At 45.2% G+C, this 143801-nt stretch overlaps 4 protein-coding genes across 4 annotated transcripts; 1 reads left to right on the forward strand and 3 right to left on the reverse strand.

The window, feature by feature from the left end:
* Positions 1 to 815: 815 nt before the first annotated feature.
* On the reverse strand, positions 816 to 28295 carry GDF6 (growth differentiation factor 6). Its single transcript, XM_083622749.1, has 2 exons — positions 27842 to 28295; positions 816 to 4821 (listed from the first exon to the last, which is right to left on the reverse strand). Exons 1-2 carry the CDS (start codon positions 28191 to 28193, stop codon positions 3878 to 3880), a joined length of 1296 nt encoding a protein of 431 aa, XP_083478875.1. The 5' UTR covers positions 28194 to 28295; the 3' UTR covers positions 816 to 3877.
* Positions 28296 to 49331: 21036 nt separating this feature from the next.
* On the reverse strand, positions 49332 to 56613 carry UQCRB (ubiquinol-cytochrome c reductase binding protein). Its single transcript, XM_083622796.1, has 4 exons — positions 56527 to 56613; positions 54297 to 54368; positions 52810 to 52976; positions 49332 to 49988 (listed from the first exon to the last, which is right to left on the reverse strand). Exons 1-4 carry the CDS (start codon positions 56543 to 56545, stop codon positions 49911 to 49913), a joined length of 336 nt encoding a protein of 111 aa, XP_083478922.1. The 5' UTR covers positions 56546 to 56613; the 3' UTR covers positions 49332 to 49910.
* Positions 56614 to 59378: 2765 nt separating this feature from the next.
* MTERF3 (mitochondrial transcription termination factor 3) lies at positions 59379 to 73188 on the reverse strand. The gene is made up of 8 exons (XM_083622750.1): positions 72583 to 73188; positions 69670 to 70010; positions 68273 to 68425; positions 67123 to 67312; positions 62915 to 63062; positions 60984 to 61055; positions 59936 to 60097; positions 59379 to 59626 (listed from the first exon to the last, which is right to left on the reverse strand). The coding sequence occupies exons 2-8, from the start codon at positions 69995 to 69997 to the stop codon at positions 59432 to 59434; spliced, it is 1248 nt and encodes a 415-aa protein (XP_083478876.1). The 5' UTR covers positions 69998 to 70010; positions 72583 to 73188; the 3' UTR covers positions 59379 to 59431.
* Positions 73011 to 110956, forward strand: PTDSS1 (phosphatidylserine synthase 1; the record flags this gene model as incomplete). Its single annotated transcript, XM_083622727.1, has 13 exons — positions 73011 to 73189; positions 80426 to 80517; positions 86274 to 86318; positions 87798 to 87922; positions 89436 to 89594; positions 90273 to 90424; positions 93214 to 93355; positions 94853 to 94965; positions 97093 to 97158; positions 101881 to 101980; positions 102886 to 102954; positions 103938 to 104007; positions 107538 to 110956. 13 exons carry the CDS (start codon positions 73011 to 73013, stop codon positions 107645 to 107647), a joined length of 1422 nt encoding a protein of 473 aa, XP_083478853.1. The 3' UTR covers positions 107648 to 110956.
* Positions 110957 to 143801: the final 32845 nt, after the last annotated feature.

Consider the following 143801-nt stretch of genomic DNA (forward strand, 5'->3'; position numbering starts at 1 on the left):
GGGAGAAGAGTTGGTGGAAGAAGATTGGAAGAAATTTAAAGACTACCTACAGAAATATTATAAAATTAATGAATGTTAAAATGATGATTGGATAGAATAGGGGGTATTAGCAACAAAGTTAATAAGAATATGCAAAAATGAATTGATAATGGATGAAAATATAGAGTTATAATATGTTAAGATATAGAGTTAAGATAAATGAAAGAGGGTAAGGATTTGCTGATTTGATTATCTAAATGGGAATACAAAAAGGGGAGGTGTGAGGAGGTCAAGGAAACAAGTTAATGAGCATAGTTATAAAAAATGGGTTTGTTTTTAATTCTCTTTTACCTATTCGTTTTTTGTATTTTGTATTTTTATTTGTATCCCTTCTTTTTTATGTATTTTTTTTAGGTTTTCTTTTTTTTATTTTGTTCTTTTCATATGTTCTTTTTTGTATTTTGTAAACTGATGTTTTTGTAAAATTCCATTAAATATTATATGAAAAAAAATATAATGTATTTTTAAAATATCAAACACAGCTGCTATTTATATGCTGCTTCTCCTTCTTTTTACTGGGATTACCCAACAGACGTAGCTTCCACTCTTCATGAAATCCTTCCGTATTTTCAGAAGTTACCCTTAAGAAGTTCTTGAGAATATACATTAACAGGGAGGTTTAAATCACAAAGGTCTGTGAATTTTGTTTAATTGGTGCTTTTTCAGATCGACTAATAGATTTTAAGAATTGTAGCCAACATCCAGATATGATTTGGGTTTTTTTGGTTTTTAATGCACGGGTATTTAATCAAAATAGAACAGAAAAAGCAACTGGCTTCCAGGGAGGAAAGAGTTTAATAATACAGTTGTGGTTCTAGTACCATCCAGTAAAAATGTTCTGAATATTAATTTACCTTAAAGAGTGTTAGGCTCCGTACACACTTTGTAGCACAAAGGTGATATTTTTTCCCAATCAAGAACTGTTCATTCTTGCCCACAACATGTCACTTTCAAACTACTGTAGATTCTAGATCCTGCTATCCACAAGGGTGGGTGTGGTTACCTGATAAGACGTTTGAAACCCCTCCCCTTGTTTAGGCTAACCCCTCCTTTTCTTCCCTGCACATGCCCTGAGTGAATGAAGCAGGAAGTGGTGACTGGGAACTTGATATATGCCCACCCATAGCATCACCAAGCAGGTGTAGGGAATACACCCCCACTGCTGGGACTGCCTACAGCTGCTTTCATCCATTTGCAAATGAGCACATTGCACGGCAATGCAGAATCTATCTGCAATGAGCTTTTTATTTCCAGAACAGAGCCAGTTTCTCAAGAAGAGCTTTTCAGGGGCAAAAAAATATATGCAACAGACTTAAATTGTGTGCGGACTACATGGGAGGGGGAAGCACTGTCTCCATTGGTTCTCGAATAAAATGCCATGGGTACGCAGCCTTAAGAGTTGCATATTATTTGGCGCACAACCCAGCAGGAAGTTCTTCTGCAGCCTCACTGAAATAGGAACTGCGTAGCAGCATGAGAACAAAGGAAGTTGCTTAATACCAATGGCCCATTTTGTTCAGTATTGTTCGCAATGACTGGCTGCAACTTTCCAGGGTTTCGGACAGGAAGTCTCTCCCAGCTCCGCCCGGGGATCGAACCTGGAAACTTCTGCAGGCAAAGCTGATGCTCTACCAGTAAGCTACAGGCCTTTCGCAGCAAGGCATGCAGACCTTCCCGGTGGATTGTGCTCTTGCAATGTAGTGAGGTAGACAACAGAAAAAAAGAACTCTCCATTATTAACACGGAATTTTAACTCTTGCAATAACATTTCAAGAAGGGGGGGGGGACGATAATGTTACAGACATACAGCTGAAATATTGGATTAATGCTCAACTCTGTACAGCTCAAATATAAACTTTTTTAACCAAAAAAAAATTAGACATTTGAGTGCATATCATGTTTTGGACATTTAGGGGAGGGGGAGAAATGAATGTTGTTTGCCACCATTTCTGCACTTTGCAGTCTGTTTAAATAAACAAGTATTTACAGCTTCAGTACGAACAACAGTGCATCCAAACCAAAGTGTGCATTAAAGAACAATTATTGCTCCTGGCCGAGACTTTCCTTTATTAGCATCATTATATTATTTATTTACTTATTTACTTTTTTTACACTTGTACTTCTCTCCCCCTCCCCATCCCCCCCCCACCCCCCCCACCCCCGGCCATTTTGCAGCTCTGTGAAGTCAAGATATAGTCTAACCGCTCTAGAATTCACTGGAGGAAGGAATCTCCCCATGGACTTCAGGAATGCTCAGAAGTGCATTATCTTGTACGTCAAGCCATTCTTCGCGGAAGGCTGGGAAAGAAGGCAAATGTTCATAGGGACGCACTTGCTCTCGGCATCACTTTGCGCAACTGTGTAATACTGCTGTAGCTTCCTGTAAGGCGCCTGCCTTCTCCTGGAACTTAATTCAGCTACCTGGCAAAACTTACCTTGAAACTAAAAGGCGTTTCCAACCCATCTTTTAAAAAAGGGGGGGACCCATCTTGTGTGTGCTTTCTTTAAACTCCTTTCACAGCTTTTCATTACTAGGATCTAAAGCCCAGCCTCACTGGTAATTACAGTTTGGCATTGCACTTTGGGGGGGGGGAGGGGTGTTGAAGGCTGTTTCAGCCTGCTAATCTTGCAAAGCAACAGAAAGGAGAATGCTTCCTGATGTTTCTGGAGGAACATCAAGCCAGCTCTGTTCTGCACTTGCTCTTTCCCATTTCTCCTCTTAAAAGAAAGCCTATATCTTCAGACAACGCAAAGAATACAATTCGACACTTAACAGGAAGTGTTTGGCACTTTCTGTTCCCGCGGCCCCTTTCCCCACTGCAATCCCTAGGCCTCAGCCTCCTGCCTTCATAGAATTGTACAGCTGGAAGGGACCCAGTGGATCATCTAGTCCAACCCCCTGTCATGATTTATTGTCTGCTGATCTCTCGACAGGAAGTGTCTCTGAGACAGGTGCTTTCCTATCTGCCCTCCTGGGTAAAACTACGATCTGGAAAACAAAACCATCCAGGCAATTTGTAAGCATGTGCTAAGTTACTTGTGGAGGATGGAAAGTGGAAGGGGGACATGGGTATCCTGGGATGGGGGAGATATCAGCCACCGCGAGCATCGCTCATTTCTCACAATACTGATCTCCAAGGCACTGCGGATCTGGATTTCCTTTCCCGTCCCCTCTGCTTCCCTGCACCCCCTACTCTGAGCATCTCTGATTTGTAGGTAAGAGGAGATCAAACTAAAGTGACCCCCAGCTCTGGAAAAACTCTGCCTGACCAATACCTCTCCTAATATCAAATACATGGGAGCAGACTGGGGCCAGCTACTCCTAGCCACAGAGCATCACGAAGACGCCCACTCTCCTCCTAGCCTTTGCCCCGTGTTTTCCGAACCAGAGGAGAGCTGTTCTTGCGCCTGGCTTTCCTTGCTCCTTAAACTGCCGTCTGCTCCGTCCACCAAAACTTGGAAAGTCGGTCCTGAACTTGGAAAGCTGATGGGCAGCAGGGAGGGGTGGGCGCGGGCACAATTTCTAGCAGGCCTCTTCGCCTCTCCACCCCGACGTGGCTACCCCTTGACAAGTGCACGGAGCGCTTGGGGGGAACGGGCTTAGCAGAGCGCAGGCGCGCTCCTCAATCCCACTCCAGAGGGCTTCCCAGGCCCGCGCGGCGGCGGCAACTGCAGCAGCGGCCGCCCCGTCGAGCGCCTCTTTTGCTTTCTCCTCCCTGCGCAGGGCTACCCCTAGCGAGTCCCTCGTGGGCGCGCTCGCGCTCTCTCTCCCTCTCTCTCCCCAAGTTCCCTGGTGCTTCTTTTTCTTCCCTCCAGGGGGAGACAGAGAGGCGCGGCGCTACCTGCAGCCGCAGGACTCGACGACCATATCCTCGTACTGCTTGTAGACGACGTTGTTGCCCGCGTCCGTGTACAGGATGCTGATGGGCGTCAGTTTGGTGGGCACGCAGCAGCTGGGCGGCGTCGAGCCCGGGTCCATGGAGTTCATGAGGGTCTGGATGATGGCGTGGTTCGTGGGCTCCAGGTGCGAGCGCAGCGGGAAGTCGCACACGCCCTCGCAGTGGTACGCCTCGTACTCCAGAGGGGCGATAATCCAGTCGTCCCAGCCCAGCTCCTTGAAGTTCACGTGCAGGGCCTTTTTGCTGCACCGCAGCCGCGCTTTCTTGCCGTGCCGCTTGCCGTGGCGGTTGTGGAAAGCAGTGCGCCTCATCCGACGGCTCTGCAAGCGCAACTGCGCGGCAGCCGTCGATTCCCGGGGAGGCGCGTGCGCGCTCTGCTGCTGGGCTCCCCTTTCGTGGCGCAGCTCGGAGAAGAGGTTCTTCCGACGGGACTTGGTGAAAACCACCAGCAGAGCCTTCTCCTGCTGCGCCCGAGCGCCTCGCCCCAGACCCAGATCGCGCAGGTCCAGCAGGGGCTGTTGGGCGTGAGTTCGAGTCCCCGCGACGGCGCGCACCTCAAGGCACAGTTGCTGCGGCTGCTGCTGCTGCTTTTTCCAGGGCTGGTGAGGCTGCAGCGCCTGCCACACATCAAACACCACCCAGCCGCCCCCGGCCTGGGCCGACGCCGCCTCGTGCAGGCCCCAAGTCCTGGAGTCCAGGAGGCGGCCCGACAGGCAGGGCGAGACCTGCACATGGGCCAGGCCTGTCTGCGCCTTGGAGGAATGATCGCCAGGGGCTTTGCGAAAGAGCCGCAGCTCCGCTCCCACCAGCTCCTCTTTGTCGGAGAGAGTCGATACATCAAACAAATACTTCTGTCTCCTTAAAGCGCTGGGCGAAAGATCGTCTGCAAGATAAAACGCATAATTGCATTCAGTTTCACCTCTGAAGCGGGAACGTGCGCGGGGCGGGGAGGAGGCGGGCCTTGCCCAGGTAGAATTGACCTCTTCCAGCAGCCTGGCTTGGCACGAGAGAGAAAGGGGAGCGCGGCCTTGCTCCTCTGCAAGCTGCTAAAATACCCGGGGCCTAGAGGTCCCAAATGGAATCCAGGGGACTTCTTTCCTAAGGGGGGTGGGAGGGGGATGAAATGGACTGCCACTCAAACCATGGAATTGTAGAATTGGAAGGGACCAAGAGGGTCATCTAGTGCAATCCCCTGCAATGCAACCTGGGACTTGAACCCACAACCCAGAGCTTAAAGAGCCTCACACTCTACCAACTGAGCTAGGCTGCTCATCAGTTAAGGCAACTGTAGATGGCATTTATCTGTATAGCCCAAAGAGGAGGGCTAGCTCCACTTTTTCGGAAGGCAATTTCTGTTGCCTCTTGACATTTCAAGGCATTAGGGAAGCTCTTAAGTGGCTTTCCTTGCATTTCGAATCACAGTGCTTTGGTGAGTCCTCACAGCCAGTTATTGTGGTTGCTGCTTGTGGGTACAAGCTTTCTGCGGCATCCACATATTGCCATACGCTGCCCTGTATTATTTCCCCACTTCATCCCGATTTACCATTTCCATGGAAAAATCTGTCTACTCCGGATTAGGGAGGGTGGGAATGCAGGAGGAATTTGATGAGGACAGTGTCCTGTGGATGCTGCAGAAAAACTTGGCCTGAGCATTTATTGCAATTGCTGTGTAGAAGGGCCCCTTATCTTTCTCTCAAAAGTCCAGGCTAACAGGATCCCCCAGGGCAGAGAGACTGGGGTGGACTGGGTGGGCTGCAGTAGTTGCTAGTGGAACCCCTGCTGTTCCCCTAAAACAAAACCAGGAGTACTGAGAGTAGATCTATAGTGCTGGGGATCTGCTCGCTGTTGTTGCCTTGCTCTCTTAAGAACCTGGGATCTTCTGCATACAAAATAGATGCCCTCTTCCTCTGTTTTATACTGTGTATATTTTAAAAACGCATTTCTTTTGTTTTTCCAAAACCTGCTTATATGTGTGCTCACATGGATTACATTCACCCTGAGACAAACCTGGATTTCTTTTTTTGACACATATTGTGTACAAAGTGTAGGCTGTGAAAAGCAAACCAGATTCAAACCTCTCCCCCCCCCCCCGCGCCTTAGCTGCTTTCCAATAAAAAAGGTTTACAGGCCAGCAAATACAAAAAAATTCCCCCAGCCTCTGGGTTTCCCCCAAGAGCTAATAAAAATCAGTATATATTTCAACAGTAAAAGTGTCACCACACAGAGCCTGCTCTCGTGAGCTCTGCACTGCAGCTCAAGCTGGGAAAGGGAGGCTGAAAGGGCTTGCAAGAGACCCGGTTATTTATTGATCGCGAAGGTCACTACTAGTATTCCTAATCAGTGTGTTTTTACAAGCTAAAAGACCTGGTTAAAAGGTCTTGGGAAGACGGGTGGGGCGGAGGGGAGGCGCAGGAGGGTGATGGATGGGAATCAAGACCTTCCAACTTGCCAGTGACAGGAAGAATCAATTTCACATTGGCGCCCCCACCCCAAAAGAGAGTGCCATAACCCTTCCAGCTAAAATTGGCTCAGGGTTCCTGCGCTCCTTTGAGCTATGCATTTCACCCATACACAGGAGCTGACACGTTGTTTGGGATTGCATAGCAGAGGAATAGGGGAACCTTTTCCAGACCAAGGGCCACATTTCCTCATAGGCAGCCTTCGGGGGACACATCCCAGTGGTGGGCAGGACTAGAGGCAAAAAGTGGGAGGAGCTACAGAGGTGACTCTTTCCCATGGGTAGGCAAACTAAGGCCCGTGGGCCGGATGCGGCCCAATTGCCTTCTCAATCTGGCCCACGGATGGTCCGGGAATCAGCATGTTTTTACATGAGTAGAATGTGTCCTTTTATTTAAAATGCATCTCTGGGTTATTGGTGGGGCATAGGAATTTGTTCATTCCCCCAAAAAAAAATTTAGTCCAGCCCCCCACGAGGTCTGAGGGACAGTGGACCGGCCCCCTGCTGAAAAAGTTTGCTCTTTCCTTTGTGAGGGCTACATTCCACCCACCCACTGGTCAGAGGTTTCTGCACCCTCTCTGTGCCTCTGTTCCACAACCAGGAAAGCAAAAGGCATGATCCGCAATTCGAGGACGCACTCCCATCAGGCAAAAAGCACTCGAGGAGGGATCCCCATACAACTAGTTAGGGACGTGACCTGGGAAAAGGAGGGTGTCCCAGCGATGGGCATAGCTTGGAGAGTATCCTAGCTCCTGAGGTCTGGGAGGCCCTAGACCTGAGGTTCCCCACTCTTAACGTAGGATAACAAAAAGATTTGCAGCAGCGTAGATTCAAAGCATATTCACCTATTCTAGCTTTACATGCCTGGCCTGGTGTATATTTACTCAGCAGTGTGTCCAACCGAGTTCAGTGCCCTTACTACTGAGTAACTTGGACATGGTTTCAGCCCAGTGGTGTTCAGTTGTATTATTCTAAGGAGAGGATCATGGCAGCGTTCTGGATGGAAGTCGTCGTCCATATCATCTTAGTCCTGAGAAATCCATAAAATTCTTGGATGCTCACACTAAGTCATATTCCATTACCACAAGCCTTGGCCAGAGGATCAAATGCACTTGGGCCAGGTGTGCCCTTTTGGTGGCCAAAAAGTCTTGTGTTGCAACACTGGAAGGAAAGTATATCTCACTGCATTGCTCGGTGGTCAGAAGACTTAGCATAAGAAAAAGATACTTTTAGCAAAGAGAACAAACACTTGAACATTTTGGGTCCATACTTAGAATTGTTTCCATGAAGCACATGCCCAGGAGAATAGCCTCTGCTGGAGGCTATTCACCCAAAACCTTTTGGCCCCAGCACAAAATTCTGAGAGGAGCACTACTTGGCACAACACCCACACGGCCCACCCTTGGGCTGGCCAAGCTGGGAGGCAGAGCTGTCAAGCTGAGAAGGCGCGCGGCCACCGGCAGCCATGTGCCTCATAGGCTCCATGCCCAGTTGACCAATCCACCAGGGGGTGCAACACTTGCCCTGTTCTGGCCACTGGCAACCCACACTACACCACTGTGGCAGGGCGGCAGGGAGAGAGTGGGGTTTGGACAGAAATAGATATAAATATCTTGCAAATACCTTGACTCTCTTCTATTCCTCAGCTGCGTAGTATGTGAGAAACGGAGGATGCTGAGCCCTCAAATATTCCATAGTACTGCCCTACAAGGTATTTCACTCCTGATACCATAAAGTGAGAGCAGGACCATAAAGAAGGCTGATCGCCGAAGAATTGACGCTTTTGAATTATGGTGCTGGAGGAGACTCTTGAGAGTCCCATGGACTGCAGGAGGATCAAACCTATCCATTCTTAAGGAAATCAGCCCTGAGTGCTCACTGGAAGGACAGATCGTGAAGCTGAGGCTCCAATACTTTGGCCACCTCATGAGAAGAGAAGACTCCCTGGAAAAGACCCTGATGTTGGGAAACATGGAGGGCACAAGGAGAAGGGGACGACAGGACGAGATGGTTGGATAGTGTTCTCGAAGCTACCAGCATGAGTTTGACCAAACTGCGGGAGGCAGTGGAAGACAGGAGTGCCTGGCGTGCTCTGGTCCATGGGGTCACGAAGAGTCGGACATGACTAAACGACTAAACAACAACAACAACCATGAAGTTCAATATGTCACAAATTTAGAAGAGATATTTTGCAAACACCCATATATCATCCACTGAACTTAACCTCCTGTAACTGAAAAAGGTTGCTGATACAATTCTCTTCATCTGAAAGCTACAGTAACATGTATCACCATGGTTGTGGGTGTGCATGCTGGAAATAGCAGGATGCATTAAAAAGGAGGGGTCTGTCTGTAAGGGAGAGTTGAGAAATGGAGGAATGAGGAGGTAAGGAAAAGGAGGTGAAGGTGATAATGTGGTATGTATTTTTATTGGGGGGGGGTTTAAGATACAGTAATATGATATATATGTGCAAAGGCTGGCTATGCAATAGGAGAGAGAATAAGACATGGAAAATGGGGGTGATCTGTGTGCAAGGGGGTGCTGAGAAAAGAGGGAGGGTGAGAAAAGTTTGTGAAGGTGGAAATGGGAGTGCAAAAAAGGAGGGAGTAGGAGGAATGGGAATAGGGTTGAAGATGCCAGCAGGGGCATGAAGGAATATGCAGAATAGGTGGGGATGAATGCTTAGAAAGTCCCCTTGGCTTGGGGAAACATTCAATGGGAACTACTTTTGAATAAACACAGTTGCAAGTTTGACTTAGTGCAGAGTGGATTTGATGGTAAGGCAAAGTGCTCAGGACAGGAATGGTGGGGAACTTGTGGTCCTCCAGCATCATCTGCGTCCAGTGGCCATCCTGGGCTGGGGCAGATGAGAGTCCAAAAAACAACCACCTGGAGCACCACAGGTTCGCCATCCCTACCTTTGAGCCCATTTGCTCTTGCTCAGTACTGGTGTGTGTGTGTGTTGCTGCATCCATCCAAACCCAAAGTGAGCACTTAGGCAACACGCATGTTGCACTCACGCAGGTAGGCATACCATCACACATACTTAACACAGCACTCTACCTCTCTTCCCTTCTGCTTTCTCCTCAGCTCACACACCAACCTCAAGGGACTTGTGTGTGACGGTGGTAGCAATACTAGGTAAAGGTAAAGGGACCCCTGACCATTAGGTCCAGTTGTGACCGACTCTGGAGTTGTGGTGCTCATCTCGCTTTATTGGCCGAGGGAGCCGGCGTACAGCTTCCGGGTCATGTGGCCAGCATAACAAAGCCGCTTCTGGCGAACCAGAGCAGCGCATGGAAATACCGTTTACCTTCCCGCCGGAGCAGTACCTATTTATCTCCTTGCACTTTGACGTGCTTTCAAACTGCTAGGTTGGCAGGAGCAGGGACTGAGCAACGGGAGCTCACCCCGTCACGGGGATTTGAACTGCCAGCCTTCTGATTGGCAAGTCCTAGGCTCTGTGGTTTAACCCACAGCGCCACCTGCGTCCCTGGTAGCAATACTGGTGCCAGGCTATTTTGAGCCCCAGGCAAAGTAACTACTTGCACCCCATCCCCCTTCCCCCCAAATAGTTAACTTCAGTGTTCAGAAACAGATGTATTGTAGAAATGATTAAATTCTTCAAAATATGAAAGTAAAATGTCAGATATAGTGTAAACTGACCTGTATAAAGCTGTGTTCCTTAAAGGTCTCTGAGATCTGCACTCTAGGCAGCTACAGACGTGGGTGGTAGCTAACTATTGTTCTAGTCTTCCTTTGTTAGCCCCGCCCATTCACCATTGCCACGCCCCTTCCTTAAAGAGACATGGAGTGAAATTTAGTTGATAAAGGGAAAGAACATACCGAGTGGCCCCATTACTTGCTCTTCTTTCTGAAAGGAAATCACTCGCCATCTCTCTCTTGCTCGCTCGCTCTCATTATAAGAAATCATATCAAGTTAAAAGCAAAGCAAACGGTCTTAATCCCTTACCACTTCTAAATCTTCTTTCACCGGTAGACAATTGCTCACTTTCTCCTCCTTGGCTTGAGTAACAAAAGCTCGACCAATTCATGCAGGGTAGGGCTATCGACGGTCGCTAGCCGGGACAACTAAATAAAACTTCCATGTTCAGAAGCAGTATACCTTGGGACACTAGACGCGTGGGGACCGCCACCTACATGCCTTGCTTCTGGGCTTCCCAGAGACATCTAGTACGAACAAGATAAATCTGAGTCCGATCCAGCAGAGCGATTATTGCATCATCGCGGTATCCAGCAAGGCGATTATTACGTCATCGCCTTGATTCAACCGGCGGATTGCGTTTGTTATTAGCAACGATAAACCTCCCCTCACGCCCCCGCAAAGGCAGCTGAGCTTCCCTACCTCGTTTTGAAGTGAAGCTATGCTCATTAAGATCGAATGGCAGCGGGTGGAGGAGCGTGGCTATGATAAACTGAGATTAGAGTCTAAAATGACCTAACCAGCCCCATTGCCCGGGAGGCAACACCACGCCGCTCCTCCTCCTGTCTGACGACTGCACCGACAACCATTTCCCTCCGCATCCACCACGCATCTGTCGCCAGACAGGGGTCCCCAGATAGGGGTGGGAATGTCTTCTGTCTTAAAAGGAGGGCAGCTGGCAGTCAGCTGGGTCCCCAGCAGTGGTTGTTGGACTACAACTCCCATCGTTCCTGACCACTGGTCCTGCTAGCTAGGCATGATGGGAATTGTAGTCCAACAACAGCAGGGGACCCAAGGTTGAGAAGCACTTGTGTAAACAACACTGAGCCCAATGGGCCGATGATCTGGCTCAGAGTCAAGCACCTTTCTGTGTCTCTGTATATACAAATCCTTCCTTCCTTCCTTCCTGGCAGCATGCGAGGGGCCAGCAGGGCGCTCTGAGGTCCCAGGTTCAATCATTGCAGGTAGGGCTGGGAGAGACTCCCTGTCTGAAACCCTGGAGAGCAGCTGCCAGTCCGTGTAGACAGTATTGAGCTACCTCGACAGTGGTCTGACTCTGCATAGAGCATCTGCCTGTTCCTTCACCTACCTCACAGGGTTGTTGTGGGGTTTAAATACGAGGAGAGAGAGAGAGAGAGAGAGAAAGAAAGAGAGAGAGAACACCATGTAAGGTGCCTCAAGCTCCTTGGAGAAAAATGGTGGGGTAGAAATACTACACACAGAGCACACACATACATATATGCTAGCAGAGATTATGGCTGTAATCCGAGATTTACTTGGGTTATCCCTCTCCGTAGCAAAGCCGCTCAGAGGAGGATTGGGAAGAGCCCGGGGCCACTGACTGAGTTCAGCAAATGTTCCCTAAACCCCATCAATGAAAGTGGGAAGAATCCAGGGCCCAGGAGCAAGGGAGAAGAATTCGGATTTCCAGTCTCCGGACGGTGGGCACAATCGTGCACACGCTCCCTCCGAGTCAAGCGCCCTCCAGATGCGATTTGCCCCCTCTGTTGAATTGCCACTAACCGGAGGAACTGGGCTGCAGGCGCATCATTTTCTAATGGCTTATCGAGTGGCGGGTCAAATTAGTCGATAATCCGCAAACCCCTAGAATAAAAATGGGGTCGCTTTCTTGGGGATAAATGCCATCAAAGTCCAAGGGAATTTGCACAGAATTAGGACCCAGACGGCAAGGCGCGTTTCGATTTATTCAGACGCGAAGGCCTTTGCTTTCTGCTGCTGTTTGTTCCCGTTAAAACAAGGCGACAGGATTTATCTATCATTTCAAGCCTAGCCAAGGAAGCCCCAACACCCAACACATCAAATCTGCAAAAGGAAGGTCCAAAATTAATATATATTCACATACACACGATGAGATGCAAATGGTGGTGGTGTCTGTCCTCCCACATCCTCCAGTTTAGTTAGAAGTCTCGTTTCAGCCTCTGTGGAAACTAGCCGTTTTGACTTTTGGCTGGCTCGGTTTGGTAATCCCTCAATCCTTCCTCAAACCCTTAGTGTACGGTCAAGAAAGTGCATCGTTAAAGCGAGGGAAGATTTCAAAGGCCACACCTCATCTCAGGCACATCAAGGGCTCAGTAAGCAATTAAAAAGATAAATAATTTTTAGAAAAATAAATAGAACGCGGCCGTAGCGAATGCCAGAACCGGCGTAGCCATTTCAAAGCGCATAGCGGAGGAGTCGCTTCAGAGACGCACAAGCCAAAACGGTTCCGTTCCCTTTTCATAGAATCAGAGTTGGGTCACGTAGTCCAATATTTCACCCAATGTGGCGCTTGAACCCACAGCCCTGAGATTAAGAGTCCCATGTTCTACCAACTCAGCTATCCCAGGGCGGATCCATAACTGCGCCAAGACTTATGTAAGATGCGCTGCATAGCGCCATAAGAACGATTTTTTAAAAATAAGAAGAATGAGCAAAATCTTCTCTGCCTGTTGGTTTATTGACAATCTGATACGGGGAAGAGGAAAGAGGAAGAGGTGTTTGAAACTTCAGGAGGAAATGGGGGTCCACACACTCCAACCCTCAACCGAGGGAATCTCTGCTTTGAAGTGAAAACCGTGCGATCCTTACTCAGCTCTCTCCAAACCAGCTAATCTGAGGTTGCAGCCGCAAACCAAGTCACTCAAGTCACTCACCTAGGCGGAAAGCCCTATCGAAGGGAACGGGTCTCTCTTCCCCGCTTAGGATCGGCGCTGCAGCAAACGCCGGAGTCGCGCCTCTCCAGCTCCCCGAGATTCCAGCGCCTTAAATTAAACTGGAAACGGGGGCGTATCTAGAAAGGAAAAGTTGCTTCTTTCAGGAAAGAGTGGGGTAACCCTCCGCCCTCTCACCGACTCGCTGCGGTTATTCCTAAACGGAACTAGAGCTCCGTCCTGACCTGTAATACGATCCCCGTCCGCCCTAATAAAAGAGGGGGGCGGGATCCAGACTTATTGATTCCTTGGGGGTTTTCAGGCTGAATTACGTCCCACTGATTTCAGTCGGCTTGATTTACGCAAGGAAGTAACTCAAGGGCGGCGGCCCGAAACGTAGGAGATTTCTTGGGTGGATTCCTATTTAGCCTGTTTCATTATTCCCTCTCTTTCCCACATGTTCAGGCTTTGAGTGCCGCTGATTTATGGAGCCCAAACGGCACCGTCTCCGCACACAGGAGCTTTCAGCAGGGTCGACGAGTCCAACGCTTTGCAGAAATATATATATATATTGGAGAGCCCAGGAGGGGACCCCAAAACAACCTAGTGAGGACTGGTCAAGGAATGCAACAGTCGGAGAGAAGGGCGGAACACGGGCTTGCAATGGATTCTCTGTGCAACGTTATTTTTCCTAAAGTCTCGCTTGCATTGGGCAACGATGTCCGAGTTATATTCTCTCTCTGCATCCCTTCCCCCTCTGGGTTCAACTATTTTGGACGCTCCAGACCTCGTCGAATTTGTTGAGCAGTTCCTTCTGTTGGGTTCACGAAGGGAGGGAGGATTTGCAGCAGATCTACTCGGAAGCAATTCCAGAAAAAGTTTCTTGTCCATCCCTATCCAGGTTTCTCAGAGACTCAGCAGCGCTTTTTACATCTGCCTAAGGTTTCTTCCTAAGCGTGCGTAGGATCGCGGCCACCATTTCTGCTCTCAGATAGCTTGGCGGCTGCAAGAGAACTTGCTTCCCAAGTAAGCGTGTTTCAAAGAAATGAAGTTAAAGCTGCGAGCCATTCTTTGGGAATTAAGTGGGAAGAGATCGGTATTCTAAGCGACCGTCAGCCCGCTTGCTGCGTTTCAACCAAATACTCTTTCAAATACGATTTAAAACCAAAAAAACACTCGATGGTGCGACTTCAAAGCACTTGCGCTCTGAACCCATTCCCTTCGCATTTGCTTGTAGGTAAGACTACACACGCGCTTCTACACCGTGTGAGCCAGTAGATTTCAAGATCTTAGGACCGCAGTTTTACGAGAGAGTAAGTCACATAGTCTTTGGCTGGGCTTACTTCTGAGTGAACGTGCTTAGGATAGGGTTGCGTGGCTTATAATTGAGTGGACTCTTTCTATGCATCATTCATTTCAATCAGAGTTCCAGGGATCTACCACTATGAGGTGAGCAGCTTGGGGCCAATTTCTAGCTCCCGTAGGATCTTGACCCTTCCTAGGAAAACGTCTCTCGGAGTAATTCTAGACAGCTCCCTGGATTCTCAGTCTAACAAAAACGGCGCCTCCTTTTACTAGTGGAGATATGGTCGGGCAGCACGGGCCCGCGAGGCTGCTGTCTTTGAGCTGCCGTCGAGGAAGCCTCGTGGGACTTCTTTGTGAGTAAGCAGACCTCTGGCTGCATGGTTAGAAGCCCTACAATTAAATCAGGTTAAACATTTTAAGCTTGCTACCTCTTTCCGTTCCGGTTGCCCCTCCCCGATTCCCTTCTGCCTCACCGCCTCAGGTGATTTCTCGCCCTCGAAAGGAGGTTTTTCTTTTAAAAGAAAATAAAACAAAATCGAAAGGCGTGCACTGAGATGCATCTGGTGTGAAGCGGCTCCTCTCTCCGCCCCCCACGTCTTTTCGCCGAGATTCGTGCAAGCCACCAGTATTCCCTGGAGATGGCACGCCAAGGCGCTAGTCCTCAAGGTCTTATCTTTTTCTCCCTCTCGTTTACCAGAAGATTCGGACGACTGCCCCGTTCCTCCCGTCTGTCCCCAAGCTAGGCTGAAGCTCAAGGAGCCAGGAGAGCACCCTAGATGTTTGGGAGGCCCTTGGAAGCCCCGCTCTTCATTGGCGGCTGAAAGCCCCCGTCGAGGACCCTCCTGGTGGCTGGTCAAGAAACACCCGCAGCCTGCACAGTAACAGCCGTGACAGCCTCGTCTTGCGCCTCGGCCCGTCTGCGGCAGAGCGAGACGGGCCTTTTCGCCTTGGGTGGCATTGTTTTCCGCCCCAGAGAGAGTTGTTATACAATATATATTACTCCAGGACGGGTTTTAATTAACGGTGCGCTCCGGTCATTTAACCGTCTTGAAAAGCGCACGTCGAAAAGGGACGGCGCCTCGCCCTCCTAACCGAAGTCTCCACCTTCTCCAACTTGGTGGCCCCTCCGGATGTTTCAAGTGGTTGCCCAAACTAGGTTGGAGGCTGCTGTGAAGACTTGACACCCGGAATGGGACTCTCCAGTAGTTGTTGGACTCCAATTTCCATCAGCCTCAGCTGAAAAGAACACCAACAGACAAAGATGATGGGATATATAGTCCAGCCAAGGCTATGTCAGACGACAGGAGCCCCCCTCTTAACTGCATTAAATACACCAGCCTTCGCCAATTCTGCCGGAAGCGCTTAAACTACAACTCCCATCATTCCTGACCATCTGTCCTACTAGTCGGGGCTGATGGGAACTGGAGTGCAAGGCAACAGGTGGGGAGGCTGGCATAGACTGCTGTTAGGGAACATCAACCCAAGTAATCCTTGAAGCCTTGATAGATTTACCCCGAACAGCCTAATCAACAAGCCAGCGTCTTCGTGGAAAACTAGAATTTGAACCCAGTTAACCAGACAGGTGTAATCGAAGGAGCGTGTGTATAATCAAACTATTCCCGTTTCGGACCGTTTCAGCACCTGAATCTTCCACGACCGAAAATATATATGCCACAAGAAGAAATTAAGGAAGAAACGCAGAATTGGGATTTTTCAAACCACAACCCGCAACAGGGTTGCATTCACTCTTGGAGTAGACAAATCGAAGTTAATGGACGTGACTAGCTTGGGTTCATTAATATCAATGTGTCTACTCTGATTGGACTTAGCAATGTATACAGCCCGTATAGTGTTTTGCCAAATACCAATGCGCGGTTGAGAAAGATGGAGAGGCTGGGAGTTTAGACCGCTTAACAAAATCAGATTAAAACGATCGAGGTGGCAGTCAGAGCTGCTGCGATCAAACGGTGCTACGGAATTCCCTGGGCTTCTGGGCTTCGGACGGCGCTGCACTGCACACGAGTGAAGGACAGCAGGCGAGACACCTGGCTTTCCAGATGTTGAAGGATGGTGACTCCCATCATCCCTGACCACTGGACCTGCAGGCTGCCGGAAGCGGAAGCTGGAGTCCAACCATTTATGGCTCACCCAGCGCTAGATAGGTCCAACTGGCACTGTTTTCCCATTGAATTAAATGGGGACGATCATACGAGAAACTGGCCACAGCCAATTCGAAACTATATTTGTTTACTCCCTGGACTATAATGGGACTGGCTCACTAGTAAGTATGCATAACACTGCGTTTAAAGATAAGCAGTCTCCTTTCCAGCCATTTAGCAGGGCTTCATTTTTTATTTTAATAACATGTATACAGAGCTTGATTTTAGTAAAACCTTTAAGGGGTTTACATTAAAATAATCAATAAAAGCAATTTTAACGCAATTGAAAGCAGTAATGACAATTCAAATTAACGGGGGGGGGGTTAAAGCACGTCTATGTGTTGCGCCCTGGTAAAAAGGTAAAGGGACCCCTGACTAGTAGGTCCAGTCGTGGCCGACTCTGGGGTTGCGGCGCTCATCTCGCTTTATTGCGCCCTGGTAGGCTTGCCTAAATGAAAATGTTTTAAGCAGATACCCGGAAGTGCCGAGGGAAGGCGCCTGCCTGCTGTCCACAGGCAGGGAGTTCCAATGTTTGCGTGCTCCCACACCAAAAGCACGCTTTCTTCCAAGTGTGGTCTGAGTAGCGTTTATGTGGCGCCTCTAATAGTGCCCCTTCTGCAGATCCAGGTGGTCGAGTGGGGAGAGGCGATCCCTCCGGGAAATCCAGCTGCTTCCTCCCTCTCCTCCGCTTCACTTCAATTGCGTGAGGAAATCCTACAATTGCTGAGCCCAGGGAACGCCTTTAAAACGTCTCCGCAACTTTCTGGCGGGTAAAGTTGCACTTTGTCGAACTGAAAGGTTCCCAAGATAAAACGGGTCAACTTGCGTTTCACTAAAAAGAAAACTTCTCGGGTGACTAAAATAAATAATATGAGTTCTGACGAGAGCATCCGCCACTCCTTTAGCTCCCAAATGCAACAGAACATGAGACTGCAAGCTTCCGTTGGATGTGCACGCTCTTTACTCAGAAGTAAATCCCATTATTTTCAGTGGGGCTTTCTCCCAGGCAAGAGTGTAAAGAACTGCAACCCTGAAAAAGCTGTTGAGAGTAAAAATACGAGAGAGATGGCCCACAAACTGCTGTTTTATTGTCTGCAACGTGTTCTTGGCTCAATAATCCTCCTTTAATGGTGGGTTTATTCTGCTTGATTAGACAGAATCATAGAGTTGGAAGGGACCCAACAGTTCATCTAGCCCAAATACTTGCAATGCAGCTAAAGAAGTTTTTTTCTGCCATGCTTCCGCAATGCTGCCACCTTATTGCTGTCCGGGGGCGGGGCAGTGGGGTGCGGCGCATCAACAGCAAGACAAAATTGGACTTTTGGAGTGAAATGTTACAGCAAGAAGTGTTGCAGGAAATGCACTGGTGGGAAATGAAGCAGTATGACCCGCCTCAGACTTTTGCAGGAGCAAATAGCATTGAGAGGGGGATCCCGTGCAGCCGCCCCATAGAATCAGGAGCAGAGCGTCATTAATGCGCAACAAAAGACGGCTGATAACATGGGCGTAGCTAGGGGGGGTCAAGGTCAATACAAATCTGAGGTTCTGAGTCCCCCCCCCCAACAAAAATCCTGGCTACTCCCATGGCTGGGAAGGCCAAGAGGGAGAATAGCTGTGTCTATTCAGCTTCCACATCTGATCACTGGAGCAGCTTTGGTTTCCCCAAGATGGTGAGAGAGCGCAGAGTCAGGCCCCTTGAACCCAGCAAACAGACCAAGGAGATTCAGCAGCGCGTGAAATAATTCCCCTTTCCCTTTTGTTACCTCTCTCTCTCCACATCCTTCCCAACACACACAAACATACTGTTGTGGCGGTGATAGGTAGGAAGAGGTGCCCGGGTTCGCCCTGGAGATGGAGCCACCTAAGCTAGAGTTCTGACTCAGGATCACGAGCAACCCGGAGAGGTAGGCAGCGCGGTGAAGTCTGCCTCGAAGCCCCTCGCCGTCCTAAGGAAATCCCCAGTGGGATGAGGACCGTCGAAGTCTGACGCACACAGGAACAAGGGCATCATTCCTGGAGCCAGGATGGTCCAGAGAGGAAGCCACTGCAGTGCCTTCCGGATGTTGTTTAACTCCTGTCATCCGTCCTCCTTGGTGCTGATGGGACTTGGAGTCCAAGGACATCTGCAGCGCACCAACTTCGGATGCAGCGCTGGGCTTCGAGCGAAAAGAACCGGGTTCAAATCCCGTGCTTGGACCCAAAACGTGGACTAGTTAATCATTTCTTCTTCCTCTCTCTGGGTTGTTGTAAGGCTTAAAGGGGAGGAGGGAGGAACCTAGTATAGGCACGACAGGTGCAAAATGAAAGTGTGAGTGTTGGATCACCCCTCCCCCGACTACTGGCTATCCTTGGGCTGATGTGAGTTGCCCAGCAAAATCTGGAGGGCTATAAATGTCTGGCACAAAATAATGTACACGGCCTTTCCACAGCTAGGGAAGTGGCTAAAGCTTTGGACCAGGAATTCTCAAACAAGCATTTCTCGTCCTGACCTCCTTCAGGAGGGATATACACCTATCGCCGGCACGCGTAAAATGTGGGTCTCCAAGGGCCGCTAAGGGAGGAAGGGAGAGATAGGATAAATTCCGCTTATTCCAGCCAGTCTGAGCAGCCACTTCCCCTTGGCTGAGCCCAGGAAGCTCATCTGAGGGTGAATGGGGATATATGACACTGCAGTCCCGCATACGTGCTTATGCTTGTTTAGTTTTCTTCCTATTGTGAACCGCCGAGGGATCTTCGGATGAAAGGCGGTGTACAAATTTAAAATAAAAATAATACTCAGAAGTTCTATTAATGGCAGTGGGGCTTATTCCCAGGTAAGTCAGGTCTGAGGCTGAGGCAAGAAACCGCATTGTTGTTATTACATTTATTTCATTATCACAGAGTTGGAAGGGATCCCGAGGATCATCTAGTCAAACCCCTGCAATGCAGAAATCTTTTTGTCCAATGTGGGTCTTCAACCCACGATCGCGAAATTAGGAGTCTCATGCCCTACCGTACCGCTTCATGCCAAAAAATAGGCTTCTGGGCGGTTTACAGAATATAGAAAGGCACTTCAACGTCGATGCAGGTGACCATATTATAATTATTATTAATTTATATTGCGCATTATAAAAACCACTGAAACATTAAGGCGTGTGATCATAATACTGTATATATTTGCTTGTTGGCTTGCTGCTTCCTTCCACAACAAACTTCTTCCGTGGTTTCTGATGTATAAAAACCGGTTCCATAAACAGCAGCAGGCTACGACAGTCCAAAGACCTCTGCAATATCAAAGCACCACTCGAAAGGCGATGGACTCTCCTTCGTGGGAAGTTTTTAAACAGAGGTTGGATGGCCCTCTGTCCGGGATTCCTGCATTGCAAGGGGTTGGACTAGATGACCCCTGGGGGTACTTTTCCATTCTGCGATTCCATAATTCTATGAAATTCCTACCTCGGTCAGCATTCTGTTCCCAAGCCTATGTGCCAGCGAAACCCCCAAGTGAGACGCAGGAGATATAGCGCCCTCCCGCCAGCAAGCTCTGCACGCAGCGGGCTCATAGGACGGGGCTGTTTTCCTTGGGGCACCTGCGCTTCCTTTGTGGAAAGACATTTCCACGAACACACCCAGTTTACATCATAATGAGAACTCGGGAGCGAGAAATCTTCCAAACTGAGGTCCTAGGCCAATCCGAATCAAGGCCAGCTATTGCGATGCTACCGGACAGACGGATGTTACAGTGAAGAAACGAACCTCCTCCCTGCGTAAAGTGCTGCGTTTTCGCCTCTCTTATCCTCCACGTCTCCCCGCTTCCCAGTACTGTGGTGGATTCAATCCCCAGAGCCGGATCCGAAAGGCAGGCAAAGTTTTGGATACATAAATAAGTACCACGAGCCACGTGGCTGTATGATCCCGTTCTGCCGAGTCTACCGTGTTTCCCCCTTAAAATAAAATAAAAAATACAAAATCAGGTTGCCTCGGGCTTAGACTTACAAATCTCCTTCCCCGGAACAACAAGCCTGGAGTGATCCCAGACCAATACCGTCAAAGAGTAACACAGAGCAATTTGGATCCAAGCCCTCTCACCAGAGGTGCCTGCCAAACCCTGCAGACATTCGTTGCAAACAAGTTATTTAATTCCCCGCCCCTACACCTAACCAGATGTGTCCGCTCGCTTGCGCTGCCTTCCCAAAGAAAGGGGAAAAAGCGTCCTACGGAGTTCAGCGAGGCTTCTTCCGAAATAAGTCTGTCTAGGGCGGCATCTTAAAGTTAGGCGCTTTCTTGGGAGTACCACTGAACTCAGTAGGGATTGCTCCGGAGTAAACATGCTTAGGAGGGGGACACAACAGTACTGTCCTCATCCCAGGCGTTTCCTGCGTCCAGACAATATGCCTCCAACTCAGTTTAGTGCTGGCTTGCTGGGGGGCGCGGGGGGGGGGGAGAAGGACCCCCAGGCTGGTCCCCCTCCCTTCATCCCGGGTCTTCTACCTCTTTGCTGGGCCAGGGAGCGCAGATTGGAACCGTCTGGGGGGCTCCGTCGCTCCGGCCGTCTGGTCTGCATTAGCGGTTTGTTGTTTTTGTTTTGTTTTTTTATAAGGGGCTCAAACAAATCGAATACAAGGTCGCCCCATCATTAAAAGCGGTGAATTCCCTTCTTCCCCGTTAAAATACTTCCCTGCTTGTATTTCATTCGCCTTTCGCCAACCACAACACAGCCCCAAAGGCGCGGCCCGGATTGCGCTTCCCTCGCCCCGGCCGGCCGGCCGGCGGATGGTCCCACCTAGAAACCCGCCGCTTTCCGTCAACACGCAGCCCGAGAGGAGCTGCCAGAGGGACCCGCATTCCTCAGCCGTAGCAGCCCAGCCCTGCGTCCCACCCCGCAGGGGTTGTTTTCGAACTGCGGGCGCTCCCTGCCCCTCGAAAAACTTCCCTTCCCTCTCGCCTACCCGCAAACCCCCCGAGGGATATGAAAGACGCGTCTACCAAGAACGCAGGGAGATGCCCAGCTCGAGCACAGCAGCGCTTTGCGGCCTGCTTGCCTGGCTTCTCCTTCTTTTTGCAGGAAATATCGCCACTAATTTGGAAACACACACCCGAGAGATAGATAGATAGATAGATAGATAGATAGAGAGAGAGAGATACACCCACTTCAAGGCTTTAAAACCAGCGTCTTCCTCAAGTTCCACACCAGCAGCAATGCAAAGCCAGCAGGTGGGCAGTGTTCACACGTGACGCTTGATGCCCCAGTCCACCTACTGAGGGACAAGTGGGACTTCCCTCCGGGTAAACGGGCAGGGACCGCGAGTCTCCCTCTGTTGCTGTTTCCTTAAACCTTAAAAAAGCAAACTCCATTTCCCTTCCAAGTTCTCCAACTTTCACACGCGTGTCCAAGTTCTCCAACTTTCACACGCGATTCAGAGGGAGAGGCTACAAGAGGCGTCACAGCAGGGTTACCACGGGTGGTGACCTTCAGATGCTGTTGGACTGCGACTCTCACCATTGGGCCATGAGACTGGGAGTCTAACGGCACATGGGGGCGCCACCTTGGTGACCCCCGAAGATAAAATACTCAGGTGTAAAAGATGGTCAAGCACGCGGTCCACTTCTCTTCTGCTTTGTACAGGGACACGGTATGCATGTGGTACACAAGGGATTGTATCCAAATTCAACCCAGAGAAGGCCTGGAATTAAGGAACCTAAATTGGTCAGGTCTATTCACTTCAATGGGTCTACTCTGAGTAGGGCGAATATTGGACACATTCCATGGAACGGAAGGGGAGCCTCAAAGAAGCTGGGATGTTGTTTTTTTTAGTGTCCTGTTTATGAAAAGGGTCGTGCCACGCTCAGCCCTCGCTAAGTCCTCTCGGTCCCTTTGCTGAAACCTGCAGATCTTCCTGTCCCCGGCCTGGCATCCCGATCCCAGACACGCGGAGGTGCCCGCGGCAGATGGACCTGCCCTGCAGCCCGTGTGAATTCTTGAGACACTCATCCAAGGCAAACTCAGCGAGGCAGAGAGAACCGTGCTCCAAAACGGAGATCCACGATTGTAACCAAGACAGCGCCTTGAAGACAAATACAAGTATGTATTGAAGTGGCATAAGCTTCCGCGAGCTAGGCTGCCCTCGACCAGATGCGCGGAGTGTAGCGTGCTATCGTGAGTTACAGGAAGACATACACGTGGAAGGAGTGCGTTAGAAAGAGGCCAACAGCGAAGTCAGAATGAAACTACCCGCAGAAAGCAGAGACGCAGGGAGCATAGCCATTCACAAAACTGTTGCTGCTAATCCACACGCATTGGCCAATTCACACGTGAGCAGGTTTACTTGTTTTTGAAACCACGTGGCGTGCTTTCCAGCCTTATATTCACCTGCGAGGAAATCAGTTCGACTGAACTCACGGACTTCGGCTGCGCCATGAGAAACTGAAGTCCCAGTCCCGGTTGCTTTCTTCCAAGCAAGCCTATTTCTGATGCGCCAGGCACGTGTGAACTCCGTGGAAAGAAATGCCTTATGGACGTCGTGTCCGTGGGCATTCCCAGCACCCACGAGCTTCCACTGTTTCCAACCTGCACCCCTGCCGCTCGTTTTTAGCATATCCCTGGTCAAGAATATACCAAGCGTTTAAGAGCCTGCCGGCCTGCACTTCCCTCGCCTCCCACAAATTCCGGGATTCCCAAGCCCTTCTTCAAACCCCTGAGCCTCACCTGCCTTTCACCTTCCTCGGGTAGTAAATCACAGTAATCACTCGCTCTCAGGCGGGCCTGCCGATTTCTCACCCCAGAGCCTGAGCTCTGAGCCCCCATAGAATTAAATGGGATTTATTTCCGCCCAAGAATGTCTAAAGAGTTCTCAAGGAAATAAGAAGAAGAAGAAGTGCCTTTGCGGTTCACCCCTCAATCCAGCGGCAGTTCCTAATTGTTCTGCTTTATTGTGGGGTTTCTGAACGTGGGGAGAGGGAGGGCGGCGGCGGCGGAGCGAGCAAGCACCATCTGCGTTTTAATGAGTTTACTTCATGCGCCAACAGTAATTTTCCTACATACAGCGAGGTCCTGTCTGATCTTGCGACCATAACTGGGAGGAGTGGTGAAAGGGGAGGGGGTAACCGGGCTTTATGGGAAGGGGGGAGGAGTTAATGCTAACTATCCCCCACTTTCCCCCCTAAACACGTAACAACAAAAATAATAAAGCATGTGAGCCAGCGGAGCCCTCTCGGATTAATAAACTATTCTGAAAGTTCTGCACCGAAGGAGGAGGGTTTCTTTTTTTTAGGGGGTGCTATTTTTTTAAGTAACGCCCTTCTAAAAACCACCAGCGAAGTCCTAACCGTGCCATCCTAGATCTAAGCAGGTCCCATCGATTTGCAGCCGAAATCACTTTGGATTTATCCCCGTGGAAAGGATGGATCGGGCGCGCTCCTGAGGGTGTGTATTATGACTCTCTCTGGCCCTCAGCGGACGCTGCGCGGGGAGGAGAGACAGAAGCGAGACTTAGGATCGCTTCTCTTTGCTCCAAGCTCAGCTGAAACCAGAGAGGAACCCCATCACTCCGCGTTACTTATAATGTTTTGGGAGAAAGAGAACAGTTTCTTTAGCCAGATCCACAATAAATCACCCTAGACTCCAGCAGAGTGAAAGAAAAATGGTGGGTGGGATTCGTAGGAGCGTCGGTTTCTATAAAAACAAAAAATAAAAAAGGAAGCCATTCCAGCCACTCTACTGCCTTTTTGTTTAAAGCGACATTGACCAGGCGAGCAAATTCCGCGGCGATCCTTAAGGGAGGGCTTGGAGGAGAATTATTCCGCGTTAGGGAAATGGAAAGTCTGTAGCTGCGCGTCGGGCAGGAGTCCTGCAAATCTTTGGAGAGGAGTGCTCCGGAGCTGCTCCTGCTGCTGCATAAGCCTATCTCAGCAATTAACTGGAGGACGGGGGGAGCGGAGAGCCCACAGGGAGGTGGGCTTTGAAAAAGAAAAAGGGGGGAGCCCAAGCGGGGGTCGCCTGCCACTTCAGAGGAACGGAAGTTCTCTTGAAGTCCTCCCCGTCGAGGGTGCGCCATTGGCTGGCCCGCCTTCATTATGGGAGACTAGACAATCTTTGATATGTTATGACATGAACACTCAATTAGATCACTGAGTTGAACTACTCCAATCAGGGGCTTGATGCTAAGCAACCCTCAGAAGGTCCAGCACGAGGTCACAGCCTGTGACACATCAAATCAAAATCAATGGGGACGGCGGGGGGGGGGAGGAACGAAGGCTTTCCTCCTCCTCCTCCTCACCCCCGCCCCTTCACCAAACCAGGGCTCCTCCTGGGGGAATTGCTCTCCCGATTGCTCTGCCACCATCGCCCGCCTTCCCTCGGAGAAAATTCTCCCAGGAGGGCAAAGTGAGATCCATCTTTGGAGTCACGTTTTCAGGGTCCTCTGTAGCCTGCAAACTGTCCCCCTTCCTATCCCTTTTGTTTAGAAGGCAGCGATTTAAACTGGAGAGGTGTGTCCCAAGTTGGTTGTGGTTTTTGAAACAAACCACATAAAAAACATCAAGGAAGGGTGGGGGCCCGTTTCCTAGCTGAGAAGCGAGATAATCTCTTTTAAAATCCGATAGCACCCTATTCTCCCCTCCTCTCCTTAGAAACCCATTCTTGGTGGGGTGGCGAGCGAGAATGGAGAATTAAGAAGCCGTTCAGGTGCCACCGACCAGCTATTTTTAACCGAGGCTGCCAGCTAAGGCCTCCTTTAGAAGGATTGCTCTCAACGAACGAGCAAACGGATAACCCATCCGAGAACAGTGTTTCAAATATGCCTAGCATCAATCTCTCTTTATGGTGGTGGTGGGGGCCCGGCGGAGGAAGAGGCGCAAGTAGAAGCGCGGTTAACTCTTCCCGTGAACCGCAGATGAGAGTAATCTCCTGGGCTCCCCTTCCCCAGTGAAAGCTACCTTACGAATCTCTGACTCATGTTAAGCTTGCGGTCTTGCCGTGAGAATGGAAGGGAATCGCCTGGGGTTCCCTCTGCCTATTCACTTTCCGATTGCCCTTCGAAGCAATAAGGAGGCAATAGATTTAAACCTGAAGACAGGCTGCGAGATACCTGTAAGGTAGGGAGCAACGGGTGGTAAGGAGCCGGGATTTGGGGGTGGGGGAGAGAGAAAGGAAAAATGGGGGGTGTAAACAGTTTAAACCCCGGGGAGGGGGGAAAGTACTGTAAGTTAAAATCCCCCAGTAGGAAAATAAATAACGTTTTAAAAAAACAAAAACAGAAGAAACAATTTACTCCAGGAGGATAAAGATGGCCATGGAGCATATAGGAAAACGCCGAACAATGCCTGGAAAGTGTCCATGCCTCATTAGCCGGTCTCAGCGTTGTTATGTTGGTTGAGGGGGTGTTTCAAGCCCCCCCTCATTAATTGCTGGCGTCCCCATCTACTTGGGGCAGAGACCTTTAAAGGACAGGGGAGCAACTCTGATCTTTTGAAACGAAGCGCAAGCTTTTAGTTCATTCCTTCTATTTTGCTCTTTTTTTTAGCGGGAGGGAATCAGCTACCATTTGCACCCGGCGGTTTTGATGTTTGCTCCCTCCAAGGCTTTCCAAGGCTCAAGAACCAGCCCCTGGCTCGGTTAGGAGGGCAGCCGCTGCGCGCAAAGGGCCCGGACGAGGCAGGCAGGGAGACCTGAACAAGGATGTGGGTCGAGACCTGACTTTGGGGAAAGAGCGTGCTAAATGGGAAGGGGGGGGAGAGAAGGAGGGAGAAGAATGTGGGAATGACTGAATTTACAGTCATATTTATGGATCATTTATGATCCCCAGAAGGATCCTCAGAGATTTCGGAAAGCGGGACGGGGACCAGCCATTAAAGGCTTAGAGAAGCGCATCACCTACAAGGGAGTGAGGTGGGTGGGTGGTGAAGCGATCTTTAGGAGATCCCGAGATCTAGCTCGACCTGAAGATGCTGCGATTGTACCCAGATTTGTTTGTTTGGGTTTTTGTAGGTTTTTTAAAAGTGGAGATGGCGGGTTTCTGTGGAAAAGATACGAAGTATGTGTATGGGGCGGCGGATTCCCACGGAATCCCACGGAGGCTGCCATGCATTAGGGAGGGAGCCCTATTCAACCCGGCGGGATTTGCTCAGCAGTAACCGCGTGCCGGATGGGGTCGAAGGTCCTTTTTATTTTGCACCGGTTTTAATATTCATTGTGGCTAAATGATTCTGATTCTGTGGGAGCTGAGGCGCGCCTTCCTGGCGGTTAGAACCGAGCAAGCGCTGACCCTCGCAAAGTTTTATTGGAAACTGACCGAAAAAGAACAATTCCCCCCGCTCCTTAATTTGTTTCATACAAAATCGGGCCCGGTGGGAGGATAACCCGCCCCCCGCTCCCCGTCGCGATTAACCTGGCTCTGGATTTCCACAAGGAAACCGGGGGCCGCGAACACAGAGACACATCCCCACCCGCCTTCGGATTACTCCGGATTCCGCTGCGCTTTTAATCCACCGAACAGAATAATTCCCGTAGAAACGGCTTCCTAACACAGCACCGAAAAGAAAACGCGACCCAGAACTGCAGCTCATCCCGATGGGGGGAAAAGCCTGCGAAACATTTCTGGCAGATGAGAGAGGCGCTTCCGTCGAAGTCCGGGCGCTTTAAGGTTGGATCAAGTTTGGCAGAGGCAAGACAGCAGAGAGAAGGGAGAAAACTTGCTCCAGAAACAGAGCTCTCCTTTCCCTGTTTATTTCTGAGACGCCGGCGCAACGGAGAAACCAAACGCGAGCGTTTGTCCCCAACCCAACGGCGATCCCCCGGTGGAGACCACCAGACGCCGCTTTCTCAAAGGGGCGCCCCAGCCTCTTGTGCGCCTTGGACTCTTTGGAGGGACCCACCAGAGTCGACGGGGCAGACGCCCCAGGAAGCGCGCACAAAGGCGGAGGGGGTCCCCCATCCAAGCAAGGCACGTGCTACTCCAGTGCAAGTGTTCCGGAGTGTGTGTGTTCACATCGAGACGCGTCTGGGACCTCCTATTCAGACTGAACTCCAGAAGGATGCTGGTGGCGGAGCACACAGGAGCACAGCTGTCAACTTTTCCCTTTTCTTGCGAGGAATCCTATTCGGAATAAGGGAATTTCCCTTTAAAAAGGGGGAAAGTTGACAGCTATGCACAGGAGCTGAGAGGGATTCGGGAGCCTGAAGGAATGACGGGGAAGCCGGGGGAGTGCAGTCGGATCGGTGCCCGTTTTGGGAGGAGGGAACGGAGGGGCTGCAGGCTGTAAGGAGAGAAGATGGTGCGGGGAGAAGAGATATTTCGGGAAGGGAGGGAGGAGACGACGGTGGATGGGGCTCGGGGAAGTGTCAGAAGGTGGATCGGGCCCTGGGAACCCGCCCGAAGAAGCTGCCCGTCGGCTGCGCCCCGTCGGCTTACCTCGCCCCCTGTCCACGAAGCTGGTGATGGTGTTGGCGGCTTTGGAGGACTGGAAGAAGGTGGCGTTGATGCCCAGCTTCTCTGCGATGGAGTAGGTCCGGTAGAGGGAGAGCATGTACTCGTGGGGCTCTACTCGTGGCGACGGGGCCCAGGCGGACGGTCCCTTCCGGGCGGCGGCGGCGTCTCGGAGCGCTTGGCCGTCCTGTGGGCTCCGCATGCCCTGATGGGACTCCCGGAGAGGCTCGCTGGGCGCGTCGTCGGCGGGGATGGTGGCCTGCTGGCAACAGGGCAGATCCCCCCAGAAGAAGCAGGCGAGGAACACGGCGGAGAGCAGAGCCCGGGCCGCATTCATAGCGAGCGAGCGGCGGCCCCGGAGCCAAGCGCGCGCCCGCTCCGCCCAGGCGAGTCCCTCGCGCAGCGCGCACAGCCTAGCCCGGCGCAGCTCCCTCTGGCCGTCTGCGGCGCGGCGCTGGCTGCGAGAGAGGCCACAGCCCGGCCCCGGACACGCCCCGCGGCACGACACGCCCCTCCCCGCGCTGGATACGCCTCCTCCCCCGCCCGGGAGGGGTTTTTGTTGGGGGGGGGGTGTGACTGTGGGGGGAGCCGGACGCTGCAGGAGCCGGAATCTCCTTTGCGCCTCCAGCCAGGACTCAGCCCCGGGGGCGAGGTGTGTCTTCCGAGCATGTGCAGAGTGCAATGGGCGTAGCCAGGATTTATGTTGCGCGGGGGGAGGAACCTCAATTAGTTAACTATTTTTATTGATTTACTTGATTGAAGGAGGGGAGCTGCCCTCCTGCCTCTCCTGAGCCCCTCGCACTGTGTGATCCTCCCGGGGGGCGGCTGCTAGGCTGGGTTGAATTCGGATCTTAGGAGCCAGAGTAGGCCGGAAAAGAGAGTGTCTGGCCACTTCACCGCCTCGATTAGGCGCGTTTGCTAAGGCATACAAGGGTTGGGCTGGGAGATTTGTTGTAGTGAAATAAGGAGCTGGCACTCTGCACATGCTCCAAGACATTTCTTTGCCAGCTTTTGCTTTGTATGTTCTCCTTTGTGAGTTTTGGCTGAAACGAATTCCTGGAAGGGGGGTTGGTTTAGAAGTAGAAAACTTCTGATTGATTTTTCCACCAGCTACACAGCTGAGACAAGAGCTTGAGTGGAAATTCGGACTGAAAGAATGGCATTTCGCTGTCCGCTTAAAAAAGAAGTTGATTTTTTTACAATTGACAGGCTCACCTATGAAGTATACCCCGAACCCTGCTTCCACACTGGAACCAAGGAGGAGCCAATGGAAGGAAAGCTGTTCTTAGTGATTTCCAAAGTTACAGAATACATTTCTGCCCCCTCTGGACATTGGGCAAACTCTGAGCTGCAGCATGTTTTGAATATGCTCTTTTCCACTGGTTTCCCCTCTCCCCCAACCAGTGGCGTAGCGTGGGGGGTGCAGGGGGGGCCGGCCGCACTGGGCGCAACATCTGGGGGGTTAGGGTTAGGGGGCGCAAATCCACGGGTTAGGGGTGCAAATTACTTGCCTTGCCCCGGGTTCTGACAACCCACGCTACGCCACTGCCCCCAACAGACTATTCTAAAATTCCCTAGGGCATTGGCAGATCACTTAATGATTTTTCTGCCTGCTGGAGCAATTGGAAAGTGCTATGCTAAATGCTCTGTTATTTTAAATTTTTATTTATTTATGATTTATGATTAAAAAAATAATAGAGCAGTTTCTGGTATGTAAAACCATAAAATTAAAATCATTTAACAAAGTTGAAATCAAAAATCGTGTAACTATTTTGGAAATATGTGTTCTTAATTCTTGTATAGATAGGCCTGATGGAATAGAAAAGTTTTCGGCAGGTGTTTAAAAGTTGGCACAGAAGGCATCTGCTGAATCTCTGTTGGCACAGTATTCCACACTTTGGCTAATGACACTGAAGCCTTGACTTCTTGTTATTGTAAAATGAGTGTCACCGATTCAGGGAACAACCCAAGTTGCTCCTTGTAAGATACAATAAAGTAATTGTATTTTATTACTTTTGGGGTTTTTTTGCTTGCATTTTTTTGTATTGCGGTTTTAATCCCGTGGACTTCAGTTTGCATGTGTGCTCCAGGGAAACACCAGAAACCATAGTTTGGGATACCTGCCTCTAATCATCACCTGCTTGCTGGCTAGGCATTAATGTTTTCCTCCCTGCAAAACATTTGTTGTGTGTACAGATATAGCTGAACACTTCAAGCAAATCATCACATGCAATGCTCCATATATGTTTCCTTTTCAACACATATCCTGGAATTCCATAACTGCACATCTCAAGCACATGGGACAAGTGTTCAGGTCTGCCCTCATTACTGCAAAATCAGTATTTGATGTGGCTGTAATTTAGCTTCTTTTAGTAAATTGTTGTTTTTATGTACTCGTAAAAGTTCAAAAAGGATTTTCAGTGCAACCTGCTCTGAAATTGCTCTGCGATGAAGATTGATGCTTTCAGTAAGTAAAATATATAGGTTGCATGCAAAAGATGTCCTTTCCATGTATTTTATTTTATTTAACTATGGCGCTTTTAAAGGTGCCCTAGGTGGACTTTGGGTGGCCAGAATTGGCTCGTATCAGGGATCAACCATTCCTCCTATTTCTGGGAACTGGGTTCTAAGTACCGTACGTTGAGCCCTCAATTCTCTTGGTAGCTTTGAGGAAAATCGTGTTTGCAGAAGAAAGAAAATGTAGCACTTCTTCATACAGTGCATAGTTATATGGGACTTGCTACCACAAGAAGCTATACTTCCTCTGGGATAAGCGGCAGTGTTCTAGTCACTGGGGAACAACGTTGGAATTGGGCTATTGTTCAGAAGTAATGCCATGCCTCTGCTATGAGCAGGGAGATAGTTCTTATCTATTTTCATTGCTCCCTATTCCCAACCAGTGCAGTCGGCCAACCTTTGACCACTTGTCAGTGCCTAGTTTGGTGGTGCCTGCTTGCCCAACCTGCCCTCAGTGTTGGCTTTATAGATTTTTAGAAGAACAAATAATGAGTTTGGTAAGAGCACCCATGTGTGTGTTTGTGTGTTAACCACAGCCTTGACCAACTGTCCTTTCACTAGGCAGAGAGAAACCGTCTCCCCTGAAGAAGACAGGGCTTCGTGGTTGTTGTTTTTTTAAAAAAGTTTGTTTAAATTTTTATCCACTCTCTCATCCCTAAAGACTTTGGTGTAGACCACAAAAGTCTAAAAAGCAAAGTCAGCTCTAAACGATGCTTTCTAGAAACAGCCCACCTGTAATTTCAGTAAAATCACTCGTATCATGTCCCAGGCTGTTTCTGCACAGTGAATTTCTGCAATGACACCTCGAAAGCTTGAGATTTGGTAGGGGATACTGAACTAAGCATTTAGAGAAAATCCAATTTATTTTCTTTCCGAAAAAAGGAGGAAGTTTCTAGTTCTCCAGGCTGAGAAAGTGCAGACAGTGGTTCAAATAGATTGGGACTGAGTGGATGAGTCCTCACTTGCCATGCATAGATTCTTAACTCTATATAGAATGCTTATGCAACATAATAATAATAATAATAATAATAATAATAATAATAATAATAATTTATATACCACCCATCTGGCCCATTATCATTCGTTGTAGAGCACCCCACAGTGTTGTAAAGTAATGATCTCATCAATTTTTTGTTGGGTTGAAACTCCCCTTGCACTGGAGGCTGATGTAGACAGAGAGAAAAACTGCTGTGTTTCCTAGACTGTCCTTTCTGACCTAACCTGTGCTGACCTTCCTTCATTTCCTACCTACTTCCTCTTTATTCTCACCTTGGGAGAAGAGACATCCTTTTGTGTCTCTCCTACTGAAATGCAAGAGCAAGCATAGCTCAGGGCATCACCACCTGAGGTAGAGAGAAGTGAGATCTTTCCTGTCAATCAAGCATGTATTTCACGCAGCAAACATAGCTTTCTTATTTTCCGAAAGTCAAGAGTCTGAGTGTGATTATACCCAGGATAAAGTGTGCTCCTCCAACAGGGATCCAGCATTTACGTAAGTTCAACGTTTGCAGAGTGTTTAAACTCCAAATGCCAACGTTTTCAACGTAGAGTGTTGGACTGGGAGCTAGGAGACCAGAGTTCAAATTCCCACTGAGCCATGAAGGTCACTGAGTGACCTTGGGGCCAGTCACTGATCCTCAAGGCTCATCCACACTTTCCTTTTATCCTGGTTTTTCTAAGCATAGGTCTGTGTCCCAAGTGCTTTTTATTTTTTTGACTAGCCATGTTCCCCAGGAAAATCTGATTTGTACAGTGGAATTGGAGCGAATTTGGGTTGGGTGAAGAGGAGCTTTTCTGCCTGGCATCTAACCTACCTCACAGATCTACCAGTGAGCTAAGCGAAAAAGACAGTCACTTAGAACAAAAGAACAGAGCTCCTCTGAATTTAGGGCTGTAGCACCCTCCCATTTACTCGACATCAAGTGCACTCCCAGCACTGGTTTGGGAAGCAATGTTCCTATAAGGTTAGCCACAATCCACATCTATCCTGTTTTTTTTTTAATGAAATACTGCATTTTAAAAAATGGTTATTAAACTTTTCTTAGTTTACAAAAATATGTGCCTTGTCTCTTTTCCCAAGTTGTGCTTTCTACAGATCCATTACGGTGGTACCTCGGGTTACAAACACCTCAGGTTACAGACTCCGCTAACCCGGAAGTAGTACCTCGGGTTAAAAACTTTACCTCAGGATGAGAACAGAAATTGTGTGGTGGTGGCGTGGCGGCAGCGGGAGGCCCCATTAGCTAAAGTGGTACCTCAGCTTAAGAACGGTTTCAGGTTAAGAACGGACCTCCGGAATGAATTAAGTTTGTAACCAGAGGTACCACCGTACATTTGTTGGAAGACATTAGTACTGCATGCAGTATTCGGTTGGGAAGAAAAGAGGGTGAAAGTCGGGTGGCGGCGGCAACGCTTCTATTTTTTTACTTAGTGTGTGTGGGGGGGGTTTGTGCCAGTGTTACTTGTGTGGGTTCTCTTTCTATTTGCTTGTTATATTTCCTTGGTGGTGACCAGTGGCGTAGGAAGGGGGGGTGCAGTGGGTGCAGGCCGCCCCGGGTGTCATCACTCAGGGGTGGTGGTGACAAAATGGCAAAAAAATGTGTTTTTGAAAAAATAACTCCCGCGCCCACCGCACGCCCCTTCCTACCCCACTGCAGAAGCACTCTCCTCTCGAGTGATTTCCAGAAACCAGAAGCATTGCTGCCTCCAACTTTGCAGGCAGAGCACAGCCGTTATGGCTAGTAGACTTCCACAGCCCTCTCCTCCATGCATCTGCCTAATCCAGAGGTGTAGCTAGGTGAGGCAGGGGGCGCTGGGCACCACACCACGGGGCCTGCAGTGTGCCTGAGCCACATGTCTCTCATGAGGGGGAGGCGGTGGGTGAACTGCCTGTAAGCTCCGCACTGCTTTTTCGAGCAGCACAGGGCTTGTGTCTGCCCACCGCCTCAGCTGCCTTGGCTCGCCCCACCCCCATGGGCAGCTTGCTCCGCCCCCCAGCTGCAGGGCATGCGCGCTGCCCCAGGCACCTGTTAGAAAATTAGTAAATTTACTTGTTAGTAAATTAGTCTGGGAATTTAATTGATGTTTCCATGAGCATAGACCAGGGGCCAGTAAATAAATAAAAATACTTAACTAAAAGTAGAAATTGTAGAAAGATTTTGACAGATTTTTCAGAGCACTTAGGGGGTCAAAAGAAAGTAATTTAAAACAACTGTTGTTGAGACATTTCATTTTGAATCTGCTAGACAGAATCAGAGGATGGTGACAGATAGGTGGCCTGCCCACCCCCCAACACAAATCCTGGCTATGCCCATGGATATTTCAGTTGTTACATTTCACTGGACGTTGTATTGTATTGCTAGATCTTACATTGATTGTAACCCACCCTTGGACCCTGAAGAAAATGAGAAAATGTTGCCGTGCGCTATTTGCACAGTTTTGTCACATGTATTTATTTACAGAGTTTAAACTATGGTCCTGTAAAGTATCGACAGTTTATCCCTGAAAACCCTGAATTCGGGGGAAATGGCACATTCTTTCATATCCAGTTCTCCAAGAATCACTCACCTACCACTGCCCTTCCCTTGAACACATTTCAATGCAGAAAATCTCGAATATTTGTCCTTCACATACGGTATTTATTTCATTCAGTTAACTCAGTGGATTGTTATGTAAAGCTCTAGGGACAGCGAAACGGTGACAAGAATTTCAGCTGGCAGAGTTATTTACCATGTGAACTAACAAAGTTCTGGATCTCAAGACTACATTGTTTCGGTTCCTACTTCCCAGAGGGGAGGGAAAGAAAACTTTCTTATTTGACCGCACAGTAACTGATTTTGTTCTTGTCCCGCTGCAGGTGTTTTTAAATAGCAGGAAGAGCTCTTAAAAAGCCATTTTAAAAAAGGATGGTTAGATCAGCCCACAAATCAGTTAAGCCGAAGTCAAATATACACCCTTTAGCGACCATTTGGGGGCCTACAAGAACTTGGAGCTAGCCATTCTTCTGCACCTGCATTGCCCATCGAGTTCAGTGAAATGTAATTGGCACACAGCAGGGATGTTGAACTGTGGCCCTCCAGAGGTTGTTGGACTACAACTCCCATGATCCCTGACCATTGGCCATGGTGGCTGGGGCTCATGGGAGCTGGAGTCCAGCAGAGTGTACATGGAGACAAAGGTTTGGGATATTAGGTTGTATCCTGTGCTGCATTACCAAATAGGCAGAGTAGGCACTGGCCTTTGGGCCCCACGCCTCTTGGGGCCCCGCGACAATGGATCAAAATTGGTTTATTAAAATTGCTGGCTGGTAAAATGAAAAACTTATTAGGAGATAGTTTGCAAGTCCCCCACCCTGAGACTGCCTAAGGGCCTCTACATGGTTAATCCGGCACTGCTGTTCCACTCGCATAGGAGACTTCTGTTTTTGCAATGACACATCCTTCCCCTGTAACCCCTGCTTCAGAGGGTTTGGGGTCCCTCCAGAGAATATTTGGGGGCTTAGCAGAGTGAGGAGAGGAAAGGGGGTTCCTGTTGCATCAGTGGAACACAGCATTGGATGTAACCCAGTGTCTTCTCCCTGTATCTGCCATAGAAATGTCATTTTATACAAAAAAGAGCCCTATTGATTGGTTTCAGGGTGAGAGATGGCTATCCGCCTTGTCGAAAACCTTAACACCGAAGCAATAAAAATAGGAAATTCCACACAGGGGATCAACGATGCTGGAAAATTATAAGCATGTGCTTACTTTGCATGGGATCTCATTTATACTTTTATTTACTAGCACTTGGGGAACGAGAGAGGTTCGCCGCTGCAGTGTTTATTTACATGTACAGAGAATGTCACACTTCCCATTAATTTGTCATAATTTGTATTTCTGCTTGGAGACTCCAGCTATGTAAACTCAACCCCTGGTTTTACTATCATTTGTAATTTACCCAGCTGTTCAGCTAACTCCAGAGGCCGCCCACTCCTGCAGCCGATTCCCAAAATGAGGCATTATCTCTAAAATTATGGTGTAATCACTTCTCCTGAATTCGTTGCTGAGCCTGCGCTTCTCGATTCCTTGGGGGTTGTAAGTCTTTTAGAGCTTAACTTCGGAGCCTGTTCTCACAATCACCCCAACGTTTGGGCCCAGAGGAAGAAAGTCAAGCCGTTCTGGCGGCTTCAGTCGGTGGCAAGGCTGTTGTGTACATCTGCTGCAAAAGGGGCGAAAATATACAGTCCGTCCATCGCTGGTTTTTGGCATGCTGCTGAAGTAGATGACTCATCTACGTTTGTGCCTTTGATTCTTTATTTATTTTAGTTGTTAGTCATTATCAAAATGACAAAAGGGTCTGTTAAAATGGATAAAATGCATGCTTTTAACCAGTGCTATTTTATCTAGAAAAAGAGGTGCTGGAACTCACCATGAACACCTCCCTCCCTCTCTTAGTATGGCAATGATGCCTACTTGAGAGGTGCCGGAATGGAGTTCCAGCTGAAAAAAAGCCCTGTTTTTAACAATATAAAGACATAATTAGACTCCAAGGGGCCAATTCTGGAGCAAGAGTCGCTGGGGTGAGCAGTTTAGGATGCAGCAGAGCTCCAGGTCAGTTGGGCTCCGCTGGTGGCAAATCTCAAATCTCGGCTCAGCTGAAGATAATGGCAGTGTAACTTGGGTGGAGCTGTGGGTTAAACCACAGAGCCTAGGACTTGCTGATCAGAAGGTTGGCAGTTCGAATCCCTGTGATGGGGTGAGCTCCTGTTGTTCAGTCCCAGCTCCTGCCAACCTAGCAGTTCGAAAGCATGAAGTGCAAGTAGATAAATAGGTACCGCTCCGGTGGGAAGGTAAACGCCGTTTCCGTGCACTGCTCTTGTTTGTCAGAAGGGGCTTAGTCATGCTGGCCACATGACCTGGAAGCTGTATGCTGGCTCCCTTGGCCAATAAAGCGAGATGAGCGCCGCAACCCCAGTTGTCCGCAACTGGACCTAATGGTCAGGGGTCCCTTTACCTTTACCTTTTTTCATCCCATCTCAGCAAGGGCTCTGCTGACTCAGCTGAGGCCAGCGTAAGTTCCAGAAAAGGGGCGGGGTGTAGATGTTGTGGGGGCGGGATTAAGCCCATTCAGATCAGTCATGTGATCTGGTAACCTGGCACAGAACACTACAGTATTTCTCTTTCCCTCTGCCACGCTTAGGCAGAGCAGCAGCAGCAGCAGCAGCAACTGCTGAATGGGATTTGAATGGGATGCCAGCTTAATGTACCCCGACTTGCTATATGCCAGTGCTCTAAGGGGAGCTGGCTTCAGACACCAGGCCTGATGGCAGACCAACATAATGCTGCAAAGATGTCTGCAAATGTCCGGCAACATCAACCCCATTGGCAGTGTTCGAAACTCCCATTGTTCTAGGTGCATTTTGCGACAGGGAATTTCATTAGCGCAAGCGCAGTACTGCATCTAAATTTTCAAATTAAAACTGCAGAGTGGAATGAAAGGAGGACTTTTTTCTGCCTCTACTCTCTGAAGGCTGGAGAAGAGACCCCTCTTAAGAATATTAGGAGGGTGGGCAGGGGAAAGACTAGACCATGTGAAAAATGAACATACTGTAATATTTTAGCTGCAGTTCATTCATTTTCAGCTTTGTATTCTTGTTATAAATAAAGTGTGCCTAGACATTCCATAACTTAGGTCTAAGGTGTCATTTAGCTTCTAGCGTTCATATCTTGGTTTCTAATACTGCCCACCAGGTGCAAACCCCTTGCAGATGACTGTAAGGTCATGCTGACCAGAGGAGGAATGACTGCTGGGAGGACTGCAGAGAGAAGAAACACCCTGGTGCATCTGCAGCAGCACAACCGGACACCTTCATCTGCCCCAGCTGCAACAAAACATGTCTCTCCTGTATCGGTCTCTACAGCCACAGCAGGTACTGTGACCTTCCAAAAGTTTGCCTTCACTCCCAAAGGCATACTCCTCCATTATCTCCCGAAACAGACAGATGCCAACTATGTTTTATGCCAGCTTCGTGTGTGTCAGCTTGCTCTCTTACTTTAACATCATCTCAGGCTGCAATCCCATTCATGAGGGATGGGGATTGTTGGACTGCCACTACCATCAGCATGCATGGCCAATGGTCAAGGATGATGGGAGTTGGAGTCCACTTATGTGATATTAAGCCCCTTTGAACTCAACTGGACTTAATTTTGAGTAGACAGTATATAGCAGTACTGGCGAACCTGTGGTCCTCCAGGTGTTGCTGGACTACAACTCCCATCATCCAGGGCCATTGGCCATGCTGGCTGGTGGAGGGCTGTAGGCTTCCCAACTCTGATATAACAAATTGGTTTGTATATGTCAGTGTTTCAGCCTGGTTGTTTATCTTCAATGAATCATGTCCATTCCAGTAGTGGAATAACTTATCTACTATATTCATATTACATTGACATCTCTCTAACATGCATAAGCTGATTAAGTTTCAAACTCTTCTACAGTCGCCAATTTAATTTCCCATTGTATTATTCTTGGGATTTCCATTCCTCCACCCTTTTAAAAAAACAGCTGCGTTATAAGGATTCAATCCAGTGCCATAATAAAATGATCTGCAGTATTGTCTCCTTAGTACATGCTTCTTTCATGACCACAGGACAGGGGCCTTCTCCAAGCAAACACTGGGACAACGGCAGGCTCCAGATCAAGCTATTAACATTATAGAAAACATATCTGCAATGTACAGATTTATCTTATTTTTATTTGCTAAAAATAATCTGCACTATATTGCCAACATTAAAGGGGGAAATGTTGTATGGCAGTGAACAGCATAAAATCGACAGTAAAATTGCATTCATTAAACAAGTAGAAAATGTGTCACCAGTAGGAGATCAGTTTAATGCATCAATGCACGACTGTACATGTCTGCTTTATGTTCACCAGGAGCACAGTCCAAAGGGCAGGTGCCACCACACAAAAGGCCATGTGTGGTGACAGGGCTTCTTAAAGAAACAGCGTTATGGGCTACATGCAGAGAACACACCACATGGACACATAGGACAAATATTCATTTTTTAAAATGTATGTGGATTGCATCCCATAGACAGTGGGAGACAAAGTATACACTGGCCGATGGAACCATAGACTAACTTGTGGCTCCAGTAGAACAAGTGCATTATAGTTGTTCATGAGTCTTCATATTAGTCATTTCTAAACAGGTGGACTGCATGGCAAAATTATGTCACTTAGGTCACTAGACCTCATGATTCTTGTACAGTGGTACCTCAGGTTAAGAATTTAATTCATTTTGGAGGTCCATTCTTAACCTGAAACTGTTCTTAACCTGAGGTACCACTTTAGTTAATGAGACCTCCCGCTGCCACTGCACGATTTCTGTTCTCATCCTGAAGCAAAGTTCTTAACCTGAGGTACTATTTCTGGGTTAGCAGAGTCTGTAACCTGAAGTGTCTGTAACCCGAGGTACCACTGTAAAGGCATCTAAAGGCACAGGCCTAACCCTAGATCCACCTGGATGAGTTAGGATCTACTGGATCTTTGGCTCAGCCATCTGGTTCCCAGCTATGCCAGCTTGGGCCCCCAAGCCTGCCTCAGCCACTGATATGCTGGCTTAACTCCCCCATTGCAACTGGGCTGAGCCCAACAAATTTGATGCTGAATAAGGAGCATTCCAGGGGAGTGGTGCAGGCTGGAGCAGGCAGTGAGGACTTATGGTGAATCTTAACTCTGTTCAGATGTCAGGGACCATGCTGAGGAGGGCTACACTGAGGAAGAATGGTGGGAGCCACCCCTCCCCCTGATCCTGAATCTTCCCAGGAGCAGGAAGACAGCATAGATTTGGAAGAGTGGTTTGTAGAGGGGCATTGTTCAGAAGGCAGAAGCTGGGAAATACTGGATGGAGAACAGCCAGCAGAAGAAACACTAGAAGAGAGAGTTAACAGATTCACAGTCTCTGGATAGCATTCACCCCCCTTCTCAAAAGTCATGGAGCACTCAGAAAGTGTCAGAGCAGAAAGCACAGCAGGTACAAGCTCAGATTACTAGACGTAGGAGTGACGTAGACTAATAGGGACAGAGAGGGGAGTGTCCTTTAATTGGGAGCACCACCATTTCTAGGAGATGTGTTCTTTGTTCTCTCGCTGTGATTATTAAAGATTCTAACTAGTAAGGCGTTTCTTTCATTTGATCTCTTATCTACTACCATGGGGGGGAAGAAGCCCATTCCCCAAAGCCTGACATCAGCTCAGGCTCATGGTCTGGCAATGTGGCGGAACTTAACGCTGGCAAAAAGGAAGGTGAAAGTCGAACCACAGAATGGAAGTCAATGGGGAGGAGAGGGGAGGTTCCTAATCCTCAGAAAGGCTCACCTTCTCCTGCCACCCACCCTGCTCTGAAAGCACGCTTGAGATCTGGCATGAACCCTGGCCAATCACACGGCAGCTCACCTCACATCTTGCATCTGGTGGCACAGCAGGCTGCCTCAAAAGTGCAAAAGGACTGTGCTTGGGAGAGGGGCACAGGGTTACCTGGGAAAAGGTACTTTAGACTAGAAGGACACAACCAACAAACGATAGGCATTCTCAGCAGTTCTCCAGAACCACTCACTAGAGATGGGAAGCAAATGAGACCTTTGTGATGAGACCTCTCTCTGAAGTTTCTTTCCACAACATGAAAGCAGCAGCAGGTGCATGTTGGAGATCCAGAAACCGCTCGCACACAGCAGCTGCCACAGAGCCTAGCAGCAAGGTTGTTATGTACTAAGCATGCATCCTAGAACAATAGGCAAGGAGGATCCTAGAATGCAACAACTGTTTGGCTTGCAGAAAAAGACCAATCAGGCTCCAGGAGGAAGTTAATCAGCCTATTAGGCTGGTAGGATCGTAGAATGCAACAACTGTTTGGCTTGCAGGAAAAGACCAATCAGGCTCCAGGAGGAAGTTAATCAGCCTATTAGGCTGGTAGGATCGTAGAATGCAACAACTGTTTGGCTTGCAGGAAAAGACCAATCAGGCTCCAGGAGGGAAGCAGAATCAGCCAATCAGACGGGACTCATTGTAAATAATGTATATAAAAGCCTGAGGTTTGGGGGGCAATTCAATCACTGTTTTACAAGCTGCAATAAAGAGCATGAAATCACTACAGGACTCCGAGTATATTTCAAAGATCATGCCAGGAAGCAAGGGATCCCCAAAGAAAGGCCAATTAACATTCCCATTCACATGATGAGGGCTGGTGGCACTCACAAGCACCCCCTAAATTTGCCCCAGAGCACTATCAGGTCCTGGCATGCAGGTCCCTGTGGAGGAACACCAAGGCTACTGACTGCCATTGTCTTCCTGGACACAGAGCAGTGGTGGGAGGGTGAACCTCCAAGAGAAGAAGGCTCAGAATGCAGGGTGGGCTGATGATGAGCGGTCAGAGGGAGAAGATTGGGAAGAGAAGGAGGTGTCGGAAGCTGAAGACGTGCCAGGTTTTAGTGAGCAGGGAGAGTCTGCGGCAGAGAGAAGTCTAGAATCAGGAGAGAAGGGAGGCAAGAGGCAGAGATGAGTCAGGCTGATGTCTGGTCTTCCAAGTTGAGTAGAGGTATGAAGCAGGTGCACCAGCGAAGTCTCAGCTTGCTTGGGAAGGACCTGGGAGAGAAGGAGACTTAGGCTGCTGTGGGAAGGCGTCCTTCAGTCTCCATGACTGCCTCATAGGGGCAAGACCTACCAAGAAGAGTTGCTGTGCTCATTAGGCCTAGCGATCCTGAGCAGACCTGGTTTATTCTAATAAAGAGTTAACTCCATGTGATTTATTGCTGGCTTGCTCCTGACAGCTGCCATCACCAGCTGCCAGCCTTGAGCACTACACAATATGGAAGTGCTTAGCAGGGGATCTGCACCGTGGACACTGAGGACACACAAGGAAAGGTAAGAGGTTGCCAGTTGGATGCTGCTGCAACCACTAACCCTCGTTGCTATCCCCACGCCTGATTGCCTAGCAGACACGTGGCTTGGAGAAGGCAGCAGCAGCACTTGCACTACTGGTGGTTATGGTCCAATACGGAGAGCCACAGTCGCAGAGTTGCATTGAGCAGAAACACAACAATCAAGCTAAAGCTAATAGCAGCATTTTGCTTTTCCCACCTCGGTGCTCGTTCTGCGTCACAGGCTCCTTGAAGTTGTGTCCCGTGTTAACACAAACATAGCGATTCACTTTCACTTTCCAGGTCTTTTTTTTTAGTATTTATTTGACGGGGAGCTCTGTTGCACAGGTCTGTTCGACTGCTGGTTCCCAGCGCTGATCAACAGTGTGCAAAGTGTGTCACATCTGGATGTACTATTTTCTCCCTTTTTATGCAGTACGCAGTAGGTCTCTGTACAGAGGAAGGATATGATTTGAGACTGGTGGGTTCACAGCACCACCCTGTGGACGGCAGGGGAGAAAAAACCTCTACGGGTGCAACGGCTACAAGACTCGCCTTGCATTTGTGTCTATAGCGTTTGGAAGCAGCCCAATCTGTTTCAGATCTGCATGTTGTTGTTTCGGTTCGATTCATTATTTGGGTCCAAGTGTGATGTGTTAAACCCAAAGCTCTTGTTTCACGCCTGTTGACTACAATGGCAAATCTCCATGCACCTTTTATATTTCGCCCCCTTTCACTTAAGAGGATGAAAGCTGCGAGCAAAGGCGCTTCTCCAGAGTGGATTAAGCCCACCAAATTTCAGGCATATCCACCCAGGAGTTTCTGTGCAGGAAATCTTTAAAGCTATTATTATTATTGATGAAAAGTCTCTTAATTTTCTAAATATTCCTCCGGAATCAGATGGAAACTACAGGTGTGGCTGCCTCTTCCAAAGGGATTAGGCCTGTCATGTTCCCCCTTTCCCACCATCCCTGACCATTGGCCACCTTGACTGGGATTCATGGGTGTGGGTCTCCAGAGACACTTGGAAGGCCACAGGCTGATTCCCCACCCCATAGATGAATAAACCATCTTTGGATATCAAGCTCTGAGTGCAGTTAAAGGGGAAGGGGCTCCCTTGCAGAAGGGATATACTTGGCCCCATAAACAGGATTTTAATACTTGTCCCACAGTATGCTGTATGCTGGTAAAAATGTTATCACCACACAGTGAAAAGGAAGCAGTAAAGAGAGACCCTGATTTGTTTCCCAAGCATTTAAAGAGCTACAGATTATTATTAATTTTTTGAGGGGAGGGGAGCCACTCTTCTTCAGCCAAAGGATTTGGCAAGAGTAAAACACATAAAAAATGTAGGGAAGTGGCCAAAATAAGTTGGGAGGGTCATTTCCTCAACTGATAGGAAAAGGCCAAGCAATTAGCTAACCCCCTGTCCGGAAAATTTAATTCAAGAGTATTTGGTGTAGCGGTGAAGGGATCCAGTGCAAGGATTTTGCTTTTAAAAAGCATGTAGCATTCTCCAAGTCTAAAACAAATCCTGAAATGGATTTGAATTAAAGATTCAAAAAGAAAATCTTTGCCACAAGCACATTATTGCAAAGCAATTTTCCCTGATAGACACATTTTTGCAAAGTGATTTTCCCTTATATAAGGCATTTTAAAGTGTTATTTTCACTAATTATAAGCATTTGAAATACATACTTTAGCCTAGTATATGCATTCTCTACATATTACTACTTGCCTGGAGAACAGTGTTGCAAAAATCAGGAGTGCAAATGTCAAAGGGTGGCTGTTTTTCAGTTCACATATTGTTTCGAAAGGTGTGGATTAGGTCAGGTGCCTTTAAATGCAAATATAATCAAATTTCTCCCCGCATCCCTATCGCCACCATAGAGGCCTGATTAGATCTGTGCCCTTTCCTTTTCCAGAAGCAAAGCACACTTTAAAAGCAAAAATAGGTATTTGGCAGTTGGGGTTATACACATGCTGGTATTGTTCAACATTGTGCTTGTCTGCAGCATACTCTGGCAGATTACAAAGTCATTATTGATAGAATTTCACTCATATAGTGCTAGATCATCATCTCAAGACTTCAGGATGGAGCAAGATGAAATCAAAATTAGAATTACCATTCACTTAAGAGCCATAAATCACTATGAATAAAGAGGAGCACAACAAGTAATGAGAAATGCCATTAAACCATAACAGAGATGCTAATGTGATATGCCAAAGTCTCCCTTCCCTGTAAGTATGCGAAATTAACTCTAGCCAACAATGACTAGAACAAGCGCCAAGCAACAATACTTGCATTTGCGGCATTGCCCTGATCTCTGCAAGCTCTGTTTGTTTTCAGGGTGGGCAAACCATTTCCATTGTAATGATAATCGAGAGGGCCAAATTCTAGTCTGAGAGAGGAACCTAATCCAGTATCTATAAAACAACATGAGCAAAGAATAGGTTCCAAGAAAGCGAATATCAGATTAAATTCCAATTTACCTCTGTAGGTCTTGGCTCTAGAAAAAGTGTTTCAAGTTACTGCTTCCTTTAGGCAGGTCCATTGGCAAAATTCAGTGATAAAAATACAACACCCTGCAGTCATTATTCCCTGTGTCGGATTCTAACTGATGAGAAAGCTCAGTAGTGTTTGCCTGGGACACTGTCCAAAACCCAATCACCTACTCTACTGCAGCAAAAGTTTGGAAAGGGCCAGCCTTTGAAACACAAAACCATCATTTTGCTTGTATTGATGTTAAACAGATAAAATTGACTGAGAAATAACACACAAGGAAATACAGCTACAAGTGAGCAAAGTAATAAAACCCAGGTCTGTACAAGGATAAAGCTGGCCAATAGTTAATTTAATTTTTTTTTTACCCTCACTGTTTTTCAGAAAAACAGAAAAAGGCTCCCAGAGCAGCTCAAAAATACCAGTTCCTAGTGGCTCCAGCTACCATGGGCCAATGGTTTGGGATGGAGTTATAATTCCGCTCCTGGAAGACCACGGGTTCCCCATCCTAGTTTTTTTATGACATTGGTTCTCCACCATCTCAGGAAAGTTATCCCTAGCCCCAATACGTGATATCTAGTTTGGCTGCCAGTTCCAGGTCCTCTAAATCGGTATGCAGAGCATATAGAGTAACATGGAGCCGTTGGTCCTTCCCCTAAAAATTCTATTACTAATACAGTGGTACCTCGGGGTTCATACGCTTCAGGTTACAGACTCTGCTAACCCAGAAATAGTGCTTCAGGTTAAGAACTTTGCTTCAGGATAAGAACAGAAATTGTGCTTCGGCAGTGTGGCGGCAGCAGGAGGCCCCATTAGCTAAAGTGGTGCTTCAGGTTGAGAACAGTTTCAGGTTAAGAACGGACCTCCAGAACGAATTAAGTATTTAACCTGAGGTACCACTGTACCATCAGGCGCAGTGCAAACCAATTCTCACAAGCCCAAACCACTTCTTGTTAGCCTGGCAGCAAAGGAGCACTTCAGGAACATAGAAAGCTGCCTTACTATACTGAGTTATATCACTAGTCCATCTAGCCCAATATTGTCTACACTGACTGGCAGCAACGCATGATTTCTATCTACATAGAGCTTTTTTCCTTATATTTCCCAAATATCCAACACTGTGATGGGAAAACTAGCATTTTTTTAAAAAAATACAGCAAGCATGTTAGAACATTTAACATTTGTGTTTTAACATCTCCAGATTTTATTAGGTGTTCTTTATACAGTCATCTGGTCTGTTTAAAGATTGAGCAATAATATAAAAGGAAATACAGCTACAAATGATTGAAGTAATAAAATCCTGAAACTAAATAGTATCTCATAATTCATTTTACACAGCATATATTAGGTTTCATTACATCAGTACATGACTTACTAGTAAATTCTCCTGGGGGCTATAAACCTTTAAGAAGCTGTCATCTTGAAATTATATATATTTAAAAAAGAATAATTGAAGAAGTGCTTTATTGATCGATGGCACAACTCCATCTAGTGCCAGGGTGAAGAATTCTTCTAAGCTATTTTATTGTTTCCATTCCAAAACATGGCATTTCTTGTTCTTACTAAACCTTAGAATGGTGGATTAGTCACAAGGCTAGTAAGCCAACACAGTCAGTATTTTGTCTTTCTGCTTATCTGAACTGATGCACATTTTGGTGCCTGCTCAAAACAGCAAAATTCTCACACTTACTTTCCTGACATGGGAATCTAACTGAACATACAGATCTGTGGCTACATATTGATTATTCAGCTAAACAGCTTCGATGCAGTTTCAGATGTGTTTTAGTTAACAGTATTTCTGGAAACATGGGAAGCTGCTTTAGTGTCAAACCACTGATCCATCTAGCTTAGCATTTTTTACATTGACAGGTAGAGGCTGTCCAGGGTTTCAGGCAGAGAATTCCCCAGCCCTAACTGGACATGCCAGGGATTGAGCCTGGACCTTTCTATATTCAAAGAACTGGCTCTACTGCTGGTCTACAGCCCATCCCCTATTATTAATCAGTGCTAGGACACTTTTGTTATTATTCATTTCTGTACTGCAAACTCATGAAATCTATCTCGAAAAGACACAGTGCTTGAGCTCTGCACAGATTTAGGTGCTTGAATTCAGATCTACTCTCATTAGTCAGTTTTAGGGAAAGAGGGGCCAACTCAAGTCTTCTTTCTCCCACAACTTACTTCCTAGCAATTTGTCAAAAAGGAGTTTGGGTGGGAGGGCAAGGGAGAGAACATTCCTTACCTTTACAGACCCTGTTCTTATGCAGTTGGCACCGATATGGGTTCAAGCACACAGATCTACTGACATCAAATCTACTTTACCATCAAAGATCAATCACCACCAGTCAAGAGTTCAATATTTCAATTAGACAAGGGATGTGGGTGGCGCTGTGGTCTAAACCACTGAGCCTCTTGGGCTTGCCAATCAGAAGGTTGGCAGTTCAGATCTGCACAATGGAGTGAGCTCCTGTTGCTCTGTCCCAGGTCCTGCCTACCGAGCAGTTTGAAAGCACACCAGTGCAAGTAGATAAATAGGTACCACTGTGGCGGGAAGGAAAACGGCATTTCCGCGTGCTCTGGCACTTGTCACAGTCCTCCCTGTGCTAGTAGTGGTTTAGTCATGCTGGCCACATGACTTAGAAAGCTGTGGACAAACACTGGCTCCCTCGACCTAAAAGCGAGATGAGCACCGCAACCCCATAGTCACCTTTGACTGGACTTAACTGTCCAGGGGTCCTTTACCTTTTCAATTAGGTATGTATGTAGTTATGTATGAGCAGTGGTTCTGGGGAACACTTAAAAAGGAGAGGCAAATTACAGACAGCCAAGGCAAACTCTTTCTATTCAGTCTATGGAAAGAGTTTCTTAGTTTTATTAGGGTAGAAAGGACTAGCATTTGATAGGACTAAAACTGCAAGTGACAATGGCAGATTAGGGTGTAAAAACTATGCCATCAATGAGTTTTAGAGAATACTACCTGTGCACACATGTGCATGCAGGATTATAAAACATTTATTTGGTGGGAAGGGGGAAGGAAACTAATCCTTTACATTTCTTGACCGCACCTATTTTTCTCTTCCAGTTGTTGTTGGGATTCCCTTCAGCCCAAGTCAGTATGGCTACTAGTCAGGGATTATGGGAATTTGATTTAAACAACATCTGGATGGCACCAGGCTGGCTACACCTGTGCTAAAATAACCCCTGCCAAGAGAGAAAACTGGTGGCAAAGAAGAGGGAAGGGAGCTCAGGTCCTGCTTTCAGACTTCCCATAGGAATCTGGTCAGGACTTGAGAGACTAAGATGCTGGACTAGATGAGTCATTGAGCTGACCCAGCAGACTCTTCTTGCATTCTGAAAGGGTTGAGACCCCTTTCTTCCCAACCATTCTTTGCTCCAGATCTCTTTATACACTTTGTCTGAATTTGCCTCACCCAAAGTAAAGTGCTATCTTTGAATTCAGTTTCGGCCAGTCTTTCAAGAAAGAATTAAATAAATCCACAAATTATCTTCTGCAAGTTTTATTCAATTGCTCCCATTATGCCTCACCAGATTAAGACAATGGGGTATATGGTGCTGCACTTAGTAAGATTTCCATTAAGGGGCCTTTCTGGGGGGGAAATCTTCCATTTTACAGCAATTTTGCAATTCAACAGAATTCTGTCCTCTTCATTTAGAAGTTTTCTCCTTCTGTGCTGAGGACAGAAAAGCAGTTCACTACAGAAAGGAATTGGAATTGGGGAAGCCCTTGAACTGCCTGCTGCTGGTAGGGGATGAAATTTACCTTGGAATTGCAAATGCAGCCTCTTCAGATGCTCCTGTTTCTAAGGCATAAAATTGGAGCATTTGGTGAATCAGAATTAGTTTCTTCTAACTCTTGAAACATTTTGCTACAGTTACTCTGTAACTGCTATGTTGATGAGTTACTCTGTATTCTTAAGCATGTTTCAAAACATAGCCAGATTATGTGTACTTCTAGTCTTAGAAAACGGTATGCCTTTTAAAAGAGAATCTGGGTAGATTAATTTTGTATTCAGCACCCGGAGGCATGTAGAGCTTATGAAAGTAATCAACAGATGGGGAACTGGAGACGTCGACAACAGCCAGCTTGCACCACAGAGCACATTTGTGCATAATAAAGAAGCAAGGAGGAGAGCCTCATTAGTCGCTTGTACCTCTGCTTTGCCAGCTTTTGCTGTAGCATCTGAAGGGAGGACTCAGTTCACTTGCTCTTTGACAGATCTATGAGCCCCAGGGGCCACCTGCAGCTCAGCGATCACAAACCTCATACTTCTTTATTTCACAGTAGCAATCTGATTCTCCAAAGGATAAAAGTGCTTTCCTGTAGTTTATAGAAAAAAGTTATATAATACAAAATAGTTTATGAACTATTGCACGTGTGTGTGTGTGTGTGTGTGTGTGTGTGTGTGTACAGTGCTTTTTTTCTTTAAAAAAATGTTTAGGGGTACTCTCATTTTCCTACTCGTATTAAAATACTGCTCCGCAATGAGGCCAAACTTAAATTCACAAAATATTTAGGGGTATGCATATCCCTGCATCCCCCCAGAAAAAAGCAGTCTCTCTCTCTCTCTCTCTCTCTCTCTATATATATATATATATATGAATGAGAGAACAAATCAATATTATTTATTTTCTGCCCATCACCAGAAGGTCCTAGGGCAGGTTACAGGAATATAAAACACAGCATTAAAACAGTTTAAAACACATTACAATCACAACTAAAGTTTTATATACATATAAAGTATCAAAGGCCGGGGTAAAGAAACCACAACACAAGGGCTACATCCAGTGCTAGATTTACGTATAAGCTAAACAAGGCATAGCTTAGGGCCCCACTCTCTTGAGCCCCCCCCCAAAAAAAAATGTAAAGGAAAAAAAATTGGATGTACATTTCCAAAATATAAGATAAAAATAAAATAAAATAAAACCTACATACAGCAACAGTGTTTTGTGTTGGCTCCTATGATGTAAGTAATGGACCCCACCTGCTAGTCTGCTCCCTAAAATATCACCTGTTTGCTCATATAAATTAGGTAAAGGTAAAGGTACCCTCGACCATTAGGTCCAGTCGCGGCCGACTCTGGGGTTGCGGCGCTTATCTCACTCTATAGGTCAAGGGAGCCAGTGTTTGTCTGCAGACAGCTTCTGGGTCATGTGGCCAGCATGACTAAGCCACTTCTGGCAAACCAGAGCAGCATACGGAAACGCCATTTACCTTCCCGCCGGAGCGGTACCTATTTATCTACTTGCAATTACCATATAGCATATATTCAACACAAAAAACAATGACAATTTGTTGTTGACAAAGAACAGCTGGACATATAAAGGGCCCCATTACCTTCAGTAGCCTAGGGCCTCATCAAACCTAAATCCAGCCCTGGCTACATCTGTAGCAGGTGGTATATGTGCCTCCATATGTAGAGTACAAAGGGAACTTTTACTCCAGAAGTGTGCTCAGGACTGTATACTTTAGTAATTCAGCATGGCTAAAGTATACTAGGTATGCCTTAGTAATTCAGCAAATAAATCCAAGTGACTAATTCAGGTTAAATGAGGCAATTGCTTTTATTTAAAGATTGGCAAGAAACACAAATTCCAAAAGCATCTATTAATGCAGCGTTTCATTTGTTTGGGTAGACACGATAGGGATTACGTAATCCCTATCTAGTGTTGCTGCTGCTGAATACTTAAGTGTGTCTGCATTCCCACCTCCAGAGACAAGAGGCGATGATGGTTATATAGTCATTCTGCAGATGGGCATCCCTTTTAAGAAATGAATCAGAAGAACAGAAACAAACAGCAAAGGTTGTTGCTTATCTACCCATCCAGCTGCAGGAAACATCTGTATTATGACAAAAAGAATTACTCAAACAGCTGGAATGAAGATCACAGATCACCATGTTAGTATGCAATGAAGCTGAAAAGACTTGAACCAATTCCTTGCAATTTAGGAGAAAGGATTCCAAGTAGATTTGGTAATGTTTATTTTAGGTGGATGAATATTAAGTGAGGAAAGATTTACATGAGATTTCTCCACACCCAGATTTTCTCAGTAGACCCCTACCTGAACAAAATAATTTAAAACTTAAAAGAAAACATTTTTCTGAAGTGCATTGCAGCAGCAGCTATTTCTTTTCCCACTCTTCTCTTTCAAGTCTTTCACGGATGACTTCTTTCAGATATGGCTCAAGATAATGTTTGTCCTAAAAGAAAAGAAAAGAGAGAGTTAAGGATATTGGACATTTCATACCGGGATCTTTTTGTAAGAGCAGCATCAACAGTAACATGGATTATCTGATACTTCACCACCATTTTAGGAACAGAGCAGGCAGACCTAAATTTAAAATGCTTAATCCATAATTCACCAACTGGCCTTTCCTGCTACAATTATTACTTGTAGAGTCATTTCCCTAAATTTGTGTGATTAGTAATACATCTGCCCTACGAAACATCTTATCGGTTACTGAAACTGTCATACAGAATCAGTCTAACTTTTGAGTCTTGCGTTTAAACATGTTTACAATTAAGCCCTGAAATAAGTCAAGCGTCTGTTAAGAAATTTTTCACCACCAAAAATCAAAGAGCTTTGAGGGTGCTACTGACTCTAACAAATTTATCATAGCACAAGTTTCCATTGACTAGAAGACTAGTTCATGAAGGCTTATGCCATAATACTTGTTAGTCTTTAAGTTGCTACTGGATTTGTGTTTGCTGCAGCTAGATTTGCAAATAACACTGATACACCTCTAGACATCTTTCACTCAGTACAGTGGTACCTCTGGTTAAGTACTTAATTTGTTCCGGAGGTCCGTTCTTAACCTGAAACTGTTCTTAACCTGAAGCACCACTTTAGCTAATGGGGCCTCCTGCTGCTGCGCGATTTCTGTTCTCATCCTAAAGCAAAGTTCTTAACCCGAGGTATTATTTCTGGGCTAGCTGGGAGACTGTAACCTGAAGCGTATGTAAACTGAAGCGTATGTAACCCGAGGTATTGTATTGTACAGTGGTACCTCGGGTTACAGATGCTTCAGGTTACAGAGTCCGCTAACCCAGAAATAGTACCTCGGGTTAAGAACTTTGCTTCAGGATGAGAACAGAAAACGGCAGCGGCGTGGCAGCAGTGGGAGGCCCCATTAGCTAAAGTGGTACCTCAGGTTAAGAACAGTTTCAGGTTAAGAACGGGCCTCCAGAACGAATTATGTTATTAACCGAGGTACCACTGTACTAGTTGTTAGCCAGCAATGATCTCCATTTCATTGTCTTCTCCTCTGTAAAAGAATGCCCAAGGTGCAGGTCAAGCTGTTGGTGGCTAGGCTATGTGACGACATTAAAGGTTTTGGTTACACTGCAACTTTGCCCCATATGCTGTTTTCTTTTTTTACTTTTTCTTATACAGTGGTACCTCGGGTTACATATGCTTCAGGTTACATACGCTTCAGGTTACAGGCTCTGCTAACCCAGAAATCGTGCTTCAGGTTAAGAACTTTGCTTCAGGATGAGAACAGAAATCGTGCTCCATTAGCTAAAGTGGTGCTTCAGGTTAAGAACAGTTTCAGGTTAAGTACGGACCTCCGGAACGAATTAAGTACTTAACCCGAGGTACAACTGTATAAGTAATGGGTGGCATCACTGGTATGGGATGAAAAACTGTCTGAGGCAAGCAGACAGTTTTCATCCCAGACTGCCCTTTACCCCTGGTGATCCCAGGGCCTGGTGTGAAAAGATTTTGTTCCTTAACAACTCTGATCTATATTACAACTATATTACTTTGTTTTACAGATTCTTATGGGGCAGATTATGACAAAGCTTGACCTTCTCTACACAACACTGCCCTTGGATTCTATATTTTGATCATGCTCAACTATGACAGAACAGAGAACCATTTTTTAAAAAAATATGGAGATAGAATTATAACCCCTCCTTCAAGACTCAAGGTAGTTAATACTACAAGTCATGTATAAAGTACCTGATTATGCACTATTAAGCTTCATAAAATTTGGTTTTACTGCACCAAACCTGACAAACAGCAGATTAATAAGGAGACAAATATATCCTCCCAAAGCAAGACGTGATCAGCAGGGAAGACTTGATTTCTATAGATAAGTTGTCCCAACCACATTATGTTCGAAGATGCATTCAGTTATCACGATCACATGCAAGTTTCTGGCTGTGATCTAGATCTGCTGGGTCTTTTGGCAGACTGCTCACATAGCCTGTTTCCACTCATGTGCTGTGAGTGAAAAGTGTGAGTGTTCCCTTATCTCCTCCCAGCCATGTTTTTGCTGAAGAATCACAGAGTAGGTTTTCTGCAAGTTCTATTCCCCTCAAAGTTCTGAATTGAGCCATGAACATTCCATCCACCCAGAAGCTAATTTACAGCCTTAGATTAGCATCACAAGAGTTAACCAATACTCAACTCAATTCATCAACGTAATAATCAATATTATGAACAGACACCATTCAATGGTTTAAAGTCATACTTAAGTCAGTCATGCTTTAATACAATGGAAATCAATGGGACTTAAGTCATGATAAATAACTTACTTGATTTCAATGGGACTAAATCATGACTTAGTTAAATCCAGTTATCTTATGTTGTCTGACAAGGAAACAATGATGTGGGATGGAAAATTTCCCACTACTACACTTTTTCTGTGGAAAGTTTTCCATTTCTAAAAAATGCGTTATTTCATAGTTGGTTACAATGAATGGCTAGACCAGCAAAATTGGGCAGTTTCAAATTATAATTAACCCTTTTCATGTATTTATTCCCAGGAAGTGTGCATGTATAACTCTCTCTCTCACACACACCTACTTATAAACAGAAGTGTTAATTAAAATCCAACTATACTTATTGAATATGCTAAGCTACATCCTAATTGAGTCTTTAGGGCACTGGAAGATATGATACAAAGATTTCCAGAAAACTCCTACTAATGGGAGAACATAATATTTATGTTAGCTTACAACCAGCCTTCCCTAGAAAACTGGGTTGACTCTTATTATATGGGTATGCAACCATACCTCTTCATATTTTATCCACTGTTCCTTTGGAAGTATTTGTTGCCTCATGGACAAGTCCAATGCTCTCTTGATGCGAAATAATCTCTCATTACGTACATCTTCAGGAAGTCTCCTTATCGCTTCTTTCACATCTTCGTTTTCATACACTGTATCATCTCGCATAAGTCCTGTAGCAGAAAGATGTTTCTCATGTTAACACAGATGAAGATCAGTAGAGATTTTTTTTTTTAAAAAAACAAAACTTTTTTTTTGTAGGAGTAACAAGACCAATGGCATCTCTCTTCACTAGCTCTAGAAATTAATTTTTAGCAGCTTATTAGCTCCAAGTGCCTGGAAACATGTATTTTAGATGAATGTCCATAACTCACAGAACATCCCACTGATATAGCTGCAAACTCCAAAGCAGTAAGTATACACCCAAGTCAGGCCACTAACCAAGAAATGATAGCTCGACCTGCTCCAGACCATTCTGAAGCCATACATAGGCTATTGCAGGCAAGAATATTGCTGGCAGTAGCATGCGCCCTTGCTGCACTTTCAGCAGCACCCCCACCCCCTAACACCTGCCAGAAGTGCTTTGCCAGTCATCAATCGTTTTTATTACTCATGCTAGTTACAAATTAGGTAGCTGATACTTGAAACCCAATGAAATTAACTTTCATAGATTTTTAGGCAACCCTGTATCGGGTATAAATAATAATTTTTTTATCATCATCATCATCATGTGTTGTAAGTTGCCCAGAGTGGCTGGGGAAACCCAGCCAGATGGGCAGGGTATAAATAATAAAGTTGTTGTTGTTATTATTATATCAAAATCCAGTTTACAGAGAAGGCAATCAGTTCACAGGGAGGGGATAACCAAAGATGCTAAGGTCTTGGGTAGTACTAAGCAATGACTTTTGCTACTGTTTACTTGTGTTCCTCTTCTTCTTTGGGGATACTGACAATTATAGTAGGTAGCAAGCAGGACAAACTTTGCTACCAAGTTAGGTTTAGGCCAGGCTATTGTAGGGCTTGGAAGCAAGCAGCCTTGTTCCTGTAACAGCTAACAAATTTTACCATAAGGAAATAAGAAGCTAAAGTTCCACCAACATAAACTGGAATATTTGGCACTTTTTATCATGGTCATACGACAACATCTGGTTGGTCAACTGACAAACCTAAACCACCCACACCTGTATTAGATTTTGATATATATTTTACTATTGTTCGTGATCGAAAACAGGGACAGCCAACTTCTGTATTCTCAAAGGCCACTGGTTTACCCAGATTTATTTAAAACTGTCCCATTTCTTTTCTGCAAAAAACCAGATGTGGATAATAAAAATTAACACACTCAGTCACAACACCAAGAAGAAGAATCCAAAGAAAGATACTAGCAGAAAGTGGACAAAATGCATGATAATTCTCCCCCCACAACAAACAGACTCTTCTTAGTCAGGTTCCAAACCAAACAACTTCAACAGTAAAGGGCTTCCAACACCTACCAATTTTGTTGAATCCAGCTGCACTGTAATACCATTTGCGAATACTATCAAGGAGACGACCGCTGGCTGCAGCTGGAAGTATTAATGACCACTGTTATTTCAAGAGTATAACTGGTAGAGACACAAAGAATCTACAGTATTTTAGTTTGCTTTTATAAACATGCAACATTTGTAATAAACAGAAAGTAGGAACAACAGTTTGGATGCTGTGCACTTGTCAGCAGGATGTAAAAACACAATGCTACTCAAAATATCCATGAAACAGCTATGTAACAGAAGATGAGATGAACGTTTGCTTAGTTATCAGCCCCACCACCTGCACCCACCATCTACTGTGCATTAGCAGCTATGCAACAATAAACAAATCATGAAGTAAAACCTGCCCTCAACTGCAAGCACTGTCACTTCATAGCTTTTCTCAAAACAATAAGCATTTTAACATGTTTAGTGCCTTCAAGAATTACTACCCCTTTGATCAGGGGTCAGCAACCTTTTTCAGCCATGGGCTGGGCCACCGTCCCTCAGACCATGTGGTGGGCCAGACAATATTTTGGAAAAAAATAATGAATGAATTCCTATGCCCCACAAATAACCAAGAGATGCATTTTAAATAAAGGACACATTCTACTCATGCAAAAACATACTGATTCCCAGACCGTCCACAGGCCGGATTGAGAAGATGATTGGGCCGCATCCGGCCCACGGGCCTTAGGTTGCCTAACCCTGCCTTTGATAGTTGACAGTATATGGCTAGATTCATAATTAACATTGTATTATGTGCACTGCAAGCAGTGTTAGAAACTCCCATTGTTCTAGGTGCATTTTGCGACATGGAATTTCTTTAGTGCGAGCAGTTTCTGAGCTCTGGGTGCAGTACTGCACCTAAGATTTCAGATTAAAACTGCAGAGTGGAAGGAAAGGAGAACCTTTTTCTGCCTCCCCACTTCCATCTACTCTCTGAAGACTGGAGAAGAGATGCTATTAAGAATATTAGGGGGGTGGGCAGGGGAAGGACTAGACTATGTGAAAAATGAACATAATATTTTAGCTGCAGTTCATTCATTTTCAGTTTTGTATTACAGTTATTTTAAAAAGTGTGCCTAGACACTTCATTGCGGCGCCCATAACCTAGGTTTATGGTGCTATTTAGCTCCTAGCTTTCTAACACTGACTGCAAGCTGGGGAGGAGACATATTCAGAAGGATGCATTGTGTTGCAACTCACAAGCTAAAGGAGTGACAGGTTTGCTACTTGCTGCTGTTCTAGAGGGCCGTTTGCCACCTGTTTGTTTCAAGAGATAAGGGTGGCCAAAATGAAACTCCCAAATGAGCTATTCATTCATCTATTCTTTGCTTCCCGCATACCCTTAGATTACTTGGAATGAGAGTCCTCGTGGGATAATTACAAATTGCTACTGGTGCACAGCATGAAGCGTGACTATAAACAACTAAATCAAGCTTTTCGGGCAGCGAGAAGATTCGCCTACTAACCTTTTGCTGGTTATGTGGATAGAAAGAAGGGGGGAGGGCGATGAGGTGGACCTCAGAGCAGTACATGAATAAGGGTCCCACAAGAGTAACACCCTTCGCTATGGAAACTCTTAACATGCAACCCTATTGCCTGTGTTGAACGCGACGTGGCTTACTTCTGAGTATGCCCCTAAAGGATTACACCATGGGTAGGCAAACTAAGGCCCGGGGGGGGGGCCGGATCCGTCCCAATCACCTTCTAAATCCGGCCCATGGACGGTCTGGGAATCAGCGTGTTTTTACATGAGTAGAATGTGACCTTTTATTTAAAATGCATTTCTGGGTTATTTGTGGGGCCTGCCTTCTGTTTTCACACGAGCAGAATGTGTGCTTTTATTTAAAATGTATCCCTGGGTTATTTGTGGGGCATAGGAATTCGTTCATTCCCCCCCCTCAAAATATAGTCCGGCCCCCACAAGGTCTGAGGGACATTAGACCGGCCCCCTGCTGAAAAAGTTTGCTGACCCATGATTACACTGTGGAAAAACCCACAACCGCTTGGCACGCCAAGAGTTAACAGCAAGCCGCCCCGTGTCCTCTCCGTCCCCACCAGGCAATCATAACCTCTCCACACGCCCCGTGTATTGCCACAGAAGCGCTGGCGGGCCCCCTTGACCATTTTCTTTCACCGGGAAGCTTCCCGCCCCCTCCCTCCCCGCTGCAGCCCCTTCACCACCGACTCTTCCCCTCTCCTCACTCACCCGGTGCCCTCGCCGCCATCTTGACGACCTCTGAGGAAACGCGCACGCGCACCGGCGTTCCGAAAAAGCCCACATTCCCCTTTTCGGATCACGTGCTCGCAACCAGCCTACCCACCCACCGCGCTCCCTGCGCTGTCACGTGGGTTGCGCGCGCCTGTGCGTCCCTACGCGGCGGCTGGACCATAGAGAAAAAAAGCGTGGGATGTGATTTTCTGTTGCTTGGAGCGGGCGCTTCCTGGTTCGTTCTGATGTGGTTTCCCCGCTTGCGATTTCAGAAAACGTGAGAGGACCCCATGGAAACAAGCGCGGCAACTGCAGAACATCAGCCGTGGGGGCGGCAGGCTTTATTAGGCCCCAGTCCACGCCAGTCTGCCCCCCCTGCCCCATAAACCGTGGCCACCTGCCTCACACCTGGCAAGGGCAGGTGCAGATGTAGCTGGAAAGGAGCAATGGGAGCTTGAAAGTGATGGCGGAGGAAGGAAACTTAGGTGTCGACTTGATTCTGGCTATAGTTCGCCCGCATGCACAGCTTCTTTGGAAACAGCGTATTTGGCCAGCTCTGCATTTCACCTTCCAAATATTGCGCCGCAAACGACTGGTTGGGAACCGAGTTCCCCATAAACAGTTTCCGACAGGGCTTTGTTTTCTTAGCTGTTAGTTACTATGCAGCTATGTTTTTACCAAACAAAAAACCCCAAATAAGAATCAAGCTGCACTGAGAAAAATGATAATAAAGTGTAGCATTTTAAAAATCAAGAAACCCAATAGCTTACTATTTCCCTGTGCTGTTAAATAAAATTGGAGGAACTCCAGTAAATGATGAGGGTGGGGTGAGATTGCAGTGCCATTAATGCACTCCTAACAGCAGGGGTTGAATGCTTGAAATAAGGAGTGGTGTGCTACATACCCAAAAATGTTCCTAGAATAAGCACCCAGTAAGAAGACCCATAACAAAAGCTGATGCTGGTAAAAAATTAATGAAGGAAATGAGCACACTGAAAAAGTCATTCATCTGTGGGCCTTTCTTCATCGCTAATATAAAAGTAAGGCCTTTGATTGGTAAATTCTCCTGTTGCATTCCAGAAGACTATTAATTCCATACCTGAATATTAACTCCCTTCCTTTTTTGGAGCTAACTTTCACAACCATATTAATAGTTATTAACTGGAACTGCTGAACCTTGTTAGGTTAAACTTACATTTCCCAACCCACTTGTAAAATGCAATGTCTCTCACCACCTTACAGTTCTCAAAAAATATAAACATAGGAAATAGCTCAATGTGTTTCATGTGTACCCTTGGCATCATCGAGAAAAGTGTGGAAACAAGACTTATTTTCTGAGTTGGACCGCCACTCCTTCAAATAAATATTGCCAAGTACAGAACTGACTAGCATGGCAAGGAACAGAAATTATGTACTGGTCCTTAGAATGTGCTATACAACCAGTTTTGTGGTTATACAGCAGTACTACTGGCACACAAAAGACACAAAGCATGAAATAAGATTTGTAAAATAGCTGATAAATAGAAAGCCTGGCCAATTGCCATGGCATGACCTATAATTAAGATGGTCATAGTTACTGATATTAACTACAGATTTGGGGCCATAGTAATACTAATACTGACCCATTAGCATTAGTCTGCCAAAAATCAAAAAGCCTCTTAACAAAATGTAGTGAGGGTTCCATTTACTCCTTTTTATCCCCCTTGATTTCTATGGGCAGCTCTCACTTCTATTACTGGGAACATTTAAAAATATATTCTGAGTGTGAACTGGGACATGGCCTATCCAGACAATGAGGTGGCTCTTTCTACTTTTTAAATTAAGTTTTTATTTCTCTGGCCCCCTTTTGCAGCCACTCCTTTCCATTCCCCACTGATCTGGTTTTCATGTGGTGTTTTGTTTTTTTTTTGGCTGTCAACATTTTGTGAGCAGCTCATATTGGACTGGATAGCTCAGTTGGTTAGTGTGACGCTGATACTGCCAAGGTTGCAGTATGGGACAGCTGCATATTCCTGCATCACAGGGGGCTGGACTAGATGACCCTCAGGTCCCTTACAACTCTACGATTCTAAGACTAAGCAGCACTATTACTATGGCCAAGTAGAATGAACATTGGCCTTCAAGTCAAAATTATATATGTATTTTTAAATTAGCCAGTCAATGTATTTTTTTAAAAAATGATGTGTTGTGTGTTTAACACTGCACACTGTCATGACATTTCATGATATGGCAGAACAGAAATACTTTTATAATTATCCTTCTGATTGGTTTGTGGCAATATCTACCTTTTACAAATAGTCATACCTCGAGTTACAGACGCTTCAGGTTGTGCGTTTTCAGATTGCGCACCATGCCAAACCCGGAAGTACTGGAATGGGTTACTTCCGGGTTTCGGCGCTCATGCATGTGCAGAGGCACGAAATCGCGCTTTGCGCATGCACAGAAGTGCCGAATTGTGACCTGCGCGTGCGCAGACGCGGCACATTGCGAATGTGCGTCCCGCACGGATCACGTTCGCAACCTGAGCGTCCACTGTACTATATCTGTGCTGGGCTGAACTCTGTGCACCTATATATTAGTTGTGCCCTCTTCTAAATAAGTTTGTATTTTTTAAAGGATTTTTTATTGGTTTTCATAACCATATACCAAAACTTAACAGAAAAAACCTCCAACAAATTCCCTCCCTCTCTTTCTCACCAGCAAGTCGGTAAGTATTATTGTCTTTATTCTGGGTCTTCTTTTGGTATTTTGTCAGCAGTACAAAATATGCCTGTTTGTATATTTTTAAGATGTAGAATTAGATGTAGGTGTTCTCAACGAAGCTGTCATTTTTGCCACAAAATATGCAATTAAGAAAAACATCTTCAGATTTATTTTATTAACAAAGTTTTTTTCTTTTCTTTTACAGTGTTTTCAAGAAAATGCAGAAGTCTTCTTTTTCTGCTTTGGCAACTTCTGTGCAGAACACATCATCTGGCAGGGATACCAGTTTTTCTAAGGAGATATAATTGGGCTGTTTTGGATCATATTGTGCTCTTCCAACGAATTTAAGAAACATGTGTCTTTCTTTGATTCGCAGCAGCTTTGAATTAAAAACCTGAAATGAAAACAAGATCAATGCTAATCACGGAAATTGCCAAGACTGCCCTCCTATGTACACTTACTTGCTAGTAAGACATACTGAAAACAGTAGGAGTAACCTGTTAGCTCAAACCTGCCCACATTTACTATGTGGCATTTAAGGCTAACAATCATATCTGCAAATTGATGCCATTCTACAATATATTAACCTAGGCCTTTCCATCACACAGTTTGTAGACTACAGAACTTTCCCTTCAATACAGTTCCCAGTTTTCAAACTTCTTCCTATGACTGCAGTTAACTAGGTAGCATCCAAGAGTCTCACCTGAGGAAAATGAACCATCACGCTATGGGGAATGCCCATGACGTTGTGCACGTAGTCAAAGATCTCCGTTAGCTTCCTTTTGCTTATACCTAAATTCTTGGGGATTCTGTGTGCAATATGCCGAATTTCATTCTTACTAAAACCAAGTTCCAGCTCATACACCTGAAAAAGAGTGATTGTGATGAAGTCGGCTAATGTAGCTTAAAACACATCGGGAAAGAGAGAAATATGTTGATAAGTGATGAGACACAGGAGAGAGACTTCTTTTTATTGTATTGTAGGTTGAAAACTTGCAATAAAATTTCAGGTAAAAAAAGGAGAGGCACTTCTGTAGCAACCTGGAAGCTGCCCAGGCAGCTTATAAAAAAAGAAGAAGCACAAGCACGAAGCCTCCATCACATTTGTGCAAACTGCCAGGCATGAAGTATTGTCCATAGTCTCATACTTACGAGGCCATCACAATTCTTTTCCATAAAGCCTGAAGTCCTCTCTTGTACTAGAGGAACACGCATAACTACTAAATTATATTGGAAGTCTAAAATTGCCATTTTTACTCACGAAAAAGTTCTAATGATCCCTGCTTGTGCCTAAGTCTTTAAAATGCCATTTTGTCATTTGTCCCTTCAAAAACCCGAATAAAATGGCACAAGGAGTTTTGGGGGATACTTTGATGACCCTTAGGATCTCATGTCACATACGGTGAAGGAGTATCGCTGAGCTGACTCATGCCTCCTCGTTCCACTGATTGATGCTTTCCGTCATCAAGAGACACCCTAACTGAATCAGAGTTCCAGTGCTTGAGCAAAGGAACCAGCGGCAACCCTTCTCTCGGATTCCAGCATCCACTTTGATAACATTTTTAAGTAGCAGATTCTAAGACCAAGTTATTATTCACGCTACATTTTGCTACCTGACAAGTGTTAAGTAGCCCTGCCGTCTGCGCAACCCTATTTAGGCTGCTGTACTTCTTATATTTCCTGTTACATCTCTTAAAGCTTTTCTAAGAGCTTAAATGGCTAACTACTCTTAAGATACTATCCTAACTTACCTTCAGATTTTCTTTAATAGGCTCAAGACTGCCAGTCAGTAACCTTGGAAGACGAGTTACTACATCTCTGGTCTGTATTTTAAATACAAGGAAGGAAAAAATAATAGTAAGTAAAGTAATGTGTATTAGATAATATCTGCTTAAGATAAAATCAATCTGTATTTGCATTTCTTTACCAGACATTTTTTAAACAGCACTGTATTATTCTATTTGAAAAGGTGTACATTTTCCACTGGGTGAGCAAAAGGCCCTCAATATGTGGCATTTTTCCTGCACAGGGGTATTTTCCCTGCACATGTGGCATTTTCCCTGCACAATAATGTGTGAAGAGACTTATTTATTCTAACATGATTACATTCAAACTTCTACTTACGTCCACCTCCGCTTGCGTTCATTTTGCCCAACGTCCGCAGCAAACCCGGAAGTATCCGGTGGGGTTGCCGCCATTCGCGCATGTGCATGAGCGGTGATCGCCGTTCACACATGTGCAGAAGTGGGCAATCGCCACCCGCACCTGTGCACCACGGCGCCTCTCCCAGCGACCCGTTTCGACCTCTGGACGGACCTCCGGAATGGATTATGGTCACAGGTAGAGGTTCCACTGTACATGCAATCTTGGGCAGGTCACTATTGGAGCAATGCTGTGCACCTCTCCGCTGAAGTAAGCCCCACTCTCCAATAGGACATACTCCTGGGTGTGTACAGTATTTCAGCCTGTGTCTCAGGATCAATGAATATATGAATATCTTTCCTTCATGTATATACTGTAGGGTACTGCATGCGTCAGGGGTCGCAAAGTGCCCACTTCACAGCCAGAGGGAGCAGAAGATAAGCCCTGCAGTGCTTGGTAGAAGTCTTTCTTTTTTTTTGCTTTGTTTCATGGTCTCTGACCAAGGATAAACTGAAAGATCACCCAAGCCAGTGATGCCACTAATTAATGGAAGCCCAAATTAAGGAACAGATCCAGCCTGGGTGACTCTTTACACAGAGTTTCACCCTTCATGCTGCCTGGAAAAATGTATCCTGAGGATCCAGCCACCACAGGGAAAGGCTTGAGTGGGGTGGAAGGAGTGCTGGTGTGTTCAGACAGCTTCCCTAAGGCTGGCTCCACTCGCCTAAAAGCCTCAGCTCTGTAAGCAGAAACTCCAAAGCTACTTTCTGGAGTTCTGTTTGGGACTGTATGGTTTTTGGCTCTGCCCAGTCTTGGGTTGCTGTTGACCGCCTTCCACTGTTTGCGTTGTGGGTGGGGTATGGCAGCTTTAGGGAACATCAGGTTTCTCCTCTTTAACTAGCCACAGAAGATCCCAGCACCCTCTCAATATTCTGGGGCTACTTTTAAGATATGTTCTACCGCAGGCCAGCCACCTATGCTGCACCCATGATGTGTGTGTATTTGACAAAACAATTTCAAAAAGGCTTTCGTAGGACAAGTTCTCAACATATTGTGTAGCTCAGGCATGGCCAAACTTGGCCCTCCAGATGTTTTGGGACTACAACTCCCATCATCCCTAGCTAACAGGACGAGTGGTCAGGGATGATGGGAATTGTAGTCCCAAAACACCTGGAGGGCCAAGTTTGGCCATGCCTGGTGTAGCTGAACCTCCATTCTGTGACCCTGTTGACTGAAATTCCAAGTCAATTATTTATCTGTTAGCATAGGCATTATTCCATGTAAAATTAGTATTTCAGGATAACTAGCAATGAACTTGTAATGGGTGTTCCTCAAACATCTGGATGAACTAGTTTGAACTGTCCGCACAAGGTTGTATACTTTATATATGGTTCTAAGAAGATAATAGTATTTTAGAAGCAGTATTTTAGGTCCCAGTAATGCGAGAGATATTAGCTACCTGCTTGTAGAGTTTGTTTAGTTATTTTAACAATAGGCCCTCTGGCCCAATCACCATGACCCAAGTGAAAACAGACGGCACCTTTTGTGAATTGAGTCCAAGTTCTTTTTGGAAGAAACCCAGCCTATTATCCAGTCTTTCCACAGAAAAGAGGAGTAAATATGGAGCCCCTGAGACCATCTGTGCAATTGCTTCCTTGCTGAATTTTTTTGATGTTAGATAAGCTACCCTGGAAGAAAGAAAGATCCAAATTAAAACGAAGGAAATAAGAAAGGCCATCATTTATCCAGCTCTGCCAGTTCCTCAGCAGTATGTTTCAAAATGACGGATGTTTTAATAATATTAACAAGCAAAGCTGCCAAGAAGAAGGGTGGAAAAGTCTGCAGGTATGACAAAAGCAAAATACCGTGATTTCCAATTAACGGCAAAGAAAATAAACACACAAAATATTTTACGCCTGGATTAATTTAATGATTTCCAGCTGTATTTAAACAAAAATTATGTCAAGACCAGCCCATGATCTTACTATCCAAAATGGCTTGCACTGAAAGAAATGTCCACTTTCACAATCAAAACTGGCAATTTAAAGAAGGTGATCTGATGAACTAAAGGGCATCTTTAGAAGAAGAAAAAAGTAATCACAGGAACAATCCTAAACATCTGCATCCTACACCGACATACAGGTGAAGGAGAGAAGCAAATCAGGTTAGCTGCCACTACTGCCAATGCTGCCTGCTAAAGACTAGGCCCTTAAAGGCTATGATATGCCTATTTAATCGGAAGGATATAATCCTAGGTTCCCTACCACAGTATACTCCTCTTAGCCGTGTCTTTTTGTTTCCACTGAGAAGGTGAAGGGAGAAGAATGGAACTAGTTGTACGTTGTGAAATTCTCCCTGTAACCAGGGAGAAGGGGAGCCACAGAGGCAAGATAATCTGAGCTGAGTGGCAGAACATCTGCCTTGAACACAGAAGGTCCCAATTTCAACCCCTAGTACATCCAGGTCGAGCTGGGAGAGACTGCCTATCTGAAACCCTGGAGAGCTGCTGCCAGTCAGTACTGACAATACTGAGACCAAGATGGATAAATGGTCTGACTCAGTTATAAGGCAGCTTCCTATGTTCCTATGACTTGTTCCCTCCGACCAGCAGGGGGCAACCTTTTGCAGATGAAGGGCCACATTGCCTTATGGGAAACCTTCTGCAGGCTGTGCATCAGTGGTGGGAAAGGCCAGAGGCAAAAAGTGGATGCAGCAATCCATGCAACTCTTACTTGTGTATAGTAGGGTACATGATAGCTCAGTTGGTAGAGCATGAAACTCTTCATCTCAGGGCCGTGGGTTCAAGCCCCATGTTGGGCAAATGATTCCTGCATTGCAGGGGGTTGGAATAGACAACCCTTGTGGTCTTTACAATTCTAGCATTCTACGGTTATATAGTAGGCTACCTTCCAGCGATCTAAAAATCAGTGGTTTGCATTTACAACTGCTGCCTCTTCATTCAGGCAAGCAAGAAATATTCCACAGTTCAAAGACACATTCCAAGCAGGGCAAAATCACTCCATGAAGAAACAGTGAGGAATGTGTCCTATGGAGAATCCTGAAGGCCAGATGTAGAGAGCTCTGGAGGGCACAACCAGCCCCTAGGCCTGAGGGCCTCCCCCCCGCCTCAAACCATCTTAACATTACGCTCAGATTGTGAGCCCCTTTATGGACAGAGACAGAAATATTGGGAAAATGTATATTAGGTACCCTTACCCCATGGAATAGCAGGATACAAACCAAATCAAATAAAGTAACACCTATTAATTTAAGGGGTTTATTTCAGATAGGACAGAGCTACATATTTAATAAATTTATACCCTGCTTTTCTCCGAATGTCTCAAAGCAGCTTACAAAAGATGCAGAATAAAGCATACAATATCTCATTGGTGGCTCAGTCACAACACTAGGAAGCCTGTGCACATCTAACTAGGAGCACAGGGTCTAGAGACATACACTGAGTTAGGCAATGCTAAACAAATTATTTTCAGTGTACTCTACCAGCTGTTGCTTCAGCCCAGGTTTACAAAATACCACATCCTGCTTCTATTGCATCAGCTTATGCTGCCACTACAGGAAGATACAAAACATTTGCATACTACTGCATTTACTTATCTAAAAAGCTATCTGAGTTTAGGCAAACATAATTTAGGGTCTGTTATCACAGGAGCAAGAAAGGTGCCTTTTGAAACCCTGGCACGATGGCTGTTGCCAGTCCATGAAGATAATACTGAGGTAGATGGACCAATGGTATGAGCTGGTATAAGGCAAATTCCTCTGATCCTAATTTTAACTATTAATTTGGTAGGTAACAGAAATGAACACATTTTGCAGCAGCACCAGTACAACTGCACACTAGATTTTAAACCTGCTGAGATGCCCCAAATGCCTAAACCCAGCCAATTTTGAATCCTTTCCCCCCCTGTTAATTGCATTCTATGTTCTGGAGAGGTATGTAGGAACTACAACAAAACAGAGCATTGTGGAGTGCTCCTCTTCAGGGTTCCACCCACCATTGTCTTCTTTAGATATACTCCATTATATTCCCCTGAATCCTCTCCCTTCAACAGTCACCTAACATTTCATGGCCACTAAGCAGAGTAGACTCATTCCTTAGTAGGGCCTTTGCAGGGTTTCCCACCCCTGTTTTTCCTCATCCTTTAATAATTTTTCTTCTTCTGCAGATCTTGGGGTTCACCCAAGCCTGTAAACACATGTGTCATGCACATGTATGGTACTCTTTTGGCTACATAAAGATGCACACTTGAAAAATGTTTCATGATTAGTGTACATATTTATGAAGAGATCGTATTGATGCCTCATTCTTGAGAGCCACCATTTCACTGCTCCAGACTGTCTGAGGCTTATGCTGGGTCAATACAATTACTCAACCTGTCTGGTACATAAAGCTTTTTATTGCTCAGCTTTGCACTCTTTCTCTGAAGCGGATACTGGCAATTGCAAAAATGACACTTTCACTTTAGACAAATAAGTCTATGCTCCTGTTCATTCTGTTTTAACTGCATTATGTTTAGGATGAAAGGACGCGGGTGGCGCTGTGGTCTAAACCACAGAGCCTAGGGCTTGCTGATCAGAAGGTTGGCGGTTTGAATCCCCGCGATGGGGTGAGCTCCTGTTGCTCGGTTCCAGCTCCTGCCAACCTAGCAGTTCAAAAGCACATCAAAGTGCAAGTAGATAAATAGGTGCCACTCCGGTGGGAAGGTAAACGGCGTTTCCGTGCGCTGTTCTAGTTTGCCAGAAGTGGCTTAGTCATGCTGGCCACACGACCCGGAAGCTGTCTGCGGACAAACGCCGGCTCCCTCGGCCTGTAAAGCGAGATGAGCGCCGCAACTCCAGAGTTGTCCGCGACTGGACTTAACAGTCAGGGGTCCCTTTACCTTTACCTATGTTTAGGATGCGCTGCCTTAATAGGCTGAAATCTTCTGTTCATCAGACTGAACAGTGTGGGTGTCTTTCAACCAGAACCGTCAATTAATAACAAGCCTTCAAGAGGAAGGGTGAGACAGGAGAAATGCATTTCTAACCAACTTCCTACTTTCCCCATTTATTCTCTACCACTCCACCCTGCCCAACAGCCTCTAGGAATAATTCCAATGACAAAGAATGTTTGAATTTTAATTCCACTCCTACAACACTATTTTTTGTGTAGTTGCCCCTACACCTAGGTTCATGTTTATGACACAAGATTAATTCTAATCCTCCTTACTTGAGAAAGCTGTCCTTTAGCTTAGCTGGTGTCTACATAAAGCTAAACTGTTCTGACAACTGCCATGTTCAGAAGAATGGAATAAAATTCTGCAGTTATGATTCTAAATACTTTGCTATTTCTGTTGAAAACAGACCAAGTATCTCCCACGCCCAGCTTCAGAAAATGTCCCAATGAAAGCAAAACCTATGTATGAAAAAGGTTTGCTCATTTTGGGACTCCATTTGGAAATAATCATTTTCAATACCGGAGTCTGACCACCTTCTGGATAGCATAATCAGCATCTGCTGATGCTGAACACTTGAAATTGTGGAATAGAATCACCAGCTATCCTTCCCCTACTACCAACATTTGAGTGAGAAGGACAGCTTAAGCAGACTGCACAAAATCCCTAAAGCAAAGTAACATATTTCAGGCATACACACATTAAATATATGAATATTTCAGGCACGTGGATAGATGAGAGATGATAGATGAGAGAGAACAAGATAACAGATTGATGAATACAGAAGTCATTTTACCTTGTCTTTAGATCTTCCACTTCTTCTCTGAAAATATAGGGATTTCTTGTGATAAATGGCCCAAGCTGCTTATCTTCCAAGCCAACATCCTTGAGAAACAGAATGATGTTTTTTATATCTTTTTCAAAGTCCAACTTGAGAAGTAGCTGGCCTGCAGCTGAACGTTTTTCCACTTTGGACAAATCAACTCCTGTAGCACATTCAAACATAAATTTAGTGGGACGCTTAATGAAAAATTCTGGATTTCTAATAGTGTAAGAATGTACAAGTTCACGCAAAGCATCTTTAATGCTTTTTTATGGTATGTAGCAATGTTATCTAGTGCTGCCAAAAGGAGCTATGATACAGCAGCTATGTACTACTGAGGATAATGGCAGAATGGACTCAAAGGCTGCCCTCAAGTTTTTACTTACTGGGGTTTTAAAATCTGCAACAAACAATCATATAATTGTGGACTGATTGAATGGGTTGGTTTCACTCTCTAGAACAATTCTCTGTGGCTCTCCATATGTTGTTGGACTATAATTTCCATCATTCTCGACTACTGGCCATGCTGGCTGGAGCTGATGGGATTTGGAGTCCCCGCCTGGAGAGCCATGCATTTCTCAACCCTGTTCCAGATGAAGCCATTCAGAAAAATGCCATCATAGGCATCTTTCAGTTCAACACAGTACTTTTGCAAACCTGAAGCTGCAAATCTTACGGTCCACGTAGCTAAAATGAAGCCGTTCTAAGCAAGTTCTCATTTTTCACCGATTCCTCACAGTTCACACCGACCTGCTTCCTGCCCTTGAAAAACGTGAAAGATGCTTTTGCAGTGCTTTGTATTTTCCTGCCCTCGCTATACCCTTCTTGCTTTGTGGTCTATATTTTTGAATACAGGGATAGCCAACATGGTGCTTGGACCACAACTGCCCAAGCACTACGGTCAGTGATGATGGGAGCTGCAGGTTCAACATCTGAAGGGCACGGCTACCTCTGCTCTATACATTCTGCTGCTATCATGCTGTGCATGCAAAACCATTTTTTGCCATTTTACTGTATCAAAAGCAAATAATGACTTTGTATGCACAGCATCATGATACAGGAAGAGAAGGCTGAAGAGTCTTTAGCATATCTTGATGAACTTGCCCGGTGCAGCTATGCTTACCTAAAAGCACCAGCTTCTGCAGTGTTTCTGAATGATCGACATAATCTTGAAGCGTGAACGATTCAAAAGGAAGTGGTGGCTCAGCCCTGATCTGAAGAGCCTCATCTTCCAAAACTTCCTCAAAAGGGGATGAAGGCAAAGTGTCTTCTAATCCTGAAGGTCATTAAGGAAAAAGAACCATTGAGAAAACAACAGATGTAACATTTTCTCTCTCCCTCTGTGCGCGGCGTTTACCTTCACAGAGGCCAGGGGGAATACAATTCCACTAATTCAGGGAAGGGAAATTTCACAATTTAAATTTAGAACCAGAGCGATCATCAGCTTCTGCTATGCAGAAAAAATGAGCATAAGAACAGAAAATATACACTGAACTGGGAATGGGTTAAGTTAAGTTACTGTCACATTATTTCATTATTGTGGACAATTCACAAGTGTTCACTGATCCCATTGTTCCTGTTTGTCTGACTTTCAACAGCAACTGAGATATTACTGTTCAAAGCAACAGAAGAATAACAACAGCAGGTGGAGCCCTGGAGGCAGACAATGCATAGTTATTGAGGAGTCCTATCCTATGTATTCCAAACAGGGATGGGTGTATCTGCCATTTTCAAGTTCTCTCAGTTTCTCATTTTCCAATCTTAAATTAAGTCCCCTGTATTTCCGTATCAGTTTGCTTTTTTAAAAAAAAGTCCTCATGATAATACACATTGTTATGTACAATTATGCCTAATTATACACGTTTCTGCAAAGGAATTCTGCCTAATATAACATTATTTTCTCCTATATAAGCATTTATACACACTTTGCCCTAGAATATGCACTTCTGTACACATTATTTGACAGGAGAACTGCATTTCAAAATTTAGAGAAGGACGGTGTGAGGAAGGACTGCGTTTCGGTTCATGTATTGTTTCAGAAAGTACAAATTAATTATGTTCACCTAAATGCGAATTGAATCAAATTCCACCCCCTCCCATCCCTGATTCTAGAAGGATAGCAGACTATAATTTAAAGGTGAACATTTAGAATGCTGGTGGGCAAGGGACAAAAATCACAGGGACTTCACTGTTCTCTTGTTGTGCTGGCATGACCTAAGCCATGGTTGGCTTAGCATTACATTTCAAACCTGGGCTCATGGTTTGTCTCTCTCCAAACAGGCCATAAGCCATAAACCAGGATTTGGATGCAAAACTAAGCCAAACCATGGCTTAACTCCCAGCAGTGCAGGAAGAACTGAGCCCTTAAAGAGTTCACTTACAAACAATAATTTGGAAACACAATCCAATAATTCCAAGCCTCTTTACAAGCAATGCACAAGAAATGAGGTTAAAAATCTAAATTTTAGATATGGTGTTAGGAGGGTCACAACTTTCATACTTATTTTATTCGTTACGTACCTTCTTCATGCAATGCTTCGGTATACGAACTGGATATTATTTCAGTTTCTGGTCTGTTAACTAAGGATGAATTATTATCTGGACTCTGATTCAGTGCAGTGCTTGAACTACAGAATCGTAAATGGTTATCAAAAAGTACAGTCTTAGAGTTCTTTGACGCTAGTTGACATGAGTATCTGTAAGGACAAAACAATGGCAATCCGGATTGTTGAAGAGGAAGTGTCCATGTTTTGACAGTTTGTTTTCTTAGCTGTTTTGCACTATTCGCAATACTGTTTTTCTTTAGCAAGGGGAAACATCTGGATATCTGTCGAGTCAATGAAGCCATCTTAGTCAATATTCTGTCAAAATTGAGAAAGAAAATGGTCAAAGGAACATTCAAACCAATTTTGTATGCACAAAAGTTTACACAGGAACAATTAATGAATTCTATTAATATTTAAGCAGAACTGAAGTGCATTCAGTACCATTTTGCAAAAGTATTATTTCACTATGTTTACCATATAGCAAAGGTCTAAAGCATCCATCCCCAAACTGCTGCCCTCCAGATGTTGGACTACGAATCCATCATCCCTAAGCATTAGTCATACTGCCTGCGACTGATGGGAGATGTAGTCTAAAACATCTGGAGCAGAGCAAGCTGGAGAAAGCTGATATAAAGCAATATAATATTACCGTCATGCTGCATAAGCGTAGAGTAGCAATACTTTCTTGAAGATGTTTTTTGGAATACTCCAACAATCTCTGAGTCCTACACAGCAGCGGGGTCCCACTGCCAATTCTGGAGCTTCCTGGCTGTGCGACTCCCATCTTCTTGCTGTCACTACCCATTTCCCTGTCCTTTCTCAGCAACAATAGGAAGGAAAAGGAATAGCAACAGCAGCCTCCACTCACTCACCCTCCATTCCTCTGGGTAGTGATACAGATCAACTCCAGAGCGGGTGGGAGGCAGCGGCAAGCAAACAGATACTGGCAGGAGGACATGGATCCATTCAAGAAAAAGTGCCCACTGTGGACATGAGTACCTTTTGAACTTGCCCAAACCTCCCCGCACAGAACCCCTGGAGCTAACACTGCTATACCACAGAACATAAAACAGAAGAAAATGTTAGCTTAAAATATCACAATTTTATGTTATTTCAGGTTTGTATATCTCCCTGTGGGGTGTAAGAATTGACTACAGTAGTCAAGCAAGGATACAGACACACACTCTCTCTGGTTTGTTTATGTGCCACAAATAAATTATGAACTCTGGTGCATTTAGGCTGGCTGGCTGGCTAAGATGACTTGCTGCCTGGGGACTGCCAAAAAGAGAAGACTGCTTCCATCATAAGTCCCATCTGCACAGCCCCACTCCACATCCTTGGATTCACAAGTATTGTGGGGGTATAACTCCCATCATCCCCCACCCATAGTTAAACTGGCTGGAGATGACTGGAAAAGTTGCACCAGGATTTTGCCAAGAGCTGCTCCCTGGTATGGTATCAGGGAAGAACATGGAAAATGCTGTCTGAAAAAATCCCTAGATTTGGTTGTGATATTAATTTGAGTGTCTTTTTGTAAACTGCTGTGAGTGACTCTTGGGGTTCCAAAGAGGGGCAAAACTAATCTACGTAGATAACTGCTTGCGTCAGAATTGCAGCTTTAACTTCTATGTAAATATGGACAGAATTGGGCTACACATATCCTGTTGTGCTCAATGGCCCTTGCTCTCAAGGCAGTGTGCACAGGATCCTACCTTCATTCTCCCAGCACACTGCTACATAGCCTTATGCAGTTTATCTGGAGAAGGGCCTTAGCTCAATGGTAGAACCTTCCATGCAAAAGGCCCTAAATTCAATCCCCTGCATTCTCCAGGTGGAGCTGGGAGAGTGTAGACCAGCTGCTCTCAACATTGAGTCCCCAGATATTGTTGGGACTATTATCTCATGCAGATGACCACAGTGCCTAGAAACAGATAGGTGGACTACATGTCCACAGCAGTGACCAAAGGAGAAATGACTGCTGGGAGGAGTGCAGAGAGAAAAAACCCCATGGCGTATTTGAAACTGGAAGCCTTCATCTGCCCAAGCTGCAATAAAATATATCTCTCCCATATTGGTCTGGCACTGTAACTCTCAAACTGTTTGACTTTACCCTGATGGCGCACTCTTCCATTGTCTCTCAAGACAGCTGGATGCCAACTAAATTGCAACAACAAAAACAACTACAATTTTATTATTTCCCCAGCCACTCTGGGAGGCTTACAGAATATATAAACCATAATAAAGCATCAAACATAAAAAACTTCTCTAAAAGCTGTATCATATGATAGCTCAGTTGGTAGAGCATGAGACTCAGTCTCAGGATGGTGGGTTCGAGTCTCAGGATGGTGGGTTCGAGTCTCAGGCTAGGAGAAACATTCCTGCATTGCAGGTGTGTGGATGTGTGTGTGGACAAGATGACCCTCAAGGTCCCTTCCAGCTCTGCAATTCCTTGATACCATTCCCATCATCCCTGACCCCTAGGTCCTGCTAGCTAGGGGATGATAGGAGTTGTAGTCCAACCACCTCTGGGAACCCAAAGTTGAGAAAGGCTGGTGTAGACAATACTGAGCTAAATGGACCCGGCAGCCTGACTCTGTACAGGGCAGCTTCCCACATTTCTGGTTGCAAACCCCACTGAACCCAGAGCCTGGGCTTTACTTCTGAGCGAAGCATGCAAACTGACTGAGGCAGAGAACCGAATCGAGATGAACCGAATCAAGAGGCCCTTCGGGGACGCAACAATAGAAGCCGCCGTTCCAAAGGGGATTCCTCGAGGGGAAGATGAACTCAGACCGGCGCTGAGTCCGCAGGGTCCAGCCCCTCGCCCTCCCCAAGGCCCGGCTCTGACAAAGCCTTCTCAGTATCGAGACCTAAGCGAGGCGTTTACCTGGCGTCCCGCCGGCGCCGGGTTGCCCCTGTCAGGAAAATCCCCGGCTCGCCCCAGCCATGCGGGCCCTCGCCTGCCCCGGACTCGCTGCGGCGGTCGCGCTTCCCGCTCGGGCGAAGGCCTCTGACGCGCGGGAAGGAGGCGAGGCTCCCCAGCCGGCTCCTCCCCGCGGCCTGCGGCGGCCCAGCAAGGCCCGTCCCTCCGTCGCGCCTCCTCTCCCCCCGCGTCCCCTCCTGGGGCCGCCGCGGCGCCGCTGCAGCAGCCTGGCCAGCCGCCCAGCGCGCTCCCTGCCGTCTTTCCACCCCGCGCCGGCTCCTTCGGCCGCGGTCGGGCTGAGGCGGCGGGAGCGGGGCGCCCCCGCGGTGGCCGCCGGCGAGGCGAGGAGGAGGCGGAGGAAGAGGAGGAGGCGGCCGCCGGGCGGCGAGGCGATGGCGTCGTACATGGGCAGCCGGACCCTCAGCAAGGACGACGTGAACTACCGGCTTCACTTCCGCATGATCAACGAGCAGCAAGTGGAGGACATCACGCTGGAGTTCTTCTACCGGCCGCACACCATCACCCTGCTCAGCTTCACCATCCTCAGCCTCATGGCCTTCGCCTTCACCAGGTGGGAGAAAAGGGTTGGTGGGCGGGCAGCGCTGTGGGGAGCCGTGTTGCCCCGAGAGGAGAAGCTCGCTTGGGGGAGAAGAAGAAGAGGAGCCCCCCCCCCGGGGCAAAGTAGGGGCTGCGGTGGGTGGGGATGGCGACGGTCAGCCCTGCTGAGGCGGAGAAGGGCTTGGTCCTCTTCACCACCCGAATGAGGAAATCTCTCACGAGTCCTTATGCTCCTCCAGGGAAGAAAGATGGGTTGCGGGTGCCATCGGTTCTTCCTATGCACGTTTATCGAGGTGTAAGTTCCACTAAGGTGGTTTTTTTTTTAACCCCTCAAAAAATTAGGCAAGTCCCCCCATCCGTCCGTTATCTGAGAAAACACAGAATCGCAAAAAGTACCGTTTTCCTGATGAATTTGCAAATGTGTCAGAATCAATGGAAGCAGCAGAAATTCGTTTTCCTTATAACCCTGGTGTTTATTTGCTTACTTATTCCCCGCATCAATCAACAGTTCAAGTAATTGATTCTGAAAGGTATTTAAATAGGTAGCATATTCATTCATAAATGTAAATTCGTTCATTTTCCCCAGATGCATCAACCCAATTGATGGATTCAAAAAGGTATGGAAGATGAATTTGTTTATAATAAAGAATTCATTCATTGGTTTCCCCAGTATACCCAATGATCAACCACCCAGCCAATCAAATTGAACTAAATACAAATTGATCCCCCCCCCAGTAAACTCAGTTGATGTAATCCCTAACAGAATTAAAATGAAAACTTTAATTCCTGCCAATGTAATATATTCCTATGTATAGAATCAGCGTTACCAGTTGCAGACTTCAATGAAATCCCTTATCCCTAAAAGTAAAGCTTTTTATGTATACAGTTAACTTGTTTGCAGTTTTTTATTTATATTTTTTATTTGTATTTATTCATCTTCTTTATAAGCCAGTGAGCATGAGCAACAAACACTGTTCAGAACAACAGCCAGCTCCAAAAGATTTGCACACCAAATGACCACAACACACACAACATAATTGGGCAACCCCAATCCACAGAATTTATCCCGACAAAGCACTATAAACCGCCTCCAATAATGCTAAACCTAAAGAATCTGAATGCAATTATGAATTAGGATACAGAAATCCTGCTAATGGTCCACTGCATGGAGCCTGTTAAAATCAAATTAAGGGCCCATCAATAAGTCCTATGTGTAGAAGGCCCAGAAACCCTGGCACAATGAATCTCTGCAGACAAAGCTGGGAAGGCAAATATAGAAAACTAATGCGTTCCTGTGCCTTGCTGTTGGGCTCTTCTAAATACACCAAGCACTAAGGAAGGAAAGCAAGGAAGCTTACAGGCCAAAGCAGCTGATTCACGTTCCTTCACTTTCCATGGGGTGCGAGCTCTTCAGTGACAATGTAGCACATGTGGAGATGCCACTGCAAAGAGGAGGGAGGCTGAGGAAATCAACGCTGGTTAGAGGAGCATTACTTGTGGACCCATTGGGGTAACTGGTCCTTGGGGATCTGCAGCCCGCAGGTTGGGAACCATGGCTCCAGTAGACTAGGCAAGAAAGGCCTGAGAGTGAAATATGTGGAGCAGAATCAGAATACCAAGCTAGGCATAAGAAAAATCCTTCTAACTGGCCAGCTATCTAGAAGTTCATTAAGATTCATACGTTGTTGGACATGGTAATTTAATGTATGCTCCCTTTATGTAACTTTGCAAATATGCTGGGATAGGTTTAGTAAACAGAGAACCTTCTGAAGTTTTCATTCCCCACCCTGTTCTTGTCAAAGCATGCTTCTAGCAATTACTTCCCTCTCAAATTCATAAAGCTAATCATGGGAAAGAGGTTTGTTTGTTTTTAAACTATCTTACAGCACTTAGCTGGCAGGTGTTTTGAATTGTTTCCCTAGGGCAAAGTACATCTGATACACTTCGTACAAAAGTATTGGTCACTTACTGAGCTGGCAGGCTTTCTGGATAAATTATAACTCTTCATTTATTAAATTGGAGGTGGTTTTAGGGCTCTTTCAATTTCACAAAGTTCCTACATGGAGTTGCCTTTCATATCAGAATTAGTGTCAAACTGCAGCATGTAGACCATAGCACATAAGAGTTTTCCATCTCTTTATGTAGCTTTGTGTGCCAGAGGATCGCTGTCACCAATCACAGTTTCATACTATACATAATGCAGTGAAAAAGCCATGAATGCATGTGATCTGTGCGTACACCTTTTGTACTAGTTTCAGGGCTGCTATACTATACTAAAATGTGATGAAGTGACTATAAATAGTAGGCATCAGTTTGCAGGAGAGATGGGAAATGCTAATTAAGAACCCTAATGGATGTGCATTGCTCATATAGCACCTTTCTGAAAATAGTGGAGCTGAACTGCTTCCCCCCCCAAAATACAGGAGGATATATAGACACAACTTTCAGTGCATGGTTGCATTATGTTGGTGTAGTTCGTTTCAATTAAGCATAAGTTTAAGAAGTTGAGTACATCATCAGGGTACATTATAGGTACAGGTGATATACAGAGACTCTTTCCATGAGTCTGGCTAAGACCAGCAGCTAATTGGCTCCTCTAGTCCTGGGTTGCAAACACACATTTAAAGGACATTATCTGCCCCCCCCCAAATCCTGGGGACTGTAGGGTCATGGGAATTTGAGGAATGAACTAGAGTTCCCAGGATTCTTTAGAAGAACCAATGTGTTTTAAATGTATGGTGTATATACAACTCTAGAGTGTCTCGGTCAACTCCACAACTATTTTATGTGGCTGTATCATATAAAGAGATGATACTGTGAGCCCCTCTTCACTGGCCCGGCTGGGACCAGCTGCATTTATTTATTTATTTATTTATTTATTTAAAACTATTTATATAATGCTATATCATAAAAAATAGCAAAGTGTTTACAACAGTATCTTCATGCAATAAAACCATGCAAAAATTTGAATTTGGAGACCGTCTATTTACTATTACAGGAATATATATTTTCTTAATTGCCTGCATAAGCTTGCTGACATAGAAAACTTCTCAGCAGGCATTTAAAGGTTAAAACAGAAGGCACCTGCTGAAGCTCTATTGGCAGAGGATTCCACAGGAATTAGCCGGCTTGGTTATTGTTGCTGTCAGATGAATCTTGCCAACTTGGGGGACCAGTGATGCTCCTGCAGATGATCTCAGTGATCAAGCTGGAGATGTAAGGGTTCAGGTTTCTTCCCTCACATAACCTACCTCATTTATTTGCTTACTCCTTCCTCTCCCTTGCTGCCCTTTCCCTTTTGAAATTTCTTTAAATGCCTGTTGCTTTTCTCTGGGAAAAAAAAATTCAAACCTTCTTCAGAATATTGTTGAAGGCAATTCTAGTGATATACTTTTATGCAAATGAACTTTCCAGACCATCCTCTCTTAGTGGATTTTCACCTTTCTGGTGATAATGTGTGTTTTGATTTCTTGGATTTTACTTTATTGCTGATGTTTGGATATACGGTTCCTATGTCCTTCAGAGAGACTGTCACAGCTTCGTTGTCACTACTTGTTAGTGTGAATAATAGGGGTGGCCAATTTTGGTCTGTTTTTCTTTTCTGTATGAATGAAACTGGGAAAATATTTTGCTATATCTTGATTAAGTTGGGCAGGGATCTGGTAGCACAAGAAGTCTGAGTTTCCTATCTATGCCTAGAAGCAACTGGCTAAAGTGCTGGACTGGGTGGACCATTGGTAATACCCTGTAGGAGACTTCTTAAAAATTATGCCCAGATCTGCCAGTCGGCCATCCCTAGAAGCTTAGATTTAGATTTGCAAAGGACCATGGATGCCATGTAGTCCAGCCCTCTGCTTAATGCTGGATTCATCTTCTTGCCTTCCCAGATGGGCAGCTGTCCAGCATCTGTTTAAACACCTTCTGTGAAGCAGGGCCCATTACCTCTTGAGCAAGTCTGTTCTGCTGTTGAACTGCTTGTACTGTGAGGGTGTTTTTTGACGTTTTGTCGAAATCTTGTTTCTCTCCAATTTCCACCCACTAGTTCTGGTCATGTGCTTTGGTGCTACAGAGGCCAATTCTGCTCCATTGCAACAAGTTTGCCTGATGTTTATTGTTCCAGCCATTTCCCTGCCCTGATGTTTATTGTTCCAAGCCTGTGCCATGCACCACAGAATCCCTGGCAGAGAGGTTGCACGATTAAGGAACAACTAGAAGCACAAGGGTATTAGCCAAAGGCAGAGCTAGGAAGCAAAGATGTTTCCCCTCCTGTGTTTGCCTCATAAAGCAAATATGGAGCAGAGACAATGATGACAAATTGCTAACTTACCAGATGCATGGTCATTTTGACATCTAATTTGTCTCTAATTTTGGAGGCTGAGAGTGCCTAGGCTGATATTTCAAGCTAATTTACATTATGCATTGTAATAGCACAAGACTACCCTTCCAGCCACACCTGTCTTGATGTGATGGTATGACCACATATCAAGATTATGCTCTGTTTTGATTCATCATCAGTTATGGAAGGGGAGCAGGGGCGAGTTGTTTTACTGTAGATCAAGATGATAATCTAAGCTGATGATTTGGCATTGAAACAGTTTGAACTGGGTTCCTCCATGCATTTCCCCATCTTCCTAAATCACCTCATGTCCAGGTTTTTTGGTAAGCCTGAAGTTCCTGTTTCACCATCTCCTCTGCTTCTGTGGCCCTAGAGCATATGTTGCTGAACTGCTACACCCATCATCTCTAACTGTTGGCTTTCTTGCTTCCCGGTTGGAGTGTCCTGAGGCTGCTTTCTTTTAAAACAAAGCATTAGGGAAATGTTAACCAACACCTGCGTGCAACGCTAGTTTGGCCCTGTATCACCTTTTCCGCCTCAGATTACTTACATTGGGTGCTAAACAAGGACGTGACAGAGTGAGTGTGTTAGCAGAAATTCAGAGAGGTGTTCTTAAGATGAATGCAGCCATGGTCATGACCTCTTTTAAAAATATATTTTAAAATCTTGCCTATGTCTTATGCACGTTGCTTCAAAGAGCTTAAATATGTGTCATTGTTCTATCTCTTAATGTAGCTGAGATGCCTGAACCTGTATCCCTTGGTTACTATTATAAGCATTTGGTGGCCTTCATTTCTGTGAGAATTTTCAAGGCAAAACTAAGTGCTAATGTTAATAACAGTAATAGTTTTGCTTTCTTTGAAACCCTCTATATTCTTCCTTTATCACAGCTTGAGGTGGTTTGCAAAATCATAGAACAACTATAAAGCAAAGCCAAACCTAGTGGGGAAAATATAACAACAGAAGGGGGGGGGAAATCGAAATAGAATAAATCTACAGGTTGAAAGCAGTCGTCTTCTATTTTTCCTTCTTTCAAGGTGTGAAACACAGATGAGAAAAGTTTTTTATTTTTATTTAAATAGAAAGCACTGGAATTCACTGCCATAGAAGATGGCATTTGGAGTGCAGTTCTTTCTGAATAAGTGTGTGAGAGCTCATAAAGATAGTCCCCATTTTTGTTATTTATAAAAAGAAATTTTATATCTTGTATACTGATTTAATGCAAAGCTGGGGTTGCTTGGAGCCACAAGAATTTTCTATAGAGAAGAGCTAGGGAAGAATGTAAATTCAAGTGCTGGATTGCCCTTGCCTAACTCAATTGTAGACAGTCTTTTTGGCACATATGATGCAAATCGTCCAAAACATTATGGGGGTTGTTTATTTTACAAATTTATGAACTGCCCCATAGCCTACAAACATTGAAGCGGAGTGCAACAAGATGAAAATGATACACACAAAAAATCTAAAAAACCAATAAAGCTATTTCTACAGATGTACTATTAATATTTCACAAATGACTGGGTCATACCCCAGGGAAAGCCTTCTTATCTGAAATAACTTTTGGTAGGCACCTGAACATTATGACACTTGGGTCTAATTTCAGCTGGTAATTGACTCCCAAGGGCTGGAGCTGTGATACTAAGAGCCCAGTTTCTAGTACAAACTGAGTGCACCTCTGTGGCATGTCTTAAGTCTCAGAAGTGCCCTATATGAGGAACACAGTGACCAGGCAGGAATACTCCTGGGGCGAGGCAGTCCCTTAGGTAACCTGGTCCCAAGCTGTTTAGGACTGCAAATGCTAAAAGCAAAACCTTGAATTGAACCTAGTAGCATATTAGCAGCTAGCGCAGCTCCCTCAGCAGAGGTTTTACACAGTGTCAATGTGGGTTCAGCCCAAGGCAGGCGCCACATAGAGTGCACTGCAGTCCCATAATCCAGTCTTGAGGTTACCAGTGCCAAGACCACAGAGTCCAAACTGTTTTAGTCCAGGAATAGCCATAGCTGTCTTATCAACCAAAGCTGGTGAAAAGCAGGCTTAGCCTAGACAAAGACATGTCTGGGAGCGCCCCCAGGCTGTGTATCTGTTCTTTCAAAGGAAGTGCAACCCTGTCCAGAACAGGTAACGAACCTTTCTGCCAGACATGGGAACCTCTTTCCAACAGGGTCTCTGATTCGCCAGGGTTTAAATTCAGTTTGCTGGTCCTCATCCAGCCCTCCTGTGTACCCAGACACTGATCCAAAGTCTTCCCAGCCAGTCCTGATTCAGATGTTACAGAGAAATGGAGAAATGTGTTATCAGTTTACTGGTGACACTTTGATCTAAATCTCTCAATGCTCCCAGCAGCTTCATATAGCTGTTAAATAGCATTGGGGACAGAATAGGCCCCAAAGGAACCCCATAATACAAATGCAAGGGTGCTAAAGGGCATTTCTCCAATGCTACTCTCGGGAACTGATCCTTCAGGTAAGAAAGGAATAGCTGTGAAACTGCCCCCCCCACAGCTTAAGCCTGCAACATATGTGGGGTGGGGGTGAGGAACTGCACCTAGAGCCAAAATGGTATATGGTCAAAATGCATTGTGTACAATGGCGGGTGGGATTGCCAAAGCCTTTTCCCTAGACGCCCGCCCTCTTTAATATTTTTAGATAAATATTTTTTGCCAGGCTCATAAAGCTGAATGAGCACAAGTCAAATGTGCAGAAGTTGCAGGCTTACTCTATTAGAAAATGTTTGTATTTTATGCTTTATTGCTGTGAACTACTTTGAGCTCAATTTAGTTGTTGGGAAAGTAGCATACAAAGATTAAATCAAGCCTGCGATGTTCAGTGGAATTTACTCGCAGATAAATGTGCATAGAATTGCAGCCTGAATCTCCTATGTTGTTGTTTTAATTACCAACTTTTTCGTTTTAGGGATGATTCAACCCCAGAAGATAATATTTGGAAAGGCATCCTCTGTGTGATCTTCTTCTTTCTAATCATCAGTGTTTTAGCCTTTCCGAATGGTAAGTAACTCCACAAGTATTTCTGTGCCGTTTTTTTTCTACAACTCCTTTTGCAGATAGGAGAGCAAGGTAAACACAAAGGTGCTTGGGGATTTTTGGAGCAAACTGTTTTATGAGTACTCTGGTTTAATAGTCTATTGTTTGCTCTGAGAATGGTCCCAGTCTCTCTTAGACTTTCAGCTCGATAAGGGATGGTCCCTGGAAGAGCATCTTGTGCAGTGCCAAGCTGCAAAACAAGGCAGTAACATATACTCCAGAGTATACTCTTGAAACGGAATGAAAGATGAGTCTAATTTCCGTGAGATACTAGTAGAACATACATTGTTGGGCAACCATGCAATTGCAGTTAGTAAATAAATAAAGTCTTGCATGCTAGAGTTCTCTTGATGGACACAGCATATGCAGTTTCAGGGTAAAAAAGGCAGCTCCCATAGAAGAGCCTTTCCTAACCTGGTGCCTGCTATATAGCATGAGCATCATAATTTCAGGGTTGTGGGTTTGAACCCCACGTTGGGCAAAAGATGCCTGCAGTGCAGGAGGGGTTGGACTAGGTGACCCTTGTGGTCTCTTCTAATTCTACAATATGGTTTGGACGGTAACTGCCCTAATTTATTTACTGGCTGTGGCTGATGGAGTCCCATTTGGACGACCCCAGTTTAGGGAAAGCTGAGATAGAGGCTTTTCTGTTGTCTTCTGTTGATGTGTTTTAGTTATGTTTATATGTGTTATTTTATAAATATGCAAGTTCCTCTTGATACCCTTCCTAAAAAGGGATGTTCTTGCTTTCTCCCTTCCTGTGCTGTGGGTGCTGCTTTCCTGAAGGAGAGGTGGTAGGAAACAGCTTTCTGGGTGGGGAAGGTGTTTAACAACTTTTCCCCTACTTCCCTACTACAGCAAAAGCCAGTTTGGAACAATATTTAACAGAAATAACATGCATTTTTATTGCTATCTTAAAAAGATTTCTAATTAGGGCATTTTAAAACTGAAGCAGCTTTTTTCCATCTAAAGAAAATGAGTTTAAAATTTCTAAATCTTTTGTTCTTATGATTAGTCGTGTGAAACAATGTGAGCCCTTTCTTTGACCTCTTCAGCAAAGAAAATGAATTTTAAAAAGAAAGAGGGAAAAAGCTACACATAATTGCATGGTAATCGAGGAGGTGCTCTGATATGGGGTGGTTAAATGCAAATAAAAGGTGTGATCACAAACATGCCTACCTGGATGTAAGCCTCCTTGCAAATCCATATGTCCTGCTCAAAATAAATACCATATTTTTCGCCCTATAGGACACACTTTCCCCCCTCCAAAAATGAAGGGGAAATGTGTGTGCGTCCTATGGGGCGAATGCAGGCTTTCGCTGAAGCCTGGAGAGCGAGAGGGGTCGGTGCGCACCAACCCCTCTCACTCTCCAGGCTTCAGGAAGTTCCCGTCGGGCTCCCAAGGCTTGCGAATAGCAGCCTGCATCCCGAAGCCTGGGGCGTGCTGCACAGCGCACCCCGGGCTTCATGCAGATATCGGGCAGCCCCACAAGCTCGGGGGACAGAGGGGAGGCGGAGCGCTGCCATCCCGCTGTTCCCCGACCTGGTTTGGAGGCTGGCACTGGGGAGAAGCACGCTTCTCCCCACCGCCAGCCCCACAAGCTCGGGGGACAGATATCCGCAAGCCTGAGGAGACCGGTGCGACTTCCCGCGGGCTCCCTAGGCTTGCGGATAGCAGCCTGTTCTGGGGTCGGGGTCGGGGGAAGCTTGGGCATCCCCCGCCCCAGCCCCACGCCTGAGGGGGAAATAAATTTCCCCCCCTTTATTTCCCCCCAAAAAAACTAGGTGCGTCCTATGGGCCGGTGCACCCTATGGGGCGAAAAATACGGTATGTTTAGAATCAGAGCAAAACAATTGTGTTGTTTCATTTTCTTGTATAATGTGGGGGTAACTCCTTATGTTGAATCAGGTCAATGGTCCATCTAAATTAATAGCAGCATTTCTCCCAAGATTTCTAACAGAAATCTGCACCCATTGGCACTTTAGCTGGAAATGCCAGGAATTAAAACTGGCACCATTTTATATGCAAAGCATGTACTCTACTGTTGAGCTGTGGCAACTTCTGAGTTGAAACTGAAGAGGCTCAAGGCAGCTTCCTATTAGCCTTGAGACACTAACAGCTTGATTTTTCAATGCTTGCTTACTCAGAAGTGAATCCCACTATATTCCATGAGGACTGCAGCCTGAGATATTCTCGTCAGTTTCCCTTTCCTACTGGACAGTGATTGATCAGCCCTTGCCCCCATGCAAATGTATCCCTCAAGATGCCACTTATTTTAGTGGCAGAAACAAAAAGGGGAGGGGAATAATAAAGTTGACACAGCACTGGGGTGGGCAGAGAGGTTTACACCTCTCTTCCCAACAAAGGACCCTAATGGGGAATGGGGTTGTAAAACACCCCTCCCTGGTTGTTGGATCAATCGTTTGGAGAGCAGGGAGGGAAGGATAGCCTGGATTAGCTGAGCTGGGGCAGAGAACACCTGTGCAAAAGTGTGGGATTGGGCGCACCCCCTTTTGGCCACCTCTGTGTCTGGTATGCAGCCCCAGAAGGTTCTTCAAGTGTAAATGTGACCTTTGGGCCAAATAGAGGTTAGCCACCTCTAGACTAGACAAATAAAGGTTAGCCACCTCTGGACTAGGCTAACTTGCTATGCAGTTCATCCCACAAGCATGGTATTTTTAAATTTGAGACCTGGGTTCACATCAGAAGGTCCATACTACAACTGTTATCCCTGTTTATCAACACTCGATTAAAAGAGGGTAGTTTGTACCTAGGTAAACTGCTGAGAGAGGAAAGGGAAGTGACATCCCATAAATCTTGCTTAACTGAAACCCAGTATTCAGTTTTTCAATACCTTGCGCCTGCCTCTCTTACTGGAAACATTAGAGTGATCTCATTGTGTCTGGTATGGGAATAGATAGTAGCCGTGGTCATTATCTGCAGCAGATGGTGACTGGCTTTCTTCCAGTAAAAGCAACTGTGTATAGTAACTGTTTGGTGTGAGTAAAGTTGATTGCGCTCTCTGACCGAAGCTATAGCTGAATTCAGTCCTGGGCATTTTTGGCAAGAGGCAGAATATCAGGGAATGCTTGCACAGGGAGATGGAGCTGCTGCTAAGAGGACTTGTTCCCGCTCCTCTGAGACTGGCCCAGTTCCCTTGCCCTGATTATCAGTACTGCCTTGGTAACCAGGTTACAAGAGAAGCATTTAGCAGCAGCCAGAATACCTTCCCAGTGTGGCGCTGTTGCTGGGGGGTTTCAGAGAAGCATCCACTCCATCATCTGAACTGCTGATTTATCAAACGATGTCTGATACCCTCTAGGAATAATTGGGATTGTACTGGGCTACATTTTTACACAGAGGGCACTGAGCTATAAGTTACAAAGCCAGGCACCTGATAAATGCAGACATAAATAACTCTAATGCAAAGACTGCAAAGTTGAGCAGATGTGTGCCTTCGGACACCTCACGTTAAGCTGCTTTGAGCCATATAATCTGGATTTGTATTTGATCTCAGTAGCGTCTCTAAAAGGTATTGATTTCAGTGGTGTAGCCGAGAGGAACGATTTTCCACCCGAATTCAACCTGTGTGCATGGCACTTGATATCCTTTGTGGTATCTAATGACTGGCTTGCTGGAAGTTTTAAGTGGCCTGCCCGGCATGCCCTTCCTCCAGTTTTGCCAGTCACCTAGTTCCTTTGCTACAAGATTTCACACTATTTTCATTCAAGCTGCTGTGTACCCTATTTGGAACAAACCGCAGAATAGGAAAATTAGCTTTTTACAAAGTGACTTGAAAGTAAACCTCAGAAACGGAGGAGATAAAATTTGAGGGCTCAGGACTAAAGTACTGTCAGTCTTACAGCACAATCCCAAGCATATTTACTCATAAGTAAGTCTCATTGTGTTAACAGGGACTTAACTCCTAAGTAATTGTGTTTAGATTTGCAGCTTTAAAATAGTACATATATTCTGTGATTGGGCCTCCAGGCTTTCATGGGGATCCTAGATTAGTAACCTGCTTTGAACTGTCACAATCTTGTGCTACATACATTCTTGTTCCTTCTCTCCGTTTCTTAGCAGATTCCAATAATCTTAGTTGGTTGGCTGGTTTCCATAAGTCCCTAAAATTTGATAGGTTGATTAAAGTCGTTGCACTTAGATTTGTTCCGAGCAGTGGGATTTTTTTTTGGTAAAAAAGGAGGCGCAGGTACTCCAGTCTTGTTACAAGTGTCATGGGTGCCAGCACAAAATGGCTGCCATAGGCAGCAAAACAACAAAAGGTGGCAGTACTCCATACTGATGAGTATGGTTGCAAAAGGAGAACTAGTTCCAAGGCTTGTTAAACATCTGGAGACGCAAAAAGGGGTTCTTCTTGGACAAGCTTTGAGCAAGAAGTTGTAGATGGGGGACTCCTTATTGAGTGACCCATGGCTTTTAGTTGCTTTCCCTATGGGATGAATTCCTGGTTAGATTCCAGGAATCTAACCTTAAGTCCTTAACCACAAGTTTCAAGATGTTGGAAATAATTGCTTTGGATCCCAAGATAAGTTAACTCAAGGAAGTTCACAGAAGGAAACTTTCCTGTCCCCTTTTCTCCCCTGCAATCAGCTGCAATCAAGGGAAGCCTCCTTGAACAATGAGGGATGAGGGACAGGGTCTGCTGAGAAAGGTCTGAATTATCCAGACTATGCACAGGTCTGCCCAGTTTGGGGCAATTCTTCCTTCTCCCAGCAGCTCCCTACACCGGGAAGACCGGAAGCTTTCGTTCTGCTCTGCGAACTTCATTGAGTTACTGGCTTGGATCCTAAAATAATGGAGCTAAATGCCCCAGTGTTCCTTAAGCAGCCTCCATAATATATGTAAAAACAGTTTCCTAGATACACTCACATTGGACAAAGAAATGGAGCTCCCGCTGAAAATGCAGGCAGGCAGGGGCTAGCTCAGTACTTCATTCCATGGGTCAAAGTAAATGTGGGCCACAGCTGGGGATGCGACTTGAATGGGAAGGACGCAAAATCTGAACATGGAAAGTACGGTAAATGAAAGGATGGCAACCCCTGGCCACATTCCCAACTCTGGAAATCCTGGCTTTCTTGACAAGGGCCTCTGTAGTGGTGTATATAATGCATCTCTGCGCATAGAGTACACAAAGACAAGCAGTGTGTGTATTTGTGTGTGCTTGTACGCACACAGTCCTCACAATGTCTCCCTTCCTCCTCGACAGAACCATCACACTCACAAACATTTCACTTGTAAACTCATAATTTTCAGGCCCGCACATTCACTTCTGCCTTTCCCAATTGCTAATGTATCCCAGTTCCCTGATGTGCCAGCACTAATGTTCCCACTACCTGGCAATTCCTGCTGGCAAGCATTGATCTTCCTGCAGATCCTCATCTGCTTTTGGGTATGAAGTTGGGCGCTTACTTTTCTATTACTGTTTTCACAACATAGAGAGCCTTGTTTTTTGGATACCATGGTAATTTCTACAGTGTCGCCAACAAGAAGTTCTTGAGGATCTGTGTCTTTATCCAGATATTAGTCTCAGTAGTTCCTTTAATGGCTTTAAATAGAAAACTTGATTTGTTATAAAGCTTGCTCAGGATTGATTCTTGGTTGGCATGGTTGCATTTCCTTCAGATTATGTTTAGATGACCTGTTGCGATTCTTTCTGATCCATCAGTTTGCTGTTACTGAAAAACTTTTTTCTCTACAGGGCCTTTCACTCGCCCACACCCTGCAATATGGCGTATGGTTTTTGGTAAGTTGTTTTTAAAGATGTGCTTTCACGCTATTCCAGAGCATCAAAAAATAGTAATTCATTACCTGAAAATAATACTGTATTTTTCCTGCCATTCTGCTAAAAGTACCCAGGGTGGCATACAGCATAATCATAGAACCATATAACTGAATCAGTGAAAAAGGAAGGAAAAGAGCTTGCAATGTTAACCAGTCCTTAACACTGAAGAAAAAGCCTAAAAGCAACAAGAAGAAAACATGTTAGACATTAAAACCAGCAGCAGTAGAACTAAGTGGTATGCATTAAATGCCTGTTGCAACAGAAGTGATTTCAGTTTCTGGCGAAAGAGTGAGCTCAACAAATAAATAATTAGGAAAACATTCCCGAGTCAAAGAATCACTACAGAAGAAGGCTCCCATCTCTAGTGCTTACTCACCAAATCTCCTGAGATGGCACTAAGATCAAGCCCTCTGATGTTGATCAGAATTCCTGTGACTGCAAATTTAATTGGTATTGCAAAGGACACTTCGTCATGAAAACTCAGTTTCGACTTAATTGTATCTGCATGCAAATGCACTGGAGTTTTGAAAAGGGAAATTGAGAATGGAACAATGGCGGGAGAGCAAGATGCAAATATTCATTGGTACCCAATCACTTCTCCCCTTGCGGGGGTATAAATAATAAATCATCATTATCATGGCAGTTTCTAGTGCTCTCAGGAATGGGGTGGTTGGAAGGTACAGCAAGTCTCCCTTCTTTCAGCATCTTAATGAACATTTCACAACCATGTTAATATTTAATGTATGGAAAGATTTGGAGACAGTTCTCAAGTGTTCCAGAATTGCTTTGGAAAATGGGACTCGGCCTCCTAAGGCACTGAGCAGTATTCTCAAAAATGACACCCTGTACAACTATAATCTGTTGGCATGTGGAGCAGCTGTAGCTATTATGATTACAGCTGAATTTCCAACATGAATAGTTTGGATGCCCTTCAAAAACCTACCCAAGGTTGCATCTGCTTTATGACTGATGGATTAATAAACCTCTTGGCTGCCATGGGATGCTTAAATTCCTCTTTGAGTGTGACCTGTTTAACCATGACGGTGGGGTTAGAGTGAAGTAACAACTTATCAAGAACTGCCACATTCTGGAGGGTTGTGAATAAACTATGGTGGATAAGTTATATGAAGAATCTGGGTTGTACCTCATGGTCCAATACTCATTTGTCTTGCTCCTTTTTCTGTTACATGTGAATGCACCATTTCACATTTTCACACATGTACTTCACAGCGGCGGGGGAGATTTCCAGCCATATGGAATTGTATGAGAAGAATCTTCCGGAAGCTGCTTAATTATGAATACTTCATTATTATTCTTTTGTTTTGATTTTATTGATCTGAATTATTCCATTGGCATTGATATAACATGGTTTGTTTGTGTGATTTTAGTTATTGCTCTTCAAACAAACATTTTGTACATCTGACTTTGGTTTTCCTACAGGTTTGAGTGTTCTCTATTTTCTGTTTCTGGCATTCCTGCTCTTCCTTAACTTTGAGCAGGTGAAATCCGTGATGTACTGGCTCGATCCCAATCTCCGATATGCGACAAGGGAAGCAGACATCATGGTGTGTATTGATGGTGTTGCAAGAAAGTATATTCGTTCCAGAGTGGATATAGTGCTACCATATTGCTGTGTTAGAATAGCATGCATTATCCCTTTGAAAAGGGATAGGAATTCTCCAATCCTAAAGTTCAAATATCATGCAATAATATACTAGTATCATAGAGTTGGAAGGGACCCAAATGTCATCTAGTCCAATCCCCTGCAATGCAAGAATTTCAACACGTCCCCCATCCAATTTGAAACCATACTGGACTCTGCTTAGCTTTGCAAATGGGCTAGCAGTTTTGTTGCTGCACCACTCAAAGATACTGGATATGGTTGGGAGGTTGAAGCATCTTCTCTAACAGGAAGGTTAAAGTTTTGAGGCCTTTTTAGCAGGGATGTGGCATGTGAGAGGGTGCACCGTACAGACATTTCTTTCTCCTTGCAAAATGCATCTCTCTTGGGGAGGAGGACTTCTCCCCGCTTTCCAAACTGGGAGAGAGTCGCAAAGAAATGGCATAACCTGCCTGCCCCGTTTTTGCGCAGTGGTGTGAATATTCATTTATGAGTCTCTTCATGGCCTTCTTGGCTGCAGCTTGAGTGCAGTTTTTTGTTTGAAAAACAGCCCTTCTTCCTGAGAACAGTGGCATCAATGTGCAGTCCGTTCGATTTGGCTGTGTGACTATGGGTGGTATTGAGCTAAGTCCTACTCTGACCCAATTTAGTCATGTTCATTATTTTCAGAGGGTTTACTTTGCATGAAATGTAGTTGACTATCACTCCATGTCACCGAGGGCAAACAAAACTTGTTCAGACCAAAGGCAGTGTTTCAGGAGTGGGGTATTTATAGATTTTCTGTATTTCTCCTTGAGTAAATAAAGCAGAGCAGGTACTGGTAAATGCATGCTTATTTGTGTATTCTTTTAGGTTGCAGAATTTGCCCCCCTTTTTGGTTAAAACATAGACTATTCCATATCTGGCAGTAATTATCCCTAATGATGTAGAAAACAGAATTTTTATTGTGTTTCATTCAGTCATGTACTGTGATGAGGACCAGTAGAATAATAATAAAAAAAGAATTAGGCTGCAATACTATTTAGACTTATCTGGGAGTAAGTCCAGTTGAACTCAGTGGGGATTAATTCTGAGTAAACATATGCATAGTTACATTGTTAGCCATTCTTGAAGGATCAGTATGTCCATTATTACAATCCAGCATTATAAAAGCATGCACTTACCTTTTGTTCAGTTGTGTATTTTAATTAATGGATATTTATGTTTTAATGCTTGTGCAATTTGTTTTTATACTGCAGCCTGCATAGAAACCTACTTTGTCATTAAATGGTATATAAACTAATGATTATACAAGGCAAAGCTATAGCGGACCATAAGACGAGTAAATAACATTCTCTGATAGTCTCTGATATTGTAGTCTGAAGTTTTATTTCTTCTGAAAATGTTTCCAGAATAGACTTGTAACTTCTGCTTCTTTCTCTCACACACATCTTCTTCTTTCTCCAAATCAACAACAGGAATATGCTGTGAACTGCCATGTTATTACTTGGGAGCGAATCCTCAGCCATTTTGACATATTTGCTTTTGGACATTTCTGGGGCTGGGCAATGAAGGCTTTGTTAATCCGTAGCTATGGGCTGTGCTGGACTATTAGCATCACCTGGGAGCTAACCGAGGTAGGTTGCGTCTTCTCAGTGAAGAGTTTTTTATATCCTTGGGGTGGGGAATGACTGGTGTGGCTTTCCTAGCAGTTTGTCCACATTGCAAACATAACACAAGTTTATTGTCTGCTCCTTAAATTTGACACACATGCTAGATGTGAAGCTTTCCTCTTGCACACAAGTGTCTGGAATCGCCAAATCAGATTTATTTCATGTTTAAGTCAGTCTATCTAAGTAAGTTATTTACTCAATTACTTGGAAAGATACTGGATGAATATAGACTTCAGTATTACTATATAGTATGTGCAGCTTGTCTCAGTTATGTTCCCTAAATTAAAACCAGTAGTGTAGTACTTCCTCCTAAAATTTGTGTCTCCTGTAATATTAAATCTTCTAGTGAAAAGGCAATATTTGCAGCACTGATTTTACAGTGCAACCCTATGCATGTCTCCTCAGTAAGCTTTTGGAAACACACGGCTGTCACTTTAAAGGGAAAGCATAATAATGCTTTTTCACCAAGAAGCCATCTGAAGCTGTAGGTTTATAGACTTTGGTCAGATTCACCTGTCGTATGAAAAATATTTCCTGTATTTTCAGCACCTGTAACTTATGTAAAAGTCACATTCTTATGTTAATGAGATACCTTTGTCTGAATGAATTTCTTACCCAGAATCTTTTTGCTGTGTTCTGCAGCTGTTCTTCATGCATCTGCTGCCTAATTTTGCTGAATGCTGGTGGGATCAAGTCATTTTGGACATCCTGCTATGTAACGGGGGTGGCATCTGGTTGGGCATGGTAGTTTGTCGCTGGTTGGAGATGAGGACCTATCACTGGGCGAGCTTCAAGTAGGTCTCAAGTACAAGCAAATAACCATTATATTAACGATACTGCAGTATGAAAACCCTGAATTAAAATGTAATGTTTGGTAGATTGTGAATTGTGGAGGTTGTCCCATTGCAGGCTGCTAAAATATATTTATGTTGATAATTCTGAATCCCTAAGTTGGAAATGCTAAATATTTCCTTGATTGTGAAAATTTGTAGTACAGGGCTATCCCAAATCTAAAACCTCATGTTAGATTTAATTTTGTAGCCGGGAAATCACAAGGCATGTGGTGCTACAGACCCAGGACTCAGCTATATTGACATGTGCATTGTACATGCATTATAACACCATGACGCCAGGTGGCGCTGTGGAGTTCTGTTTTTGCCAACCTGATTCCTCATACAAAGTTTACAATGCGTTTAACTGGAACGCTTCTTTGATGTGTCTGGATCCAGCCCCAGTGTATTAGAGGCGGCATGCGTCTGCATAGCACTTGCTGGGGAACATGAGTGTGGAGAGTGCTGTTGCATCGCATAGGCCTCTGGTTGGCCACTGTGAGAACAGGAAGCTGGACTAGATGGGCCTTTGGTCTCATCCAGCAAGGCTGCTTTCGTGTTCTATGTTCACTGTCTTGGGTGATTCCTAAATTGGTATCGGTGCTGCTATTTATTTTTAAATCCATTTCCTTGGCAATGTTGGTGGATCATGACATTATGAATGTGTTACAATGTTATTTCCATTAATAAGCAAGGGGAGAGTCTGTGATTGTTCATGGTCCCTTGCGTTCACATTTGATTTCCATCAGCCTCTGATTTTACCTCTAATGGTGCAATCCTGTGTACATTTACCTGGAAATAAGCCTTACTGAACACAGTGGGCGTTACTTCTGAGTAAGCATTTGTAGGATTGCATTGTTACTCGTGTAACCAAAATATATGGTTCAACTCTCCAAAGTGACGCCCATATAAGTATGGAACATACACCTTACTTCTATTGTCTTACTCTATTGATAAAGTCCAAGTAAACCTCTCCCATGGTTTTTAATAATATATAGTTAATATTTCAGAATTGGAGTGTGAGGGCCAAACTTATGAACAGTAAACCATTTCCTGATACTTCTTTTTATAATGCAGTAGATGAAAACTGTATTTTAAAGGCCTCCCATTTCACCCGCTTGTTTTCCTTATGAAACTTTTGCCAAGAGCATATTTCTAAAACGATTTTCTTTCTGTAGACCTCTGAGAAAAGAGCCTCCATTCTAAACTTTGATCCTGTACTCCTTAGGAGTGGGGATTAGGAATGTTGTAGCTTTGCACTTAGCCATGTGATTCAGACCTTTAATCTAAGCTGACCTTTCTGCATGCCTTACATACTTAGCACTGCTGTTTTTGCTGAAGATAAAGGAAATAAAACCCACTATCATTGCTGACAGTACCGTATTGGCCTGACTATAAGCCGCACCTTTGAAATTCAAGGCTTATTTGCGGGTGCGGCCTGCCTCCTGGCGCTACCAGTGCTGGCGCTCGGCTCTGAATATAAGCCGCACTTTAACTTTGCAGAGTCGGAATTTGGAAAAAAAAAGTGTGGCTTATATTTGGGCCAATATGGTAATTAAATCCACTGGGTTTGTCGCTAGAAGCCAGCATCAAAGAACCCCATTCATGCACAGTTAAGTTTCCTGTTCCCCATTAGCTGCACCTCTTACTGTTTGCCACACACCATGGCCAGTAATGACCAAAATGTTAAATAAAAGCATAAAGTGAAAGAAAAGTAGGACTGTTTTTTCAGTTGCACCTCACTACCTGTGACCCAGATATTGTTGGACTTAGCTGGCTGAGTCTGATGGAAACTGGAGTCCTACAATAGACAGAGGACCACAGGTTCCTCATCCCTGATACACACTAATGGATTCATTTATCCAGCTAACAGTTGATTACACAAGAATCTAAATTAATTTGATGATGTTTTGATTTTACCAGAACATTGGAAGTCACTTTCTGTGTTACTTCCCGGTTATTATTTTGAAATGAGTACAACATTACGATTACTTTTTTTGTTGTTAATTTGATGTGTGTTCAGCTCTAGCTGTGAGGGAGAGATTTACTCTGAACATCATGGGATATGGGGCAACTCAGGAAGCTGTGAGGGGTGTTTCTAAGCTTCTTAATCTGGTGCTTCTGAGAGCCTTACGCTTTCTTTCACCTCATGGGCTGCTGCCCCAGAGGGTCTCCCAACCTTCAGGAGCACTGTAAATACCAAAATAAAATAAAATTGTTTGGCTGGTTCTGGTTAGTAAAATTTGTGGTTTTATGCTTATTTGCCCTTAATTAGAAGCATGATAATTAAATTATTAACATTAAATAGGGAGGTCTTGGCTCTCAGATCTTTCAGACACTTTTCCTCAAAGAAGTGTTTTGTTGGTTGTTTTTTTTTTGCTTTTTTGAAAGCTTGGTATTTTGATAGCATTGGAAATTAAGGGATGTTTCCTACTAAGTTATTCTCCAAGCAGACTCTTAAGTTATCCATGTCCATTAATTTAAATGGGTCTACTCTATGCCTAACATAGGCTATAACCCCCAGTTTTCAGCTTTGTTGCATTTGAGGAGCAAATCACGCATGTGGAAAAGTTTGCTTCTTCTGATCGCAAACGTTTGTTTGCTTAATTTCAATAGGTCTGCTTCTTAAATGCTCCTTATTGTTACAAACCCCAGTATGATAGAGCTGTGTTATTTTACATCATTTGTTACATAGCAATGCAATGTTGATTTCCTTCTTTTTTTTTTGTACTGTTGTCCTTATCTGCTTTTAGGGACATTCACACCACCACAGGTAAAATCAAGAGAGCTGTGTTACAGTTCACTCCAGCAAGCTGGACCTACGTTCGCTGGTTTGATCCCAAGTCTTCATTTCAAAGAGTGGCTGGAGTATACCTTTTCATGATTATCTGGCAGGTAAAAACAACAACAGCAAACCTATTGAAAACAAAGCCCAGGGAATCTCAGCTTGGGTTGACTGGATCAGGCTGCTTCCTTTTTGCGTTAGTTTCACCTGTCTTCATTCACAAATCCATCCCTTCTCCTTTCTGCAGCAATGTGTTGTTGTTGTTTTTTAAAAAAATCCATATAAAAATATGGATTTGAATTTTTATTTTAACACAATTCATTATCATTAATTGCACTTATTAATTGCTTACTTATGAAAGGTAACTCAAAACAGCTTACAAAAAAAGTAGCACATAAAGTAAAACCAGCATGAAACCTAAACAGTAAAAACTAAAAAAACCCAATGTTTATAAAAAGGCACTGAACAAAGCCAGAATTTTTTTTTTTAACTTTCCGAATTTTAGCTGTTGGCATGCTGGCTTAAGCTTATGGAATTTGGAATCTAACAATATTTGGAGGGTCACAAGTTCCCTATACCTGTGTTAAGAGTGTAAGACCAAGACTGGAGAGAACCAGGTTACAAACCCCCACTCAGCCATGAAGCTCACTGGGTCACTCTGGATCAGTCACTGTCTCCCAGCCCAATCCATTCCACAGAACTGTTATGGAGATAACATGGGTGGAAAGAACTGTTTGTGCTGCCCTTAGCTTCCTTGAGGGAGTGTAGCATAAAAAATGTTGTAACAAAACTATATGATATGACAAAACTGCCTGGTGCCTGACACAGAAAATCCAGATGTAGTCCTCATGGTGGTAAAAATAAAGACAAATCAATTTAATCATTTACAAGTGTTCGATATAGATCTTACGATGTGTAAATCATTAACAATTATCAGCTGCAGGAGAAAGAAATTATTTATACTAAGAAGCCTGAAATCGGGAGGGATGGAGGTCAATAGGTGTGTAGAGGAATGATTTAAGCATTTAAAGATATAAAGATTAAAGTGTGAAGACAAAGAACTGTAACGGAAACTGATGTTATTTTTATGTTATGTTTGGATATATATATATATATATATATATATATTGTAACTGTTGATTTGTTTTTCCTTTTGGTTATTTAAGTGAAACTCAATAAAAAGAAATTAAAAAAAATAATAATCATTTACAAGTGTGATACTTTTTATTGGTACTACAAAATCTGCTTTCTCATGCTATATAAAGGTAGGCCGGATGCAATTAAAGGATACTTTTGCAAAGAGAAGTAAATTGACTCCATTGTTGTACACACAGAGAGAAAAATGAAGCAGTACATTTATCTAGCTCCCCAACACAGGCATTTAAATGTATTGATTACTTTCCCAAAGAATTTAAGTCTTTTTGTGGAGTTCATAATTTACTGTTCCTTATGGGGACAACAATTCTCCGCAGGCCACCAGGAGTGCCATATGTTTATTGTCCTGGAGCAGAACGTAAGCAGTTGCTAAGAAGTTGCACCTGTCTTATTTGTCTAGGATATCAAATGTTCCCAGCTTATTTTCTTCTTTCTGTTTCTTCTTCTTTTAGTTGACTGAGCTGAACACATTTTTCTTGAAACATATCTTTGTTTTCCATGCAAGTCACCCCTTAAGCTGGGGTAGGATCCTCTTCATTGGAATTATCACAGCGCCCACTGTGAGGTACTTTTTGTTCGTTTAATCTTCCTCACTGTAAAATTGCTGGGCAGCAGCTGGGCACCTCGAAAAGCCTAGCTCAGAGATGGGGAGCCAGTGAGGCCCTACAGATGTTGCTCACCAAGCCAGCTGTGGTTGGTCAGAGTTGGAATCCAACAACATCTGGATGGTCACAGGTTCCTTGCCTTTGCTCCAGCCCACTTACTTTTGGATATTAAAAAAACCTGGTTTGGACATAATTTAGTGTTACACACATGAACAGCAACAAGCCTCGTGTTCGTGTCTTCCCTCCCGAATGAGAGAGAGATTGGAAACATCTGCCTCTTCTTTTAAACTAACCAGGGTGCTCCATTATGTCTAAACCAGGGAACTCTGCTTAGCTTAAAACAAGCCACTGTTTGATCTTGACTTGTTTGAAAAAGCCTCTCCTCCTTACAGAGGGGAGGAGTTGTGAGCAGGGGCTGTTTTCCGCGTTGGCAGGAGGCCTGGTAGGAATTTTTATCCAACTGGCCCCTTGGCACTAGCCACTTGGTTTTTCACCTACCTCGTAGCAAATCGTCACAACTTTTAGGTATTGGCGGTTAGGCATTGGAATATGTTTGTGTATTGGAGGGCAGGGTGTGGCCATCGCCTACCCCTCTACTTTATGGGTATTCCGGTAAAGGAATCCTGCGGTCGTAGATCCTGTCTGACGCCCTTGCTGGTGGCTAGGGCCATGGCAGGACCCCCAGTGACATCAGGGGGAGCTTTCAGTTGTATTTGCATCAACAGGCTCCTCCCACTGGTGGTTAACCCTTGATAGACTCACCCCTCCCTGAGGGGGTGGAGTCATGCTCTGTTGTTTTATCCAATGCCTAAGCCAATACCTCTCACGTGCTGTAATCAATAAAGTTGTGGCCTTTTTTTAGCCCATTAACCTAATATACTGTGTCCATGTGTCTTTCTTATCCCCAAGCGGGTGGCAGGTCCTTGAATCACAAACTTGATCTTGACTTGTTTGAAAAAAGCCATAGCTCAAACTAACCAGAGTCTGGAAACAAGAAGCAGCGCTTTTGATCTCCTTCTCACAGCTTTGCCAAAGGAGAAGCGGAGAGCACATAAGCCCCAGATTCACTGCTGTTAAGGTTTAGGGCAACCTTCCTCAACCTGGTACTCTCTCAGGGATTGGACTATGAGTTCCATCAGTCTGTCAGAATGGGCAGTGGTCAGAAGTGGTGGCACTTGTAGTCCAAAATCCCTAGAGAGCACTTCGTTGGGGAAACCTGGCTTGGTATGTCCAAAAAGGCCCATAGGGCATTCCACCCAATTGCTCACTTAGACACTAATACAATTAAATAACAACAAGCGTGTCAGGGAATGTAAAATCACCTGTGTAAAACAGCAGGTGAAATGACAGCAAGTGTGTTAGGCAAATGTATATTCCAGATGTTCAATAATTCCTCGCCCCCCTGGCTACAAGCCTGAAAAGCTTTTAACACAATTCTGTTTCCCATTCAACAGATTTCCATGCAGTGCAGTTTTTTGTTGGAAGAAAAACACATTTTTATTCAGTGGGGCTTACTCTGGGTAAAGGTGCAAAGGATTACAAGTCTTAGTTCCCATTGTTCAAAAGATTTCTGTCCTGAATCGCTTCTTAATTTCTAAACTCTGATTCCTTCTTTCCTCAGTCAAATCTCACAGGAGCTCAATTTCAAAAGGAAAAAAGTAGGAGAAACAACTTACAATATTAAAATAGAGACAGTTGGCAGAAAATGCAGACATGTCAATCTAAGCTTAGGGCTGTGGCTGCTTTGTGCTCCTTTGTGTGGCTTCATTCAGGCAAACAGACATTCCACTGACATGCTAGCTGACTTTTCTGCCCCCTTTCTCATCCTCAGTTGTATATCCCTCTTTATAGCTGACCAAGTTTCAGTCATTGGTTTACAATTGTCGCATTTACTTGATCTCCAAGATAGCAGTAGAGAAGTTTGAGGTAGTTCTCGAATATGGCTGAGCCTTTACCGTGTTCCAAGTAATTGAGCTGCTTTCTCCAAAAATTGAATATCAGCCCCTGCCCTGTTGTTTTTGCTAACTATAACCTACATGTGCAACTATCTGTTTCATTGAAATTTTCTCCTCTGTTTTTACTTCCAGGCAATACTATGCTTATCTCACAGACACACAGTGCAAAAGGGTAGGAACTCAGTGCTGGGTGTTTGGGTAAGTTTTTGTTGCAGTTGAAAACATTGAGACTGTTATAGTGTTGACTCAATGAAAAGAACAACTTTGCATCCCGAAAGCTTTTAATTACACGCTCCGTGGGGGGTATTTATTTGTTGTTCTTATTTGCTCTCTGTGTAACTCAGGGTGGCAGATATAGGGATGCAAGGTAGATTCCTATCCTGGCACCGACCAAGCTTGCTTGACTTCATCCAAGTTGCTGCCCCACAGCTGCATCCCTTGGCAGCTCTGCCAGCACATCAGCCACATTTTGGGGGACACGAATGCAGAGAGGAAGGCTGCTAAACATGTAGAGGCTGTCCCGGGGACCAGGAACTCTGGCCATTCATGCTAGCATTTTAGTAATATTTCAATAATGGGACGCTGGTGGCGCTGTGGGTTAAACCACAGAGCCTAGGACTTGCCGATCAGAAGGTCAGCGGTTCGAATCCCCATGACGGGGTGAGCTCCCATTGCTCGGTCCCTGCTCCTGCCCCCCTAGCAGTTCAAAAGCACGTCAAAGTGCAAGTAGACAAATAGGTACCGCTCCAGCGGGAAGGTAAACGGCGTTTCCATGTGCTGCTCTGGTTCGCCAGAAGCGGCTTAGTCATGCTGGCCACATGACCCGGAAGCTGTACGCCGGCTCCCTCGGCCAATAAAGCGAGATGAGCGCAGCAACCCAAGAGTCGGTCACGACTGGACCTAATGGTCAGGGGTCCCTTTACCTTTACCTTATTTAATATAAAAACATAACGTAACTCTGGGGGGGAGGCAGTCTCTCTCAAAGCTCTATAGATATTAAAATTCCCAAAGCCCTAACGGAGCTGAGCATTCCCAGAACCCTTAAGAAACTACAGTTCCCAGAATTCTATGGAGGAAGTCCTGTGCTTTAAATGTGCCTTAAATGGACAGTGTGCACACAGACTCGGTTGGTTCTGTTTGTGGCACTCTGTAACATGAATTCTGGGGGGGGGGGAATGAGGCGGAGCATATTGGCGTGTGAAGAAATCTGGTTTGGTATGAACTAGACAACCCCCAGGCTATTTCCAGCTTTCTGTGATCCTCTGGAACCGATTGTTTTCTCTCCTGCACACAACATAAGAGAAAAGGAAACAAATTGGTGTAGAACATCCAAGCCTTTCAAAGGAAGGTTTTCAGCTCATGAGGTTACAAAAATAGCAGCGTTCAGATCAGCATAGTCTGCCCTTGTTAAGAAGGTCACGCTGAGCTAATAGGCCCTGAGGGACTTCTAAACTGCTGCTTTGTTCCCTTGGCAAATTTAAACGGGCTAATTTAATCAGTTGACTTGGCCATGCCTAGGAACATTCCCATGTCATCACTTACTTCATGCCAGATCCATCCTCCAAGTCTCATTCGTAATTTTGCTCCACTTTTGGCAAAGAAGAAGAAGCCTGCTTTCCTAAGTACTATTTGTTGAACAACACCACCGGCATTAAAATTAAACAGAAAAGGGGAGGCAGGGGTTGCCTTCTACAAAGTTTAGTGGGCTCTCAGAGTGGAGATATCAAATTCTGTTCCATTTATTTATTTATATTACTTCCATAGCTCTTTAAACCACCTTTTTAGGGTCATTACCTTTCCAACGCAGTCCAACATAATAACGAAAACCATATTACTAAAATCACATGAAAGAAACAAAGCCAAAATCAGAGCAGCAGATAAAACAGTTATTAAAGCACAGCACCAAAATAAAAAATCATCCAAATGCTGACCAGAACAGAAAAGTCTTTATTGGCCCCAGACTCTAGGGTATTAAGAGCTATTACCAGCCCCTTACATTGGACCTGGAAATACATAGGCAGCCAAAGTTACTAGTGCAACATAGGTGCAAAGAAGTCCAGCCCCTCGAATTGTTTTTGCTGCTGCATGTTGCACCTTTTGAAACTTCCAGACTGGGTAAAGCAGAAACCCCACGTACAGTGGACACTCGGGTTGCGAACGTGATCTGTGTGGGATGCACATTCGCAACCCACAGCGGCGCGTCTGCGCACGCGCGGGTTGCGATTCAGTGCTTCTGCACATGTGCAAAGCGTGATTTAGTGCTTCTGCGCATGCACGACCCCCAAAACCTGGAAGTAACCCATTCCTGTACTTCTGGGTTTCGGTGGGTCCATAACCTGAAAAAACGCAACCTGAAGCGTCTTTAACCCGAGGTATGACTGTAGAGTGTGTTACAGTAATCCAGACTGCATACAGCTAACGCGCAGGGGACTGAAGCAAGGTGCGACTAAGTCAAATGCAGGAAACATCCATTCTGCTGCAAGTGCCTTAGACAAATTTAGAGCTAAGGGCTGAGAACCACCTGTGCTACATAACTTGCTTTTACTTGGCAGTATTCCGTGCTTATTTTGGGCCAGCTCACTCATTTCTAAGTTGAAAGATAGACTGTAGTATATCTAGACTAAGGTTTGCTTTGTTGTCATTTTAGAATGCTTTGAATGGAGCCTTATAGTATATTGCTGTAGTTGTATTCTCAGAGTTCTGCTGAGTTCAGTGGGACCTTCTGGTAGTATATAAGGATTACAGCCATAACTTTTAGAGAAGAAGTGGAAGAAATAACTTGGCACCTGGATTGGGGGGCAAGTCTTCCACCTGTTTCTTTATTACTTTAACACCTTCACTGTATGTGCCCCTTGATATGTTAACAGAAGGTTGGTGGGAATGGGACAGATCCCTACCCCAAAGGTCTAAATTTCGGCATTGGTGTGAGGAAGGCAACAAAGGGAGGGGAGGGAATGAAAGCAATTGGCAAAAGTTTTTTTTAAAAAACCAGACAAGAGGACAGAGAATGTAAGAAAGGTCTGAATTAAGAGGTCTGTCTTATTTCTAAATAATGGCTGTTGAATTTCCAAAAACGTAAAGATGCACAAGTAAGATGCACCCGTAAATACTTGCGCAATACTTAGTAGAAGTAAATAGGACTAGAGTTCCCATTTTTTACTTTTGGCCATAGCTCTTTGATTGCCTAATGCTCTCTGTTACGAAGCAGGGGCAGGGAGTTGGATTTTAATCCTGCATCAGTTCAGATCGTCTCTTGGTTCAAGGAGCTCAAGACACAAATAAATATAATCAGAGACAGTTAATGTAACAGACAACTTACTAGTATCTCACTTGGTTTTTCTTTTAATGTGGTAAACTGAATTTTCATCTATCTGGCAAAAGCTGCTTAGTGTCTTGCCAGAAGGATTAGGCTCCCTTCCTTAAGCGTAATCTTACACCGTAAGTTAAATGAACTTGCTCATCCAGTGAAATCCTTGTAAAATACACTTAAGGAAGAAAAAGAAAGCTCTAAGAGAAATAATGGCCAGTATGCATGTGTGCACGCAGTATGCTTAAAAAAGAAAGAGAGAGAGAGAGAGAAAGAAATGAAATTCCATAATTTAAATTCTTCATTAAGAAAACCTGGATTTTGAAACCCATATAATCATGCAAATTTCTCCTGTTTTGCATAATTTTATTCTGCCACTTGTACTAGATCATCACAGAGAGAGGCAAGGATCTGTACAAGACCTCGATCGCTAGAAACTTTATTCAGATACCCCTCTGGCTTTTGAAATCATCATAAACATGAGAATTAGAAACTTGTTCATTCTTTTAAAAAATTAAAACAGGGGTAGGGAATCTGTGGTCCTCCAAAAGTTGTTGAAGTGTTTATTTGTTTATTTATTGAATTTATATACTGCCCTATACCTGGAGTTCTTCCATCCCCCAGACCAGTGGCAGCGCTAACTGGAGCCACAGGTTCTCCATCCCTATTATAATGGGGGATAAAAGGTAAAGGTAAAGGGACCCTTGACCGTTAGGTCCAGTCGCAGATGACTCTGGGGTTGCGGCGCTCATCTCGCTCTATAGGCTGAGGGACCCGGCATTTGTCCGCAGACAGCTTCCGGGTCATGTGGCCAGCATGACTAAGCCGCTTCTGGCGAACCAGAGCAGCGCACGGAAACGCCTTTTACCTTTCCGCTGGAGCGGTACCTATTTATCTACTTGCACTTCGACATGCTTTCGAACTGCTAGGTGGGCAGGAGCAGGGACCAAGCAATGGGAGCTCACCCCGTCGCGGGGATTTGAACCACTGACCTTCTGATCAGCAAGCCCTAGGCTCTGTGGTTTAGACCACAGTGCCACCCACGTCCCATATAATGGGGCATACTAGGAATTAAACCTAGGACTCCCTGCATGCATAGCATGCGCTCTACCACTGAACTGTGATGCCACCAGATACCACTTTTATTGACTTGACAGAAGCTAGTCTCTTCTCTCATGGCATGTTCACACATCCACAACATACTATTTATGTTGCCACCCGCCTGCTGATAATACAGAAATGGAGGCACATGTAATGCAAATTACCATTCTAGCCCGTGTATATTTTTTACATTTGCATTACAAAGCAGCTCTGACAAAGATAGAAAAATGCTCTAAGGGGTTGTTTATGAAGGGGAGCAAAGTTGTAACAAAAAAAAATGGAAGGAGTTTTTGTTAAAGGGGGACGGAGCCTGACCCAAGGTAGAGGATTTTAAAGGCTTTCAAAAGTGAGCTGTTTTATGGATGGCCCTCAAAGCTTATTTAGCCCCCCATAACATGAGAGCAATTTATAAACTAGCTCACAAAATCATGCAAACACCCCCGCCCCCCCAGTGAAGATATCAAAGCATGCTCTTAAATTAAAAACAGCCTGTACTTTTGTCATTCCCTCAGAGTTATTGGTTTCCTGGAAGCTATTGTGTGCATCAAATTTGGTCAAGACCTTTTCTCCAAAACACAGATATTGTATGTTGTGTTTTGGCTCCTTTGTGTGGTAAGTGGCTCTTTATTTTGCTCCTTAAGTCTTCCTCTTTGATACGGCAACCATGTTAGTTGCCATGTCTCTTTGGTCATTGGCTAAATGTAAGCCGGAATCTACCCATTAACACAACTTTGTGACCAGCGCTGCAATGTTTAACCTAGACGAATTGCTTAAAAATAATAATTGAAGTGGCGGATTCTTCCACCAAGAAATCTATCCCCGGCTGGTGCTCTGCTGGCGTAGTGAAGCTCCTGCCAAATTCTATAGCCAGGGGTGGATTTTTTCCCCCCAACGTCAATGGTGTGTGGAGCCAGAGGAAAAATGGACAGATCATTCAATGTGAATTTTACCATTACCCAGTAAGCTCTATCCTCTCTATCCTCCATCCAGACAAGAAAAAAAGCATTCACAGATTAGAGTACATATTCCAGCCAGGCCAAAACCCTGAAGGGTGGTGTACAAAGCAGGACTGGGGAGAGGTGTGTTGCTTGAGGGGAGTCCCAAAGGCCAGCCAGGGAGGCCTGGAGAAGTTCCTCCTTTACCTCGCAGGCCAGAGATTCCTAATATTTGCTATAGCCTCTTAAGCACCAGGCCTCTGGTGTAGAATTCAACCCTAAAATTCATATACATAGTTGCGTTTTGTTTTGTTTTTTTTAATTGGGTGATAGCCCTGCTTGTTCATAGTGGTGGTGTAAAATAAAAATGTTTGTAGTATAAATAGGTACTTAAGTATACACTAGGAAGAGAGGCTCAGTGTTCATCAACATTGTTCACCTCCAGCGATGCATTGTAAGTCATCCTGAGGCAACTTGTTGAAAGATGGGGTGTGATGCCCTGAAATAATAAAGGAATTAATGTAGAAGCTGGTAGGTTTTGACTCTTCTCCCTCCTTTTCATTCCTTTTCCCAATGTTGTAGGCCGTTACTACTTTCCTTTGTTTATATGGAATGGTTTGGTATGCAGACCACTACGGACAGCGAGAAAAGGTAATGCTTAACTGGGCACAAGGCACATTTTGAAAGATGCTTGTGTGGAAGCCATGTTAAAAGTCTATTTTGCTGAAGCTTGGTGAGGGTAAGGTGTCAAGATTCTGAGGTCCGTTCTTGGATATGGAGAAGAAATTACCCCACCAAAAGCATTTTATTATAAGAGCATTGATTTTGGTTATTTCTAACGGTTTGGGTCCGGATTTTGCCTTCTGCAGACTGAAAGAGTCCTTCAGTCTTTAGAAGGCTTTTGGTCCAGTGGACTCAGGATGCTGAACTCAGTGGTCTTTCGGCTTGATGCAGCAGGGTTCTTGAGCTCTGAATTGTAGATCTAGCCAGTCTTATTACTGAGTAGTAACTTGATTTTGCAACACCTTCCCTCCTCACTAAACGGGTGCTCTTACCTCATGATTTTATGCACCTCAATAAATCCTACGCCACATAGATGTGGGTGCTCTGTTACCAAAAAGGATGGAAATGATCCCTTCTATCATATGCCTGCTGACTTGGTACTGAGCACCATGTAAATGGGGAAAAACATGGCATTTGTTCATGCATAAATTTAAGAAGCCCGCTCTTTGCAAGAAGACTTGCATTGCTTAAGCAGAAGTCAGACCCAACTAACTCCCTACTGTGTAGTCATCCCTATCATTCCAGTCTTAAAGCTGGAAAAGCAATTTTTTAAATTGTCATTGCACCTGGGCGGAAGGGCAGATGGGAATGCCAAGCAGCAGGAGGAGGTTTGGGTTACATAACAAAGCACAGGGGACATGATTAAGCCTTTTTCTCTCCCCTCCTAGCTGTTAGACCTGTATAGCTCGGTGTGTACGTTAGGAAGAAGGCACAAGAAAAATGCACTGTGTATAGTGTTTGACCAGTCATCTCTGCAGTTTTCAGAAAGCACGTTTAATAGAGTTTGGAGGCAATAAGCGTAGATGATTGCAAAGGTGGAAACCCCACGATGATCCTCTTTGTCTCCACAGACGCTGTCAGAAAGTGAAGACAGCTCATACATCCCAGATGCTTCCTGGCTTAACTCTAAGTTTACTAGAGGTACTGGTGGTTTGTATGGTACATTCTGTCCCAGCCAAATAGTCCTTGGAGATATATGGGTGTGGGTGTCCACTCTCTCTCACACACAGACATACAAACATCTCCCTCCCCACCCACTCTAGTTGTTTCCTTTTCAGCAGCTTTCTTGGCTGAATTCCCAAGTTGGTTTTTTAATGGCCCTCAGATAGATAGATAGATAGATAGATAGATAGATAGATAGATAGATAGACAGACAGACAGACAGACAGACAGACCACCTTTCAGCAGCATGCCAGTACACAATAAAGATGATGCCTAGGAAAATGGGCACCCCAAGTGGCGTGAAGCAGCAACTGGGCTTCGCAGGTCTAGCATTAGCCTTAAGATTCCAGGGCACTTAGTTCTAGGGCACTGAAGATTCTGGGGCACTCGGTGCTTTTTGTAGCCTTCTCCCTGGTTCTAGGGTAAGTAGGTGGCATTTCCAGCCTACAAGGGCCAAGGAGTTGTGACGGAAGGCTTCACCACAGCAAGGACAGGCCTCATCACCATGGCGCCACTGATGACTGTGGCAGCGAGGGAGGGGTTACGCGCCAGAGATGCTCTGAGGGCGTGTGCCCTTATACTAACGCCGGCACTTATAAGCCACCTCAAAGACACGCAGGCAAAGGATTGTGAACGATGTCCTTGCGTTTAACATTAGAAATAATTCACGCTGGAAACGGTAGCGCAAAAGAGAATAGATGAACAAAGGGAACATCACACTTGCCTTGAGTCTGCATTGATCTCTTAATGCCTGCTTATGCATTGAGGATTGCTCTCTCTTCTGAATCAGAGGGATGGAGTACCTGTGGCGCTCCACTTGTTGTTGGACGGCTCCAGCCCTCGTGGTCCACGGTGAGGGACAATGAAAGTTGTAGTCCTCTGAGGGCTCACACGATCCCCATCCCAGCTGTATTGTTAAATTGGCTGGGATCGAAGGAGCTCTCCAACGTTCATGCCCAATGGAAGTTTGTCTTTCTTCTTTGAAGAAATACGTCCTCATCCCATTTTGTGAGTTGGGATGCTACAGGGTAGGGCTGCCATTTGAGAAACCCAAGTTCAAGCCCTCTTTGGTATGCAGATCCATTTGTCTGGTTCCTTGGATCTGGGCCCCTCCGTCCTTATGTCAATATGGAGTGGGGGATGAAACAAAATTACTGTTAAGCATTTTAATAGCCCACACTTTATATAGCGGTTGTTCTTTGTCATGAATTGAAATTTTAGTGTAAATGAAACACTTGTTTCTATATACATATAAAGAGAGAACTTTTATTAACACAGATTTTTCCTTCTGATTTTCAACATACTTTTTAAAGCTCTATGTAATCTTTTTTTATATACTTGTGTTTCTTCTACGTTATATGAAAACACATTTTTCTGTAATATGATCTCTTAATACAATTTCCTAGCAATTCCTTTCCTCCATCTTTTAAAAACTTTCTTGAAATCTATAAAAATTCTAAACAAAATAAACTTTTCTTACAAAATATTACAGTGCTGAAAACATTTTTTTTCTTTATATTTTTCAGCTTTAGTGGCATATTCCATTTTGGCAATTGGTTATATAAATTAATAAATGATGATAATTGGTATATTTTATTTAGGTTTTTGAAACATACCAGCATGTTTCTTTCTTGTGTTTAGTTGTTAAGGGGATCGAATTAAAATGGTCTAAAACTGAATCGTACGTGCTAACGGGCATCTCAGTTCTCTGACTCGCAGCTGAAGTAGCACCACTGACACAAAAGGGGCAGATTTGGGGGAACCACAAAGTTTGCAAAAGTTCAAGAAATTTTTTTGAGGTGTGAGGGAACTCTAAAGAGGAGAAGCTCTCCAAAAAGCAGCCCAGTGAGGGCTGAACATGCTTAGTGGCCACAGAATACTTTTCCTTTTCTCTCCTTCTCCCCCCGCCATTTAAAAAAAGTATTTGTGGCCCAAATACTGTTCTGACACTCCATCCAAGGTATATTAAACATGTTGCCTGGATGTTGGGGATAAGTTTTTTTGTTGAGTTTCTTTCCTTTTCCACTTTTGGCTCCAGTGTTCCTTTTCCTTGTTCCCTAATTTTTCCAGCATCATCTGTGTTAAATTGTGTTGTTTTATCTTTTACACTTTTCTGTCCGATAATGCCACCATCTACTTCTTCCTTGTTTTCCGTTGCCATTCTTTAATCTTAATGAACGGTTGGATTAAACTAACAGACCCTCACTTGCAGAAGCTTGCTCAAGGAATTCTGCTGGTGCAGCGGGTCTCCCCTTCCTCTCCTTCACCCCCCCGAAAAAAAATTGGCTTTGGGGCTGTTAGAAGAATCTCCAGAACAGTGTGCAGGGAGGAGTGGGGAAATTGCTCTTGCCGCTGGAGCAATTTTAGCTCTGCGGTTGAATTCCTCCCAAAGCATCTAAATGTTAAAGCTTCTAAATTTGGAACCTGGGGTTTGATCGGCTGCTTTGGCAGCCCAAGGCGAAAGTCTCGCCTTCAGAACTGGCCGCCTCCTTATGCTACGCACTGCAAGGTGACAAAAAAACACACGGGTTGAACGCTGTCATGTGTTGAGAAAGGGGTCCCAGCTGATTGTCATCCCTGTCCTGATATGACATCCATGCAGCCACTTCTCACCCAGGAGAAGTGGCCAAAAAGCTGTGGCCTCATGGCGACCAGACTTCTCCATTCAGGGGTCCAGGTAGGCATGGTCAACTGCATGACAAATGTGTCCTGTTAGTCTGGTTCCCTTTGCAGCTGTGGATAAATGTGGAATCACACAGCTAGAATACTACTGCTTGATGCCCCTGCAAAGAATCCTCACTGCAGTTCCTGGGAGTTGGCTGAGTAAAGAGTTTGCTCTGCTTGCTTTCTTCTCAACCTTTCTCTTGATTCCCCATCCCACCAACAGCAGTGTCCCATCTACTTACAGTTGTGCACTGCTCTCATCTCCTACCCCTCACTCTCGAGGATCCTCAGAGTTCACATGTACACCCACTAGTTTTTCATAGGGTTTGGGAAGCAGAGTATGGAGACCAGGATCTCACCCACAGCTTCTGCCTTGCAAACCTATAGGTCGTTGTTTCCCAAATTTGGGTCTCCACCTGTTTTTGGACTACAACTCCCACCATCCCTAGCTAGCAAGACCAGTAGGCAGGGAAAATGGGATTTGAAGTCCAAAAAAAAGTGGAAGACTCAAGTTTGGGAAACACTGGTTTATAGAGTTATTCTGCCCCCGAGTCCTGCTCTAGCACCTAGTGTTTCCACGTGCTAGCTAGCTTAATATCAAGACTGAAGAAAGAGTTGAGACAACTATATTACATTGTAGGTAAACTGTTTTCTTAACAGATGATATAATTTGGGGGACATAATTTGGGAGTTAAGCCACTAGATGGCATGCCAGGTTCAACTAAAATGTCTCAGTATGCGTTAATAAATCCAGAGATTTACATTTGCCGGTAAGAATAGATGCTCTTTAAAATAACCACATCTCACTTGTATAAATGTGTGTGTGTATGTGACTTGCTTGTTAGGAACGGAAGACAGTCCGCCCAAACACTCGAGCAACAGCGAGAGCCATTCATCTAGGAGGAGGAATCGCCATTCGAAAACAAAAGTAACCAATGGAATTGGCAAGAGATAGAGAGACAGACAAGAGAGGAGGAGAAAGAGAGAGAATCAGTTTCTAGATTTGTTCCAGAAGTGTGCCTCTGAGAGCAAAGAAGCAAAACTGGGCCTGGTTCTGAACTCCCTGCTGGAAGGTCGACAAGAGAATAGGCGGAGGAGACAGGGGGACAACATCTTCAGCAACCAGAGTCCTTGGACCTTGTTAACATGGAGCTCATCCGTGTATCGCAAATCATTCGCTGCCGTCACTTGCCATCCATTGGCTCAGATCTTCTGCACTTGACACTCAAAACCGTAGTAATATGTTTAAAGGCAAAATAGTTGCTTGTTCCTGAAGGGTTCCTGTGATAGTCTTTGTTCAAGTAGTGTGTGGATGCCTTCTGAAGGCCTTTCTTTAATTGAGAACGATAACTCCAAGTTAACTGGCAACCAGTTGTTGTTTTTTGTTCGTTTTTCAGTTGTGGGCTTTTTACATCCTTGTTCGTTTTCAACAGAACCTTTTTGACTGAAAGATGCTCTGCCTTTGTTCTCAATCTGACACCTAAGCTTTTCTGTGCTGTTAGATTTTTTTCAGGAAATCAACAGTTCCATATTTCAGTCAGCAGGGTGCTAAGTATTAGAAAGTACGTTCATGATTTTTGTTCAGGTCATTTTTATAATTGCTAAACGTTCATTGTGTTCATGACATTCTGTTACACAATCAGGGCTGTGTCGGCCCTTGGCAAGAAGACAGGCCCAGAGCCATTGGCACATACATATATATATATATTGTTTATTTTCTAACATCTCCAGTTTCCTGTATGTTTATCATCACTTCAGTTACACCGTTCTTTTCTCTTTAAAGGCCTAAGCTCCCAACAGCAGCAAAATGATCCAAATTATAAACCAAAATTCATGCTTAAAGCTTTGCAAATCTCTGCCTGGCCTAACACAACAGCTTACCCATGGGTGATACAATGTTCTTTGTATTATTGTGGTGTAACATTAAAACCCCCCCCCCACATTTATACAAACTAACTCCACTTCTTCCAGGGGTCAGTTTTACAGAATGCTTCAGCAGTTTTTGTTCCCTGGTGTGTGTTTTTTTTTTTAATCCCCCCACCCATTGGAAAATTGGTCTCACGGCATCATTCCCAAGAAATGAAATAATCATAATAATGAAGTATTGAACCCCCAGATCTTAAGCTGTTGGGATTAGGCCAGTTTTGCATAGATTCTGCTTTCTGTGCTTAGTTGGTCTTGATTTGTGTGTGCCAATCAAGTTGTGGGGCTGCTTACTCCAAAAGACATGGCTAAGGTGACCGGTTAAGTGAGAACCCACATCCTTTCCATCACGCTTCAGCTGGGAAGAGCTGCTTGCTGTGATAATGTCATGGGATATGCACTGCAAGATATGAAGCATTGTAAAGAACTTCAGCGTACAAGCAAAGTGACTGTAAATAGAAAAAAGACCACCATAATCCATGACTTCTTATGTGCCACAAAGGATCAGCTTTTTGAATGCGCTCACTATGCAGCTGCTAATCCATGGAAAGCTCTGTTTTTCTTTTCAATCATGAATGTGCAAACTCTTGCATCAAAAGCTGCTATATCCTATTTGCTGCAACTGTGCTAAATGTTACTGGCCTGGGGGAAAATGTACATGTCTGGAACTTTCCCCGTTGACAAATGTTGGGTTTCTTGATCATATTTTGAAATATGTGTACTTTTACATCTGTGTATTCTTAGCATGCTGCATAATTTCCAAATGGGTTGGTTTTTTGGTTTTGTTTTGGTTGATGCTCAAGGTCACTTAGTTTTCTGTCTTAATCCCTTTAGAGTCAGTTACTCAAGAGAGACCAGTGTGTATGTGTGTGTTTTTCTATTTATTCAAGACCAAAGTCAGAAAACGTTAAGGCTCTTCTGAATGAACATTTCACACTGTTCAGGTTAGTGTTAATAATGCCCATTCTCCCGAAGAGCCTGTCCTGTTTTGCAGAGCCTGCAACACGTAGAAATATGACTGCTGGAGTCAGTAATAAAATTCCCACTCACACTGGTAGAGATGTGGCCCTAGTTATAATACAGTGCTGCCAAAAGCCACGTTTGTCAGCTGAAACTAGTGCTCACATGCACAGTTAATTATATCCATAGATAGAGCGCACATGCAGATCTTGGGCAAAATCAGTGTTAATATTTTACTGTGGCTGGAAAACAATGCACCTTGTGTTCACTGGGGCTTTTCAGCCTCTCTCTTCCAGCAGTAACTCCCTGACACACGCTTAGCACCCCCCCTTCCCAAAATGCTGCTCCGAAAGGTCCAGAGACCATGTGAAGTAGCATCCCGTGGAGGCTGGACTGCTGCTGGAAGGGGAAGCCAACACCATCAACATAATCTGTGTGCACACAGATGTACTTTAGACACACACACTTTGAAACCTGGGCTGTGTACTTTTTTCCATTGAGGAATTTAAAAATACCTTGCATGAGTGAACTCGGAAGGTGGACAGTCTTTAATCCCCATAGAAAGGAAAGCATCCTATAGGAATGTTTCCATATTGCTAAATATCAGCTATGTAAAAGTCTTCAAGTATTGTGTGAAATGCAGGATTTTCTGTAGAGCCATCGCTTATCCTATCTCAAAGTGGCACGTACACGCTCAGTTCAGAGTGACGTGTGTGCTATTCTTTCTATGGAAATGGAACCTGGACCACTGGAAAAATGCGGGTTTTGATCAGGTCCCAATATGCGATGTGGTCAAACTCGAATGTTTTGTCCCATAACCACTGAACTCCACACTGGGGCTGTAGCACTCTCACCCTTGAGTTGGGAATTCTGGAAGGAATGTATTTGCTCCCATTTATATGCTTTTAAACTTGCTTTCTGCCTTCTTCATGTCCCCCTCATCCCACCGTTCTCACTCCCCCAGTTGTGTACACTCCAGTTTGTGGTGGCTGTTTTTAAATTAATCATTTACTGTGTGCTTATTGAAAAAAGAGATAGGTTGACCTGGTTCTGCTGGAGACTGTGCTGTATTATCAGTCAATGATGGGGGAGCCCTCACTTTCTGTGGCACAGCCCAAACAGTGGCAACCGGTTTATAGCATTTGCAAAAAAAGCTCTGATGCGAAGAAGCTTACACACACACACACACACACACTCGAGGCCAAGAGTACAGAAAAGTTACCCACCCAAAGTAAATCTATTGCTAGCTGCCAGTATTAAACCTGGGTGGAGCACTGTTATGTATAAAAAGACAGTATCTAATGAACACATGGAATCTGGTTTCAACTCTGCTTTTGGTTACTCGCCTGTGAAAAATAAAGCCCCGAATACCTGGGATTAATTTGGTGGTGGTGTTTTTTAAAAAATTAAAGCTGTGATTGTGTGTTTTTCTTCTGACTACAATCTTCAAGCAGAAAAGGCTATGTTGTGTGAATTATTGTCTCTACCGGAAGTGGACATGGTTCACCCCTTTGTGCCCCTCACAGTAAAAAGGAAATCTGAATCTCTAGTACTGCAGGCTTGATAATGATGAAAATGAAAATTTGACCCAAAAAAGACTTCTTGCTTCTAATGTACTCCCACGGTTGGCTAGTTCAAATTTCTTCTTGAAGTTTGGGGTGCCATTGGCTGCTTTGCTCACACAAGGGGGAGCTCTTTAGCTCATTCTGTATCCAAGAATCAGATTGATGTTCTGGTATAAGGCTGTAATCCTTAGCTTTTCACTTTGGGAAAACAAATGCATGGGAAGGAATGAAAATTATAAACACTGGATTCCTTTTATCAACTAGTATCGAAGTACTGCAATGTTCATATGGAATTAATGCATTATGAAAAGTAATTTTTTTGCATAAGATTGCAGATGAAAGCAGGATACTCTGTAGCTTCAAGTGTGTGTTTATGTGACATAGAAAATCCTTAATGTGGTGTTATTTGGAAAATGATGTTAAATGAGATGACAGAAATTTAAAAAAAATAAGAATTGTAGCTGAGGAGTAAATGTAAAGGGACCCCTGACCATTAGGTCCAGTTGTGGCCGACTCTGGGGTTGCGGTGGTCATCTCGCTTTATTGGCCGAGGGAGCCAGCATGACTAAGCCGCTTCTGGCGAACCAGAGCAGCTCACAGAAACGCCGTTTACCTTCCTGCCAGAGTGGTACCTATTTATCTACTTGCACTTTGACATGCTTTCGAACAGCTAGGTTGGCAGGAGCAGGGACCGAGCAACGGGAGCTCACCCTGTTGCGGGGATTCGAACCGCTGACCTGATTGGCAAGCCCTAGGCTCAGTGGTTTAACCCCCGGACCACCCGTGTCCCTAGCTGAGGAGTAGAACACCTAAAAAGACTAAATTTTCACCAAAACAGGTTTATTCAGAACAAAATAGTTGAACAGAAAAAATCAAAGTAGCAGACCTATAATTGTTGTTTCAGAGATCTCCCTGAAATCTGGATATGGGAAGGAAACTTGAGGAACAAACTCCCGAGTTCCCATCAGTCCCAGCATGCATTGCCAATGATCAAGTATGATGGGAGTTGTAGTTCACCAAGATCTGGAGGGCCACAGGCTCCCTATCCCTGTGTGACAGACTGCTTGCTATCTGTAATTGGTTGTTTTTTAGTATAAAATCCATGTGTTCTAATCCATGCAATTCTGCGAAAATAGATTCTGCTTGTCAACAGAATTCTGCCACTTCCTATTTGTCTCTTGATAGAAGGTCTGGTCCGTTTGACCGAACAGGATCGGTTCTAACCCTTTGCCTGTAGACCGGACAATACAATTCAGAAAAATACTCTGGATGTAGTATTTTAAAACTGATTTTGTTTCTCCTTGTTTTAAATACAAAATCAATGTTGGAGCAATAATGGGTTACTACCATAAAACATAAGGGGTGCAGTTTTCTGCACATTTTCTGTGTTGCACTGTCTTTGTGAGTTTGCATTTAATACCTGCCCGTAATGGGCATTTGATTTCTATTCGCAGTTAATGGAGGCAAATTACCTGAAGCATCTGATTTGGAATAGGAAGGGCTTTGGACTGAGCCAAGTGTCTGATAAGCTGTACTAAACAGTTCTTGAGTTGCTTGGACAAGAGTCCATTGGCTTGACGTAGCCACAGCAGCATTAAGTACATACAGAGAGCAGATTGGATTATTGTTTTGGGGGGAGGGATTAATAAGAGGAAAAACAAGAAACTAAAAGCAGGAAGAGTCCTGCTGGATCATTTAGCCCAGCAGTTTCTTTCAATTGACAATATTAAATTGCATTTGGGGTCGGGAGTGGACTTAAAACGATGTTGAAACTGAAATCAATACAAGCATGAGAGTTAGTTTCAGCTTTAATGCAGTGATTCATTAGTGGCTGCTTTGAGATGCAGAAAGCCCACCTCTCTTCCCCGTTAAAGAGGGAATGGTTTGGGACGGAGTCTCGTGTTAAGAGTTTAAGTCACGTGTGCAGAATCAGACCCATCATTATGGCTACTTCAAATTTCCATGCACACAAAAGGTCTCTATCCAAGATGTTCCAAGGCATTTTGTATGGAAGTATGCAATGTACAGCCCACATTACAGTACAGACCGTTATTGCTGCTCATAATAGCTGCCATTAGGCTGTGAGTTAATTCCTGCTACTGCAGAGTGCTCCTTTCTTGCCTTATTCTGTTATCACCCTTTCCCAATCCGGTGCCCTCCGGGTATTTTGAACTATGACCCCTGATAGCATGTGAATGCAAACACTTGCAATGAAGGGGAAGCAAGTTGGATACTGCAATTTTCTGAAGTAACATCAAACACTGGCAGAAATGTTTATTGTACCTTTTCCTGCACTCGGTGTCCTACTGCAGCGCTGACAGTCTCACTTGGGATTGTCTGTCCCAGTGACAGCTGACTCATAAGGGTAAGTGTGGCATCGTGCCCATTTTTCAAAATGTCTTGGTGACCTTGCTTGACAAGAAAAGACATTACACACTGTTGGCAGCTCCCCCTGACTTAAACAAAAAACAACGCAGGAAAATGAAGAGAAGGGAAGGTACCACTGCAGTCAGAAATAAAAGTTAAAGAAACCCCTGGGGAAAGTTGTCAGTGAAGGCGTTTCCTCCATAGCTGGGCTAGAGATCAGAGTCAGATCAGTAGGAAAACACACACACAAGCTTTCTTTTAGAAACTGGAGAGGACACTCAATAGAATACTGCAGTGGGGAGTGCTGCTGTTCAGGATACGAACCAGTCAGCTTTCCCCCCTTTTCAGGATACTCCATTTCATTCCTGCTCACCCGCCAACAGTCAAGCAAGCATTCTTTGGCAACCAGAAAAAGAAAAGAATAAACTCAAGGGAAATGTACAGTGGTACTTCGGGTTTAGAACTTAATTCATTCTGGAGGTCCGTTCTTAACCTGAAACTGTTCTTAACCTGAAGTACCACTTTAGCTAATGGGGCCTCCCGCTGCCGCCGTGCGATTTCTGTTCTTACCCTGAAGCAAAGTTCTTAACCCAAGGTACTGTTTCTGAGTTAGTGGAGTCTGTAACCTGAAGCATCTGTAACCCAAGGTGCCACTGTATGTGGTTGTTCCCACCTACACCCACCTGTTTTGCACAACCCTGTTAGGTAGGTTAGGCCGAGAGGTAATGATGTCTAACTAGTCCAAATCAAACCTATCCATTGTTAAGGAAATCAGCCCTGAGTGCTCACTGGAAGGACAGATCGTGAAGCTGAGGCTCCAATACTTTGACCACCTCATGAGAAGAGAAGACTCCCTGGAAAAGACCCTGATTGAAATATACTCAGAGTCGCAAAGTGATTTCATGCTCTTTATTCAGCTCATAGTGGTGAGGAGGAATGAATGAATGTCCTCTCAAGGTATCTGCTTTATATACATTATTTACACAATGGGCTGCACATGATTGGCTAATTCCGGAATTCTACTGTAAGCCAATCAGGTTGTGGATTCACTTCTATCTGGAGCATGATTGGGTGGTTCCTGCCAACCAATCATACTGCTGCATTGTTCTAGGACCAATCAGACTGCTGCATTCTGAATCCTATTGTTCTAGAACCAATCAGACTGCTGCCTTTTGGATCCTATTGTTCTAGGACCAATCAGACTGCTGCCTTTTGGATCCTATTGTTCTAGGACCAATCAGACTGCTGCAGTTTGGATCCTATTCAACTCAGTACATAACACCCCTCCCCTCTAAGTTCCAGTCCTGCCCGGAAGGTCGCATTCATAGTCCTCAAGGTACGCCGGCGGCCTACGTGTACGTTGTGGCCTGGGGTGTTCCCTGGTCCGGGGTTCAGGTTCTGGCTCGTGTTCCAAGGATGCTGGCTGTGATGGGGCTGTTTGGTCTGGCGCAACCGGCTCGCTCAGTCGTGGTTCTGGTTCCAGTGTCCTTTCGGCCTCACGGGTCCTCTCTGTATTTACTGATTCTGCCTCTCCTGCTTGCCCCTGCTGCTCTATGGGCCTCACTGCCCCACTGTTCCCTTGGGACTTCTCTGACCTGTCCTCCTCCTCCTGGTTTTCTCCCGGGAATCGTCGCCGTATCTGGTCGCAGTGGCGGCGCCAGCATTGCCCCCCATCTGTTAACACCTCGTACGACACGGGGCCAGTGACCCTGGTGACTGTGGCGGGTACCCATGCAGGGCCTGCCCCAAAATTCTTTGCATACACTGGGTCCTGGGCCTCGAAGGTCCGGGGGTTCCTGCCTTCCCCCACCACTACCTCATCCTGAGCTCTATCGGGGTGAAGGCGGTCCAATCTGATTGCAAGGCGCCAACCCATTAGTTCAGCGGGGCTCCGGCCAGTCGTTGAGCTGGGGGTGCTGTGCTGTGCTGTGCTAGAAGGAATGTGGCAAGGCGGTACTCCCAATCCCCTTGCGCCATGCGGCGAAGGGTGTCCTTGGTGGTCCGCACCATGCGTTCTGCTTGGCCATTGGTGGCAGGGTGGAATGGCGCCGAACGGATGTGGCGGATGGCGTTCTGCGCCGTGAAGGTGTGGAATTCTCCTGACGTAAATGCAGTCCCGTTGTCTGAGACGAGAGTGTCAGGGAGCCCGTGGGTTGCAAACTGCCTGCGTAGTACCCGGATGGCTGCGGACGTAGAAGTGGACGGTACCAGTGCGACTTCCAGCCATTTGGTGTAGGAGTCCACCACTATGAAGAATGTTTTCCCCTGAAAGGGGCCAGCGAAGTCCACATGCAGGCGTGACCATGGTGCTCGGGCGGACTCCCAGGACTGGACTGGGGCCCTTGGGGGATCTGGGCGGGATTCTTGGCAGGCCTGGCAGTGTTTGACCCAGGCCTCTATCTCTCCGTCGATCCCCGGCCACCACACATAACTCCTGGCAAGGGCCTTCATTCTTACTACCCCTGGGTGTGTCTCGTGTAGGGCTGTGAGGACCCTTTTGCGGAGGGGCTGGGGAACAACGACCCTGCTTCCCCATAACAGGCACCCCTTGTGGGCCGACAGTTCATGTTTGCGGGTTGTGTAGCCGGCGAATTCTGGCCCGGGGCTGCTGCTGGGCCATCCCCTCCACACCCAGTCCAGGACCCGGGAGATGACCCTATCTTTCTTGGAATGGTGTGCAACTTCTTGTGCCTGAATGGGGCGGTCGGGAAGCAGCTCCAGGCTCATAACCTCTTGTGCAGGTGCTGGGTCAGGGCCTGTTTCCGGTAGTGGTAGCCTGCTGAGGGCATCTGCATGGCCCATCGCCTTCCCAGGGCGGTGAATCAGTGCATACTGGTAGCTGGCAAGGAAAATTGACCACCTGAGGACGCGAGGAGACAGCACTTGGGGGGTCTGCTTTTCGGGGGCAAACAAGCCAAGCAACGGCTTGTGGTCAGTCACCACAGTGAAGGGCCGCCCGTACAAGAAATCATGGAATTTTTTTACTCCCTTCACGATTGCCAGACCCTCCTTGTCGATTTGCGAGTAGTTCCGCTCGGTTGCGTTGAGTGTCTGGGAAAAGTATGCCACCGGTACCTCTCTTCCATCCGGGAGTTGGTGTCCCAGGACAGCGCCAATGCCATAGGGCGAGGCGTCGCATGCTAGCACCACTGGCAGCCTCTCGTCAAAGTGTGCCAAGACCGAGTTTGAGACCAGCAAGTCCTTGACTGCCTGGAATGCGGCCTCCTGGCACTGGCCCCACACCCAAGGGGCCCTCTTGTCCAGGAGTCTGTGTAGGGGCTCCGCTACCGCCGCCTTGTGGGGAAGGAAGGAATGGTAAAAGTTCAATAGTCCCAAGAAGGCCTGAAGTTCAGTCTTGTTCTTGGGCGCTGGGGCATCACAAACGGCCCGTACCTTGTCCCCAGTCGGGTGGACCCCTTCTGCGTCCACCATAAATCCCAGAAAGTCCACCTGAGGCACTCCTAGTAGACATTTTTCCCGCTTCACCTTGAGACCCGCCGTCTGGAAACGGTGCAGAACGGTGCGGAGGCGGTCCTCAAACTCCTCTGGTGTGGGCCCGGCAATCAACACATCATCGAAGAAGGGGGTGACACCAGGAATCCCTTTAAGGAGAGAGTCCATTAGATTCTGGAATATGCCTGGTGCCACGCTGACACCGAATTGCAGCCGCTTTACCCTGAACGCTCCTCTGTGCGTCACAATCGTCTGTACCTCTGCTGTGGCCTCATCTACTGGCAGCTGTTGATATGCTTGGGCCAAGTCCAGCTTGCCAAAAATTTTCGACCCAGCCAGGGTGGCAAGGACATGGCTGACCACTGGCACTGGGTATGCATGGGCCGTGAGGGCCTTGTTTATGGTACATTTGTAGTCTGCGCAGATGCTGACCGAACCATTAGGCTTGACGGGTGTGACGATTGGGGTTTCCCCGGGGGCATTAGGCACCGGCTCCAGCACTCCTTGCTCCACGAGTCGGTCCAATTCCTCGTCTATACGGGGTTTCAGAGCGAACGGGACCCGGCGGGCCTTGAGCCTGACCGGTCGTACTGCGGGGTCAAGATGTAGAGCAATGGGGGGGCCCGTATACTGTCCCAATTTCCCATCGAAAACCCCCGGAAATTCCTTGCATATGGCGTCCACGTCCACTTGTAAGCTGGTGTGGTTCACCCCGGTGACAGCTAGCCCCAGTGGTCCAAACCATGCCAATCCCAGTAAGCTAATGTAGGGGCCCTTGACCACAAGCAAGTCCAGTTGCCGCGTCCGCCCTCGGTATTGCACCCTGAAGGTCCCCACCCCCATTGTGGGGACCTTACGTTTTTGGAAGTCCCGGAGGGTGAATGGGGCCGGCCTGAGTTTGGGACCCCCAGTAGGACACAGTTTCCTTAAGGTCCTTGCCGAGATTATGGATAGAGTTGAACCCGTGTCAAGCTCCATGCGGCATGGGCCCCCCTCTATCTGTACCTCTACATAAATTTTCTCTACGTTGGGGTGGGGCAACTGGTATACCTGGAAGTCCGTGAGCTCCGTCGAGTTGCCTTGGTGCGTTGGGCCCCGGGACCTGGGGCTCTTGGATTGGTCATCTGATGCCTGGCGTCGGGTGGGCCGAGCCCGACACACCCGGGCGATGTGTCCCAATTTTCTGCACTGCCTGCACTCTGCGTTGCGGAAACGGCAGGTCCTCCTCTCGTGACTTTCTCCACAGCTTGCGCAGTTCCCTCCTTCTCGTCGAGGCAGCTGTGGTATGTGGGCTGCTTGAGTGCGCTGCTGTACTCGGTGCACCTCCTCCCTGTTGGATCCTGAGTCGTCGGTGAGGTCTTCGTGGTGGACCCTCGGTTGGGACGGCTGGCTCGGCCGTGCCTCTTGCGTCGACCTCTCGGCAGCTTCCGTTGCCAGGGCCTCCTCCAGAGCGACCTGGAACGTTAGGTCCTTCTTAGCGTAGAGGCGTCGTTGCAGCTTCTCATCCTTCAGGCCACCGACGAGGCGGTCCCGAAGCATGTTCTCCAGCTCTGAGAAGTTGCAGAACCGGGCGGCTTGGCGGAGAGAGGTCACAAACCCAGTTATGGTTTCCCCAGGGGCTTGCCGCTTTGCGTAGAAGGCATTTCGACGAGCCACCACTGAGGGCTGTGGCGAAAAGTGCCCCTTCAGCTGTTCCATTATTGTTTTGTATGGAACAGTAGCAACGTCTTCAGGCGCAAGGAGAGCCCGGGCGATTTCAAACGTCTCCTCTCCGCAGACACTGAAGAATATTGCCCTCTTCTTGGCATCTTCTTCATCGGTGACCCCTTTGGCTTCTAGGAGGAAGGTGAAACGGGAGGCGTACGCTTCCCAGTCTCCAGATGCTGGGTTGAACGGTGAGAAGCTGCTGTCGGTTGCCATTCTGAGTTCCTTGTGTCCCGGAGCTGAAGCCTGGATACACGGTGTGAGGCAGCGGTGCGGCAGGTGGCGGTGCTGCGGTGCTGTGTGTGGCAGTCAGCTCAGCGGGATCCCACCTTCGTCGCCAGTGAAATATACTCAGAGTCGCAAAGTGATTTCATGCTCTTTATTCAGCTCATAGTGGTGAGGAGGAATGAATGAATGTCCTCTCAAGGTATCTGCTTTATATACATTATTTACACAATGGGCTGCACATGATTGGCTAATTCCGGAATTCTACTGTAAGCCAATCAGGTTGTGGATTCACTTCTATCTGGAGCATGATTGGGTGGCTCCTGCCAACCAATCATACTGCTGCATTGTTCTAGGACCAATCAGACTGCTGCATTCTGAATCCTATTGTTCTAGAACCAATCAGACTGCTGCCTTTTGGATCCTATTGTTCTAGGACCAATCAGACTGCTGCAGTTTGGATCCTATTCAACTCAGTACATAACACTGATGTTGGGAAAGATTGAGGGCACAAGGAGAAGGGGACAACAGAGGACGAGATGGTTGGACAGTGTTCTCGAAGGTACCAGCATGAGTTTGACCAAACTGTGGGAGGCAGTGGAAGACAGGAGTGCCTGGCGTGCTCTGGTCCAGGGGGTCACGAAGAGTTGGACATGACCAAATGACTAAACAACAGCAACAACAACAACTAGTCCAAGGCCACCTAGTGAGGGGTTGAACCTGTCCAGTCTTGGGCTTAGTCCATCGCTCTCTTGTTACAACCACATCTACAGTGCACTGAGTGGCCCTCAGACTATGAGTTTATTTATATGCTGCTTTTCCACAGTGGGCTGTGCCCAAAGCACCTTATGACATCCCCTTCTCATCCAATGCAAAATACTGTTCCCTGCGAAGAGGGATTCCGTGTTAAACTTCTCTGGGAATTGCAGCTCCGAGAGGGGAATAAAGGTATCCTAGCAACTCTTGGCATCCCTGAACAAACTACAGCTCCCAGAATTTGGGGGGGGGGAGGAGAGCCTCAGCTCTTTAAAGTGGCATCATAGTGCTTTAAATTTATGGTATAAAGGTAAAGGTATACCCTGACCATTAGGTCCAGTCGTGGCCGACTCTGGGGTTGCGGCGCTCATCTCGCTTTATTGGCCGAAGGAACCGGTGTACAGCTTCTGGGTCATGTGGCCAGCATGACTAAGCCGCTTCTGGTGAACCAGAGCAGTGCACGGAAACACCATTTACCTTCCTGCCGGAGCGGTACCTATTTATCTACTTGCACTTTGACATGCTTTTGAACTGCTAGGTTGGCAGGAGCTGGGACCGAGCAACGGGAGCTCACCCCGTCGCGGGGATTCGAACCTCCGACCTTCTGATTGGCAAGTCCTAGGCTCTGTGGTTTAACCCACAGCGCCACCCGCGTCCCATAAATTTATGGTATGGATGCGGCCTAATAACAGCTGTAGGACAATGCTGAGGAGGGCAATGGGGATGAACCCTCTTCTGCAGCCAGAAGCTTCCAGAATTCCCGTCTGCTAGTTCACAGGTCTTCTGAGCTCCATGCTTGCCTGTGAATGGACAGCAGGAGGGGTGTACTGTGTGAATTACAGATGCACCTGTGAGCAAATTCCTGCAGTAGCAAAACTGTTCAGTGGCGCTAGTTGGTGTTAGGGCTGCAGGCCACACAATAACTTCCCCATCTGGCACGAACACTGTGGCCTGTGCTTGAACTGTCCTTAAGTTCGTCAATGCTCCCTTTGTACTATCTATGTTATGATTTGGGTGTTTTCTTTCTGCTGCATGTGCTGTAAAAGCAGGCGTCGTCAGAAGGTGCGGAAACTGTGCCAGGGAAGGAAACATTGTAGGTTCATAATTCATACTTGCACATCGGAGCTTGTTTTGCCACATCTGGAATGTGCTGGGACCAGCGCATTCCCTTAGACCGCGTGTGCAATAATCCCCACTCCCACCCCTCTCTAAAGTATCGGGAAAAGGAAGGGAGCGACGGGAAAAGGGATGGAAATATTGTGAAAGTGTCCAAAGTGTCCAGGTAACTTTGTGGTTTAGAGCAGACACTGCTGCAGTCTACAGCTGCATGCATACCAGGAATCCTGGGAGCTGTAGTTTTAAGGGCACTGGGAACTGTAGCTTTGTAAAATGTAAATATCTTTGCAGGCGCAACAACAAAACCTTCCTGTCTCCTGTGTCTTTGAAATAAGGTCCTTTTTGCATCTCCAGCAAATTTCAGCCACCCTGAAATGTCCTGCATTTCATCAGCACACCAGACACTGGAATGAAGGGAAAAGGAGCCTTGCTTTCCAGTTAGAATCTCATGGGTTTTCTGGGCAGTCCCATTGTGCTATAATGAAATAACATTTTAAAGCACACTTCACTGGGCACTTTCACTGAAGGATCTTAAAGCACTTCTGCAAACGATGAATTACATTGCGTAGGCTGGCACCATTTGGCAAGCCGGCTTTGGAGGTCTGGCTTGAAAACGAACATGCATTAGGGTTGGGATGAGCGCAAAGCCATGCAGAGCATAAAAACAGAATCCAAAGGTAAACGCTAATGTGATTTGTTTTCCCTGCTGCAGCTGCACCAATCTCCTCCGTCTTGCCCTGCTGACATGAAAGAAGACTCAGCTGGACTAATAGACCTGCCTTGGCTCCCCCAGAGCTAAAATTCCCAGCACTCTTCACAAACTGCAACCCCCAGGATTCTTTGTGTGTGGAGGGGGTGCTTTTAAATGCAGGGTTTGCACACAGTCCCTGTCTCCACTTCCCAATAGAGAATCCACAGCTTAAATCCTGGAGAACTACTGCTGGTTAGTGTTAGACAAACCTCCTGTAACCTGGCACCCTCCAGATGTTGTGAACTACAGTTCCCATTAGCCCCAGTCAACACAGGAACAGGAGCTAATACTAAGGTGAACCAGCAGGGCCTAAGCCTGGCAGCAAATAGGCTGTGTAGGTTCTGAGAGCTGCCATTTGTCCCTGGCCAATTGGAAGTGGCCATTTACAATACTGGGAAGGGGCCTTTGGGTTGGGCACAGGCGGTTTAAGGATGGCACGACCCTTGCAGTCACACTGGGTGCCAAGCAGCAGAGGGTGCCAAAACAATGCTTTAGAACGGAGTGTGAGAGACAGGAGGGCGCAGAATTTCAGCGTCACACAGGGCACAGATGAAATTTGAGAACCCAAAGTCTGCCACTGGGTTGCATGCTTATCATTTTCTCGGTGCTTTTTTTCTAGAAAAAATAATGTTTAGGGGTACTCTCATTTTCCTACTCATATTGAAATACTGCCCCTCAATGAGGCCAAACTTAGATTCACAAAATGTTTAGGGGTATGCGTACCCCTGCGTCTCCCCCAGAAAAAAGCACTGCATTTTCTACAGATCAGTTTCATTTGTTGTGAGACATTAGGGTTACACTAGAAAGAAAAGGGGGAAAGAGGTGGAGGGGGGAATGGTGAGTGGGGTGGGGTCGGGTGGCAATGCTTCTTTTCTGCTTAGTGTATGTGTGGGGTTTTGTGTCAGTGTCACTTGTGTGGGTTCTCTGTACTATTAGCTCGCATTCCTTTGGTGGGGGGGCCTAGGGTGTGGTTGACTGTAGTGAACTTTCCTTTTCTTTTTGAGCAACAAGACTCTGGCTACCTGTTGTGAAGTGTTTCCTGTCATACACACAAAATTTGTGTACATACATTTAAAGCACAATTACCTCTACCCCGCCAAGAAATCCTAGGAACTTCAGTTTGTTAAGATTGCTGGGAACTAGAGTTCTGCAATGGGTCAAGTACAGTGTTATGTACTGAGTTGAATAGGATCCAAACTGCAGCAGTCTGATTGGTCCTAGAACAATAGGATTCAGAATGCAGCAGTCTGATTGGTCCTAGAACAATGCAGCAGTATGATTGGTTGGCAGGAACCACCCAATCATGCTCCAGATAGAAGTGAATCCACAACCTGATTGGCTTACAGTAGAATTCCGGAATTAGCCAATCATGTGCAGCCCATTGTGTAAATAATGTATATAAAGCAGATACTTTGAGGGGACTTTCATTCATTCCTCCTCACCACTATGAGCTGAATAAAGAGCATGAAATCACTTTGCGACTCTGAGTATATTTCATACAGTTTCTAGGATTCTCTGTGTGTGCACTTTAAATGTACGGCACATGTGCTGCCTGGCTCTTTGAAATGACTCTAGCATTGGGAGGTAAGGCAAGAAGGGAACAGCTCCCATCTTGGCAGAGAGCAACCCAGTACTCCCTGCCTTTAGGCTGGAAAAGTTTCCTTAGCCTGAGGTAGAGTAGAAGTATGCCACTTTAGGATTATAACAGAGCTCCTGGGTATTATTTCTCAGCCCCGGAGCTTCCAAGCTGAGCTGATTCCCATTCTTGCAAAGAATGCAAGATCTCAGATTATTTTTACCCTCTCAATGAAAAGAAAATGAGCACAGGAGGAGAGAAGGAAGAAGGAGAAGCCCACCCGATTGAGTACCAGAAACAATCAGCTGTATTGTCAAGTTGCGCCAGCTTTGTTTCCCTCACTAGCTACAGCATACGGAGGATGAGCTGCTGGTTAGAATTAATAAATATTTTTCTTGAAGTTCATTGCCAGCTTGAATTCCGAAGCAGGGAGCGAGATATTGGGCTCTGTAGGAAAAAGGTGGGGAACATCCGGCTAGGGCCTGAATGTGGCCCTCGAGGCTTCTTTACTTGGCCCTTGGGACTCTGCACAGGTCACACACCCTCATTGGCTCTGCTGTATGCCCTCTTCAAGTGCATTTCCTGGATTGGAATGTGCTACTGAACTTGATGGTGCTTCTTGCTTGGCTGAATGGCTTGTATGCAGTTGGACTTTAGCATACTGTACAAATGCAGGAGTCACACCTGTTGCCCCGCCCTCTTTTTCCTCTGTCCCTGCCCCTTTTGCTTCTGGTCCCACCCAGCACTCCCATGCAGCCCCTTGAATTTGCCCATGGGGTGCAGCCCTTGCCTTGCCCTAGGAGAGCAGGGGGCAGGGAACTGTTGCATCTTCAGTCTAGCTGCCTGCAAGAAGAGGGTGAGGGCAACACTCTGTTAGAGTAGGTGTTACCCATGGGACTTTATGCAAAATTCAGCCCATGTCCCACCCCAGCACGGACCTTCCATGTGCTGCGTTTCTGCAAATGCAACTCTCACCTACCTGCATGAGCCAATCATTGTTGCAGAAGCAGAGAAACCCGCATTCAGCCCATGCATGAGAACACACACAATGCTTCTTCAGCCACCAGACGGATGATTGGCGGCATGTATTCTTCTAATAATGTTCTTTTGTGTGATTACATTATTTAGAACATGAAGCATGAAAGAATTTTAGAGATTTCTGACTTTGTGATTAGAAACCTTTGTTATGCAAATGGTCCTTTGCACAGCTTCTCATTTGGAATGTGATAAGAGCCGCTTTCCTGCTCTGAGCGCCAGTATTTCAGCTGACAGTTCTGGTAGGTCACAGTCATGTGGAGACCACAATTCAAGAATGCGCTGGCCTGTGGCCACTGTACTTTAGCAGCAGCATGAATTATTCCCTTTCTGCAACTAACTTAATACTGTTGCACATAAGTGGCTCTCTCACAAACTGAATTATTGCTGCTCCTTACAAGCACAGGGCACATTTCCTCTTGGCATCTGCTTACGGTAAACTTTTGCATCTGTCTGCAATTTGCCTGTTGTCCTGCCTTGCCATAGATACAAATAATTCAAGCTCCTCTTGTTCCTGTGTTTTTTTTAATGTTGGCCAAGCGCTCCTTATGCACACCAGATGATTTCCTCCGGTGTCCTTCTGTTTGAACTGAATTTGCAAGTAAACAAGAACCAAGTGACTTTTCTCCAAGGTCAAAATGTTTACTGGAATGCAGAACAAGAAATTACTTTTTCTCGCAGTTAGGGAACCGCCAGAAAGCCCTCGGAGCTGGACCTCAGTGTCTGGGCTGAACGATGGGGGTGGAGACACTCCTTCAGGTACACTGGGCCGAGGCCATCCTATGCATGTCTACTCAGCAGCAAGACCGACTAAGTTCCTGAGGCTTACTCCCAGGTCAATGTGCACAGAATTGCAGTCTGACAGTACATTCCTATACATGTCTGCTCACAAGTAAGCCACACTGAGTTTAGCAAATTTGCTGCCAGTAGTTTTTAGGATAGCAGCCTGAGTCTAGACCTTCCAAGCGCCCCTGTTTTACAGGAGCCATTCCTGTTTCTGATATTATCCCGTAATGTCTTGCTTTTCCTCAGGACACCCCTATTTTCATCAGAGAAATGCTGGAGGGTATGACCAAGTCTGTCAAAAGTTTGAGGTTTGTGCACAGAATGTTATTGGTTTATTGAACCCATGACATCAGCTTTCTGGTTGTAAATGCTACAAGCTGAGTTTCTGCCAAGGACAGTTTAGTAGTGCTGTGTATTTCACCTGTGTCTGTTTTGAGAGTTAATTTCCAGCAAAACCAGCAAATAAATGCATATGCTCATTTATTTTCTGAAACCGAAAAGGGGGAAATAATTTGTCTTCATTGGGCTCTTGACAATTTCAGACGAAGAAAAGTGTTAAACCTTCTTGCTCAAAAGCAAAGAACTTTATCACTGCCGAACAGGATTAACGGTAGTATAATCCCTTTACAACAGCTACTAATCTTCTAACTTCAGTGCACATCAATTTTAAAAAAAGAAAGAGAGGAAGGGATCAATGTTTTTCTTCTAATTCTAGAGCAGCCACATTAACTCATTAAAACGCTCATCTTAAAAGATGCATAGAACAAAGACAAGCGGAAGATGTATAATTAACCAATGTTAACTACATCACCATGCTTATATTTGTTAGTTTCCCCAGAGTGGCTTTCCTAATGCCCTTTGTTTGTTTTTTAAATGTTGTTACTGCATAGATAAACCTATGAAAGGAAGCTGAAAGCGAATATTTTGTATATTTATTCCCAGTTATGAATCGCTTCCCATGAAGCATCTCAAAGGAACGAAACAATAAAAACATAAAAAATCATGTATTAAAAGAATTTAATTTTCAAGACAGTTACAGACTGGGATAAAAATTTCCACAGAAGATGCTTGTTGGACAACGAAGGTCTTCAATGAGCACTGAAAATAGACCTATGGTGGCATGAGCCGTCGCCATCTTGAAAATGGCAGAGGGAGAAGACCAAAGCATGTGTCTCTCTGTAAAACAGACAGCTACAGGATCATAAACATGACTAACAAATAGGAAAGGATCTCATCCAATCTGAAAGGAGAACAAAGGTACCGGGAACCAGGAAACCCCGTTTCAAATCTTGCTGAAGCAATGAACTTGCTAGGCTGTCTTTGAGAAGCCATTCATCTGGGGTTTGGGGATAATAATACTGGTCTGCCCTACAGCGTTATTTTAAAGACTATAGAGAAAAGCTTATGGAAAGCAGTCCTCTCATAGTCTAGATAAACTATGAGATGATGGTAGTGATTTTGTTGTGTTTGTTTATTTAAAATATTTATATCCCATCTTTCTGCTTCCAAGATGGCTGACAACACATGACAATTAATACACAATAGGCAGTGGTGGGTTGTGATGGCTCTGAGGGGAAACAATGATGGGAAAGGTTTATTCCTCAGGCTTCAGATAAATATGGGGAATCTGGGACCTTCCACTGGCCACAGCCTGCATGCCCACTGGTCCAGGATGATGGGAGTTATATTCCATTAACAACTGGAGGGGCATGGGTCCCTGGTCCCTCAGGGACAATAAGTTCCATTATCCTTGGCTATTGGCCATGCTGGCTGAGACTGGTGGGAGTTGTAGTTCAGCAACAACTAAAGGGTCACAGTTGCCCCATCCCTGGTTTGTTCTGGAAGGTAGTAGCTCTGCAAAGTCTCAGGCAGAGACCTGGCTAAGCTATAACATCTCCTTCTGATGTTGTATCTGTTGGGATACTGCCAGGGAGACAAAGGCCATCATGCCCCCACGTCGATTCCGGACGATCCATCGATCTCCCGTAGATACAGTATCAGTCAATTAGCGACACGAGCCTCAGAAATAGCTTGCCACATTCCAGGGCTCGTGCACGCTCTATCAGCAGAGTTCGCACAACGAAAGATGCACTCAGGAGAGCATTATTTACAGCTTTATTCAGCGTTGATCAGAACAAAGAAAAAACATGACTGCCTGCTTCGATGTTCAGGTGCAGAGAGCGCAAAAGCTATATACAAAACAGCAACATCCTGTGAACAGGAAATACATAGGCTGTGACTCACAACAGCCTGTCCCCTTTTAAGGTGGAACGGAAATATCCTAACAGTATCCACTGAAATCAGGACGGCTGGGTGGAGATTATTAATAATAGACATGGTCAGCTGTCTGTCTGTCTTAATCATACAGAACTGTATGTTGTTTCCCATCCAACATCACACCGCCCCCCCTTTGAAGGAGTTCTTGAAGGCTGCTGTTAACAAGCTGTTTTGCTGTGTATTTGCTTCTCTCACAGCGAGTAGCTCTGGGAAACCTTTCTTGAGCCTCCTGATCAAACACTACAGCAGAACAAAGCAGGCAGGAGTCACGGGGCTGGGTGGGCTCTTTGATTTATGCCATTTCATAAATAAAATAGTTCCTTATCCGAGAAGGAGCTAACCCATTTGCAGTAGTATAAATAATGATCTGCATTTTGGGGGGGACCACAACATCCTCAGTCAAGTTGTAGTTGCGTGTACAAGCAGGCTCAGGTAGCAGGTAGTCTCTCAAGATGAAGATTGTAAATGATAAACCATAAAATAAATAAATGCTACCAGTGGTCAGTGTTTCGCTCTCCTCTAGCATTGCATAGCAGAGTGACCAGGAGGTGTGAATGCGCTATTGGATAGTAGCAGAAGCCACTGTGATGTAGTAGCAGAGCTGGTCCTTTCATTAGGTAGTTTGAGGTATTCCCCTCTATTAGATGCCTGCTCTGAACCCCTTAAACTAGCCTGCTGTCCTCCAATTTAGTTCCCACAAGAACCGTGTGAGGTAGGTTAGCCTGAGAGATACGTAATGGTCCCAAACCACCCAGTGAGCTTCATGAGCAAGTGAGGATCTGAACCCGAGTCTTCATCTGACACTAACCGCTACATCCCCTCTTTCGTTTCCTCAGAAGGGTGGCTATTTTTTTCCAGAGTGTGCTTTTTCCAGTGTGTGTTTCTTCAGAGTGGTGGTCTTACCACAGTTTCATTTTTCCCTCCAAAACTAAATGCCTGGCTCATCATAAAGGAGGTGAATGCTCCATTGCCTCTATCATAGATTTAGCTCAATCTGATCCAGATGCTTATTTCAGCTCGCTTCTTACATACCTTTGAGGTCTTTCTATTTAACTTTCCAAAAACAAATGAATTTGCTTATTGGCTGATATTCCTTCAAGGGGAAGAAATTGCCTCTCTGATCGATAGGGTTTCCTCGCCACAACAAGTTCTACAGCCATATTGCCATTCTTTTTAAACTATATTGCTGGACTTCGAAGCTGAGCCAGTTGTTCAAAGAGTTTACCTTGGCTCTTGGCTTAGCACATACATATTAAATTTATCGTGATTATTGGATTTGCAATATGCATGGCTTCTCTCATGACCTTTTGCTTAAACTATAGCTGAATGTTATTGAAATGTCAGTATTATTTCCAGTTTCCATCTGCGCGTGGGTGATGCATTGAAGGTGGGATTGGATGCATTCGTGGGGAACCGTCTAGTCTAGAGGTGACAAATTTCTGGCCTGAAGGCCTGATCCAGACCTCAAACCCCTTTTTGTTTTGCCAATGGCACTGGCAGCAGGAGAAAAAGAACTAATGTCTATAACGGCTTGCTAGTATCAGTGGCAGAGCCAATCCAATGCAGTGGGATCTGGTGGGGATCATGTAGGTGGCAAAGGATTAAAACCCACTTTCCCCGATATCACAATTTTGACCCAGCTTGCTCCTTAAATATCTCGCACACCAGGGCTAAAGAGGTCAAGAACAAAAACATGTTTAGTTTGGCCTAAAGTTGATGCAACTTGGGTTTAATTGCTCACCAGATGACCCAAACTTATCATATTCCCTCAGCCACCCTACCTGATATTGTTCTGAGGTTAAAACAAGGGGTGCCTACGCAGCGTCTTGAATAAAAGATGGGATAAAAATGTAAAAATAAAGATGAATTACGGATATAGCCTGATGGAAGCAATTTTAATCAACAAGTTGTATGAGCCTTGATGGTCAACTAATCGATTGATTAAATCTGCATATAGTTAAGGGAAACACAATAGTTTGGAAGCAAAAAAACAACATATACATTTTTGTGTTGAGGCAATCCACATGTGTATTCTGGAGGAGACATTTCTTTGTGTCAGGGATTAGGGAGTATGCCTCTTGCAAGAAGCTACTTTCATCTGTAGATTTTAGACTTGTTTGCATTAAAACAATTTCTTTCTTTAAAAAAATACAGTGGTACCTCAGGTTACATACACTTCAGGTTACATATGCTTCAGGTTACAGACTCCGCTAACCCAGAAATTGTTCAGTTTCTGTTAATTGGTTCTCATGGGAAACTTACAGATTCTGGCTTCACACAATTAACTCAAGGCCGTGTCAATTTACTCTTGGCAGAAAGCCAAGGTCAGCTTGACCTAGAAACTACTTACTCTGATTGGTTAACGACCAGCACTCAACTCTGTTATCTAGGGATTGCTAGCACAGTTTGGTGTGTTAGGGGTGTGTTAGGAGTAGGAGTGCTGTGCATGGTTAAGAGAGAGAGAGAAAGAAAGGATTTATTTTGCTTTGTTTTGTATGCAGAAACTCTGCTGGTTTTATTTTTCCTTTTTAATAAATCCTGTAAATAGTTATTCTGAGTCTAGCTGACTAGTCATTTCCACCTCAACTAGCTTCTTCGCTGTGCAGGAAAACTCTGCTACGTTTGGGCTAAAGCCATTAGAGCTATGCCTGACACTTCAAAGTTCCATGAGGTTATGGGCATTGTGCTGCCAGCCTGAGTTGTGGTGGTGTCAGCATCAACGGCGTTGGTTCCAGTAGTTCCAGAAGTTGTTGTTCCTGTTGGTGCAGCAGATGGACACTGGCTGGTTCCTGACTGTGGTGAGCTGGTGACGCAGTGGACACAAGGACAACAGCTGCAGCGTGTGAGTGCTGGGTGCTGTGGTTCCTGTTTTCTCTCTCGGTGGTCGTGAGTAGCTGGTTCCGGGTTCCAGGGACATCGCTCTCAAGATGGCCTCACAACCAGTTCTGATGGCTTTTGAGCGTCTGAATGACTCCAATTACTTGCTGTGGTCGGAACGCATGCAGGCAGTGCTGCAGAGGGATCGTCTCTGGCAAGTGGTGAGTAAGTTTCCTGCGAAGCCTGATGATGAAGACCTCGATAAAGACCAAAGAGCAAGGGCCACAATTGTCTTGGGGCTGGAAGATTCCCAGTTGCCATATGTGAGGGGAATCAAGACAGCTAGAGGTGTGTGGCAAGCACTTAAAGAACTCCATGTGCGTGAGACAGCGGTTTCCAAGCTGTTCATTCGCAAGGCATTGTACAAGGCAATGTTACAGCCTGGGGTTACAATGCAGGAACACCTACACAGTTTACAGTTAAAGTTTGCTGCGCTACAGGAAAGAGACTGTGCATTAGACCAGCAGGAGAAGGTGGCTATTATTTTGAGTTCTCTCCCGGAAAGCTGGGATAATTTAGTTTTGTCTCTAGAAGGCATACAGGAGCGTGATTTATCAATCAGTTACGTTACTGGGCGTTTGATTGAAGAGTGGCAGAAGAGGCAAGAAAGGTCGTTGGCTGCAGAGGTTTCTACAGGCGGGCGGTTTGGAAGGAGTTCTCATGCCGTGCCAGGGGTGAAGCAAGAGCAGCGTGCCGGTGAGGAGTCTGCGTTTGCTGTTAGGCGTTGTTTCCGATGTGGGTCTTCAGCGCATCTAAAACGACAATGTCCTGAGTTGGTCAAGTCTCAGTTGCCGGTGCAGGAGCAGAGACGAGATCAGCAGCAGCAGCAGCAGCAGCAGCAGCAGCAGCGGAAAAAGAAGTTCTTCAAACGAAAACAGTCGGCTCAGCTGGTGACCGCCAAGGTCAAGATTGCTGATGAGAAACAAGCTGTCTGGGTGGTCGATTCGGGAGCGTCTCGGCACATCGTAAATTCAGATGAATTGTTTGTTTCCAAGAACTCAGCACAGCGCAGCCAGGTGGCTCTAGCAGACGGAAGTACTTCCGAAGTGATTTCGGGGGGTGCAGTTTTTGTTCCTTGTCTTCGTGAATGCCTGCAAAATGTACTTTATGTGCCTTCATTAAGGAGCAATCTGATGTCTGTAGATTGTTTGCTAAAAGCTGGGTTTAAAGTGTATTTTGAAGGAGACAGTTGCATTATTAAGAAGGCTGGTGAGATTTTAGGCACTGCTAAGTCAGAGGGAGGCTTGTTTTGGCTTAAAGCAGGATCTCAAGTTGCAGCAGTAGTCAGTAAATCTCAGCCTGCAGTGAATAACAAAGCTATACATGACAACTGTGTGCACTTATTGCATAGGAAAATGGGGCATGCTGGCTGGAAAAGTATACTAAAAATGTCTGAATTGGCTGATGGGGGTAATTTAAAGAGTTGTAACAAGTACCTTGATTGTAATGTTTGTAAAAAGGTTAAAACCCACAGAGTCTCTTACCCCAGAAGTAACAGAGTTAGTGAGTCACCGCTACAGCTGGTTCACATGGACGTAATTGGTCCATTTGCTGTAAGCAGGGGTGGATCGCGTTTTTCATTAACAACTGTGGATGACGCCACGCGTTATTCTTGGGTTTTTCCCATGAAGAATAAGGGTGACGTGTTCACTAAGTTTAAAGGCTGGGTGGCATCTGTGGAAAGATTTCTGTCCATTAAACTCAAAAGGATTCAGACGGACAGAGGTGGCGAATTTATGTCAAATGCTTTTAGAGATTGGTTACAAAAGCGTGGCATTGGGCATAGAAAAACGAACGCTTTTTCCCCAGAGGAGAATGGCGTTGCAGAGCGAAAAAACAGATCTTTACAAGACATGATGTTTGCCATGCTTGATGATGCTGATTTGCCCATGTCTTATTGGGGGGAGAGCATGCTCACCGCGTGTTATCTCCAAAATAGGCTCTTTCATCAAACAATAGGTACAACTCCGTACTTTAAATTGTTTCAGAAAAAACCCAAAATTGACCATTTGCATGTGTTTGGATCAAAAGCCTGGGTATTAATTCCAAAACAAATGAGAAAGAAGGGAGATCCTAAGACCAAACAGTTAGTGTTTGTGGGTTACCAGGAGCTGGGAAAAGGTTTCCGCTTTGCTGAAGGGACAAATGGCATTGTGATCTCCAGGAATGCCAGTTTTTGTGAACATAGTGGCTGGGAGAGACTACATGCCAATACTGAGGTTTGGTTTGAACCTTCCCAGGAGCTTCATGACTCTGAAGGTAAACATAGAAAATCAGAGTCTGAGGGGGAGGAAAGTTCAGATAAGAGCTCTCAAGAAAGTGGAATTAGCCAGAGACCAGTTGCTAAGCAACAAAAGAGAGGTCATAGTTCTGAGGAGGAAAGTGGGTCAGAAGAAAAATTTTCTCCCAGAAGATCTAAAAGACAAAACAAAGGAGTGCCTCCAGTGCGTTTTTCTCCAGATACTGTAAATGTGTTTAGTGTAATTGCAGAGCCCAAGAGTTTTCAGGAGGTGTTAAAGTTACCAAAAGAGGAGGCAGAGCTCTGGAAACAGGCAATGGAGGAAGAGATGTCCTCTCTGAATGAGCACAAGGTTTTTACACCAGTAGCAGCGCCTGAGGGGGCAAAGATTGTAGGCTGCAGGTGGGTGTACAAACTTAAACCTCTGGTGACAGGAGAGTACAAATACAAAGCTCGTTTAGTGGCTCAAGGATACTCTCAGAGGCCTGGAAAAGATTATGATGAGACTTTTTCCCCTACTGCTAAGGGGGACAGTGTAAGGCTGATTCTAACGCTTGGAGCAAAGAGAAAACTCCTGTTAAACCATTTTGATATCCAGACTGCATATTTACATGCATCAATATCAGAAGACCTGTATCTAGCCGAACCGCCTGGTTATGAGACAGGTTCCAATAGAGTGTTGAAATTAAACAAAGCTCTATATGGTCTCAAACAGGCTGCAAGATCTTGGAACAAATGTTTCCATGAGGCTTTAGTGTCATTTGGTTTCAAGCAGAGTACAGCTGACAATTGTGTTTATGTACGTGGTACAGGCAGTGATCAAGAGTTTTGTCTGATTTATGTAGATGATGTATTGTATGCTTGCAAAACAGATAAACAAACTAAAAGGTTTGCCAAGCAATTGTCCAGTAAGTTCAAAGTGAAAGACTTAGGCCCGGTTAGGACATATCTAGGGTTGGAAGTGTGCTGGGCCCAAGATGGCAGCTGCCTAATTAGTCAGCAGAACAAAGTTAAACAACTACTGACTACATACAGGATGCAGGATTGCAAAGGGGCAGTGGTGCCTATGGATCCAGGTTTCATAAAAACACTTCATACAGATGAGAGTCCTGAATTTGAACGTCCTGATGTATATCATTCTGTAATTGGAAGTTTATTGTATCTAGCACAGTGGTCCAGACCTGATATTAGCTACGCAGTAGGCATATTAAGTAGATTGGTCTCAAAACCCACACTAAATGCCTGGAAAGGGGTAAAACAAGTTCTGAGATACCTCAAACAGACAATTGGCTATATGTTACAATTAAATTCTTCAGAGGATGAAATGTTGAGTTGCTACTGTGATAGTGACTGGGGAAATTTGCCGGATAGAAAATCTGTCACAGGACTAGTCATAATGGTCGGTGGAGCTTTAATCAGCTGGCGGTCACGCAAGCAAGACGTTGTAAGTGTGTCATCAACGGAATCAGAGTACGCCGCGTTGAGTGAATTGTGCAACGAGGTGATTTATTTCAAGCATTTGTTAGCAGATTTAAATGTAAATTGTGGAGAACCAGTACGAGTTTACATTGATAATCAGGCTTGTATAACCTTAAGTAAAACAGAGGGTTTCAAATCACGTTCCAAACATATCTCTGTAAAATACCAAAATGTGCGTTGCTGTGTACAAGACAATGTAATCACCTGTACTTATGTATCAAGTGAAGAAAATGTAGCAGATGTGTTAACTAAACCATTGGCAAAGGTAAAGAACAAGCGAATGTGCAAGGGTTTAGGTTTGCTGGAAAAATAATCTCCTACATAGGTGTATTTGATGTTAATTGTCCAGCAGAATCTGTGAGGGGGTGTTCAGTTTCTGTTAATTGGTTCTCATGGGAAACTTACAGATTCTGGCTTCACACAATTAACTCAAGGCCGTGTCAATTTACTCTTGGCAGAAAGCCAAGGTCAGCTTGACCTAGAAACTACTTACTCTGATTGGTTAACGACCAGCACTCAACTCTGTTATCTAGGGATTGCTAGCACAGTTTGGTGTGTTAGGGGTGTGTTAGGAGTAGGAGTGCTGTGCATGGTTAAGAGAGAGAGAGAAAGAAAGGATTTATTTTGCTTTGTTTTGTATGCAGAAACTCTGCTGGTTTTATTTTTCCTTTTTAATAAATCCTGTAAATAGTTATTCTGAGTCTAGCTGACTAGTCATTTCCACCTCAACTAGCTTCTTCGCTGTGCAGGAAAACTCTGCTACGTTTGGGCTAAAGCCATTAGAGCTATGCCTGACACTTCAAAGTTCCATGAGAAATAGTACCTCAGGTTAAGAACTTTGCTTCAGGATGAGAACAGAAATTGTGTGGCGGTGGCACGGCAGCAGTGGGAGGCCCCATTAGCTAAAGTGGTGCTTCAGGTTAAGAACAGTTTCAGGTTAAGAACGGACCTCCAGAATGAATTAAGTACTTCACCCGAGGTACCACTGTTACCTGGGGACACCTTCTCAGGCAATGGGCAAATCAATCTAAGGAGAGGGTGGGAGAGGAAGAATTGAAAGCAGACAACCTGCCTAAGTTTATTCTGTGAACCGCCCTGAGATTTTATGATGAAGGGTTGTATATGAATCTAATTAATCATCATCATCTAAAGTGAGCTTGTTCTAGCAGGATGGACATTTGGGAAGGCACATTATTCCTTTTTTTAACCATCAGTTCTGTATTGCAATTTCCCCTCCCATTGATCCCAAGGGTTATCCAGCAGATCAAAAGCCTTCCCCAATCTTTCTCCGACCCACACCAAAATGCTTCCTCTCTGCCCTTTCCAACAGAGCACTGGCAGTGAAGGATCAATGGCCACAGACGTGCAGCTGGCAAGAGGATGCCTCCATAGGTAGATTTCCTGCTTTCCCATGGATCTCTTTCTCCACCCACAAGAGGAAGAGCCATCATATCCTGTCGCCCCTGAAATGTCCTTTCGGGAACCACTTGGCCATGACGCTCTGCAGGTAACCTTGGGGCCAGTTACTGTCTCTCTGCCTAACCGGGTTGTGAGGATTAAATGAAGAGTGGGGAGAATCATCTACACCACCTTGCGCTCCTTGGAGAAAAGTGTGGATATGAATGCAATAAATAAATAAAGTAATTAAAAACTGATGCAGAAATGTGAAGAATTGAACTTCAGCCTGGAAAGTAAGAAATTAACAGATCCGTCTGTTTCTACTCCACTCAGTGAATAAAATTGGGATTGTAACTTGGCTGGGCTGTCTTCATTCTATATCTCTCTCTGCCCAATTGTGTAATCAAATTTTCAGAACCTAAGAACTAAGAAAGAGCCTATTAATGTCCTATTATTCCCTTGCCGTCTACCCACACACATCCGTTTCTCAAGACCCGTTTTGTAAGTTTCATTTGGTCTTGTTTTCTGAATGGTTCAGAGTGTGGCTTGACTTTTATTTCACTGGGAAGCATGACAAACGAATGGAGTGACCAAAGCCACTTTAATCACAAAATGACCTCACCATACTAGGAAATGTGAGAACAGTACATGACCACTCAGACCCAAACAGTTTGCCTTTGTAAGATAGCATGCTTGCCAATGTGGCAAAGGTAATGTTGTCCTTAGGATCTTTCAAGGCTCGAGTACTTAATGTACTTAATGCAACCGCAGCCCCAGATCATTGGACTAAGCGGAATGCAGCAAACACCTCTAGCAGCAAAGTGATTTTGTTTGTGACTCCAGCAGCGCATGTATAATGTGTGAGCGTTTCAGAAAAGAAAAGCAATTTTTCTCAGCCAGCCTGGGCTCTTTCCAACATCTTGCTCAGTGGGGTAGACCAGCAAGAATCACAAGCCAGCAGTGGCATTGCTGCTGCACACAGGGAAGTGGAAGATTTAGGCAACACCACTTCTTGTGTCTGACAGAGATGCTGCTTGTGCCCAGCAGAGATCTTGCTGGGAGGTCCTTGTTCTGGCTCTGCCCCACCAGGTGAGCCACTCCTGATTTTACCGTATTTTTCGCTCCATAAGACGCACCCGACCATAAGACGCACCTAGTTTTTAGAGGGGGAATGCATGAAAAAAAATATTCTTTAAAGGGAGTGCTGAGCAGAACCTGTATGCATCCTCAGGGAAAAGCCCCCAAGCGCTGCACACATGCTCCACGCGGCTCTTTAAAGGGAGCGCGGCTCCTGGGAGCTTTTCCGGGAGGTGAGGGAAGGGACAGAGTGCAACTAAGCCAGAAGCTAGAACAGCGAGAGGGAGCGCTTCACAACAATCCCTCTCACTGTTCTGGCTTCTGGGATAGCTGCGCAGCCTGCATTCGCTCCATAAGATGCACGCACATTTCCCCTTACTTTTTAGGAGGGAAAAGTGCGTCTTATATAGCAAAAAATACGGTACCTCTTGCATACGCATGTTCCACCGAGAATCTGCTTCTCCCAATCCAAGAACTCTGCAGATGTATGAGGTGGAATGCCTCCATTACTGTGTTCTGTGGTGGAGCAGGGCCCCACTTGTTCATTTCTTGCCATTTTTGGCCACTCAACCCCGCAAGCGCAATTCAAAAGCAAAAGGAGCTTGTTTGAGGCACGATACAACTCAGGAACACGAGGAAACTATCCAGAGCACTGTTTGCCTTGTAGTTTGAGGTACGCACAGATCCAATGCACACTCCTAATAACTACCCAAGAGTGAGGCCCGTTGTGTATATGCCGACACCTGAGGGGACACAGCAGAGACTTTGCTAGCTTTTCACTCCTTATCAGAATGACTTAAGAAGCTGCAGGAGCTGCAAGGTAAATCTCAATCTCAGGATGTTTCTGTCTCCCCTACCGCAAGGCAATGTGAATGTATGGAGCTGCCTAATATTGAGCCAGCCCATCCCTCACTCACTATTATCTATTCTGACCGGCAGCAAATCTCCAGGGTGTTGGCCAGAGGTCTCCCCACAACATCTGCTACTTGAACCATTTAACTGGAGATGCTCTGCATGCAAAGTATATATTCTATATCATTGTACTGTGGTCCCTCCCCCTGTGTGTACACTGCCTGCATTGTTTGGTTTGGACATGGAAAAAGCCAAGTTCAAGGCCCTGCTAAAATCTGAAGCCAAAGGGAGCCTTGAGTAGCTCCTGCCATTTGGACTAGAAGTGCTATCCTTTATCCACATGACTTTAGAAGACAAATTCATGGTGTAGTAGCGACGATAGCCATTGTCAGGGTCTGCCACAAGGAGCCTGTCATGGGGGTATCTGGTTGTGCCCTTTCAGATTTCTGTGCCCGGGGCAGCTGCCCCGGAGGGCCCCTCCCATGCTACACCACTGTGTTGTGCTCATGTCTAGCTTGCAGGCTTCCCAAAGGCATCTTGTTGGCCAAGTAAAGACCAGGATACGGCCTGGATGGGACAGCCTGATTCAGCAGGCTTGTCTTATGTACTTAGTTATGCTTCTGGTGTAACACAGCCCTTGTGACAAATTGTCCCCTCCTAATTCCCCTTTATGAGTCAATTCCTGTCCCTCTGGTGATGGGCTTTAATTATTCACTTCCTCTTATTCTTTTTCATGTCTTGTAATATGGTGCTATAAAAATGGGAGGAAACAAGCAATTCAACCCACCCAGAGGGGAAAAGAAACTGACTAATTCATTACTAGTGCCACGCCACACTGAACGGGAAGCAATTAGAGGCAGAAGATGCAATGATGATGCTGTTAATTAAATGCGATAGCAACCTATGCGGAACCAGACCTGCTTCTGAGTAAACATTATAAAAGCATCTAGGTCCTAGGAGCAGGCATGCCTACATTAAGTGCAACGTGAAACCAGGATTTTAATTCTGTTTAAGCTGATTCTGTTAAAGAAAAGCCTCAGTGACACAACAGAGCCATCAGGTGAAGAAAGCAACTTCACAAGGTGTTGAATCTAAAGTGTGACTCTAAAGTCCCCAAAGAATCCTAGGAAATATAGGAGAGTTGTTAGAAGGCCACTTAACAAACTATCGATATCTATCGATATCGATATATTTATCAATATAGATATCGATATCGATATATACTGTATGTATATTTGGAGGGAGAGCCATAACCGTTAAAGTGACATGAGTACTTCAAATGTATGCTGTGGGTATAAATTAAGTTAGCTAGTACAATGTTGCAATTGCAACCTCCAACAAAATGTTCCCTGTTCTAGATACCTGTCACTGGATTCCATAACAACAACAACAACAACAACAATTTATTGTTTGTACCCCGCCCATCTGGCTGGGTTTCTCCAGCCACTCTGGGTGGCTTCCAACAAAGATTAAAAATACATTAAAATGTCACACATTAAAAACTTCCCTGAACAGGGCTGCCTTCAGATGCTTTCTAAATGTCAGGTAGTTGTTTATCTCTTTGACATCTGATGGGAGGGTGTTCCACCACTACCGAGAAGGCCCTCTGCCTGGTTCCCTGTGGCTTTGCTTCTTGCAATGAGGGAACCGCCAGAAGGCCATTGGCGCTGGGCCTCAGCATCCGGGCAGAACAATGGAGGTGGAGACGCTCCTTCAGGTATACTGGGCCGAGGCCGTTTAGGGCTTTAAAGGTCAACATTCCATTGCCCGTCTCCTCCAGTTTTCCATTTCTCCCAAGTCACTCAGCGTTTTGCGGCTACTGAGTGCACACTTAAGGGCGAGGCCGTTTAGGGCTTTAAAGGTCAACATTCCATTGCCCGTCTCCTCCAGTTTTCCATTTCTCCCAAGTCACTCAGCGTTTTGCGGCTACTGAGTGCACACTTAAGTCTTCATTGGGCTGTTTTTAAGAGTGTTAAGTCTTTAGTCCCAACTGATTTAAACTGAAAATTAGCTCAAACTTTCTCCTATTAATATATATACTGTATCTTTTGAATGTAGACTAGGGAGAGAATAGTGCCCCCCCCCCCGCCCGAATGGTGACAGTTTTGCAGTAGGAATGATTTATGCTAACCACTGAATGTTCTCATCTGTGTCATGCGGAGCACTTGGAATAATAAGTAGCAGACATTAGTATGAAGCTTGATTGCTTCGGAATCTTCAAGTGATTGAAAAGTTGTTTTTGTTGTCTCTGTATGTGTGCTTTTATTCCTGTTACTGATGGCAATGAATTAGAGGTACATTACAAGCCCAGAGTGCAGGTATCTTGTTTGAGGGGGGGGGGGAGAAGTCTGGGAGACCACAGGAGATTGCTTGGTCTGAAATAAATGGAGCTATTATCAAAATCTAAAATCTTCTAAGATGAATTACCTGCTTTCAGAGTGTTTTTCCCTTTTTTCTTCTTAAAACCGACTGCCCTTTTCAAAGAGGGGCTGATGTTCTTTGCCAAGCCTCTAATAACCAAGCCCAGAGGGCTTTGATGGAGCCTATGGACTTTGTTAAAATTGTGTTGACTTTCTGGAGAACTGCTGCCAAACTGAAGTGGCTGTCCCACACAGCCACCCCCCACCTCCCTAATGCAAAAATGATGGATGTTTTCACAAGTGACGCTTAAATAGCTTTTCCTCGTTTAGTTTCTTCCTTTGTCTTTTCTGCTTCTGTAACAGACATCTTCTAGACTGTGTACAGTCAGCCTGAAAAAGAATCCCCCCCCCACCTTAATTACACAACACAAGTAGTGCAATAGAAACTCAGTATTGCATTCCATGGTGTGTATGAAGCTACCCTTTGACATGGCTTACAGCTACTGATTGGATAGCCTTGGATGCATTTGCTTTCTATTGAGCCAGGCCATTGGTCCATCTAACTCATTACAGTGGAACCTCGGCTTTCGAACGCCAAAAACCCGGAAGGAACTGCTTTGATTTTCGAACGACTTTCGGAAGCCAGACATGCTACATGGCTTCCGTTTTGAATTTCTCTATTGTATTGAGGCTTCCATATTGAGTTTTCAGTTTTCAAACATTTCAGCAGTCTAACGGTCTTCCGGAACGGATTACGTTAAAAACCGAGGTTCCACTGTATTTGAAAGCAGTGAATTGACCTAAAACTATCACTTTACTCCTATAGCACCATCAGGGCTTCCCCTCCGCCCCACCGGAACTCAGTTCTGACACCTCTCAGGTGGGCACCATTGCCAAGCGAAGCGTTTGTGGTTAGTTCCGGCACCTCTTTTTCTAGAAAAATAGCATTGAGCACCGTAAACACTAGCAAATATATTACGGCATAAACATTTGTGCCAGTGTGTTTTCTTGCATCGCTTGCAACTGATGAAGCTTTGCCAAAATAAATTTGTTTCTGTTTCATAAACCACATAGATTCTTTGTTGTTTTTGCTCTGGAAGTTGTCAATTGACCTAATAAACGAAAGCATCAAGGGACTAATTGTCTGGCATTCGTTATTAACAGGTTTCCTACTTTTGAGATCCAGGCACCAGAAAAAATAATCCAACAAAGGGAGACAGTTAATTGCATGATCATTGGGGGTGGGGGGGAGAACAGCCCCTAAAGACAACATTGGAGAACAAATTCCTTGGAGACAAAGATAAGAACCTTCTAAGCCTCTCAATTGCTATTTTAAAACCTCTTTTAAAGGAAAAGATTATGCTGCTTTGGAAACAGTACGCTCCATTAAAATGTAAAATGGCTGGGAAGATATGCCACAATATGTTAATTTTTTTTTTTGTTTTAAGGCTAGAGAGCACCTGCTTTTTCAAAACGAGTGTCAGTTTTTGCTTTCAAAGTGTGAGTTATTCAAATCAGCTAAACAAAAAGGAATCAAAGGCTAATGTGCGATAATTACATTTAATGCTTTCCCACTCTGGTACCTAACAAACATTTACAGCTCTTGGATAGTGTGTGTTTGTGTGTGTTGGGAGATTAGGCATTTAAATTGGCAGATCTCTTTTGTCCATGGCCACAAGAAATCAGATTTCATTCCCAAGTGCCTGGGTTTATCATGCTGTGTCTCATGTGTAATACTGAGCTAGTAGTGAGCAGGCTTGTTTGAAACTTCCTGCACTCTTAATGCTAGCCTTGATGCACTCTTGATGTTAGGACGTGGGTGTCATTGTGGTCTAAACCACTGAGCCTCTTGGGCTTGCCGATCAGAAGGTCAGTGGTTTGAATCCCCTCGACGGGATGAGCTCCCATTGCACTGTCCCAGTTCCTGCCAACCTAGCAGTTCGAAAGCACGCCTGGGCAAATTGATAAATAGGTACCGCTGTGGTGGAAAGGTAAACGGCGTTTCCATAATGGTTTCTGTAATGGTGTCTCGTTGTGCCAGAAGCGGTTTAGTCATGCTCGCCACATGACCCAGAAAGCTGTCTGTGGGCAAACTCCAGCTCCCTTGGCCTGAAAGCGAGATGAACGCCGCAACCCCATAGTCACCTTTGACTGGACTTTACCTTTTACCTTTTATTCAGATGTTCAGGAGGGAGTGTGCTGAAGTTCTTCACTCAGCTAGATTGAGTTTACACACGTATTGGGGAGGGTGCCACACTTTTTTGCATGTGTATTCGATTCCCTGAAAATAGGGATGGAGAACCTCATGTCTTGGGGACTAAATACAGCCCTCCAGACCTACATACCTGGCCCTCTGAACCCTACATAGGCCACCTCTCACACTGGCCCAACTTTGCATCCCAAATATTTTTTCCTGGCTGCAGTGTGCCCTTGAACTCTGATCATGCTTCTTGCTCATCAGAATGGAAGGGGTGTGAGAGTCTGTGCAGAAACCAGCCTACCGTATTTTCCTGGGATTGCCACTGTTCAGGAGGAATTTTAAAACATTCCAGTTTAGCCAGGCATTTGATGGCTGAAAGATGGCTGGCAACCCTGAAATCATTGGCTGAGAGGATGTTTTTAACTGTTTCTTGAATACTTTTAAGATAATAATAATAATAATAATAATAATAATAATAATAATAATAATAATTTTTATTTATATCCCGCCCTCCCCAGCCGAAGCCGGGCTCAGGGTGGCTAACAACAATAAAATAATACAACATTATAAAATCATTTCATTATAAAATTAATTCAAATCAAATTGATGGCAACCATTGGGCTAGAGTTCTGTGAAGATTGCCAAAGGAAGGAGTCAGGCTGTGCCCTGGCCAAAGGCCTGGTGGAACAGCTCTGTCTTGCAGGCCCTGCGGAAAGATGTCAAGTCCCGCAGGGCCCTAGTGTCTTCTGACAGAGCGTTCCACACACACACACACACACACACACACACACACACACAACTTGATGTGTTTGCTCCTTTGGGAGGAAGAGCAGGATATAAATTGAATGCATGCATGACTAGAACCTGGTGCCCTCCAGACGTTTGGGAAAAGCCTGGCCATGCCGTCCGTGGCTGCTGGGAGCTGTAGTTTGCTGAAGGCTGTTCCAAAAGGAGCTATTTAATAACAGGGACAAAGAATTCTATGTGCTGTATCAGAAGACAGTTTTAAAAGACCACATCGCTTCGTCTACACATGTAACAATAATCTGATGCGGTGGAAGAAAGTGCTCTTCAGGCAGTTGTTTTTATTTTTGAAAACAAAGGAGAGGGGAGTTGCCAAATGTGTGCTCTCCCAAGCCGGAGAAGTTTCAATATGGATATATTTTGGTCATCTTATTCTCGTTGTCTCAAAAGGGGAGGACTGTCACTTTTTGCTCCTTGCATATACAGAGGTTGTGTCAGGAGGAAGTTTGGTAAACAAGTGGGTGGACTTTTTTTTTAAATTCTTTGTCACATGAAAGATCGGTTTCTCTCTGGGATTCAATAATACTCTCTCAAGTTCTGGAAAAATATATTCTTCCTGGATATCTTGATTAAGTCCCCCGAGTCGGCATCAGCTGTTGTCCAGATGTTGCAACCCTTCCTAAACTGCCCTCTCTCGCTGCAGATGAGATGAGATCGGATTGGGAATAAGGAATGTTACCCTGCCAGCCAGAGAGCTCTGAGTTCCCGGGAACTGTTTGTTTTTGTAGCTTAAATGCATGAATTTCATTAAAAGTAAAACTGGGACAGATGCATTGAAAACCTCTTTTGTGCGCAGGGCTGCTTTCATTAGCTCTCCTGACGCTTGAGAGCTGCCAGCACACCCATTATGCAGCTACATGTTTTCAGAGTTTTGCATTTTGGGTATGAAACAGCATATTGGGCCCAAACTTCAGCCTGCACCAAGCGAGGTCTGCAGTGCCCTCAAATAACCTCTCTTGAATAGGGCAGGACTGAGCAAAAGCTCTCCAAACCAGTCCTTCATATTACTTAACATTTGCACTGTGTGTTCAAACTGCTTCAGACGCATTATCAACAATAACCCCGTACGGTAGGCCAGTGTTATTATTCCCATCCTTATTGTTGTGTTATTATTCCCCTCCATTTTACTGATGGGTGAAGAGATGCTGAGAGATGCTGGAGATCATTTCATCTGAGTTCTTGGGAGAGATGACATTCTGAGCAGAGTCTTCCTGGTTCATATCTCTCTTAGTCATCACACTGCCCCAGCTCCCTATCAGTTCATGAGAGAAGCCTTTGATCTGGTCTGGAATGTGGGCAGATTCACAGAAGCTCATACTGTATCACCTT

Source organism: Podarcis filfolensis (genome assembly GCF_964270895.1).
Source record: "Podarcis filfolensis genome assembly, chromosome: 7".
Taxonomy (NCBI): Eukaryota; Metazoa; Chordata; class Lepidosauria; order Squamata; family Lacertidae; genus Podarcis; species Podarcis filfolensis.

Bases quoted from the DNA above. Each gene is read 5' to 3' on its own strand.
- GDF6 (XM_083622749.1), bottom strand. From the start codon at position 28,193: ATGAATGCGGCCCGGGCTCTGCTCTCCGCCGTGTTCCTCGCCTGCTTC. The intron at 4,822-27,841 runs GTAAGCCGACGG...TTTATCTTGCAG, and splicing joins CTTCGTGGACAGGGGGCGAG to ACGATCTTTCGCCCAGCGCT.
- UQCRB (XM_083622796.1), bottom strand. The intron at 52,977-54,296 runs GTAGGTGTTGGA...TTTCTGCTACAG, and splicing joins AGCTGGATTCAACAAAATTG to GACTTATGCGAGATGATACA. The intron at 49,989-52,809 runs GTATGGTTGCAT...CTTTTCTTTTAG, and splicing joins AGTGGATAAAATATGAAGAG to GACAAACATTATCTTGAGCC.
- MTERF3 (XM_083622750.1), bottom strand. From the start codon at position 69,997: ATGGCTTCATTGACTCGACAGATATCCAGATGTTTCCCCTTGCTAAAG. The intron at 61,056-62,914 runs GTGCCGTCTGTT...TTTAAAATACAG, and splicing joins TTGGACTCAATTCACAAAAG to ACCAGAGATGTAGTAACTCG. The intron at 60,098-60,983 runs GTAAGTTAGGAT...ACTCTTTTTCAG, and splicing joins CTATTAAAGAAAATCTGAAG to GTGTATGAGCTGGAACTTGG.